Source organism: Stegastes partitus, unplaced genomic scaffold (assembly GCF_000690725.1).
Source record: "Stegastes partitus isolate 25-593 unplaced genomic scaffold, Stegastes_partitus-1.0.2 Scaffold195, whole genome shotgun sequence".
In the NCBI taxonomy this organism is placed as follows: Eukaryota; Metazoa; Chordata; class Actinopteri; family Pomacentridae; genus Stegastes; species Stegastes partitus.
Genome location: NW_007577926.1, coordinates 67,451 through 209,537, shown reverse-complemented (window position 1 = coordinate 209,537; position 142,087 = coordinate 67,451). Strand labels below are relative to the sequence as shown.

Here is a 142,087-nt window from a genome sequence, read left to right as displayed (position 1 = left end):
TACATGTTGCCTATAAAGAAGAAAAACTGGTCAAAACTGTAAATAATGTCAACATCAAAAATCAGTGTTTTACTGTACTTCATTTACTTGTAAGTTTTTTTAATTGTTGGGTTATTCCAGTTTTTTTTCTTTCATGGCACCCTTTATGCAAATTGTGCCCATTTAATAAGTTGCTAAAGTGTCATTGCTTTGTGAAGGAACATGTTTCGTGCTTCTTTAGGTACTGTGGTATGAGAGCATTTACGCCGGGTCAGGCCAAGCCAGTTTGGCTTGTTTCATTTTTAGGTGCAGCCTCACAAAGAACACACACAAGTCACTTTACAGCATGTTTAGGTTGTAATTTCAAAAGCTTATCCATCTTACATGAATGTGTTGTTAAAATATAAATATCAACTCACAATGTTCACACACTATAACATGGAGATAAATAAGGCACATAGTATCACCATGGTGCAGCTTTTAAAAGCTTCCTTCCAACTAAAGTGCTGAGAAATACATTTTCCACCAAAGTCCAGGAATCACAGCCACTCAGTGCGCTGACAAGTTGTTTTCACCCCAAAGTCAAAGACTGCAATAGAGTTAGTTCTTTTTTTTATCTCCTGGGATTAGTCAAATGTGCTCCTGGTCCTTCCTGGATTTGGATTTATCATGTCCTTCACTAAGGCAAAACTTCAAGGGGTTCCAGAGAAACACAGGTTGACATGATTTTTGATGACGCCTCTGCTTCAGTTCGACCTGCCAGTTTCCTTCTCATCCCTCATAGAACTGGTTCAAAGGAGTCCGGTGCCTCGGCCACAACTTTCTCAGTCCGGCTTCACTCATACCACCGTCACAGGATGTCGTGTTTGGGCAGGTTGAGCTCCTCCTCGGACACAGTGAGGTGCGACATGTACCAGAATATCCAGAGGACCAGGCTGAGGAAGATCAGCAGAGGCCCCGACAACACGAAAAAGTCCCAGAAACTCAAAGGTGCGAAGATCCCGACGAAGAAGAGAATGAGGCCGACGATGTCCATAATCAAAGCGAGGGACAGGAAGAATACGGTCCACTTGCCGTGCTCCATAGCTGGGCCAAGAGAGAGGCGCAGGTGGATTTAGTCTGAAGGTCTGACAAGAATGAGAGCAAGTCTCTCCAGAAAAGTGCTTTCCCTTCCTCGGGGATCATTCTTTTCATTTACAGCACGCCTTACATGTTTTTCATAGCACAAGACGTAGTGGTAGGACTGGTATCCAACCACAATGACACCAGCCGAAAGCCTCAAAGTCCATCTTCATTCCTTTGCAGGGCTGACTTGTTTTGCACCTTCATTGTCATTAAAGTGACACATCAGCCCATTGTCTGCAACCAGCGTGACAGATTTATGCACATATATTTCATAATCAGCTGCCACTGAGCTTGTGTTTACACAGTGATAAGCTCGCTATAATTAATCAGGGCCCCCCTGATCTTTTTGTTCAGCTAATGAAACCAAAGTGATGCGAGGCCGCACGAGTGTGTTGCATCTTTTATCAGATTGCTCAACGCCTCCTCATGACTTTAGTTCAGAGACTTTTCCCAGGAAACATATTTACCTTTTCTATTTAGCTTGGGAGAGGCTCTGCAGGGTGGATACACTGCTTTCAAGTCCCTAAATATTTAATCTTTCATGGTTTGTGCGTCTCAACAGCAATGTCAGGTATTGTGAGGTGGCCGTCACAATGAGGAAACGCATGTAATGGAAACTTCTCTGTGAGCAGCTTGTTTGACCAGTCAAGCTTCCACCATTTGTCTCGTCTCTCCGGCTTTGACTGACTGTCCTGCAGAGATGAATTGGGCTTTATTTACTGTAACGTTGTCGCAGCTTTGTTTAAGGCAAGCTGTGTTGTCAGTCACGCTAACTCTGATTGTCAGAAGCCATTTCAGTCTGTGATGAACTGAACCCTGTCAGAGCTGATGTTTGCATAAGGTGTGCCATCACTCCAAATCACATCTGTGGATCAAACTCTGAGAGTATACACATAAACTGGTGTTATGAGCAGACATATGTTAGATATATATAATAGGTAAAACCAGGTCCCGTGACTCTGAGTGACACATGATCCTCTGGAGAGTTTTTAGGTTTGTTTTCCCAACACCAAACCACTGAGTCAAACCAGTCTGACCAGTGTGTCTGCTGCTTTGACAGCAAATTAAACATGACTTCAGTGTGTCTGCTTGCAGCTATAGATAAAAGGAAAACAAAGTTCACATGGTGAACTATGAGTGACCAAACACTTTGCCTTGTTGGATAGACACAGAGAAAGAAAACTGTAGTTTAGCGTTTGGCCCTGGAGGGTTTCAGCCACCACTGAGGTGATTAAGGGCATTTATTCTGTATGTTTCCTCTGTGGCTTTATTAAGGCTACAATTACATAGTATAAGGCCAATCTCCAATTTTATACATTTGATATATATATATCAACATTTTGGGGCTGATAGTAAACTGTTATTTATACAACACATTTGAAACAACAGCCGCTGACTGTGAATTCATCTAACAATTTAAAATATTAATGTCAAGGCCCTGCAGTGTGATTTACGATGTGGATTTACCTGAGTATTTTAAATATTACTGAGCTATAAAAACAACATATAAAATGCAAATGTACCTGCCTAAATTAAACTCTAAGGTTAAGAGCCTACAATATTTTCAATTACAGAATTTTACCTGACTAATTGAGATATTATACTCGACAAAACTACACAGTTACATTCAAAGATTCCCAATGAACAAGCATATTTGTGACAGTAAATGAAGATTTAACATTCAGAAATGTATTTTTGGTAGTCGGGTTGTTTTAACCTGCTAAGGGCCATCATTGACCCCCAGCTGTGTCACATGTTGTGCATAAGATAATATATAAGTTCAGTTTCATTTGGCCAGAAAATAATATAATTCTGCCTGTCGTCAAGATGGGGCTTCACATTCAGATTATAGTGCAGATGCTTTGAAGCCGTCATCATCTCAATTGTATCTACGAATTACCAATTCATTAAATTGCCACAAACAAATAGTCACATGCATCTAAAAGGTTTGGGGCCACTGAGTGTCTGCCAGTTACAGTACAACAAAATAAAACACAAAAAAGACCCTATTTTATCTTCTTGCTTCACAATTTCTTTGTGCATTTCTAAGAAGTTTGCTTGAAAGAACTCTGTAAATTGGTAGCAGCTCATATTTGCATGTTCGGCTGACCTGCTGTGCACTGAAAGACTCTTGCAATTCATTTGAATTGATTAACTGAGAGCACATTTTCCGCGCTCTCTGTAACAAACTCTTCACACGAAATGTAAAAGGAGAGATTTTTTAGAAAATCATGGACCTGAAATGTAAAGTTTCAGTGAAATTTTAAACTGTTATAGAGCAGAGTACATTGTAGGCCCTTTACCTCAGTAATTGTAACATCCAGGCTGCAGCCCTGCCTGTGTGCATGACTCTTTAAGTGCCACTTTGCAGTAGCATCATCCTTCTTTTAAACAAAGACCCTGCTGCAGCCACTTCTGCACAACTGACAGCTCAGATGAAGCAGTCAGATGGTGGTAGCTGCCCCCATTTTCTTCTCCACATCAGGGGAGTCCATGGAGTCATCATACCCCTCGTTGTGGTAAGCTGTGGATTTGCCCCATGTCACCCTGCTGGCTTTGGCCGGAGGTGACCCCACCTGGCTGTCGTCCTCATCCTCGACGTATTTGAGGCGTTGCTCTCCTCTGAGCTTCTGGCTTAACCTCTCGGACAGTTTCCTGGCGAGCTGCACGATGCTGTTGCCTTTCTTCAGACCGTCATCCACAGACACCCGCACGTTCCCCAAGTACCACATGAGCCAGAGGGCCAGGCTCGCGAACACGACCAGGGAGCCGGTGTAGATCAAGAAGTCGCCATAGAAGCGGCCGTCGAGGCGCACGTTGGCGAATATCCCGACGAAGAGCAGGATCACACCGGTAACGTCGAACAGGACGGCCATCAGGAATGCGGGCACACAGGAGCCGATGCACTTGAACGGATTCATCGTGGACACATCACAGCCGCTTTTACGCGTGAATAACGGCGAGACTCTTCATCCTATGTACCTGCGCCGAGGCTGCGCACCTGGACGACCCGCCCCACCTCAACGTGGAGATAAACAAGGTGTTTCCCCAGCAGGGCTGCTCAGTGTACACACACAAACCAAACACACATTGCAAGTGGTTTTCAAATGGCACTCTGCTTTTTGTTTTCAAACTACGCCACTGTGCCATCCAAAAATTACGCAAACGACGCAGGACTGACAGGACAGTTTTTGCATATCATTTGGCAGTCAAATCCCCCAGACTCCTGCATCATGACATCATTCACCTTAATTCTGCTTAGTGTGCAGTAGAAAGCCGCTTCAGCTGCATTTGAAGAATCACACATAGGGCCTAAACCTCTTCTTGTCATGCCATCTGAATGTTCAGAACTACAAATGATTCTCTTCATTTTCTCCCCATGTTAAGAAAACTAATCTATATTAGAAGTTCTGCAGTCTTGTCTCCATATTAGTATTTGATTTTGTAGCTTTTATTACACAGTGGTAGAAGAAGTAATTCAGGTCATTTATTCAAGTAAAAGTACAAATTCAGAAGTGTTCTAATACTCCTTCACAAGTAAAAGTCCTGCATTAAAAATCCCTTTAAAGTGAAAGTAGCAGCAAAATGTAGTTAAAATATTAACGTAAAAAAACAAAACAAACTGTCTTGGTTCCTCAGACTGTAATATGATTACACATGACATCAATAGATTATTAATAGTGAATCATCAGTGTGTCAGCAGCATGTTACTGTTGTAGCTGCTGCACTTTGAACTACTTGATATCCAGTTTTATATTCAGGGACAGCAGATAAATCTGAGGGCTCCAAACATGATTAATGGGAGAGAAAAGAGGAAAACCAAAGCTCTGATCCACACAACTGTTTTTGATTTTTCTCTAATCCTTTGATTTTTGATCAGATATTAGATCATTAGAACATTTGTTGAAATGAAACTGAATCTGATGGAGGTGTGAACAAGTCAGACATCTGGAACCTGAGCCTGACTTCACACTGCTTCTTGCTAAGAAGGCATACAGATACCTCAAAACTTGAATACATGCACTTATTACTTTCCACCACTGGTTTTAATAGAGCCAAAGATTATGTTTAACATGAATTAATCTGCTATTTTCCTGAATACTCGTTTGGTTAATTCAAGGCTGCTGACATATTTGAATGTCTTATTCTGTTGAACAAACAGTCTAAAACTCACAGATGTTCAGTTTGATGTCAAAGATAGACAACTCTAAGAACCAGGAAACACTGAGATTTTGCCATTTTGATCATTATTCATTAAGTAAAATGCAGACACAACTCTAATGGCTGCAGAGTTTGAGATATAAATGGCTTCTAACTAAAGATCTTAATAGTTGTGTGCTTTAAAACTGGAATAGAAATTAACATGATACTATTACCTTGATATCACAATATGTTACTTGTCACTACAGGCAGTACTTTCTGGTTAAAAGTCTAATATCTGCTCTCTTTTTTAGCCACTTGGGTGAGTCAGATTGGCATAGTAACAAATTCAGATATGCGTGGACTAATTAAATATCCAGAGGCCCAATCCTAATTTCCACGCTCACAGACTCACAGACTTTGAGGCGTTGTCCTGTTGAGTTTACCAGAAATTAGGGCTGGGTCACTGTCAGATCATGAGAGGTCTGATGAGGACTTTTTAGCATGTTGTGCTGACGGGCATGCTTGTAGTTTGCAATTGTTGGCTGATAAATGTTGTTGTCCTACACCAAATCTTAAAGTTTGAGTGATAACATTCGGCTCCTTGTTGTTGTGGTTATTATTATTATTATAATTATTATAATTACATTATTGCATGTTTGAAGAACTATTTGCATTTTCAGTTGAATGCACAGGATTTTAGAGATGTTCCTGACTTTTGGTAGTTTGCAAAAAATGTGGAAACACACTAATGTCACTAACCATGATTGCTCAAGCAGGTAATCAAACTGTGAATGCGACCAAATTCACTTCTTTAAAATGGTGAAACACTGATTTTAAGCAACATGAACTGTCGCAATAGTTCCAGTCACCCTTTTTTTTTTTTTTCGAGCCACAAAGCACTATTTTGGAATTTAGTTTCTGGTCAATTGATGAATGTGAGCTCAAAATGCATGCTTTTTTTTAGCTCAGATTCTTGAAAAATATACATCTCTGCAGCAGATAAACGCTTTGTTGTGTTCACCAACTAGTCTCTAATTGTGTCTGTTTGGTGCCGCGCAGGACGGATTCGGTTGCCTGGAGCTGCCCTCTGTCAGGAAAATGAAATATCAGTGAGTAAACCAAATCAGTCATCCAAACACTGAGCTGAAAGAGGCTACAATGCTCCAGAGAGCTTCAGGCAACTGAGGAGTTGGGTAATAAATCTCTATACATTCATTACTACAAGCGATTTCTGTCTCATCTGATTCCTTGTTAATATAAAAATATCGATTAAAGCCATTCTAAATACAATCAACACTGCGAGTCCAGTCAGTGGACAAAGCTCATTTATATTTCATGCCCATTATAATGGAAGCTGGGTCTGAAGGGGTTACTTAAAATTTTCTGCCACACAATATTTAAATCTTATGAAAATGTGCTTTCAGGTCACACCAGTCAAATTCTCACCCTTTACATAATTCAAGGATGAATGCATTCAGATTCAAAGTATCCTTTGCAGTGGCTCAGCTCCACAATGAGGACTTTAGCGGATGTGGCTACACACAGTAAACTGGGAAGTGACAATTATAAGCTCTCACAACTTTTAATTATTCATGATTTTTCTTTTTTTTTTCATATACTGTACCACACAACATTAGGAAATCCCCCTTGTCCACTTTCCCCTTTCATAAATATTCATGAGGACACTTTGCTTTCTAGTATCCTCCTAGCTAAATTGTGTGTGAATGTGTGAATAATTGCCTTTTATACAGCACATTGTTGTCCTTGTGCGCTCACCTTCTTTTCAGCAGCCGCGGTTATTAATGCAAATGTTGTCATGCACACTTGAGACTGAGATAGTGTCGTCAATCCCGGTAAATCAGAGAAACAAGCATAAATGTCACCACGCGGAGTCTTTTAATAATTATGTTCCACAGAGGATCCCATGCTGAAATGATTAACTTCAATCTAGTGTGCTTTTTAAAGTTTCCTCTTCTTCTGAATTACTTCCAAACAAAATGTCAGCGCCCCCGCCATCACAGATTGAACGCCGGAGGCCTGTAGTAACTGAGGGGCCGCTTCATATTCGACCGCTTCCTGTTCTCTTTGGTGATGGGGATCAGGACCACGCCCACCACAAACACCATCAGCCCAATGGACAGCAGGGCTGGCCCCAGGATGTTGGTGACTTTCTTGCAGTGGCCGGCGAAGTAGAGGCCGCTGATGATGATGCCGCACGCCAGGAAGCTGCCTCCGGTGGACATGAGGTGGATAGGGAACCAGAAGACTTCACGCTTGCTGCGGGAGGTCTCGGTGGTCCAGACGGACTCGCTGCGGGACAGGCTGAACACGGTGCTCTCTGTGCGGCTCGGGGGCGTCAGCTGGTCCCTGGACTGGGAGAGAGTGCACTCTCCCAGGGGGATGTTCTCTGGGCTGCCCGGCATGGCCTCCTGGGTGACTCTGTGGAAGTCATGTGGAAAAAGAATCAGTCTGGAAGGGAAGATGAGTCTCTTTCTAGTAACAACAAAGTCACTGATACATTTATACATTTGTAGTACATAACTGTTACCAGGAAGCCACTATCGAGACAAAATGATCTTAAAACCAGTGCTTTTCTAAGTGTTCAAATCTTAGACATCCAAACATGTCACGTCTACATTACTTTTTCTCCCTGCTCGGACATAAATTCCTGCCTTTCCCACTGGACAACAGGAGTAAACAACACCTACCTTGAAAATATGGATCAAGAATAGGCAATAAAATCACTTAAGGATCAGAAAATGTCCTAAAAAATCTGAAAACATCTAGAAATCTGATCGGAAACTGCCAAAAAAAATTTCTGCCCACCGTCCTTCCGACTGGAGAAACCAGTCAAACGCAGCGCTGCACTGAACAACCATCTACCCACCCTCCTGTACTATCTCCACCTCCTCAAGAGAGTCCTGTGACCACCATCCCCTTACCATCATCTACCATCGCAGGCGGTCTGTCCTGATGCTTGCATCCAGGGCGAGGAGATTGCTATCCAGTCCCCAGAGGATATCCATAGACCCCAAAACCACTCAGCCAGACGCCTCCGTCGGGCTCTTAAAAGGATTTCAACTAAACTTCTACAAGCAGCTCGGGTGTTGCCTTTTTGTTTGAAACGCCTGACATTTTCCAGGACAGGACAATGAGACGGAAAAGATCTGCCTCAATTGGCCGGCGCTCTTTCCACACAAAGAGAAGCAGGGCAGGGCAGAGACGAGGAAATGGCTCTCTGTTAGAGAACGATTGATGTAGCAAGCAATCAGCCATACAGAAACTTTCCAATACAGCCTGATATGTTGGCACAGTATTGATCCCAAAGTGGCCTGGAGCAATTATCTGCAAGTTGTAGTTTTGTCCACTGAACATGAGATCAATAAAATCTGTGTAGCATAATTAACCCTCAGAAAATAGAGCAAATCATTCAGAGTTTTGGTCAAATTTAGGAGTTTTTTTTCACCACCTTGTTATTCAGCTTCTTAAATTCCCTGCATGGAGAGTGGAGGGGGGGAGGGGGGAAGCACAAGAGGGATGTTGTTGCAATATGACACTCCTGCTTCCATTCAACAGCCCCGAGATTACATTTGTGTCTTTGTTGCTCTGTGTGCTCTTTTGGAAAGACAAGTGTCAGTATGTGGCCATTGATCCGAACATGAGCTCACATTTTACCACAATTACACTCTACAGAGAGCTCCTAAGCTTTGAAAATGGCTCTTCAGGGCTGCTACTTGTACTCGGCAAAACACCGAACCTCCTGCCTGATTTCATTAGATTACTGCTGTCATCTGTTTAAAATGCACCATCCTGTGGAGCAACACTGATATGATGAAACCCGTCAGCGCTTGCAATGAGCCGCACAATCCAACAGAGGGCGCTACGGTCATGCGGCTTGGCACGAAACGATTTGAATTCAGGTTTGCTGTGTCATTAAGTTTTAGTGAAATGCTTCATAGCAGGATTATTCGGTTAATTCTGTGTTTTGGTAATTACCTCAGGCTCTGGTTCGTTCTGACGTGCCTTATGGATCAAAGTCTTTTATTTTGCAGCCACATGCGAGGAATTAATTATCCATTCAATGTAGTGCTACAGTATTTTGCAATTATGATGTGTCTAATTCTCTTTAATGGTCCATTTAAGTGGGTTGTGTCCCGTTCACTTGATCGTAGTAATCAGAGGGTGTTTTCCACCGTTGAGTAAACCTGCAGCAGGATGAGGTGGAGCCGCAGACCTCCGTGGAACTCACGTCAGTCAAAGAATTAACTCGTGTAGGCATTTGGCATGGTTTTGTACTTGTGATGACGGTGCATGCAATCAAAGGGGGATTTGAAGTATTTGTCAATGAAATTTAGTAGATTAAGTGCATTGTAAATTAAAAAATACCAAATATGCTTTAGTTTGAGCTTCTGTATTGGGAGGATTTTCTTTTCATTCCTGTTTTAAATGCTAATAAATTGATCGTTTTTGACTGTTTGTCAGACAAACAGGGAATTATAATAGGCACATTTTACAATTTCCCAAGATTTATAGACTAAACAACCAATTAATCATTGAAGGAAATGCTCAGCAGGTCAATTTATGATGCACAAAATCATTATATGCATCCCTAGGTTGAAGTTTAATAGAAACACTGAAATAGTGACTATTTTGTGCAGAATTTATACTGTCTGACACTAAGTAAATACCCACTCACTAAAAGATGGATTGATGAAATTCATTTAAATGGCAGTAACTCTGCAAGAAAGGATGACTCACCTCATTTATTCAATTGCCTTCATCTATTACCGTCCGCTCAATGGTCAGGACAAATTGTTATATGTATATTAGACCTTAAAGACAGCAATTTGTTTGATTAAAATATAACGCGCAACGTTAATTAAAATGTAGCTGCAGGTTTCTCAAGTACCTGTGGTCACGGAGAGGCGTCCATCACACAACTGGCAGTTTCTCATTTGTGTTCAAAAGTTAAAAGTTGAGCCAGTATATTGGTAAAGCAAACTACAGGTATCAGTCTAATCCTATTTGATAATACAAACACACAGAAGGCTGCCGAGGATTAGAGGTAATAAGCCTGATCTTGAGTCAGCACGCTGAGTTTGTTGGTTTGGTTGCAGATTCAAATGAACTGTGGACTTTGAGGTGCAACGTGCACACCTTCTAGTTAAAGCCACCAGAACTAAGATGCTCTAACAACTTCGACCCTTGCTTTTTTGTCCAGAAATACTTTCTGGCCAAATGAAGCCTCACTTGGAGCCTCGTTAACTCCTGAGCAAATATCAATAAAAACTGTGCAGATATTTATTCCTCTGCGGACAAATCACATTCCAGGTAATACACGGCTGATTTATTAACACGCGGAGCTTCTGTCTCTGCAGGTGACCTTGGGAAACTAATTAATCTGCTTTGCATATTTGCAGCTTTTTTGTTGAATAATCCCAGAGGTGGAGGCGTACAAACAACTGTAGCATAAAGGCTCTTTCATCCTTGGCAACGCAGAGAGAAATGCGATATTCTCTGAAACGTAAACACCAGCCATTGATTCTCTGCTTGATATCAGTGATCTGTGATGCTAAATGCATTTAGATGAAATGTAAGTATTTACTTTTCAGATGTGTCCACTTTCCAGTGATGAGCCAACACTGAATTTTCTTTGCAGTTTATTATGTTTCAACTGATGATAATCGCAAAACATCGTATTCTTTTCAAAGTGTGTTTTGCTTCGAGCGAACACACAGACTCTGGTTTATCTCTGTAAACAGGTATCAGATACCACTTCTGCATGAGAACTCAGTGCAAATGAAGCCTGCTAATTTATTTCAGAGCATTCATTTCACTGTAATGTTGCATCTGGAAAAATAACATTGAAAAGGCAGATCTGAGTTTAAATTTCACCTACAGTGCAGAACAACCAGAGTAGTTTGTAAATGTGTTTCAATCGAATCAGAGTCGCTTTATAAGCTTTCTGACCATTTGCAATAAATTTAAAGCAACCTAAAAGTGGCATGCATGGATATTAGCAACATTAAGTAAAGGTAAATTGGTCTAATTCAACTATTCTCCTCACAATCAATGTCTAAGCGCCATCAGTCTGTCATCTGCTGGCTGCCAGGTACCAATAAATTACTGCTGCTGGTGTTTTGGCTCCTGTATTGAAGGATAGAAATGATTGAGACGCATTCAAGTGGATTCAAATTTTAATTTTCTTTTTAAATTAACATTATGACTTGCGTGGTCCAAAGCTCGATAAAAGCAGGCTAGACTTTGTTTCTCCACAGCCTCTCTAGTTCTGCCGCATTTAATTATTGGTTTTTGTCCGTCGGTCTGTTTCACCATCTCTTAACAGATTTAAATGAACAGTTAAAATGCAACCAAAAAAGGGACCAGACAGACGAATGACATACGACACTAACAAGATCTGTCCACATTAAACAGCTAATTAATGAATTAATGTTGACAAACATGTTGTTCTAGACAGTGAAAGATTGCTTTCGGTGGATTTTTACATTCACCTCTTTTTTTTTTTTGTTGGGGAGGACAGTGAAGGTATGCTGTCACTCTTTGCTTTTCTTTTCTTCAGTGATCAGATCTGCATGTACTGATGTACACGGCCATCCAGTTTATTCATAATGCTGGAATAAAAATATGCACATAATGCATGCTCCCAGTAGACAGAGAAAAGGTGACTACAGCTCGCCTCCGACGGTCCTTGGGCCTTGGTGACGTCAATGGCCTGCACTGTTCCTCCCCTGCTGTGTCATGTCAGAGACAGAGAAAGGCAGGCAGTGCTAATAGATTCTGTGGGAAAGGGAAAAAAAAAAAAAGTGGATTGTATAAACAGATCAATAGCTCAGCCACGTCTCATTTCTGACAGATTTGTTTTCCCACTCTGATAATTGGGCAGAGAACACAGTGTGCCACACTCCTGCTGATCTGACGGTTTGTAGTCTCTGGGTTCTCTGGGCTCACTGCTTTGTTTTTTTTTTTTTTTAGTTCAAGATTTTGGATGGTGCTGATAAACTGAAACTGGCCAGGGGGGGTACACACGTAAGATTTGTTGTAAGATGTTCCCCAGACTGAAATTGGATAGGCTAAATTTAGGTTGATTGTTGGGCAGGAGGTACTGTCGATAATGTCAAGGTTGTTTATACTAGCGGAGCACATTTTAAAACCGCAAAGTGTTGCATAATATTTTAAGAACACAATCACAGAATGGACAGAAACAGGACTGTAGACACTCCGACTATCAAAAATAAACTAAAAGATAGAAAATACTAAATAAGTGAGTCTCTGTTCAGGAAGAATTATATGTCAAAGTAGCAAGTCTTTAGAAAAGATGTCAAAGTGGTCAATGATGATGCTGTAGACAAAGGCTGTGGCTTTCTCCGGCAGCTAGCAGACTGAAAATTTCAAGTTCAAATTTCAGGGTCAGATTAGTCACTGTAGGGGACACCGTTGCTTCACTCTGGGCTCAACCAAGATCATAGCAACTGGTTTATCCAAATACAAACACGCCAGAGCTTTTCCCTCCTATAGCAGAATGATAAAAACGTGCATTACACCCCCTGTTCATTGTGCAATAGGAACATTCCTACAAGTGCAATTTATCTATTTACTGATGCAAAAGTATTTATTGATGCAACATGTGTTGTTATGTGAATGTTGCTCTTACTTCAACTTATGTTTTTTGTTGTGGATGCCCAAAATGTCTTTCACTGAAGGAGAAGCATTTCTAATTTCGTAGTACAATTATATAGTAACAATAAAGGCTTTCTAGTTCTGCAGTCAGACCGTTCTGCACGGTGCTGTGCCAGCATTAGAGAATGGTCTGGCTATGCAAGACAAAGGTAATGGGAATGCGTTTTTGAAGTTTAGGTGCAGCAACAGAAAATGAACTTTGGAACTACAGGAGGGGATCTTGACCCTGTTTGGAGTTGGAAATCCAAGTGTTCTGCAGGATACGATGGACCTAGCCCATTTAAAGACTTGTACACAAATAGTAAAAGCAATTCTGAAACAAAAAGGCAATCTGTGAAATGAGACTAAAATAGGAGTAATGTGGTGTCACTTACGGCTACCAGTTAAAAGGCGAGCTGGACCAGTTGCAGTCATGAGATGAATGTGATACTAAGACCTTTATTCATTTAGAGAGTTGCAGTAGTCCAGTCTAGATGAAATAATTATTCACTCTTCTTCACTGACTTTGTATTTTGTGTAAACAAGACTAAAACCTCACATTTTTCCTCAGGTAAATACTCCCATTTATCAGGCTACAGCCAACATTTTGGCACATTTAATCAGATAATGGACATGTACAAAATTGCTATTTTTTATGTATCTACCAGTTTTGCGCTTGTGTTGTGATTGATCTGAGCAGGGGTTGTTGCCACAATATAACCTGTTTGTATGATGTATTGTCTGACCACTTTGTCAATCAGTGGCCAACAGTTGGGGCATACAATATTGTGTTAATATGGGGATAATTGTGTCCATTCTATCCAAGGTATGACATGAAGTTGATATTGCTGTTGGACTGTCACCTTGGCAAAGTTTAGGAACTTGTTGGACACCATTTCTGAGTTGTTAGGAACATGTGGGGATGAGAAGGCTTCTAAAGCTACCTGACCAGTCTGATGGTTTGCTCTGATGGAGAATTTTGCTGCCTTTACTTTGCAATCATTACCTCCATTATAGAGTTTTGGAAGATGCATACTTTGGCAAAAATGTAACAGAACATAATGCACAGTGCCAAAATCTCTGCCTCCTCTTTCATTTCATGCAGCTTCTCCTCTGGTTTGAATAACTACGGCTGGACATCAAAGAGAAATGACTCACAATCATTATCTGAATAGTTCACTTGATAACCAGCCATTTTCTTGAATCTCCTTAGATAAAAAAATAATGTAAAGACTCCTACGGTCATTTTCTACTTCTTTGGTAACATTACATAAACAGGCGGTTGAGACGCATATTTCTCACGAGAAAAAACAACCTTTAATTCTATTCTGATATGATTAATTTAAAATGAAGTAATACAAGCTAAACACTGCTGCTGCAGCTAAAAGCAGAAAGGGGAAAATGTGTGAATGTTTACTTTATTAGGCTTATCAATTTTACTGCGGCACAAGTAGATCTGGGTATGTACAGTTGTTTATTCCAGTAAAATAATGTATTGCTTCTGTGGCATGTAAGACTTATTCCTTCAGCTGCAACACTGTCAATCTTTGGCTCAAGTAAAGGACAAATACTAGGACATCATTTAAACTGAAAAAGAGGCTTACTTGCAGATCTTGTAGGGTCACCAAGTACAAGGAAGAAAGCAAATGAACATATTTCCCTCTTGAACAATTTGTGTAACCTTATTACCCGTTGTTACAGAAACTCAAATATCTGCTATGAACTGTGGCCTCCGATGTGCAACAATTCCTCCTCACCAGGTCCACACTGCTACTATCAACTCTAAATGTCAGTCAACATTTTCTCCCATATGTGATTTACTTTATTATTGGATTTTTTCGCAAAAAAAATACTGAATGGATGCAAGAAGACATGATTTATGATGCAAGTTGTAGAAAAAGTTGCATTTCGCCACAGATCAGAGATGCTGAGAAAGACCGGGACAAGAGGTAAAGTTCAAAAAGGCAGTCGGTCTCTACTGGGAAGCCAGGCAATCGTACATAAGTCAGAAAAAAACTAACAAATCCAGGCAGGGGAGAGACAAAAAGCCAAAAGGAGTGCAAATCTCAGTCAAAAACCATTAAGGCTAACACTAGAAAGAAACCTGGAAAGACAGTCTGGCAGAGGAGCAGGGAAACCAGGGGAGCCTACATTGTTTTGGCTGTTAGCAAAACCAGAAGCAGGTGAGCAAATGGAAGCAGGTGTGGATGATCAAGAGGGACACATGAGGGCATGTTATATTTGGCCAAAAGAGCAAGTTTTAGAAATAACAGCCTCTTAAAGGGTAAAAGTGTTACTTGACCTAAAGGTGTCAGCTCACTGCCAGTCTGCATGAACATGCTGCTTTAGGTGAGAAATCAGCCAGAATTAACAGACTGCTGCCTTCGATGACGGAGCCTATCCTTGCATGTTACTGCGAGTATCAGTGGGTGAAGCACGCTGGCCGGAAGAATACACTCAAAGGGCGATTTTCACACTTGAAATGAATAATTTGATGATTTCTCTAACATGTTATCTAATAATGACTCTGCGGTGAGTCATGAAAGACAAGTCCCGTTCTGATGTGGAAAAAAGCCACCGAAGAAAGGGCCAGCAGCCTTTTAATAAAGACACAGCAGAGAAAAGCCTTCGCTGAAGAAGTGTAGTTGAAGATGCTGAATGGAAACCAGACAACTTTCACTATTTCTGTATTTGATGTTGGTCAGATTGATTTTTACACATTTAGACGTCTGCAGTCGACGGAGCAAACTCTCCGTCTAAAAATAGCACCTTCTGAATTTCAGTTCAGGCTTTCATGTTGAATTCCACACAGCTCTCATCAAAGAGCGTCAGAGGTGTTTTATATATGGAAGACATGCATCTACGTTCTGCCACTAAGCTTAAAAGTCCTGTTGTGTGCACTTACATTCTAGGGCAGAAATTACCTAAAAGACTGTGTAGAGAACAATGTACTTGGGGGGTGTGAAAAGTGAAAGTGTTCTTGTGGCCCTTCTGTTAATGTATACTGCCTGAACAGTGTTTAAGAAGTATGGCCTAAATTGTGTTGTTGCTCTGTAAGAGAGCTTAAAACAGGCAGATTGCAAGACTCTCGTGGAGGTCACAGTGTTGTCTGCATTAAGGTGACACTCTGCTTGTCATCAAGTGTATACTTTGCATACTTTCGAAAGAAACAACGGAACACCTAAAGGGCTGTAACTTTGGGACGACAAAGTTTATTGCTGTGGGATACAGTGTGCAAGTGTCCTCTGTGACGTCTATGAAATAGTGGTTTTAAAGCTCAGGCTGCGCTTCACATCTCATACTTTTTCTTGAAATACGTATTACAGTTGCCCTTACAAAGCAAATACTGTTTAATGCAGTTTGCATACAACTGGGATATGATACACTACTTCACTGTAAAATCGTGCCTTAAACTTTGACTTTTGCACTATGTAGCGTGAAATGAACTGTCATCTGTCTGTGCGCTCTTGGTGGCTCAAGCTTGTTTATACTCATGACGCAAGTGATGTAACTGCGCAGAGGATTGTGGGTCAGGATGGTCACGAAAACATCCAGGTATTTTTTGTGTATTATATTTGACGTACTATGCATTGGGCTATACCAAATCTTTCTGTGACGTACTATAGTTGTATGGATAATAATACGTACCCTCAGTGTTGTGGAATCACCATCTTGTCGCCCACCTGCCCCTTAAAGTGGTCACGCCCTTAATCATGCATAACTTTAGGCCTTGATATAATTTAAATACATGAGCTTTATAAAAATTAAGCCTCTGTACAGTTGTCATGAATGAGGAAATGACCTATTGAGACCAAAACTTATTTTTGCACCAGGCTGTGAGCACGTTTAGTTCTACTCTCAAGTTGGACATTTTAACACAATGGTCTATAGGGATTGACTCGCGCTTGGAGGAAGCCTCAAGTGGCCATTCAAGGAACTGCAATTTTTGGTGCTTCCATGTTAGGAAAATACTTGTTTTTACTGCAAACAATCCAACTGGGTGTACTGGAGCCAAACTGGAAACAGAAGTGCATCAGTGGTGCACAACTATCTGAAACCAATTTGCTCTTTGATGGTCAATGTAAATCTTTTTTCTTTGATATACCTTTATTAATGGATAATTGCTCTAAGGTGGGTAATGTTTTCTGATGGTTGTTATAAAACAGAAATTTAAATAAGGTAACAAAACTGTCAAGTATCAACTTAAAAGGTGATAGTAGGTGTCATTCTGCTCGTTATGTACACTGTTGATTTTATGCTATATCTTCGCGTAACTGCAAACACAGCATTAGGGTTAAAAAAAAAAGAAAAAAAAAAAGGAGCCAACCTACCCTGCAAGTAAATAAATGTTTCTTTCCACAAATTTTCAATTTAAAATATAGTCATCTGGTGTTGAAAGTGCAGAAAATGATGTGTGTTAGGTTTTAATTGGGTTGAGAAGGATTGGCATGTGGTAGAAGGCAGCTAACGACAAAACAGCACGATGACTGACTAAGACAAAGTAGACAAAGCAGACAAGAGGATCTGCACCACCCACATCAAGTCAAGTGCCATGAAGAGAGAAACCAAGGACACAGATGTCAGGAGTCTGGACAGTAATTGATTAAAAGGTGACCTCTGTGCAGTGAAGCACAAAAATACCGTACCATGAAGAGGAATCCGCGGGCTGCCACTTTCAAATCAGAATGAAGATTTTGCAGCATCCATCGACGCTACCTGGCTGCTGTGTGGCAGAAATTAAAAGGGAAGGGCAGCCGATAGTTTGAACCTGTGCTGCGAATATTACATTTTCAAGATGTCATCTAAGATCGCATCAGGTTTTCAGAGAGTAAATGCCCTTTTTGTGTGCATCAACACTTGCCCCGAACTTATAAGCCTGAGGTGAGAAGATGGGTAGCATTAAGATTTTTTTTTGTTAAAAATTCTAGTCTTTTATACAAGATTTAAAAGTAGACACACAGAAAAGCTCAAGGAAAGTGAGAGAAATAGAAAAAAAAGAAAAACTCTTGTCCAATCCACTGAGAGAAAACTGCCATGACCATCTGTTGCTCAAAGAACTTTTCGGGAGCCATCTCCCCCCTTTTAGAAGCAATAAAACTCTAATGATGACGGCCCTGAAACTGTGTCGAGAGCATTCGGTCGAGGTTTCAAACCAGGCAAAGCAATATTACAGCAAGTTATGACTCTGCTTCACAAATGAGAATCTGACATCTCATATCAGACGGCAAAAGGGCTTGGCTTCCTGAACCAAGGGAAATAAGAGCTATCTATCCCGGGTCAAAGGGATAAAGGCACCCCTCTATCCCTACCTGTATTTATGGCTCAGTACTCCATAATGCAGAGGTCTCCATAGCAACCAAGCTGTAAAGCTCTGTGGTGTTTGGTACAGTTTGTCTTTGTTAAAGCACAGAGATCAAAGGTCGCAGCTTAGACATGTCTTACAGTTGATGGAGAAACCCTCTGGTAGATGTAGCTGGAGTTCCTTTTGAAACGCTAATTCCTCTCTGAGCAGCGGGGACCAATCAATGACATCGATCCACACACCCATCAGGAGTATGGAGACAATCCTGCAGTCATATAGATAAGTATTTTACATCCCCTTTTCCCCCTCGTAGAACCCCATATTATGTGTGTCTGCTGAGCGGGCTAACCGAGGCCGGCGTTCAATGACGCTTTGATGGCCAAGGCTGTACAGATGTTCAGGCTTAATCAAGATAAATGGGAACCTTTTGTTGCATGCTGAAAAGTCGATATGGTGGTCCTGCTGAGTTACCTGGCGAAACTCCCTGTGGAGCTGTGAGGCCTCGCAGACAGAGGAAACAGTTCAGGACTCTGAAAACAAGCAGCAATTAGCCAGTTTCCCTCTGCTAAACTCTTATTCTGCTATTTCAGCTTAAAAAGCCACTTAACTCGGGATTTGGAAAATAATTCAGAGCATGATTAAACACTGGATAATGTGTGACATCTAGTGCATCACAATTGTTTCTGTATAAATGTCACTTTTCAAAAAACAATTTGACATGAAACACCAAGGTCAAATGCTGTTTTACAAGCTCAAAGGACATATGAGTTTAGGTTTGTCTGTGTAAAAAGAGAGAAAGATACAAGTTGTTCAGATTTTACAGCCGATATTGGTATGGCACAGGTATGTCCATATCCGGGTTTACATGTCAGATATATGTGGATTTTTTATTTATTTTTTCATAGCGTAATGCAGAAGAAGATGCTTTGGGCAATTTTCAAATGCACAAAATAAAAAAAATAAATAAATAAAATTGCGATTGTGTTTTTTAATAACTTGTGTTTAATATGGTTTTCAATGAAAAAAAACAAACAAACAAAAACTACATGTCCCTCCTTCACTGAGGTGAAATAATGCACGACAACATTGCTGTTAATGTTAGCGAAGACGGTCTTCGCTGGAGAAATTGCATTGGCACTTGTTGTTAAATATATGCCTGAATACATGTCAGTTAGTCAGGGAGTGTCGCAAAGCAGTTAATGATTTATACTTTTGCTTTCTCCATATTATAATAAATTACACATACACACACACACACACACACACATATCTATAAATAAAAGGCTGCACGATATTGGAAAAAAAATGACATTGCGATTTCTTCTAACCCTGTGATATATATTGCGATATAAAAAAAAATACAGGAATTTTCAACAGATGAACTGAATAGCACTTTAAGTTATACTGCACTCCTGCCATCTTGTTGACAATGAACCTGCACTGATCTTACCTCTTTTTGTGATTGTGGGTTGGCAATAAACAAACCCTTGAACTTTCTGAGCTCTACATCTAAAAATGGGACATTATAGCTTCATAGTTCAACTCAGTAACTAGCAATGAGTGACAAACAGGTCATTCACATTTTTATTCAACAGCAAAACTAAACATCTTTCTTTTTATCAGAAATGATTTAAAATAAAATGAGAGCAGCTCTACATCAGATTCCTAAGTGGTCCACAGCCCCTTGTTTTGTAAATAGTCGAAAATAAATAAACAAGCTATAGAACATTTTTTATACTTGTACAATGCATTATTTATATTGTATTTTTAATTTTTGTCACTTGTTTCTTCAGTTTTATTTAGTGTGTTGTTTATACTTAAATGAAAGCTTGAATACATGCCTACAGTTTTTGTGTTAGTGTATGAAAATTACAAGTGAAATTCGCTGTGATGCAAGGGGGCGCTACAACTACAATCTTGCCAAGGGCACCAAATTGGTCAGGGCCGGCCCTGATGATAAGTCTGGAATCTGTAGTGATAAACTATAATGCACTATGATAAACAGGGTTTGGCTGATGAAGTAATGCTGGGGCAGCGAGACTGCGCATCACCATAATCAATCACTGACATTTAAGTTGTCTGCACAGTTGAACGAGACTGACAGTCTTCAGTTCTACACAAGGAGTCGGGTTTAATTAGTCATTTTTGAGCTACTATGTTGAAAATGAATCTTGAATGACAGTCTGCTGTGAAGCCAATTCCAAGTATGTATAGGTTTAATGTGGGTTCTGTTTAAAGATCTAATAGCAGAGTCACAAATGGAGGTGGAGAGAACTACGTATTGAGTCTTTATGTCGTCTGAATTTCTGTGATGAGGAGTCTGGGGCATAAAAAATTGTGTCATCTTCAAAGAAATTGACTTTGAAGTACAGATTGAGAATATCCCCCAAGCAAACACTTTTTAGAGCCTGTGTTTATGAGTGTATTTACGTTTTATATATTTCCCAGGTGAATGCTAATGTTGCTGTTTATCTCTAAGTCTTCAATGTCGAGGCGAAGCTTGATCTCCCATGTCATAGACCACATTATCCTCAGTTCTGAAGCCATGATGCAAAATCATCATTTGTTGTTGTGACCATGAACTGCATCCACAGGGGCCCTCTCTCACAAACAATCAGGCTGACGGGCTCCTCCGGCCTCGCGTGCCTTTATGAGCCCATTTCATTAATTTCCCCTGCAGAGGAGATGGCACAGTGTTAGATGAAGTCAGACCACCTGTTCAACTCGGTCCATTTATGTGTCAGTCTGAGGAAGGTGTGAATTGTTTTTAATGCGGTTTTGATTATTTGTTTGCCATTTTTGTATTGCTTGTTATGCAGGGCCAACAGTTGGACACAGGGAAGAGAAATTCATGGGGAGGATGCAATGAGTCGCTTTGTGTCCTGCGCGCCACATGATCATAATCACACCGCTGACTGTGAATTTGTCTGACTCTTTATTTACTGGAGAGGTTGAAGAACAGAAAAAAAAGATCTTCAAACACAGGCAGAAACACACTGGGTTGACTGTCAGGATGAGTCTGATAAGTAATATTCATTATGGACTCAAAGTAGTTTGGCAAAAGAAGTCTCAAGGTCAAGTTTTTTTTTTTTTTTAAGCTTTAAGGAACTCTAGTAAGTGGACCTTGGGTTAAGATTTGTTTTTTATCAGGTGTTCAGACCAAGCAGCAAAAATAAAGTCAACAACAAAGTGCCAAAAACTGCAGTTCCTTGAATGGCCACTTGAGGCTCAGAGAGACAGTCCTCTAATGCCTCGCGTTAAAGAGGCCCAACGCTGGAGCTGAAATAAAAATGTTTACAACCTGGTATCAAAAACGATTTTCGATCTCCATAGCTAATTTACCAGTTCATGAAGGGGTATTGGAAATGAATTTTTTTATAGATCTCGCACGTTTGAATTGTATTAGGACTAACAGTGGAGCATAATTAATGGCATGGCTACTTCACTTCAATTCATGTGCCACCGCAATGCCAGTTTTTGTATTATGTTTCCATTTATACATTCATTAGCTAGACACAGTTTATCTTGTAAAGGGTCATAGGGGGCTGGAGCCTATCCCAGCTGACACAGGGTGAGAGTGGGGATAAACCCTGAATAGACTCCATCACAAGGCTAAGACAAAGAGACAGACAACCACGCATGCTCATACTCGGCTCCATAGTCAATTTTGAGTCATTGGTTCACGAGGGTCAAAGTGATATAGATTTAGACATCTCTCTAAGATAGTCAAATAAAACCCATCTGTGGAGGTTTACATGTAGCCCAAAATTTGTGTATGCACTGCGACTAGTCTACAAGGGCATTAGTGTGCACAGAACATATAGATCCCAAGTCGCTGCACATGTATAAAACAGTATCTTTCAAGCAGACTGGAAAGCAATACAACAGCAATATGTCCGCAAGGCTGTATAACCAAGACTTTAGGGTAAACATTTTGGAATGCATGCAGATGTCTGCAGAGGGGTCCATGTGAACTCTCATGGACTTGGGCAGATAACAAAATTTACATCACTCAGACCCTAGCAGACCTTTGCATACTCTTGAACACTGGCCTGAGGCAGAGTCAGGCGCTGACAGCCGGAGCAACCACACTGATCCTCAAAACCCTCTTCAAGTAACCTATAAGTGAAAATCATGAAGGGGTCATCCATCTTTATATGAAGTCTTTTTGACTCCAGTAAACGTTTGTATATATCTGGAGCTTTGCAGTAATATTTTGCCCATTTTAAAAACTCAATACCATGTACAACATCAATTTCTTTACATATACAAGAATCTGTGCTTTATATTTGTAGATCAAATCTGGGTAATATCTGTTTGTTATGTTGGTATTTCTACTTATAGAGGAATGTGTCTGAAACTGTTGTTTTCTAAAAATATATAGATATGTGCAATATTGTTATTTTCTACCTCCAGAGGAGTTTGTGCAATATCTGAATTTCCACATATGGAAGAATCTGTACAATAACAACAGTACTTGTGTACATTTCTTGTTTGTTTGCACGATCTCTTTTGCTGCTGTTACACTGCAAATTTCCCCACTATGTGATTAATAAAGGCTTATCTTATCTTATCTTAGCCTAGGCAGGCACACGTTCATGCTAGTCTCAAGCCCCTTTCCTGTCCGATCGTTCACCACCTCAGTCCGGCCCACCCACTTAGTGTGCTTTGTAACAGTATTCATTCATTCTGCCTGCTCCGTGCTCAACGCATCGCTCCTTCACCAGCTTCTACAGATCTGCAAATCATCTCCTCCTCCTCCTTTAAAGTCCCATTTCATACCCCTTTAACAAGTCAATGTAATCTCACCTGTCCCCAGAATGTGTCTGTCAAGTTTCAGCTCAAAACACTCCACAGATTGTTAATCCTACTCCACCTGTAATATGTCTGGTTTTAGCTGTGGTCCTGAACAGCTGTTTTAGTATCTGTAGCTTTACATCCAACTGAGCTGGAAGCAGGAAGATGGCTCCAATCACACCTAGTCTGTGTCTCAACAGGCTGCACACCTGAACAGCTCATTCAGAGACATGGACTGTAATCTAACAATAAAGAAAAGGAAAAAGACAAACAGCCATTTATCATATTTTGTGGAATGTAGACACACAGGAGATTCATAATTGTATTTTAAAATAATGAAAAACTGGATTTTGGTTGATATGGCTCCTATAGGTTTTCTTGTTTTGCTTGTTTACACTGTGTTCATTCAAACATGTGATCTTAGGGACTGTCGGTGTCACGCTCGTTCAGATTGTTCCAAACCATCAATCGAGCACAGGCACAAATGCATGCCATTCTGAAATAAACAGTTAAATCTGATCAGGTGTCCCATCTGAAGCAGGATGCATCAGGATTAGCAGCAGACCATGTGGTACATCGTCGTGCTGTTGAAGAGATGCTGACAGCGCTGTCAAGATGTTTGGTTACTGCGGCCATTTTATCAATGAGCCTCTCCATTAGATGTTTGCTTGATGACATCTATTGATGGAATTCCTGTGTGATGATGGAGGCTTCACTTCCTCGGTGCTGCTTGAGCTTTAAAGATTTCATTCAGTACTTCTCCGACAAACAAGCGGAGGAACACTTACTACCACAGATTACATCGATACAATTGATTTTTTACCCCTTCATTTTCATCTCTCTATCGAGACAGCCATTGATTTTTTTACTCGCTTCATTTCAGAAGAGGAACAGGATTATAATTACAGCCTCTCCTCGGTGTCTGCAGACTCAAAACAAACCATTTTTACCCCAAAAATGGTTGTTTACCCGGACGTGTTTATTGCGCAGTTACACTCTTAAACTGTATATCTGATGCATTTGTCACCTCTTCTCTGCACGCTCACACTTGTGTTTGGTAATTGACTCAAAACATTGTCAGTACCAACACCTTCTTGGCAGTTTTACTTTCTTACACCTGAAACTGAATTATTCATGAGTGTACTGTTTTTCTCCTGAATCTGTTGTTGCTTTCTCCAAACTGTCATGCCGCATTTTAATTGTTCTGCAGCCTGCCCAGATTCACAGAGCTAACACAAACAGGTTTGACCTTAACAGGGCAATCTTTTTGCCATTTGAGATCAAAACATTTATGAGTTTCTTTATTTTATTTTTTTTCTCTCGCGGGGGTTTGCGGGGACAGTTGAAAGGCCAGATAAAGTGAATTCACAGAGGAGACTGCTCCTTTTCTCACCATTTCTTTTTTCTCTGTCGTACAAGCCAGTTAAGGTCAACAGCCTTTTATCAGACTCGGTGAGAGCTTGCCCATAAATCCAGTGAGAGGCATGTATTTAAGAATTTCTTACACTCAAATCAATATATGTGACTGTGAATGATTCTCCCAAAGCCAGAAACCACAGAGTGAAGACTCAAAAAATGTGATATCATCAGGTATATAGCCTGGAGCTGGTCCACAGAAAGTGAATTAGAAAAGATAGCAGAGTTGAGTGTTGGAGCTTCCAGGGTTATTTTCTGGTGATATCAGAGTGCATCTGACACCACAACTAAAGTATGAAGCAGCAGCAAGGAAAACCTGAAAAACAAAAACGGTGAGTTCACAAAGTCTTACATTCATTTTCTATTTAGCGGTGTCAGGGTTTGAAAGTGTTAACCCCTGCTGGAAGTTTTTTCCTTTTTATTGCTTTTCAGTGTTGAGTCATGGTCAGTTTAATTTGGCTTTTTTGAAAAGAATTTAAAAAAAAAAAAGACTCTTCACATCGAATGGAAAAGAGATTTTTTGAAAGTAATGTCAATTACAGCAGTACACCTGGCTAAGATTGTACATAACGCCCATTCATCCATTATCTATATACCACTTAATCCTCACTAGGGTCGCAGGGGGGCTGGAGCCCATCCCAGCTGACTTAGGGTGAAGGCAGGGGACACCCTGGACAGGTCACCAGTCTATCACAGGGCTACACCCAGAGACAGACAACCAAGCACACTCACATTCACACCTACGGACAATTTAGAATCACCAGTTAATCTCAACATGTTTTCAAATCCTAAATCAGCTGGGATTGGCTCCAGCCCCCCCACGACCCTTGTGAGGATTAAGTGGTGTATAGATAATGGATGGATGGATGTTTTTGGACTGTGGGAGGAAGCTGGAGAACCCGGAGAGAACCCACGCTGCACGGGGAGAACATGCAAATTTCACGCAGAAAGATCCCAGGTGTCCTCACCGGGACGCGAACCGGCTAACCACTGCGCCACCTTGCAGCCCTAAATTGATAATTGAATCAGCTAAAAAAAAAGTACCATCATTTTACAGATATTTGCTATTATTTTTGAAGTTTTTTTTTTTTTTTTTTTTACAGTTGTTTTAACATTACAGTAGTCTGTCGCAACAAATTCAATTTGCTTTTTTATGGTACACTTGTTGCCAGATGTTCTTTTTTGTTTGTTTGTTTTTTTTTACAGTGTATGTGAGTTTTATAGAGCTTATGTGTTAGTTCAGACAGGCATGGAGTCAGGGCATCACAAGGCCCTTTCTGTCCAATTGTTCACTGCTTACGTCTAGCCCACCCACTGCTTTATAATTAAGGCATCGCTGCTACACCAGCCTCTACAGATTGGCAAACATCCTCCTCCCCAGCCACCTCCCTTTTAAAAGTTCAACTTCATAACTCCAATTGTTTTTCACATTGTGGGACTATAGAACACAGATGGTTCCTTTTTGTACTTTGAGTCCATGTAAACTGGATTTTGTAAAGTGTGGACCATTGAATGGGGAATTCAATCAATCAGTCAATCAATCAATCTATCAATCAATCAATCAATCAACTTTATTCGTGTCCAACTGTTGATGCAGCAGTGGGATACATAGATTAACATAAAAACACGGCACATAAATGCAACACTAAAAACATAACTACGCAGCATAAATACAAAGATAAAAAAAACAATAATTAAAGCGTTCTGCCAATAATTCCCCTTTTCTTCATAGAGTTTAGGACGGAGACGCAGAGGGGATACAGGAGTGTTTGAGTCTATTGGTTTTAGCTGGTGGAAGTGTGAAGAGGGCATCAGATGGCAGGAACTGTTGATGTAAAAGATGGAAACAATCAGACAGGATGGATTCTGCTTTATTCTTCCCACTGTTTGTTGTAAAGAACCTGCAGAGATCTCTGTGGGGAGCGATGAGCTCGGAGCCGAGAGGCCAAACTCTTAACTATGTTCTGCTGCTGTAAGAAAACATAAGTTGTCTGACTGAAATGTAGCTGTGCACTGCATTGTGAAGATTCTCCTTCATGGGTTGAAATGGAAAAATATGTCTACATATAGTGTTTAAATAAACACAGTATCATAACTTTAAACACAGCCACTGAGGTCAATTGAAATTTCTGGTACTTTCTAATGTTTAAAGTCCAGCTCTTAAATTTCCATCTACTAGGTGGGTAGAAGTATTTATATGGACACTACTGCTGAGGTAATCAAAAGCAAAGCCTCCCTGATCTTTTGGACATGTACACCTCTGTAGTGAACTCCACATTATTTCTTTTTAGCCAAAAGCATCGTCTATCATTGGAGGATGCACATAAACATGCAGCAGTTACCTGGTAACAAGCAAAAGACACACTTTCTCCAGGCTTTAGGTAGCTTGTGCAGTGCTGGGTGAAATTAGCACTCTCTGATTTGGCAAATCACAGGAGGGAAAACAATGTTAATTAGGTTAGCAGTTAGCCTGGTTTCCACATCCCAGGAATCGAATGCAGCACTTTTCATTTAGCAGTTCGTGGAGTCTGGTGTGTGCCCCTCTCTGAAATTATTCTACACTCAGTCTTTGAATTTTTCATGCTGTGTGACCCCATTTTTAGGTCCTAAATTTCAGATGACCCCAGCGGAGTTCTCAAGTTGTTGTGTGATTTCGGTTTTTCAGAAGAAATCTCAAACATAGTCATACAACGAGACATCTCATGTGTCTTTTACCCTCCAACATGAGAGACCTGCATTATAGCACTGCTACTTGTATAGGATGAAAGATTGTAAGCCTGCTTTCTTGGGTTACACAAAAAGCTGCATTTATTAACAAATTTAAAGCGAGAGAGTGCATAGACAATGTGGAAAAAGACTTTTTTTACTGACTTGTTACACCTATGAGTAAGTAGGTTTGTTAGGATAGGATAGGATAGGATAGTTACTTTATTGATCCTTTTACAGGAAATTACTTGTTACAGCAGCTACATTAAAAGAAAAACACAGACAACCCCACAAGACACCCGACATTGAAGGCACATATAAAATATAAAACAAAATATACAATATAAAATAAAAATAAGATAAATAAATAGGTTCCAAGTGTGCAAAATTGGACTGTGCAAGAGATGGATTTTAAAAACGCATATACACAAAGTGTCAAAGTTAACCACCCACTTAGTTGGACTTTGCCCTGTTTTAAGGGATTAAAGATAGAAATTATCACAATTTTTAAAAAAGAAATGCTCCGTAGTGGGAGGTACCTGTGTTGTTATAGGTACAGATGACAAGATGAAAAACAATCCGAGAAGACTAGATATACTAATGACTCCATGCTGTACATGAGTAGGTATCTAATGAGCTGAAGACTTTGTTTGATCATTAGGTCTTCCACATACAAGTATGACAGCATTCTTCCACCTTCAGAATCTTACAAGCGTACTGTCAGTATCAATAACCGTAAGGTGCTCCCTCGAAGCTAAAATGGGCTGCACCACATCACACACTGCTCAAACACAAGGTGCAGCTTTTCCTTTAGGCTTAAGGAAATAAATCAGAGCTCTGTAGGTTCCCCTGCTTTAGAAATCAAGGTCATACAGTGTCTTTTAAATCTAGGACAGTTCGCCTCATGAGACGAGCTGTTCATCTACCTCACATTACCACGGTGGCACCATGCAACCGCACAAAAACTGCACCACGAGTACAGATGCCATGGCACAGCTGGACAGGTTTGTGCCACAACCCCTTGGAAAGTTTGATATGAAATATTTTTTATTCGTTCTCATGTAAAATCCCGATGTATCTGCGGTAACAGGACCCAGTGATCCACAGGAGGATCCCGGCCCCCCTGTTGTGCCCGCCGCTGCATCAGTGCTGTTGATTGATGGATTTGTGATGTGAACTCTTGAACAGCCAACCTACTGGAGGCATCCCAGAGCTGTTTACTGCGGAGAAATTTATGGACCATGGTAAGTATTTTCTTTTGTGTGCTTACTTTGTGCCCCTCCAGTAAATTCCTCTGAGAGGCTTCAGCCTAGTTGCCCAGATTAAGTCTCTGCCTGTAAGTGGTCGGTTTGAGCTGGCATGCAACTTTTTTTCTTTTTTTTTTTACTGAAGAAGAGTTTCCCTCCCTGCAAATAAATCTAAAAACTTTCGGACAGCGTAGATGTTTTTAAACCACTCGCTTGCAGTCCATTGCTTCGTGGACACTCGGACCAAAGGGAAACAGTGCGCGAAGAAGTATCCCCAACACACTTATATTGACGAATGAGCACAATGAACACATGTGCAGCTGTAAACAAGTGCTGATCTCTGTTGGTGGCTCCCTCTGTCAGACAGTTCTCAGCAGGATACAATCAGATCAGCAGCATCTTGGTGACGGCTTGTGAACATCCTCGTTTCATCATGCTCAAACAGTGGGAAGCCTCACATCTCACCTCAGCCCTCTCCCCACACAGAGAAAACAGAAGATCCTTTATACTATTGTGTTGCCTCTAGAAATCAGACCAGCCAGACAACCACATATAACACTGGCTTAACGTAAATATATACAGACATCATAATGGCAAGCTGTTTTAACATTTACAGCTGCTATAAAAAGGTATTCACCCCACTTGGAAGTTGTCCCCTTGTATTGCTTTTCAACGTTGAATCATGGCCAGTAGAATTTGGCTTTTTTGACAAGAATTTACACAAAAGTGCTATTTCATATTAAAGTGAAAACAGATATCTACAAAGTAATTTCATTTAATTAAAAATATAAAATGCAAACAAAGCCATCATCAGTATTCATCCTGTTCAAGTCAGTATTTAGTAGATGTACCTTTAGCCACAGAAGTAGCATTAACTCTGTGCAGACAGGTCTTAATCAGACTTGCACATCTGAACTCTGCAGTTTTATCTCATTTTTCTTTGCAAAACTGCTCAAGCGATGTCAGGTTACACAGGGATCACTGAGTGAGGGGCTCTTTTCAAGTCCAGACACAAATTCTCAAATGGACTGAGGTCTGGGCATTGACTCGGCTGGTTTGTGTGTATGCTTCAGGTCATCATCTTGCTGAAAAGCCTATCTCTCCCAAGTTGCAGTTCTCTTGCAGACCTCCAGAATTTCCCTAAACTAATGCTGCATTCATTTTACCCTCTGCCTTTGCCAGTCTTTACCACCATGCTTCACAGTGGGGATGGTGTGTTTGTGATGGTGTCCAGTCTGATGGCTAAAAAAAACTATGTTTGACCTTATCAGAAATCTTTTTTTACTTTAACATTTTTATTTTTATTTTTTTACATTCTTGTTAAAAATGTAGTTAAATTGATCACGACTCAGTGTTGAAAAGCAATAGAAGGGGAAAACATCCAAAGAGGGTGAATGCTTTTTATAGGCACTGTAACAGCCAGACTGGATATGTACTGCAGATGTTCAAAATTCAATTCCTCCTAGTCTAAAATAACTTTCAGACATCCATCTTGTCACTCTTCCTTTGAGAAATTATGTCACTTCTACCATTAACATGTATGGGATGTTTCATTTTAGATATCTACAATTCAGATGAAAGTATCAGATATTAGATCTAATAAATTAACTAGTCAGAATGACATTGTAGATACCTTGGGTTGGTATGATGACTAGTCAGAACAATGTTTTAGATATCAATCTGTACAGGCAGAGTGGAGTGGCTGCCGAAAATCGGCCAGCACAGGGTCTACAAGGCTGGTTAGAGAGGTGGTCAAGGCCGAGCTGAGCAAACTGAACAAACTGGGCAGTGAAGAGTCAAGTACAAGCACTTGGCTAGTGCTGGTGGGTGAATCTCAGATGTGGAGGGTAATTTGGCAGTCAGAGGAGAAGTAGGTCGGCAGCCCCAGACATAAATGCATACATTTAGAGAGGACGGCTAGGGGACAAAGAAGAGACAGGTGGGAAAGGGGGAAAAAAACATGGCAGAAACACAAGGCAGGGGGAAAAAAAGGTGCAACCAAACCTTTGCAAACACTGGTTGTTGAACTATTAATAGAGCAATATGATGAGCCCATTGGAGTTATGATTGTGTCACTTCTCTTTGTTTTGCCTCTTGCTTTAGCTGCTACATGTTACACCTTCACCGGCTGATTGGTGCTTTGCAGACAATGTGCAGTATGTTGATGATTAAACTGAGACTAAACCAAACAATAAAACTAAAGCTCATAGAGGCCTCAGAGCTTTAGACATCTGCAGACTTGGTGAGTATTCTCTGCTGGTTTGCCACAACAGGATCCTTTCACATTAGTCACAGTCAATTCAGTGTACGAGGAGTTCGCGAAAAGTTCTAAAAGAAAACAGCCGATGAAAAGAAAAAAATAAATTAATTAAAAAGGTAGCTGATTGAATTTTGGCCACCATCTTAGAGAAAGTAGTCTCCTTATTCAGCGGCACATTGTTCCCAGTTATGTAATCATATGAAGCAACGTCTGCAATGAGGGCTAAATCTTCTAAACTGCATCAAAACAGCAACTAGAACTTCAGTTTGGGGAAAAGAAAGAAGTCAAAGAGAGCCAAATCTAGTGAGCAGGGCAGGTAGAGAGCAACCATTGTGTTGCTGTGGTCAAAAAACAATCCAAAAACACACACTTGAAATTTAACATCAGCGGTTATATTGGATTCCCTCCTAAAAAGAGCCGTCAGTGAAAATTGAACAAGTTGACAGTGTGGTTCTGGTTTAACCTTGGAGGGAAGCTCAACCTTTAACCAACAGGTCTGTTCAACATAGAGCTCATGTTTTGACAGCAAATAAAGTGTGAGCAGTTTAATAAACCCCTGAGCGCTTTCATTCGGTCACAAGGAATGAAAGGTGTTCTCTCAGATTCCTCCATATATTTATATATTTTTTTCTGCTGGCATTTGATCAAATGGACACGCGAGCCGGTGTCAGACTCAGGAGAGGGCCTGATCTCTGGTGTGCTGCTCATTGATCCGCTCTGTGACCTGAACTGTCTGAAGTCTGGAGTATCTGCTCTGCTTCACGAAAAAAAAAGGAGGAAAAAAAAAAAAAAAAAAAAAACTCAAAGTGACTTTGACCAGAGGATGGAGAAAAAAAAAACCTGAAGGTGAAAAGAGGAAGGAAGGTGGTAGAGAATGACAGAGAAGAGTAAGAATCCAGTGTGTGTGAATTTAGCAAACCATTGTTATCTTGGTAGCAGATGGAGAATGAATTGTGTGTATGGTTTGTGATTAATGAAGGTGGTTGTCAATAAGACAATGCAGGCGGGATATTAATTCATCAGTTTGGCAGGGAGCTCCGTCTGTAATTGAACAATGCTCACTCTGAATGTGGAGCACATAGAAATAAGACTTTTTTTCATAGCTGGGAATGTAGCAGGGAGTTATGCTCAATGTCATAACACAACACAGCAAATTATATTAGACACAAATATGTCACGTAAAGGTCAATTAAGCAGCTTTTGAATTGGAATTTGCAGGTATTTTTATTTTTTTAACAGTGAAATCAGCACAAAATTTTCTGCATGCACATTACAAAGTATTTCATAAATTGTGTAATTAGAGTTGGCAATTTGTGCTTAAAGTGTGACTTCAGTTGTTTTCCTAAATCTGCACTGGTTGGCTGTTTAAAGAGGGTGAAGCGACCAGTGTTAATGTAAATGGCTTCTTGTGGTTGTGTGAATAGCTGCATGTAAAAACTTGTCTTAAACTCTGGTTGCTCCTTTTTTAGATAACCTATAAAATGGAAAAATGAGCTCCAGATGTTTTAACCTGACACATGATGTTTATCTCAACTTAATCGAGTAGTTTAACTGCCTGAACAGCAACTAAACAGTGATTGAATACTATAATAATTTGGTTAAAAACAGAATATGTAACTACATGTTCAAATAAGGAAATTTCACATTAGTATCTGCAAAAGTTTGTGCAGACATTTGAGTTGAGTGCTCATTAGCAATTAAAGATGGCACATAAGATAAGGAGAGCCTCACATAGCAGGTGGCCTATTCTTCCTCCTTTTTACACTAAACAAAACAAAAAAGCAATGAACTGAGTTTACTACCAATTTTACATTTTTCCAAAGATTTTTCTTCATTTTTGTGGATCGACTGAGTGTTTTCTGCCCGCTAAACTCAAATCACTGCCATCTTCTTTCGTTTAATAAGTAAATACATTCATACTTATTATAAAACCGGGAACATTTTGATTGCATAATGAAGTTTACAGCAACATCTGCTGTGATTTGCTGTAAAACTCTGCAGCTGCTGTCGTAAACACGAGGCTTTCTCTGAGCACAGTGTTCACTGACGAGGATGTTTCCGTGATATTTGATGAGGGATTTAATAATAACTCCCATAATTGTTGTGATTACTGTTATGACGGTAATTATCATCATCATTTCTTGGACAGGGTTCTCATCCCTGATACTTTGTTCAGCGGCCCTGTAACTTCACTTGGCGGGTAAAATTGACCGAGGTGATGAGGTCTGAGCGGAGTCGAGGCGTACGGCTGATCATCCGTGGTCTGCTGGTGCTTTGCTGAGCCTCATTAGGAAAGGACTCTAATCATATCCAAGTTCTGGATTATTACCTACAGGTAGCCACTTCATAATCATCCACTTCTTAATTTGTAAAGGCTCAGGGTTATAAAAACAGGAGAAAGCTCATTTTGTGGTTCTTATCGAGGATTTGCTATGAAAAATTGCTCTGGCACAAAGGAAGTAATGAGGCTTAAGTTGACTGCAAAGAACACCGAGACAGACTAGAAGAACAGCGAGACACATGGCACGATTTGCACAATGCCAATCATGACGTGGTAAAATGAAAGTGCTGTAAATCATATTCGACTTTATTAATACAGGAATTTGTTAGTCTGGGAAAAAAAAAAGATAATAAAATGGTACATTATTGTTGTAGCCCTTGGTGGCAGTTTTATTTATTCCAAGACGATATATAAAGCCTCCAAACAATGCAAAGACCAACACATATACTATTAATAAATCATACTAAGTTGTCACCAGATGATACTAGCAACAACTCAAGACTGAATGGGTTTCACCAAACACTAATTATAGCTCACTGCAGATGCAGTGCAGCGATCCAGATGCTCTAACGCAGCTATCCTATCACCATGGGATTCAACTGACTGCTGTTACTACTCACTAACAGGTCAGCGCAAGTCTCTAAAGCCTGTATCAGGGGCTACTCATATTTAATTTAAAAAACAAAATGGTCTACTTATTAAAAGGTGGGGTTTACAATACTGGGTAACTCTGTGCTCCACATGAGGGAAAGACAAGATTATTGTTTTTATATAGAGATAATACACCAAAATTTTCTCTGGACAACATTTATCATTTTTTGCCAAAACAGAAAAAAAAGAAAGATGATGAAGTGCCAAAAACTGCATTGAAATGCCTCACTCCAGATTGGCTCCAAAAGCAAGTCAGTCCCCACAGACCCCCTTGTTAAAATGTCCAAAAATAAACAAGTTTACAGCCTGATAAACGAATCAGTTTAGGTCTCTATAGACACTTTTCCCCTTCATGATAGCTGTACAGGAGGTACATTTTTACATAAATCATTGTTTTAGGTGGTATTAGGGGTTAAATGTTATGCACAATTACTGTTTGCACCCACCAGTGGGTTTGAAAGTCATGTTGTCTTCAAAAGTCACCAAAATTGCCCTATTTGTCAAATAATGAAACACCGAAAAACAGAACAAATCTGGGGATTTTTGAACTACTTATCTACATGTCTGAGAATATTCTCAGTCATTTAGGTCATGGTTATTCTTGTAGTTTAATCATAGCAACTGGACTTGCTTGAGTTCCTTGAAGACATATCACCTCTTGTCCAAGAGGCTTCATCAGGTCTGACTGACGAGTTGGGACTTCCAGATACTTGTATTCTTTCAGAGCCATTAACACTTGAGTTTTGGTTTCAGTTGGGGGTTTGTTGCTCCTCCTCTCATTATGTGAGCTGTTAGGACTCCCCCTGCCACAAAGGGTTCATTAAGGTCTTCTGTGGCCAGGTGTGAATGTGGTTTCATCTTCCTGGGGAGAGTTCTTAGGACTGAATGTAAACAGGTGAGAGGTGATGCCTCAGACCTCCACCTCTGCTGAGTGATGGTCTTTCCAGTTTGGCATAGATGACTTCTTTCACTCCTCTCTCAAACCATCTGTCCTCCCTGGCCAAAATCTGTGCATTATTGTCTTCAAAAGAGTGTCCTTTGTCCTTGAGATGCAGATGGACTGCTGAGCCCTGGTCTGAGGAGCTGCTCTTCTGTGTTGTGCCATGCGCTTGTGGAGTGTGGAGTGGTTGTTCTGTCTCCCTGATGTACAGGTCTGGGCATTCCTAGCTGCACTGGACTGCGTACACCACTTCTTATCTATGAGGTGTGATGCCGCCGGGAACCTGAACCAAATCTAAGCTTAAAATCACGTCATTTTATCACTTTATTCTACATGTCTAATTCAGGAATTTGCCAAAAACAAACTGGGTGCAGTAAGCAGATTCAGTTTGGTGTGAGATGGTGTGTAAGTCACCATTTTGTATTGGTAACACCTGTGGGCACTTAGAAAATTGTTGTCCAAGTTGACTCCAGAATTTAAAATTTTTGGATTGTTAGGATTAGCGGGAGTCAGGTAATGTCAAGATAGCGACTGCCAGAGCTGCAAAACTTCACTACAGGAAACCTATAGGCAACGACACAGAGAGTTCATCCATCTTTATATACAGTCAGTGAGTTCTGTGCCGATTCAAGGTCAGTATCAATAGGAGTGCAATCATTTGTGGAGAAAGACAATGGTCATGGCTTTGTTTTTACCTTTTATTTAGGCTTTAATAAAGAAAGATATTACTTAACACAATCTCTATTATACCTGTCAGAACTTCAGGTGAGTAATGTGTGAAGGCTGGTTTGAAAAACTCATAAAACCAAAAGAAAAAAAACTAATCTGACATTCAAATTGTGTAAGTTTGCAGAATAGACACAGTAATCGATTTTATGGATTTCATTCTTTATACCGTAATTACACAAGTTACCTTTAAAAAAAAAAAAAAAATCCTCCTTCCCTTCCTCATTCAACAACTATTCATTCCGCTGCAGAAGCACTCGGGGCTGTCTCAGAGACAGCTCCGCTATTGACTGCTCTCATTTAAGCAATGGTGAAGCAGTATGTCAGAGGGATCGATACCAGCCGCCCAACAACACGCATGTGTGTGTGTGTGTGTGTGTGTTCGGCAATGAGAACGGCCTCGGCCTATTAGCTGCATTCATCATCAGACTCCCGTGTTGGTCCGTCGCTGGTGAACGCCACGGTGTTTACACAGGCTCCTTAAGGCACCCTGCTCTATTAACTCTCTGCATTTACATGATGCCCACATTCATTCCTCCCTGGAGGTGAGAGCTTTGGGAACATAAATAACAGGAATTGTTCACTTCCTGCTCAGGTTGGATGCCGTTGCAGCTCAGATAATGGCTCCTGTGCATGCCCAGGTCAGCAGAAAAAAGGAACTAAGTACATTTATTATTGAGTATTTCCCTTTTTCTGCTAAATCTAAGAGGTAAATGTTCCACTTTACATTTTCATGCATTTATCTGACAGCAGAGTGAGACTTTTAAAGGGAAATTTAAAAGAAGTGCAGAAATATAGAATAAAAGAATCATTACGGGAGTCTGCAAATGTTGAATGTGTGATCCCTGAATGAAACCGTAGAATATTCATCCATTTTTATGTGTGGTGCGTGAGGTAATTTTGGACCCAAATGCAAGACACAGAACTCAGAAAGTAGGCAACAGAACTCAGTAAGAAACTCAGAAAGTGGAAGGAGAGGAAACTGGTGGACTCCCGGAGAGCATGGCACCCCCTGGAGATGGCGGCGGAGTGGATGGCGAGCCAGCAGCGTGAGGAGACTGAGATTCGGAGGCAGAAAAGAATTAGCAAAGGGTCGATAAAAACACAAGACGGGAACTGATTCGGCCAAGGTGTTGCTACCAGGAAGGCAGGCTGAAACAATCTGGTGAGGAGAGGAGTGCAGAGCAGAGCAGAGGTTTAAATATTGAAGAGGTGTGATTGGGGGATGGATCTCAGGTGTGGAGGTGAATTGGCAGCAGTTCACACTCAGAAACACAGACAAAGACACAGAGAAAGAGAACAAACAGGGGACCAAACAGGAGGCACAGGGGACAAGGAAAAACAATAGAAACCCTCAGAATGAGGAACAAGCATGCCAGAGACATTGCAGCAATGTGTGTGTATGTATCTGTGAATAAGCTATATTTCAATAGGCAAGAAAAAAAGGAGTTTAGTATCCAATTTGCAATTTGATGAGTGAATTTTATTTCATTAAAGTAGTCTTTAACACAGATTTGGCCTGTATTGTCCCTGACAGATTTTAGAATCTGGCTTAATTTCTGCCATATTGGCTGCAGTTCACACGCCTTTAAAAAAAAAAAATTCTCACACAACACTGCAGGTTTTGGACAATTAACTGTATATTTGCCATGCTAAAAGATTTTGGCTGACTGTTTGATTTCCCATGATTCAGAATTAGGTTACCTCAATGTGCTGGAGCGACTACAGAAGGAAACATTCACAAACATGGCTCAGAAAAGACAGATTGTCTGTGCCATGCTTTAGTCGAGGATGTGGACATCTTGGTGAAATGGAACATCTTTAAAATGATAAATAACAATAACAATGATGATAATGGTCAATCTGCTTGTTCAGTTAAAGCAATAAAAAACACAAAGATTCGAGAAAAGAGGAAACTTTTTAGGTTTTAAAACCAGCCTCAAGGTTGGTTGTCATGCCCAGTGATTATCCATCCATCCATCCATCCATTGTCTATACACCTTCTCACTAGGGTCGTGGGGGGCTGGAGCCTATCCCAACTGACTTAGGGTGAAGACAGGGGACACCCTGGACAGGTCACCAGTCTATCACAGGGCTGCACTTAGAGACAGACAACCAAGCACACTCACATTCACACCTACAGACAATTTAGAATCATCAATTAACCTCAACATGTCTTTGGACTGTGTGGGAGGACCTGAAGAGAACCCACGCTGCATGAGGAAAACATGCAAACTCCCAAGTGTCCTCAACAGGACATGAAGCGGCGACCTTCTTGCTACGATGCAACGGTGCGAACCACCAAGGCACCTTGCAGCCCCCAGTGATTGTCTTTTACTTATTGTTTTTACTAATATAATTTATAATCTCATACTGATTGACTTTTAAGTTTTGTATTATTACAATAAGGGGAATTATTGCCCCGGGAATGGTCCCTTTTCCCCTTCCGCCCAGGCAAAAAAAAAGCAAAAGAACCGACAACCAAACCCGGGGCAAATAACTTTAAATGGGCAATGGCAAAAAAAAAAGAATAAAACAAAAAATAATTTTATAGCACTTTTCAAAACAAATTTACAGTGTTAATTTTACATAAAACACATGTCAAATTAGACAAATAAAAAATTATTCAAGCAAATAAAAAAGATGAAAAATATGCGATATGAGCTAGATAAAATAGCTACGTCCAGTCAAGTTGGGGTCTTAATACAGCACATTTATGACAACAGCTGTTGTGTCAAGTGCCTTCCAGTAAAAGAGGATATGACTGGTGTTATGAAAGTGAGCTAATAAGTGTAAATATTGGGGTTAAGACCCTGCAGTACAGGGAACTGATCAAACTGCAATGGATCCATGGGATGAGCTCATTCTGTCCCCCTGCAAATGCAAGGTGCTGAATAATGTTGTAACTGCTGGAAATCCATAGAAAAAAGAAGAACTGTAACCTGTTTCAGTGTTCTGTGTACACATTTAGTTTGAGCACAAAGGTCTAGTTCAGTGTAAGATGACACAATGTACAGTGGCATGCCAACGTTTAGGCTCCACGTATGATGGAGACCAAGTCAACGCTTAACACTTGGAAACATCTTCTTTTCATGAAACGCTATATTTCTCCAAACTACACTGATACCAAAAAGTTGTATTCTAACTTCATCCGTCCACAGCACTTGTTTCCAAATTGCACTGGCACTTGGCTCATTTGCAAACTTTTGATGCTGAATTTTGATGCTGGGGATGCAGGAAAGATTTTCCTCTGATGACTTATCCATGAAGGTCATATTTGTGCAATCCAGAGTCCAGAGCGTTGAATCTTCCTGAAGGTCAAACTGGGGTTTTGATTTACCATTCTAGCAATCCTACAAGGAGTTCTCTCAGGAAGTTTTCTTGTCCTTCACTGTTCCTCTGAACTGCCATTTCTTAATTACATAATGAACTGAGGAAAGGGCTCAAAGTAAAAAAAAAAAAAAAGAGAGAGAGAGAGAGAGACTTTGCTATCTTCTTACGGCCTTCTGCTGCTTTATGGGAAACAATTATTTTAACTTTCAGAATGTTGGGCAGCTTCTTTACGTGAGCCCATGGCTGCTGATTGTTGGGACGAGGTTGGAGTCAGAGCGTTTGTAAAACTTTAAAATTTGCATCACCTGACCTTTCCTAATGATTGTGAACAAGCCACAGTCCTAACAAGCTCATTAAGGTCTGTGACCCTGGTGTCCAAACTTTTGCTTATTTAATTAAAATGTTGAAAAGAATATGTCATCTTTAACTGTATGCCATTTGGAGACCAGTTCACCGTCTACTGCGATAAGAGAAATGTCCAAACGTTTTCAAGCCACTGTACATAACGAATAAAAAAGTGTCTTAGTTTTATTGACAATGGAAACACCATAAAAACTATACTGACAAGTAGCTGTTTAATTACAAACCCAGCAAATTTACAGCCATTTCGAGTCATATTTGTGTCCACCCAATGAATCAAAGTCTAATTTCAACTCTCTTTTAGCTCTGCTTTTGGTCTCCTCCACCTGTTAAGCGAAATATCTGTTTCTTTATGGTGGATGGGAAACACAGAGGGGACAATTGTAGGCTGTAAACCAAAACTATGAGCTGAAAGAACCTAGAGAGTTCTATAAAACTGATGGGAACAGCAGAATTATTGTTTCCTTTTGGACATTTCAAGTTGTTTAAATTACAGACAGAGTGGTTTCCACATTTCTGCACACTGGAAATATTTCTTTTCATGACTTATAATCTCTTGTATTTGCTACAGTTTCTGCTTATTTATCTTGTAACATGTACTGTCCAGTGGCTAGAAACACATTTTTCAATCTATATAAAATGGTGGAGTTCAGTGTTTGGCATCAAGTCAAGTCTGTATGTTCATCACTACAAGCCTTTAACATGATACGGTCATTTGATCTTTTGTTAATATAAAAACACTGATTTATGTGGCTTTATATAATCACTGTCACCGCCTCCGTCACCACTGTTGTTACTCAGATGATGTTTGTTTGTATTGCTGCCCGGTTTCTTTCTGTCCACTCTTTGTTTGGCACATCAATCAATCAGAGCAAAGCTTGTCCCTCACGGTGCTGTGACTTCTGATCGGATCATGGCGCTGGTGACGCATAAGGTCAGCTACAGCCTTTTCAAATCCTTCTCTCTGCCGGTCAACTCAGCCAACAAATTTCAAGAAATAAAATAAATAAAATGAAATAAAGTCAGAAATTTCTGACTCCATCTTAGATGTATGTGTGTGTGTTGTTTATTTTTTTCATATAAAATGGAAAGGGCATCCAATCAGAAACAGACTTCGGGCTACACATCACTGACACACAATGACTGAATAAGAAGATTTATGGGCAAAGAGGTATTATTTATATATATATATTGTTGGGAGTGGTATTTGAATTAAATAGACAGTTTATTTCCTGGAAGCATAGACCGATACCTCTAATGGTTGAATTACTGCTAATGACAGTGATTATGTTACAAAACACACAACATCAGCTTTTTTGGATAAAACATGATGCCAGTGTTTGTTCATGATGTTCGGACCATTCAAGCATCCCCACTGAATGAATTGACCTGATAAAGGACGCAGGGAGAACAGAATTAAATTGTTTAATGGCCAAACATTTGACCATTGCTCCTCCATTTGGGCCACACTTGTCCAAATAACCTTGTTCCTTTTTCTATCTAAATGCAAATAGATGGGTGTTGAAGAAGAAAGTGGAAACCACTGCTATTTGCTATCTAACCATTTATGTGTGCACTATTGTGACCATAAGGTTTTCTCTGGTATTCCGTTACCGGCTCCTCTATGAATTTCAAGAGGGTTTCAGATGGCTCCGGACCTGATGGGAACAGTAGGTATTAATACATGTGTCATAAAAGTAATAAGAGTCTGTGGGCTTTTTGTTGATGGTGTCAGTGACCAGATGTACGACCTCGCAAAGGTTTAGCCTGGGAAGCAAAGGGGATTTTTTGATTTGTGTTTTTCGAGAAAAAAAAGAAGAAGAAACAAGGTAAAGAAGAGAAAAAGGAAAAAAAGCACTGCTGGCACCAAAGGTATTTTTTGTGTTCAGACAAAGTATCGAGTGTAAGTTATTTGTAATTTGGCAAAGCTTGAAGCCAACAAGCTTTCACTCTAGTTACGTAAAACAAAAGACTTAAAGCACAACATGATTCAATCAAAATAACATTTAGGTGTATTTACTGAGTGAAACCTGAACAGTTAAGTTAGACAGCTAAACTGAACAGAAATAGCTTTTTGTCAAGAAAGACCAAGAACACAACACTTGAAACAATGAAATATTTAACATGAGCCAGAAAAGAGAAAGATATGATGACCAAACATCGCTTACAAAGAAAAACTGCTGCATTGGAATGGCAAAAAATTGTGATGATCAAACTTATTCGTAGCATTGCCTTGTACCTGTCTTTAGTCGACATCATCCTTTCTGTAGCTGCCATCCATGCATACTGATGTTTGGTTCATTATTACAATTAAATCTTCCTTTTCAGTGTTTCTCTCCTGTTCCTTCCTTAATTGGCTTTGCACATGTGGAGTCTACATGTCAAGAAACATGATGTCTTAAAAAAACAAAAAACAAAAATAAAATAGACTTTGTGCGTCCAAAAACATGGTGCAAGACTATTGATGGGCTCAGAAGAAGGCCCCATGGATCTTGGCTCTGATGGAGGTGAATGTAATGTAGAAGGGTTGTGTTGATCTGACCCTGAAATGATGACTGATGGCAGCAAACACTTCCAAAAGACACAACACCAATAGATTGGCTGAGGTTTTGCCAAACTTTATAGTCACCTCTGTGACTGTAGCAATCTTTGGCGAAGCTACGATGACTATGTGGAGAGGATCTATAGCTACACTAGAAGTCCAGAACCCTTTAAAAACTTATTTCATTGGGTTGGTGTTAACGTCTGAGTCCTGTAAAATCCTTTTTGTATCACCTTAATGTCAAAGGGTTATGAAAAAAAGTGAAGCGTAAAGGCAATGTGTTGCATTTAAAACATAAAAATCCAATTTCAAGACAAAAGAATGCACAGAACAGAGTGACAAGAAGAGTCACGGTAGACTGACTCAAACTGTATGAAAGTCTGCTTTCTCCAAAAGAGTTTGAGGAAAAACTTTCCCCACACAGTCACCAAGTATGGACTTGCATTCTTGGATGTAATAATCAAAGATGGAGCTAAATTCCTTCAGTTTCGTGAACACGTACTGCTAATAACTAATTTATAGAAACCTAAAAGAGGAAGAAGAAATATCTGGCAAGTTCCCTGTAGAATTATTATCAGTGTGCAACAGCAGTAAGGAATAATCCTTTTATGCTCTTTCATCTTACTGATGAAATGTCAAAACTTTGCCATAGATCTGACTTTAAACTTGTAACCAAACCTCCATTTCAAATGTAGACGAGTCAAAAGAGTGCACAGTGTAATAAAAATGTCAGGGATCAAGACTGGACGACACAATCATTCATTATATTCCTTTAATTTCTCTGTGATGAAAAATAACAGCTAGTGCTCTTGCTAATAGGCCTGAGCATCTGAAGACACAGATAGAGGTATATTTTGGGAGTGTGCAACCTTGCCAAATTGCAAAACCTCTATATTTCCCTACTTTACTTTTGAAACAAAGATAATCAGTTCAAGCCAGCTGAGAAAATTAGGTCTTACCTCATGAAACTAGGTCTATAGTCAGCTTGTTTTTCAGAGAATATCCAGAACCTTTTCTGGGTCACTGTTTCTGTGTTTTGAGAACAATGTTGCTTTACACTAATTATCCATTATTCAACATTAAAACCAACTGCTTAAAATTGGACATCCGGCAATACAGCTCTGACCAACCGAGGCATGGACACGCAACCTCCGGGGCGTCCAGCCTTGTCTCCTAAAAATTATGTTCCTCCACAGAGAACAGAGAACTGCATTATCAGTTATGTTTTGAGGGAAACATTTCACATTTATTTGAATGCTTCAGTGTTGCTCCTTTTCAGTCAACCTATTATACATCAGCTAGGGTCATGTTGTGTCATTTTTTTAACCCAAACTCTACTCTTTTCTAAACCTCAACAAGGAATTTTGGTGCCTAAACCTAAACAAGCTTCTACCAAGTATTATTGCAGTGAAAGTAATGGTAAATAATCCACCTTTTAAGCTTAGACAGCTGCACACCAGTGGTGGAACGGCTCCCATGCACGGCACTGGCCTGCCATCGGAGGCAATTTGGTTTTCAAGGTCTTGCCTCAGGTTTGCATCAAGGCAATTCGTAGACAACTCACTGTACCACCTGAGCCAAAGGGTAGTATTTTCCTAAACCTAAATAGGTAGTTTTGATGACTATATCTACCTAAAGAGCTTGTTAAAGCCAAATGTGAACAACGAGCAAAAGCAAAATGTACGTCAAAGAATAATCGTAGCACATGGGATGCAAACCTTGGTCTCCTGGGTGGAAGTCCTGCAGCTGACTTATGCCAGAATGTTCCCTTTTTACCTCTATAAACACACTTGTGGTTCCTTCAACCTGAAATTCTCTCCTACTATATCAGACTCCTTTCCAATGGGAGAAAATTTGTTTATTTTTTCTCATCTAAATGAGACTGAAATTAAGTTGTATAAGAATGTTTTATTTTGGGAAACAGGGATGGTGTTTCTTGGTCCTGTAGGTCAGTATATCTTGTTCTGGCGTATCTCACCAATGCTTGATCAGATTGGGATGTGGGAAATCTGGAGGCCTTGGGCTCTTGGTAGTGCTCTTAGAGGCGTTGCTGGACAGGTTTTGCAGTTCGCAGGACACATTGTCCAGCCGTAGATGTGCTTGGTCTGCAACTATGTTCAGGTGGATGGTATGTGTATTATCCACATGAGTACCAGGACCAAAGGTTTCCCAGCAGAATGCTGGAATTGTAACTAGATGATCAATATTATTGACTTTACTTGTTGGTGGTTTTAATGTTGGCTGATCGATGATGATGTGTGGTCGGGTAATAGTAATTATCGACATGTCCACAATAACAATCCTTCTTTTTCCTTTTTTTAATCTTGATAATGGGAAAGTAGCACTGAGGCATGTCTTACCCAGGTTTATAGAGACTTAACAAGTTTGGGGTTTGATTGATTTCTTTAGGCAAACAGTGGTGTGAGATGGTTTACAAACTGGTGTGACAACTTTTTAGTGAGATAAATTAACTGCAAAAACGGTAATAAATCAAAATGTTTGCTTAAACTTCGAAACTTCTTTTTCACGTACCACTATCAACCACTGATAGCTCATTAATTTTAACATTTAAAGTCACCGTCAATTCAATTTGTTCATTAAACCTGGCATCTGATTGACTTACTTCATATACACGAGAAAGAAAAAGTGATTAATCGATGTTATACAACACACATGATGTGCTTTAATAATCTGTAAAGAAACAAAAATGCACAAGAACAGTCATATTTTGTTGTTTTGAAGCCTTTAAATTAGTCTCCAGTTATTTGTGCAATTACACAGACACCTTTTTTTTCTCCATTCATACCACATTTACCTGTATTATAAAAAACGCCTCTTGGACTATGAAAGACAATACAATCCTAAAATCAAAAGGACAACAAAAGGCTTTATGGCAGCAAATGAACCTCACAACGTTTTAAAAAGAGTAAGTGGCTATAGAGTTATACTGCATGAACAGGAAATATTGCACATAGAGAAAAAGGCTCTTGGGATGACATCATTATTAATTAAGTGAAAAGAAGGAGCAGAAGTTTTGTGAGATTAGTTTAGCGAGGTGGATGGATACAAATATTTGTCTAAAGCAGTCTACTGAACAGTTAACACCCCTCCCTCACCCAGAGCGATCAAATGTTTCTTCATTTTCTGCAAGCACTCTCCAGGAAAGTAAGAAAAAAAAAATCATATGTACAAGGACAATAATTCTGGAAACAAAACGACAACCTCTAATTGACATCATTAAATGCAGACCTGGCATAAAAAAGTAAAGTGGCACATCAAGTGAAAGAAATACATTTCTTGATACATTTGGCCAACTTTCCATTTACTCCTACAATGTCAATCGATCATAAATTAATTGTTAATAAAAAATGAAGTCTACTTGAGAAAAACGTGCTACGAGACATGAGCGTATTTCAACATAATCGTAGATTTATGTGCAATGAGACACTGCTTTCCTGCCATAGAAATTACACAGTTCAAACCACAAGTAACATTGTATTCAAGTTTTTATATACAGTAGCCGACAACTTAAATAGACGAAGAAACAGCAATTTTCCTGATGTCTTACTCAGACAATAAGGTCAATCTGTTGAGTGTTTTCACTAATTTTATAGTTCTTGGCATTTTGGGAATGGACAGTGCAAGTCTACAGAGATACGATACATTTCATTCTGGAGACTGGTTTTGACCGTCAGACAAAATACATATATTGTCAAGGCTTTTGGACTCTCCAGCAGAAGTCTTCATGAATCCAAAATTTTGGACGCAACTAGAAATTACTCGATAAACCAACTGAATTACTTTTTAAAAAAAATAATGGGTCTTCTTGTCTTAAATTGAGAATTTGCAACTAAATTGCCTTGACTTGGAATTTGATAATCATAACATGGGATTTAAATGTCTGAAAGCAGGACTTAAATGTCTGGACATGGGACATAACTACTTTATTGACTAGAATGAGGACTTTACAGTCAAGACGTGACTTTGTCTGGCAGCAGCATGGTGCTCCACCAACTAGTTTGTAGTTGTAGTTGCAAAGTTTAGTGACACATTTAATGTTTCCTGCACTTGGGAAGAAATTGTCTGAAAAATGCATTTTCTTGTGATTATGACACACCATGGCAAACTCATTTGAGATCACTAATTGTATGTGTCCACACAATCTTTTAATTATCATCATTACCATATGTAAGCTGCCATGCAATTCATTCAGGTAGCACTGAGATGGGGCTTCTTGTTGGCCACTCCTTATCTGTATAAAGTTAATGTCTGGACTACTTTGTGCACAACGGGGGCATTCAGTGCAGCTTGCCGCCTCTGGGAACTCTTGAAAGACTGACTCAGCAGCTGCATGGTTTATCTCTCGCCTCAAACATTTTCTGAAAAACATTTTGGCAAACTGTTTTCATAATGTAAGAGAAACTATGTCAGTGTAGTTTGAAATCTGGGAGGAGATAGCTCAAAGGTAGTAGCATTGGTCCAATACAGTGCAGCCAAAGTTTGCAGGAGCATCTTACTTGTATTGGTTCCCTGTTAGAGAGCATTCTTCACTTACTCCTTATGAAGCTACATAGTTGGACGCCCATCAAGCCTCTATTGCTCGGAAGCGGTGTTGCCTTCTGCCTGCAAAATCATCCCTCTGGACATGTACCACAAGATAGACCGACTGTTTTACGTGGCATTAAACTGCATCCTCGGTTATCGGATCACAAGTGGACAGCACATAATTCAGTGTAAATGACCACACTCTGATCCGATCACTCAAACCAGTCTTCTGGGATGCATTTAACCACATATCTTTATAATACGTACTAAAACATCCTAGATAAGGATGTAACGGTGACATAAAGCAAATATATCATGAATGCAGTTTGTTGTCTTGCACTTTTTGGCAAATCACAAATTATGTTGTCCTGTCAATCTCAACAGCTGTAACATCAGTACGACTATATTAGTTCTTGAAACATTTTTTAAACAAATCTGGCACTTGATAGCTGTCTGTGTGTAACTGACCTTCTAGTGAAGGTTGTATAGGTAATAATCTGAACACAAGTGGTCAGCTGGACACTTTGGAGGCGCTTGATCGGCAAAGGTGTGAGTGGCAGTTTGTCTCAGCAGTCTTATTGTGTTTGAATCACTGAAATGCATTTTAGAACCAAGTGCAAAGCAGGTGATTGACACTGATCCAAGACCTGCAGCCATAAAACAAGTTCCTTCCAACTTGATTTCATTTAGACTTTATATCCTTTGGACCTTGTCCAGCTCAGTCCCTGGACTGGAGCCTCATTGCTATGAACCAAGAGAGCCAGTGAAGACTTCTACTCTGCAGTTCATCAGATTAAACAGCTGGAAACAAAAGCACTGTATATTTACATATATTATGAGCCCATAAACCTTAAATGATACTAATTCAGGTAATGCGCGTAGTTTAACAAATTTCCAATAAGAATAAGAAGAACAATGTACCTAATGATTGTTTAAAGTTTGAGACTTCTTCAATTGAATTTAGTCTTTTTGAGGTATATGTACTGTATCATCTATCACTGTACACACTTTTACTGCTGGTTGTGCTGGTAAATTATAATTAATTATATTGCACAAGAAGCTAAGACAACGAGACATGTGACAAAAGCATGATTGTTCAATTAAGAGCATATGGGATCCATACAATAAGGCATTGCTTTAATGAAAACATCTGGACAAACATTTCACAGTTTAATTAATGCTTGATTGACTAGCGATTATGACGTCCTCTTTAGCACTGATTGTTTCAGTCATCACATCGACACGAAACTATAACTTGACCTAGAAGCTCCCCAACACTGAGTACCTGATATGTAGAGATGGAAGCAGCTGGCCAGTCACAAACTGAGCAGGACGGGCAGGGGAAGGGTCATCTTTGTGGATGACAAAGCAAGGGAATGCATGAATGAAAAATAAGCAAATTCAAATGACCATCAGGCTCCACTTTCACCTGTGGATTTATATCTGCAGACTGAAGCTGCTGATCGACACTGGTAAAAGGTTGTTTCGTACACAATCATTCTATGCTACAAGCACAGTTAGAAAAGAAAAAAATACTCCCAATATACATATTAGATCCACATATTTTGCAGACATCTGTGGAAATAATACTAATTTGGGAATGTTGCCTTATCTAAAATCAAAATTATTAAATAGGAATCCATGATAGATTCCAGGTGGGAGGGAAAATAAACAAAATAAAAATGCCAGAGGGCCAGTTTTTCTTGTTTAATGCTGCTAATATAGCCTATTTACAATCATCTATTGTATGCAACAGAAATAGCTTCTCTTTTCACTAATAAGCTGATATGTTCTGGCCGATCACGAAAGAAGAAGAAAAAACTTATTCCAAAAAAAAAGGGAATTCATAAATTGTGCTTTTTAACCCACAAATCCACTTCATCTTTGAAATGGGACAATTTCAAGAGGCACCACTTGAAGTGCTTACATCAGTTAATGAGAATCTCTAAAGCTATAACAAGGACTGAAAATACAAATAGTAAATATAGTATATTTATATATTTATAAAGTTGATACAATTCTCTTCCAGTCCCATGTCCAGTTTAAAAAATATTTTCTTCACGTTGTCGACAACGTCCGACATGAAGGATCTTTGTGTCAATGCGCAAAGCCCTTATGATGCTCTAAGAGAGAAACGTCTTTGCCAGGGTGGATTTTAGTTACCCAAAATCTGGATGACACAGAAAGCTTGTGCTAAAAAGCAGGAAGAGTTTTTAATGTAGGAGGTTGTTTTGACAAGAAGACCAAACAGTTTTACCGAGGAGACTTGCTGATATTGTAGATTTCTGTAGATGTTCGTAGTTGTGTGTCAGGAATCTGTCCACTCTTAAACAGTTACCTCGTTCTTACTGGCAGTGCGGTATGTGTGGTGGTGGCCAGGAATGTACTGTAGGTGGTCCACCGTGTGTGTTCGTCGGGAAGCAAATGCCTGCCGCTTTGACGTGGTCACTTGGTGGTTGACCGTCAGCGTGTTGTAGGAGTCGTTAGAGGCACTGGGTTGCGAGTGCATCTTGGTCATCTTGTGGCGGTCCATGACAGGCGTGGTGGGCATCAGCATGTCGGCGTGAGACAGCGCTCGCGCCATGGCCTTCTCCCGGAACTTGTCGCGCCTCATCGCTGGGGACAGCAAGGGATCCTGGGAGTGCAGGCGGTCCGCTGAAAGTAGTTGCTCTTCTGAGAGGTGGCGACTGCTTCCATATGCTGCAGCTGCCATTACGCCGTACGAAGATAAGCCGTAGTCTCCACGTCGTGGCGTCCTGGGAGGAGACAGGACGTGGTCCTGGGACATGGCCCTCTGGACCCGACGGGGACGCTGCCGCTGCTGGTGGTGCTGCTGAGGTTCTGCATTTAGCTTCACCATGTGGGTTGGTCCCCGACCGCCAAAGTCAGGATGATGATGCTTCCTCGTGTAGTAGTCATCTATATCTTTATCACCTGGGGAGTTAGACAACAAAGGTATTCAGAGAGAGGTAGCACTATCAAGACTCATTGGCTTTGCTCTGAATGAATTCACTCCTGGATAACTGGGCTCTATTAGTCATATCTATCTTAGAAACTCTGTGCATTGCATTCTAAATAGGAATTCTTACATTTCCTAGAATAGCTCCACAATAGTTGGAGAAGCTGCATGTGGCATGAAAATCTTCTTTCCTGTTAGCTTTGACACTTACCCCAGTCAAACAAAATATAATTAATGCAACTCATGCGTGATCATGCAAGAGACTGGTCATGTCAAGTTTCGGTCAGACATGGAAGCATTGCTTCTCCAGTGGCTTTACATATTTCTAAAAGCCTTCAGAAAATCTCTCTAGCCAACCTTGTAACTTGATTCTCAGTTGGTAGTAGGCTCTAAACTGAGCACAATCACTACTTTCCTCGTTTTATGTGTTTTCATAGATCTAGAAGTTGCATGTGGCATTAAAACCTTTATTTCCCTGTTAAGTTTGCAACTTTTGCTTAATCAAATTAAGCATAGTTTTTGAAACTCATGCCAGAGCATACAAAAGGTTAAGGAAAAAGCTTTGAAATTAAGCATTTCTTCCCCAGTGGCTACATGTATTCCTCTGCCTCCAGAAAAAATCTCTGGCCAACCTTGTAACTTGACGCCCAACTGATAGCAGTAATCACTAGTTTCCCTTTGTTTTATGTGTTTTCATAGTGAGAGAGCACCTGCAGGCTGGACTAACACTGGCATTTAGCAGGCTCAACACAGCAGAGCTGAATGTATGCATCTGTGGATAAGTTTATTAGTCATGTCTCTTTCAGAAACTCGGTGCATTCTAAGACATTACTCCCACATTTCCTAGAATATCCCACAATAGTTTGGTTCATTTCAACATTTCAACATTGTTCTTTAAAGCAAATATAGTTTTTGCAACTCATGCAGGAGCCCAGTACTGTCAGGTGCTGGTCAGATTTTTTGAGGAAAAGACTACGAAACTAAACATTTCTTCTTCAGTGGCTTCATGTATTCCTGAAAGACTCCACAAAAACTCACCGGCCAACCTTGTATCTTGACACTCAGCTGGAACGAGACACCTTACTGAGTATAATCAATACTTCTCCTGTGTCGTAACTGTGTTTGTGTAGAACCTCATTACTGGAGAAGCCTAGTGTTTGGGAGGCTCAACACAGATGAGCCGTTGTACAGTGTATCTCTAGTGACATGAATAAATCAAACGGTCAAACATTCTGATCGGCTACAGTGTCAGGTTCAACTGTTCGCCTACAAGAACAGGAAAAAATGGACACCTATCCTCCCTCTGATAACACTGGCAGTAAGAAGTGATAATTGTAATCACCACAGCAGCTGAGAGTCTTGCTCAGACTGTTTTGAATTGTTTTGTCCTTTTGTTTCATGAAAAACAGGAAGCTCTCAGCAGTGCCCTTCAGCATGGAGAGGACTCATCAGCATGCCTCAGTTCTCAACAGTTCATGTGCTGATAGTGCCTGAATGATCAACCAGTCCTCTGCCACAAAGCAGGTCGCCACAGCGCCGTGAACACAAACTCCTAATGATAAAGTCAGTGCAGCAGTACGAACCACGGGCGGCTCTCAGCAGACCTCTACCTGTGTTTTGGCTGTGCTGGCACACAAGGGAAGGTTACCTAGGAAGCTCTCTGATTAACTATTGCAGCCGAGGGGTCGTTACCTCTGCAGTGGTTAATTATTGCAGAACATGGAGGTCGAATTGCCGCTTTAGGACTATACCACGCTTCACCGAGTTGTGGAGAAAAGGGATGATGGGAATTGTTTGTCTGGATACTTGTCTCTCTGGGAGAGATGTCATGCCTGGATGCAGAAGGTCACCTTATTGTCCCTCCGTAAGGGGTTTTCATGTCCACTGCTCTGTGCATTCTTAATGAAGGAGGCCCAACTCTGGCATGTGGCTTTGCGCTCCAGCATTTTTTCCCTGAAGGGTTGGTTTAGATGTGACATTATGGCAGAAAATGTCAACCAAACTCAACCAGAGGCAACAAGGATACAGACAATCAACAAGCCGTGGCCCATAGCTCCATTAATAGGCCAAACAGAAGTACCCAGTCACTGTGACAGATCTGGAGTGATTATACACTCAAATGGTAATTGGTTGCAATGTATTATGTCCTGCCATTATAGGAAAAAACACATGCCATATAATACCTATAATTCTCAAATACACACACACATGCGTGATTCAATTTAAAAAGCAATAAAAGGGAAAAACTTCTAAAGGCATGAAAACTGAACACTATATTTTTCTATATATAAGCACATACATACATGTATGTGTGTGTGTGTCATGTCGACACAGATTGGTTGGAGTAAGTGCTGAGGAAAAAACAATATTCTGAATTTATCATGACAGCATCAAACATGGAGCAGTGTTGGATTTCCATCAGCAGTAATCAGCATCAATCAGCAAATCAAACAGGAGCAGATTAGAAAACGGGGAGGCTTCTTGCTATTATATGATAAAATATGTGTATAAATCAGAAGGCAGGAGACCCTATTCTCTCTGCCATTGTTGTAAATGAAGGCGACAAATGCCTTCCTCTTCCTCTATAACTGCCTCCGCTGCCTTATGATTTAAGTCCCGCTTTTTACGAGTGTACACATGTTACACTGTTTACACTTTAAGTGACTGAAATGATTTAAGAAGGGCGAGGAATATTGCTCCATCTCGTCTCTGCGGCACTGATAAATGCAACACTTTACTATTAGCGTGATTGCGAGAGGCTGAAGGGTCCCAAACGTGAAACGGCGCAACAAACACAAGAAATTGCTAACAACGGCTAATTAAACCCCAGCTCCCACTTTGCTAGATTACATTCAATGCAGCCAGTGTATTTATGTGTCAGCTATTGATCACGGAAGACTGTAATCATATAATGCACTAACACTCGTGAAACTGGTGGAACATCAATTATAAAGTGATCTTTAGAGGTTTGGAGCGGGACTGGTAGAATTTAAAGGAGGGAAAGAAGCAATATCATTTAGGTTTTTGTTTTTTTTTCTTTTTTGGAAGGATTAAGGGTGGTTTGTTTGTTCTGAAAGGTGTTTTAATCCCTTTTAGGGTGATTAAGGTGAAAGACAACAGAGCCAAATAAGATTTGTTTCTCCTGCTTTTTGCTGCCTCCTTGGAGGAACTAAGAGGGTTATTTCAGAGCAGCATCCTCAGTCTCTGTCTCGTTGACATCGGTGAAGGACGGCGACTCCCTCACACACAAAGACACACACGCGCACATTTCAAATTGCAAATTTTAAATTGCAAATAAACGGGACTAATTTAATTTAGTAATCATCATCTCTCCAGATGGTTTAATTAAAAAAGCAACTAATTATATTACTTTTAGGCTTGTTTCCAAAGACCTCACTCATGCTTGAACCGATATATTTATTATTATTTTCTTGAAGGTCTTTCTTCAAGGGACGACTTTGCTTGCTGGTTTGACAAATTCTGCTGGGCTCCTGCCTCAAATTCGAAAAGCTCCTTTGTAGTTCAGCGTGATTCATCTCTGTGATTTTCTGTGTGTGTACAAGACTCCAGCAAGATAAGAGCAAAGCCCTGAGTTGATAAGGGAAAGAAGAGGCAAACATATAAAAGAAGAACGTTGAATGCGCTGAAAGGAGATTGCACTGATGCATGTTTTTCTATCACATAAGCACATAGTGAAAAAGGGGACCAATGACACATTTAAATGGCTTTTTCTCTCTTTCTATCTCTCCATGTAACTTCTCTTAAGATTAAAAGGATTGAATGGTTGCAATTTGAAAATCTGTTATTTTACATTCATTTTTTTACCAATAATGCTTTGAAAGGAAAGTACAGCACATGTATTCTGCATATGCATAAAGGACTCTGCAATGTTTTCATTGATACATCATATTAAACCCTGAGTAGTTTCTTGAGGTTCAAGGGAATTTAATATTTTTTTTTCTAGAAACATTTCCTCTCAACAAATCTGTTAGATGTGATAACTCACAACATAATACACCAGCATGCATGCAGTGTGTTTCCACTGTAGTGCTTGAATTACTCGACTGACAAATAGGCAACAGAGATGCATACATTCACGTCTGTTCACTTGGGTGCATTAAAAGAAACGCACATCTGAGAGCCGAGTCTTTAAGATAAAAGCTGGTTGGAGAAAAGTGTGCCTTTCATTTAAAGTTTTCACGCTCCGACGGGAGGAATCCAAGCAAACTGTGCCTCTCTCCGTTGATCTCATCGCTCTGTAGTAATTCAAAATGTTAAGCTTGTCTGAAAGCAGCTCATTTTAAAAAAACTGACAAATGAAAAATAGATGGTCCCAAGTGAAGGATCTGGAGTCTGAGCAAAAATGGTAGATTTTTTAAAAAAAGATTTACATTTTTTTTTTGTTCTTGGTTATTTAAAGGTTGTATTTGAACCAGGTTTGCAAAATCTTGGAGAGCTCCTGCTGAGTTTGAAACAGAAGAGAGATAAATACACCCAGAATTTTGATTTTTATAGATTTTGGCATCATTTAAACAGAATGTCCAAAAGAAAGAAATGGAGTTTTCTATTCAGGGTTTCACACAATCAGCATTACCGAACATCACACCCTTTGCTTCCATTACTGCTCTTTAACCTGTCTTTTACAAAGTGCACTCAATTTATCAACTAAATCTGAACCTGAATGCACAATAACTATATACTATCCTTCCCTTACTTTTTTAAAAAAAGAAACCTTAAATAGGACACAGGTACAACAGCTTATTTCACTTTTAAACGTTCTGCACTGTAAAGCTTGATTTATACTCCTGTGTTTAGTCTAAGCCGTAGCCGATACCAGTGACCTACACCTGAAGTGTTGCTGCAGTTTTACTGCCAAAATGCTAGTTAGCACTGGGGTTTCTGTGCCACTGTCGTAAATGTTGGAGTTCACACTAATAATGTTGAACAACAGTTGATCTTTACCAAAATGACTGCAAACCCGAAAAAACAGAAGACATCAGAACCAACTGAGTCTATATGCTGATTGGTAAAAAACAAGAAAACAGCATGTAGCTACTTCTGCAGGCTACTAGGTTTTCTCTTTTCATTGTGAGCAAGTAAGATGGCCTATCATATATGACATTTTGTTTGGCTGGAATGTTGTTTGCATGTAAACAAGACGTGTTACCACCAACCAGACCAGTCACAGTGATTGTGATCTGCTTTTCTGCAATGTGTAGTCACGGTTTATTGGAGGCGCATGTCATGTGACCATGCAAGTTACCATGCATGTAACATGCATGCATGCTACTGGTTACAAAGTCTTGCACAAAAATGTATGCTGCTGTTACATACCAGTGTTTTTGCAATTTATAATTAGCGCACCATTTTCATGCTAAAATCACGTATATCATCCATTTTGCTGTCACACCACAAATTTCAGTCCAGTTGATTGGTCCACACTAAACTACGACCAACAGTGTTCCAGCTCACAAAAACAAGTCAAATTAAAAGGCAACCAGCACAAAAAGGTCGGATAAGAAAGCACATTTCCCTTCTATTCTGAATGTTGGATAACAAATTCCTAACTGTGTGTTTATAATAAAATTAGGATGAAATTTGAAACCGGAAATCTGTCTACCTCCATAAGGTGCTTGATTTTTTTTTTTCTAATTTCAAACAGCCATCAGACCAAATAATTTATATGGATAACCTTTTGTGTCTCCAGAGTGTGCTCAGAAATTGGCAACGCTGCAGTCTTAATGGAATAATTTACAAGATAAACCTAAATTGGAAACGCTGCCTTCACATCAGTCATTCAAACGCCACACCTAAAACTTGCTTGATCAAGCTTTCATTTTCATCCCCCATGTCCTATTACACTGTGCTATATGTAAGCACTGTAAATTAATTGACTGTGATTGATGCTGTTCTGCACCACCCAGGTTTTTTCCTATAAAATATAATGTAGCTCAAGAGACTGTAATAAAAAAATTAAATCAATTATAGTACACCTGAATAATCCTGGGAAACATGCAACCAATCTAGAGAACACTACGCATGCACCGGTCAGGAGGTTCAAACAGCAGCATCCACTTCATCATCAAACTGAAAATGCCACGGCGAGGATAATGAACTGTAGTTTTGCTGAGACATTAAAGCACCATCGTGTCGGCGTATTGAAGCCATTCAGCTGGGGGAAAAAAGAAAAAAAAAACTGCTCTAAATATGTCATTAAGAGACATTAGCAACATGACATGGGCCGCAGATGGAGCCAAATTACACGCCAATTAGATGTCAGTCGATGAGCCGATAGATGAGTCGGGATTGAGTATGGAGGCTCCAAGCACGTCGTCATGCATTTTAAGAAGTTTATTCCCCTAAAAAGGTGAAAAAGTGAGAGGACTATGTGCATGATGAGCCACCAAAACATCTGGAGATACTTATCATGATGCGTGTCTCTGTAATGGACATGGAGATGTTTCATCAGGCCAGACGCAGTGAATGTGGCGACCCTTTAATGCACGGGGCATGAGGGTGACGTCATTCCTTTTTTTTTTTTTTTTTTTCTCAGTGCATCAGGCAAAACACGGCGATGGAGGACGAATGAAGGACCACCTACTTAATCTGTGCAGAGAGTATTTACTTAAGTCAGACTTGAGGGCCAGCTCGTAGGAGGGCGGCAGATGGCTCAGGTTCTGGAAGGATCTGGAAAGGGACAGGTCGTAGGGCTCCGTGGCCGAGGTCAGGATGTTGTTCATCCGCTGTGGTCTCTCTACAGGGGACAGGGGGAAGGAAGTGGTGCACTGCAGTCAGCACACAGTCAGTCAAAAAGATGGGTTATACACTGGGAGTCTTTATTGGAGGAGAGAAGGAAGCAGGGAGGGAAGGTGATGCAGTGGGGAAATGTGCTTTGAGAAAGACTACAGAGCATTCGGGTGGTGTTGGACACCCTCTGCTGGGCTCGCTTCCACTTTTGGAGAACAACGGACGGTTTTTCTTGGCGTATTCCCTCAAAAATGAACAGCATGTCAGAGAATTAGCTACAAGGCTGCAGGCAGGGAGCCACGTGAAGTAAATAAAGATGCACTCAGAGTAAACATAAAGCTCATCTTTTACTCATTATCTTCAACGAGACAAGTTTTCTTCCAGTCCAGCTGTATTTGCGACAAACAGCGAGTGCATCTGCTGAACAGGTGTTCGCTGTAGTTAGCTTGCAACACTCAGCGTACTGGGAGCTACTTTACCTAGCCTGATGTAAACCCTATAGAGTAACAGAAAAGCCCCGCTGTTTGTGTTAATTTACTCCAGATGCTCCTTTTTCTTCCATCCGTATGTTTTTTAAATTGAGTCATACAGTTTTTAAATATTATTTTCTTGTGCATATGTTTGTCCTAAATTGGCCTCCATTTACAGTTTTTTGTTGATCCTGTGTGCAAGTTGCAACATCACTGCTTTGTGTAAATCGCTGTAATAAACCAAAGAAGAAGCCAAAAACAAAACTTGATGTTTGCCAACCGATGAAAAAGCTTGAAAAAGTCAAAGAAAGTAAGAAAACTTTGGCCATCTACAAGACAGAAACAGAGAGAAGTCTTTAGAAATTTGTTTTCAATTGGGAAACTTGATACTGGTCATGTTCCGTGCCGTCTGGAGACAAAGACAATGATAGAAGTGGAAACAGCTAATTGGTTGCTACTTAAGAATTTATTCGAGAAAGTGGTTTCTACCTCCCATCATAAGCAACTGAAAAACCACCTCAAGCTACCATAGAAACATTTTTGCTAAATTTTCAGATTTCGCTGTTTCCGTCAATTTTTTTCAATATATTTTACAATGCGCTTTAATATACAGAATGGAAACAGAGTTTGTCTGAACACTAATTAAGGCACAAAAGTTGCATCAACAACCACCATCTGGGATAATGTGTTACCAAGCAAGACTTGTGATCCAGTCTGGTGTTTTTTCTTTACATTCCTGTTTAAACATTGGACTGAAACATACAAAGAAATCTATAAAAAGACGACACATGCTTTGATGAACTGACCAAGAAATTTCTGACATCATCTTGAAAATTCGGAAGCGATTATAGACGGCATTTTAGAAACTACACAATGTTCTCTCCAGCAGTAAGGCCAAACTAAACTCCTTGATTTCTGAAGGGCACTTTCTGGCTACTTCCCACCTGGGCATCTCAAGGTTATTGTTTACTGGTTGTTGACGAGTCGCAGCGTCGATGAAATGGACTCATCTGTCTTTGCCATTGTGAGTCAGCTGGAAACCGCATCTGTCAACTGCATCTAAGCAGCTCGAATGACAGTTCACCGTGGAACGCCTTCGACAGCTCGTTTTGGGAAATCAGTGATATGTATGACACCATTAAGGCTCCCTGCACTGTGCGGAGCTCCTGTGGCTTCAGTATTTGGGACGCCCAGTCATGGGTCAGGAGGCGCAGTGGGTGGGAAGGACTTGGATACGGGCAGGGACTCTGGTGCTGGATTTAAAAATAGGACTTGGGCGACTACTGCAGCAAGGAGGACAGGGACACAACACCAAGGAACATATGGTGTAGAGGGGAGACATTCACCGAGTCTAAAAGTGTGTGTTTGTGTGTGTGTGTGGGGGGAGGAGAGAGTCAGTTAGGTGGAGTGAAGGAGGAAAAATAATGCGTGAAGAAAAGATACTGCGATTGGACTAAAGGTCATGGATTGTAATGTAGCGGCGTGAAATTTTGTGACTGCAAAAAATACACAAGCGCTTAAACAAAAAAAAAAAAAAGGAAGGAAAAGGAGAATATAAATGACCCCCAGTGTGCAAGGAAGGAATCTTGATCTCTATTGTACATGATACATGTCGAAGAAAAGGGAATGGAAAAAAAAATACACATAAACACCATGTGTATGTGTATTACTTACCGTATCTCATTTGTCTGTGGGCTAACAAATCCAAGTGAGAAAGAAAGGATCAATGACAATCAATGTGCACATTATGTTTCAACCAAACCTTCCGAACTAGACGTTGCCCTTGGTCAAAGCCACTATTGCAAGAACGTTGCCAAAGGGTTAACATAAAACCAGCAACTTCTGAATTATGCATCGCAGCTACGATCCTCGTCAGACGCTAAATAGACTTCAAAAGTGCTGTTTGAAGAGTTTTATTTGGTTCTAAAAGTACTTTTGAAACCCATTTTTCCAGTGAAAAGCCGTCCTGTTTAAGAGGCAGACGAGCACAGGCAGGATGTGGACGGCAGTGCTCCATTAATGGAAAAAAAAGCTTGTATAATGACTCAATGACGATCTCTTAGCTTTAGCCTAAAACACTGACACAAAACATTGGCCTCGGCAGTTTTAAAACATCGCAGAGGGGATTTTTTGAAACAAAAAAAGTCCCGATTCCCTCTTTAATTATACGGTGTTTCATTTCACCGTCATTTAGATGCAGGACCATTTAGTAATTCGACGCTGAAAGCTGCTCCTCTTTCACAGAAAATCACATTTAGAAAAATAGATGGGATGCCATAACAGTAATTGGGTTTTCAATAACTTGAGCAAACTGCACAGATGATCCTTTGATTATCATGCACTTTTTGCTTTTCATTTTCTTAGAGGAATTCTCTATCAGCTTCTCACATTTTAATTTCCCCGTGAAAGATTTTGTCTTTGCAATCTGAAACAATCACAAGAACTGTTTGTCTTTTCTTTCACTCACAGACTGGCAATAATGCATATTATTATTGGAAAGCCAAGTCAGGTCAGTCGTCACACTCAAAACTTGCCTTTTCATTCTCATTCTGGGTTTACACAGTGAGTTTTACATCTCATGCAATGCCATGTCGGCAGTTAAGGACTACATTATGGTGTTTTCTTACCCAGTTTAGGCGTGAGCGCAGTCAGATCCAGGTGGCTATGCTGGTAGTCAAGGTGGTGGTTTCCTATTATAAGAAAAACAAAGAGAATTTCAATATGATGAATTCAAGCAACAGGGGGGAAAAAATCAGATATAACAGCAGCTGATGTCCTTTTGCATTTTGCATGTTGTTCACTCATATCATAAATAAATTGTTACTCCCAGTGGTATGTTGTCTCAAATCGTTTCTATTCTATGATAGTAACTTGGTGATTCATTGTGTTATGCTGTACTTTACCATCTAACTAGTAGCCACACTAATGACACGCTTCTAAGAGAGTAATGCTAGTTTAACTACTGTGGTTCAGGTATGTGATGGTACCAACCCGTCCCTCAAAGCTTCAACACCCTTGATACAGAACTTTAAGCCTTGATACAATTTAAACCAGCGAGTTGTTTAGAAAGTCACCTCATGTACATTTGTCATAAATGGGGAAATAAGGTATTGAGACCAAAACCGTTTAATGCACCAGGCTGGAAACATGTTTATTTTGGCTGTAATGTTGGCCATTTTAACATGGAGGTCCATGAGTATCAACTTGCATTTAAAGCGTTCCTCTAGTGGCCATTCAAGAAACTGCAGTGTTTCCATACTGGCTACATTTTTCAGTCCCAGATGTTGCTGCTTGAGTCCAGACTGAAACATCTCTCAACTATTGGTAATTTTGAAAAGATGTTCAGGGTCCCCAGTGGATAAATCCTAAGTATTTTTGGTTGGCATGACATTTGATATAGACATTCATGTCCTCCTCAAGATGAATAACATTGATAGTAACATTGTTGATTGCCTTTTTGTTTACTGCAATGTAAAGTCTTGCACCTGTAAAGAAAATACACAACCATGGCTAGATGTAGCAGAACTCAGAAATGTTTTTTTTGTTTAGTATAAAACGATTAGAATTCAACAAATCGTGATTATATCCTTCTGACAACAATGTAAATAAAAAACCTGAGTCGGTATGTATACCTCCCCGTGCTCACAGGTGGTACCAATACCGGTTAAAAATGTCGACTCTGCATATTACAGATATTTTATTATTTACACAAATAATTTGTTTCCAGACTTGTCTCCTGTCTGCTCAGTGTAAACACAGCCTGCAGTTCATCCCAATTCAACCAAAAAGTCTCTGAATTTTTGGCATGTGACTTTTGGTCACAGTTGTATCACTAATGGCTTTATGGTTGCCCTGAGAAACAGAGAATTTTTTATTTTTTCCCCCCACAGAATCTAGTTAGAGCCAACAGTCAATTGTTATCATGCTGCAACATGCTGAACTGAGATGCTGAACTTGTTAAACACTCTACATGTGCCGAGCATCAGCATGTTAACATTTAATTTTGACCACCCTTTTTCAAACTCCTCTTGCTCCTCTTCTTTATAAATACACCGGCTGTTCGGTTATCGGTGTGTTTTGGAAGGAGGTGAAACGGGATGTGATTGGGTTCCCACAGATTAATGAGTCAATCACCCAAAAGAAGCTGCTTGCAGTTAGTGCTGCTGTAGATCTGCAGATATTGTGCTGTATAGATAACCTTGTCTCGCCTTGACAGTCCTCACACTTTGTGCATTATCTAGATAGTATGTCACCGTGGGGAAGTGGGGGAAAGCTGACCCTTAAATAATGTCCCTTTATGAGTTCTGCCCAACAGGCTCTGCTATAATACTGTCTGACAAATGCTGTCCTGTATTTCAGAGCATCAGTCGGCTTTTTCAGCCACTCAAGTCAGCGTTTGCCATTTCCCCAGATATGAGAGCTTTGATTTGTTCAGCGTCTCAAGTGAGCAGTAAACTGCCAATGCTCACTTATGAGAGGGAGTGTTTCTTCCATTTGACAGAATCCACAATCTACCTCAGCTTTACCAAAATGATTGATTGTAGCCTATTTACACGAGAACATGGAAGCAGCTCCACCTCATGGTGATCCATCTGTTTGATGTTGCGCTAATATCGTTATGTAGCAGCAACATCTTCTGAGGCCTCCATCACTGAGCAGCGATGGGAGTTCAAATAATTCCAGAGAAGGAAAATATTGCCTTTATTCAATTAGGTTTTTGTGAACAGCATACAAAGTGTGGATATGTGATTGTTGTACCTTATTTACATTTAAATATGCTCATCTATCATCCAATAGGAGTACTAAAGACAGTAAAAACCACTGCTCTGATAGCTTAAAACGATTTGTATGAGCGTTTTAAAAGGCTTTGAACTGACGACAGGGGGTTGAGTTGTGCTTTGTTAAAGATCAGTGCCTGTATGTCAATGATGCCGCTTTCCCAGCGGGTGGATGTGACATTTCTGTCAAATGTTATTTGACTTTTGCTAATATCCAGACTTAAATGTGGTGTTGCTGGGACTCCTTTTCAGTCCAGACTGAAAATGATATTTGGGAATGCAAAGACTTCTCCAGCTAAATGGTTTTATTGCGTAATTATAAAACAAGTCTTTGGTCCGTTCTCCCTGCAGCTGTATGTAGTCTGCTTTCCAATAACACAGGTTTGATCAAGGGACCAATTATAGCAGCTCCAGAAAACTCTGCTAAATTACCCTGCTATGGACTTGAAAAGAAAGCAGCTTTGCACCAAATAAATAACAGCCTTTTACTATCTGTGTAGCTGCTTTTTTTCCCCCCACAGCGGAGAGACGAACTGCAACATAAATTTCACACATTAAAATGTACCACAAGTGTTTAAACAAGGTTCAAAAGTTTATCACCCTGCGAGGATGGGTTTTCTTTGAGGTAATCTTCGGTTCAGGGCTCAGATGTGTGTGATCCAATTATCCCCTTTATGTGCCTGTATTTGAATGTTATTGGTAGTATTGTGCAGAAAATGTGGCACTTAACTGAACACACATTGTTAAAAAATAGTTTGTTCATGTGGAAGGTGAATTTGAAATAAAAAAATGGGGTCTCAGAGCTCAGTGATGTAGCCAGGCATGAGCCAGTGAGCAATCCCAACATAAAGCAATCAGAGGCAGCACATTCACAGTAAATACAGTTATTTCTAAGGCTGGAGTGTTTATTCCTTTAGTTCTGTTTGGTCAGTGGCAAACAATGTCATCTGAGCTCAAGCTGCAGCAAAATGCTTAAAATTGTATCTGTGTCCTCAAGTAAACTGAGAACTGAAGGATCTCACAACATGCTTTGAGTTTTGGGGGGATGAAAAACGAAATTATTGCCATCTGATGCACATATTTAACCATTTCTTCATTCGCTTTGAACAGCGAGGAGAAGAAAATTACACCAACAGAGAGTAAGAGAGACAACTACATCGTGTAAAGTTGAGATCACAGGTGGAAGAAGCTGATTTTTTTTCTCTTCAAAAATCTTTCACAAGAACCTCAAACTCAGCAGGATGACATGTTTCCAAACCTCTTCAGGCAATGCAATCTATTGCAACAGTAACGGTCTTTTTCCACTGTTCATCGCTTTACATTTGCACTTACCAAGAAGGTTTGATGCTAGTCTTTATAAAGTGTGTTTTACTCAATCAGGTATGGCAAAACAGATACACAAAAATGTATAAATCATTTACACGAAAGAAAGAAAACGTGCATCAGTGCTGCAGGGTTCAAGAGCCTCGGTGATGTTGGGCGATAAGGTCACAGTTCATCCCAAATGTGTTAGACGGGGTTGAGGTAAGGACTGTGTGCAGGAAAAGTCAAGTTCTTCCAGGGCAAACTGGAAAAAACTGTTTATTTGCAGACCTGGCTTTGTGCACAGGGGCACAGTCATATCGAAACAGGAAAGTTCAAAACACAAACTGTTCCGACAAAGCTGGAAGAAAACCACTGAGCCAAAGAATGCTTTGCTGAAACTATAGAGTGTTATCTGATGTAAGAAGAGCCCCAGACTAAAGGTATAATAATACAATAAAGAAGAGAATACAGATTTAAAAAACAAAAACTCTTTCAGAAGTTAAAAAGTAAAGGTAAACAAATATTTATGGACACAAACATGTATAAAATACTAAAACAGAAGTAAAATAGGAAGCCTGCAATTCATTGTGTGTTCACTCATCGCTTATTAGTTTTCCCTTCTCTTATGTATATTGTCTGATGATGATGTTTTAAGTGTTTAATTAAATTTGGTATTAATATCATACAGCTACACCTGAGTGACTTCCTATTACGTATCATTTCTATTACAACTTTATTAGGAATAATAACATTAACTGTTAATACTTCATTCTGTCTTTATTGTCTGCTTGGCTAATGCGTACAAAACCTCATGTTTTTGTTGTTTCACACTGTTGGGCACAACTATAGCCAAGGTTGGATGTTATTACATTGTATCGACGTTTTGCCGCTGCCCGGTACTCTACGTGATTTATATACTGTCTAATGCATTTTCACTTCCACAACGTCCTTTTGCTGTCTTACTGTACGATGTTTGCAGTTCTTGCCAAAAAACTGTAGATGAAAATTAGCCAGCTGGCTAACGCTGGCACATTTGCAAAAAAAAGACAGAAAAAAAGCTGATTAATGCAGGAAAATGAAATGGAACTACAGTCAGAGTTATAAATAATAACCTACTAAACTTTACGTTCCGTTCCACCTGTTTTTGAGGAGGAAAACATCAATCTTACATCTTTTTTTTTTAATGTATGCATGTAAATGATCACTGAGGAAGGTACACGCAAGTATCATAAAAAAATGAAAGCATTTTGTCAGTTTTAAATATGCAGTTTTGGTGCCATCTGTCTCGAAATATCCTCAAGAAAAACCTGATTGCAGTTGGAGGAGAAATGCTCAGCAACATGTTCAGTTTAACAAGAACAAATCTGCTGCCGAAGTCCCTAAAAACATCCTGCAGTAGCTGATGTTAAAGGTTTAAAGTGTCGCAGTCGTACAAGTGGAGCAAATGTCAGATTTTTCTCTTCTTCTGGGTATCAGTCGTATCATTCATACTGGTATTTCAACATCCTGAATCCACCTGACAGCGAGCCGCAGTATGTGAGGTAAATGGAAAAGAACATGCCTGCTAAGTGTTAATACATAATGCAGGAGCTCTCACTGACAGTAAAGTGTGTCACATGGATTGGCTGTAGTAACGCAGGCAGCTCTGTCACAAATGAATTGAATGCTTCCAGGTTCCAGCGGGTGGACAGAGGGGATCCCACTGTGACCCAGATCCATTTTAAACGCCTCGCTCTGGGGAAGCTGATGGACAGACGCTGGCTACGGAGAGAGCCCCTGCTATATCATTAGGCTGGCAGAGTGTGAAGTACCATGTGGACTTGGTGGGACACATCACCTCGTTTTGCCCTTGTGCATATGCATGTGTAATGGAGAGGCCAAGTGACAGAAACAAACAGAAGAGGAGGAAAAATTGGAGTTTGCCATCATACTCAGAGTATTACATTTCCTGTGGGGTGTTTGTTTTTGCGCTCCGGCCGCTTCCCCATAATTGTGACGATCAGGCAAATGAGGCTGATCTTAACAGATTAAAATACTGTTTTGTTTGAGATCTCATTATTGCAAATGATGAGAAATAAAACACAGTAATTGTGTTGTTCTTGGACGTCGTAAAAAAAGAAAAAAGAAAAAAAAAAGCGTTATCTCTAAATTGCATCTTTAGCTCTTAACATCTGTTTCCCATCACTGGAGAAACAACTGGGCCATTGAATGTGGGCCATATAAATAATCACAGTATCATACAGTGCCTATAAAAAAGTATTCAGCCGCTTGGAATTTTTCCCTTGTATTGTTTTTTAACATTCAGTCATGGTCAGTACAGTTTTTTTTGCAGACTGCATCAGGTTGTCCTCTGGTATTTCCCTGTCCTTTGCTGCATAAATTATACCCTCGACCTTTACAAGCCTTTCAAGAAGCATCCCCACATCATGATGCTACCACCACCATGCTTTATAGTGATGTGTTTGTGATGATGTGTAGTGTTTAATGTCCGCCAAACAGTAGGTGTCTAGTCTATTGGACAGAAAGTTGAATTTCAGTCTCATCAGACCAAAGCACCTTTTTTCCAGCCGGCTTTGGAGTCTCCTACATGAGTGAACTGATTTAATATGAGCTTTTTTCAACAGTGGCTTTCAGGCAGCAGCAGTTGTACACACATTCTCTCCCATCTCAGCTGCTGAAGCCTGTAACTCCTTCAGAGGAGTCATTGGTGTCTTGGTGGTCTTCCTCATTTGTCTCTTTCTTACACAGTCACTCAGGTTTTGAGGATGGCCAGCTCTGGGCAGATTCATTCATTTGCCATATTTCTTTAATTTCTTAATCATCAATTTAACTGTACTCCAAGGAATATTCGGTGACTACCCCTCTTGTCTCCTGTTCTTTGGTCGTCATAATGTAGCTGTAGCCAGGAGCACTGATTCTCCAGTGACTAGACCTTCTAGATACAGGTGTCTTTACATTCACTTGAGACATTCACTGCACTCAGATGACCTCCATTTCAATAAATTGTGCGACTGGAATTGGCTATACCTGTATATGATTATGTGAGGGACTTTCAAGGAGAAAAGAACACTTCAGCAGTCACATATTGTATGTTTTATATCTTTAATTAGGTGGCATTACTTTGTAGAAATCTAAGTTTTTGGGTTTTTTTGTAAATTCTTGTAAAAAACGCCAAATTGAAATTGACCATTGCTCAGTGTTGAAAAGCAATATAAAGGACAAAATTTTCAAGCAAGCTGAACCCTTTTCCAGGCATTGTATAATGCAAATGTAAATTTGTTATGATGTAATGTTTATTATCTTATATGTCAGGATAAAATAATGTGTAACTACGACGCACAGAACATTTCATCACGTTGATGTGACAGTTGTTCAGCAGCTGTGCTAACTGGTTTGCAACATTAACTATTAAATAATACAACAAGAGATATTAAAAGGCATGGGTATACACTGGAGGCTGCTCAGAAGTCTTTCATTAACAGTCAACAGTCAGCCCTAGCAGGTAGGATTAAAACTGGTGACAGCATGTTCCTGAACCAGAATCTAAAATAAAACTACAGAAAAATGGTGACAAGCTTGAAGAGATGCTTCCACACAAGTGTAGTACAAGTTGGCACACAGAACAGAGAAACAAATCTTTAACTGGCATTTTCATTCAACTATTAGCAAAGAATCCCCCCACACAGAATGTGGCTTCTGCTTTTGCAAATCCAATGTGAAGCTGAATTAAAGGACAATGGACAATTGAGGCTGCGAAGATTAAAGAGGCAGAATTGTAAAGCATTAGGCAAATAAAACACTATTGTGCAAAGCAGTGACAAAAGTCCATCCAAGGCACGAGCTGATGCAATGTTATTATTATTATCATTGCTTTTTCTTTTCATTACACAAATTATCTGCCACGAATTATGAAATTATCTCGGAGGACACAAATGTTAATTAAAAAAAAAAAAAAAAAAAAGACTCTTTTAATAAATGTTTTGTTTCAGACATTAAGTAGGAAAGACTACACTGCTGCATAAAAACAAAGAGGAGTGACTTTATTTAAGGCATCCAACTAATGCTCTAATTAATCTATTGGCTGCCATCCATCTTTGATGACTTTCTGGCCTCTTGTTGACACTACCTCTGCCATTGTTTCTCAAGTAAAACACTCCAGAGCTTATTAATGACACATCTCGGTATCCTGGGTAAAAAAAAATAAACAAATAAAAATTTACACTTTCGCGGTAGCATTTTCCACTTTGTGCACTCAGCTTAATTATAGCGTTTCTCTCTACACATGAATAAATCTTAATTCGATCTACAAGTAAACAGCGTCTGACTGAAACCCGTACATTCTTTAAAGACTGGGATATTTCTAAAAATGTTTTTGCCAGTGATTCACTTTGCTGAAAACAAATCGCTTCATTTTCCATCTCACAGACTGCAGCTGTGGGAGATTCAGTCTCTCTGTCCTGCTTTTATTTTAATGCTGGAAAAAGCAGTGTACAGCAGAAAGCGGTGATCCACACAATCACAAAGTCTCGGAGCCTTACCCATGCACCGTCACCAGCTTGACCGACGGTGTTCAGGAAGAGCAGCTTCTTGGAGTCTGTGAATTACTAACAAGGATAAGCACAGATTTATCTGATGTCTTCTTCGATATGTCAGAAGTAACATCACACAAAGCTGCCGTTATCCTTGCCGTGGAATATAGGACTCCATGAGGCCAAGAACTGAAGGAGAACACTGAAGAATCCTTGAGTTATCAGCTGTGGCTGGAACAAAGTATGGTTTCTAAAAGAAGAGTCTGCTGTATGTCAACAATGAACCAAAACCGAGAACAGATCTTAACCCTCTGAAACCATGTGATGGATTTGAAAGGCATTTCAACTTTAAATGAAAAGTACAATTTGTCATATCTACAAACTGTATAAACAGAAAGAATTGTCGAGTTTTACATTTCTGATAGTCTTTGAACCACTTTTCTATGTTGTGCCATTCATTCATCAGGAACCTTAACCAAATCTAAGCTTAAAGTTGTGGTATTTAATCAAAACAAATAAAAAAGTAGTCGTAACCAGATTTTGTAAAAACAAAAAACTCAGCACTTCTCTGGGCAACCGTGACATCATTAGGATCTCATTTGCAGCCAGTGTGATGAAAATTTATGGACTTTTCTGCTGAACTGGGCTGAACTGCAGGCTGTGTTTAGGAAAAGAAAACTAAACAAACAAAAAAATCATGGAAACAACTTGAAAATGTGAGATGCAGAAGTTCTATAGATGTCAATTCATGGTTGTGTTGTTTCCTTAGAGGTGCAGAACTCCATAGTGCAGTAAAAAATGCAACTACAACAACAACAACAAAAAAGTGCCCAGAAAGCTGAGGTTCAGAGGGTTAAACCGGAAACAATGAATCATAAATCATAAGTACAGTCTTTCTACATTGAACAAAAAACAAACTGAGTATGAGCTCACTACTTAGGTATCTCTGTCCGTATACAATAGTATATCTTTAGTTTGGGTCTGCTCAGGGTTGGCGCCTCAGCTCCACTGAAGGGAAACATTTGTGTCTCCAGCCTTTCTTTTTTGGGGGCCTTTTTTGTTTGAGCAAAACCAACTCTACAATACTTTATCCAGTCTGATCCAGGAGAACTTGACAGGCCTGCACAGAGCCCTGACCTTCAACCTCATCCAGCACCTTTGGGATGAATTGAAAACCCAATTGAGAGTTCAGCCTTAATGGACCAAAAAGTGCAATCCGTTAAAAGAAAAACTCACGAACACAGTCAGGCTCGCTGTAGAGCGGGTGTATTACTTCCTAATGAGATGATGAGACATGATACAGCAAAGCCAGTTTTGGTACAAAAAAATCCAATGTTTTTTTTAGGCATAAAGTTGATACATGTCGTCGACCACAAGGTTAAGAGAAGACACAAAGTTCAGTCAGCAGTCCCTCATGTCACGAACTATAATGGGAATGTAGAATATGCAGAGCTTTTGATATTTGGCAAGTAGAGTCTGACCTTTTCATGCCCCGTGGGGGACGGACACCGAGCTCAGCACAACACAGAGTTATGATACCCACTTCCTCTGTGGGGGGAAGGTAGACCCGGTAATTTATTCAGAGCTATCTGAACATCAGCAGCAGCAGCAGCACGTGAAAGCACATCTTTCATATGAGCGCGAATCATCGACGGCTTATGTTTACAAAGAGGAGTCGTGCCACCTGAGCATAGCGGCAGATAGGAGTCGACTGCCTGCTTTGCTGAGAGTCACGAGAGCGAGTGTTTGTACATTTTACTGATCATTCTGGCAAAAGATTGCAGCTTTTTTTTTTTTTGTCAGAGCTCTCGCTTTGACTGCTGTGTACTCACTGATATAAATATGGGGGCTCTCTTGTCATGCAAAGCTAATGCTGGTTTAAATGCAGCCTTATCACCCAGCATCATTTTTGGACCTTACAGATGCTGAATGGGAGCAAATCTCTGCAGTCAGGTTTTAAAATATGGTGGAAAACCTGAAAACAGATGAGTGGAGGTAGATATATAGCAGCACATTAATGTCTATGGTTTAGGAATAACAATTAGATTCTCATGTGAATGTCAGTTTTCTTACTTTTTGACATATTTTTAGACACATTACTGAGTAAAAAGAGTGTCACTGAAAAAAACTGTAAGTAACAGCAGGAACAAAAAGCACTCTGACTGCTTCTTGAAGTAGTTAGAGAAAAGTTTCGGCTCCTTATCTTTTTGTTGAACTTCTACGGCACATTTACAGCCTTTTTTTTGTGTGTGTGTGTATAAAGAACATTTACAGAATAGAGCTCTTGCTTGGAAACGCTAGTTCAAACCTGAAAAGAAGAATTTAATAAGGCTCATGGCACAAACAGAAGACAAAATGTGGCAGAAGTAATTAAGTGAAGATACACCAAGCATTTTACGACTCATCTTATCTTATTTGGTGTAAAGGAAAGGCAGTCGAGTATTCCCAAAAATGAATTAACCGCTAAGTTATTTTCCATAATTACGCTCCATGTTTTCCCGTAATTACGCTGGTCGTTTTGGCACAGAGCAACTGTTGATAAGCAGACTGATGAGACGATTAAATGGAGGAGAAAAGGCAGGTTTTGTCAAGACACCGCAAACTGGAAAATTACAACTGAGATTTTTTTTCAGGACTTTGTAATTATGAGCCAAGCTCAGCTGCTTGTTGGCATTTAACAGAAAAGCGTATAGAATGCTAAAAGTGTTTACATCTTTCACTTCAATTTGGGGATGCGTTTCATTTTAGACGCAGCTAATTTGAGTTCACGCCGGTTCAGATGGATCAGACGCAGTCAGGCGTCGTGTGAGATTCACGGTGAACGAGAGATTCACCCTGAACAAATGACTGGAGAATTCTCCATTTAGCCTCCGATGTGCACTTCAACACCTCAGAAATGGAGGAAAGAAGAGATTGTTTCCAGTCCAGGTGATGTTTTAGTTGTTTGTTGCTCTTTCTATGACATTCCTGTCTTCACTTCTAACACATCTGTGTGCGTTTGTGTGTTCAAGCATCTCTTCTTCATTCCCAAAAAGAACAGAGGCAGGAAAACTAAGGCGACTGTCTTGGCATTACATGACGACTTCCCACTAGGGGCCCCTGAGGCAGAGGATCTTTGTTTCTCCACTATTGATTAGGGATTGTGTGTCGCAGCTCCTGAATGCATCATGCGCTCCCTGACATGCTTTTTTCCAGTCAAGATGAAGCACAGAATGTTGTTTTTCCCCGCTTAGGTTGACCTTGTGACTTCTTAACAGAAAAAAGAAATACCCGAGGACCCCGCAGGCCAAAAGAGCAGCGATTAATGAGTGTGGAGGGACAAGGAAACAAAACAAAGCCACACTTTTGAAATATGCGCTGTGTATTATTTACGTCTTATCCAAGGTTTTACCCACAAAGTAATTTGTGGGTTTCAGATATCTGGTGGAGTCTAGTTTCTCCGATTACGGTCTTGTTTTTTGGTTCGTTTGCAGTAAAACAATAAAATGTATATTTTAAGCACCTTAGTCCTGGTTGTTTGCAGAAGCCACACTGTAAAATCAGATGAGTTGAATTGACTTCCAAAAATGTAAGAAAAATGATAACGCATAAGATTTTCTTTAGAGTCAGCTCCACATGCATCAATATTCAATGCAAATGGACACACACCAGCTTTTCCAGCTCAAAACTGCCTCATGAGGAGGTCAGACTGGTAGTTTTATTTTGTTCTTTGGCTAAATTTAGGCACCAAAAGTACTTAATAAAGTTAAGGAAAAGATTATGGTTGAAGTTAAAATACAAATTCACAACAATTTCAGCAAGATAGACTTTTCATTAGCTGAACCGTAATAACAGTGCCAACCCCAGCAGAGGACATCTGGCTTCAGGCTCACAGCATCTACTTCTAGCATTTACAAACAAAAACTCAAAGACTTTTTGGCTGAACTGCAGCCTGTCCATATACAAAGCAGAGAGGTGGCAAGTATAGAAACTAATTAAAAATGCAAATAGTATTTTTCCAATATTACAAACACTTGTGGACACTTGGGTAACATGTTTTTTTGTAAAACAAATAATAAAGGAGTTTATCATTGTCATACTTCACAGGATTTTTATTTGAGTTCTCTACACATCTAGCTATGCTTGTGCTGTTTCCATAGTAGAGCAGGACTTTATATTGCAGTGACAAAAGGGTCAACAATGAGTAACAATGCAAAAGAGCATTAACACCAAAAAAAAAAAAACTGCATTCTCCTTTTAGCTCTGATTTTGGCCTCCACCACCTCTGGAGGGAAATCGGTCTCATTAGCTGCTCCACAATGTTCACTGGTTAACTCTGTCTGCTGTTTGATGTTGAGCAGATGGTAAACTGTAGACTTTTAGAACTTTGGAGCCAGACTGATGAAAGGGAGCATAAAGTTGTGGGTTTAAGAATTTGGAGAAGCGCAGTGTTGGATAATGATTCTTGAAGTTGTGGTTAAACTGATCACTACAGCTCATCACTACACCTTTTAAAAACCCACTGCAATTTGATTCATCTCTTACAGAAAAAAACACTGATCAATGCAATTTTATCTGTAAAGCAAAATATCTGTACATTCGTATGTCCCTGCATGAAGATCTACTGTGTCATACCCTGAAATTATCTTTAATCCTACTACATTAATGTATTCTTTGTGGCACAAACTACACAAAAATGCCAGAATAACGTTTAAAGACATGTTTTTGATGCTTGTTTTACAAAAAAAAGACTTACAAGACAAAAAAAACCCCCAAAATGATGCATCATAATCAGTGGTGAAATGTTGGAAAAACAAAATGCTGGTTTGCATTAATAACAGTGAGCCGACACTGTATTAGAAGCCGCAAACTAATTTAAATTCCTCGAATGAGACTTTTACTCTGAAGATGTGTTGGCCTTCTCATTGCCAAAACAGGCGAACCTAACCTTGGCGTCACTGGTGGAAAACAAAAGAGAAATAGCATCAGTGTCTAGTCATTTACTGACTACTCAGAGAATCTTTTATCAGGAAGCTTTTGAGTAAGTGGGTGTTATTTTACAGCCGTTTCCGTCAGAGGAGCATTTCTTGGCTCACCGCTGCATGTCTTTGAGTGGCTTTTTCTCCTTCACACTGCTGCCACTTTCGCAGAATTAAAGCAACAAGCGCCCTTTTCTTCCCTGCCTCATGAGTAATGCGTGATGATTACAACAGATAATTACATCTATTTACATCTAAATGTGATTGATACTTGTCCTACAGAGCTAAGCTTCCTTAAGCCGCTGCCGGAGCCGTTTGCCACTGATCTCGTTCTAATCTATCCATAATATTTGGATCCTCCATCTGAAGTTACCTAATTAAATGATCATTCGCGACAAGTAAACAATTGGGGATGATGATGCTAATTAACGGTGGCTGAACACTGTGAGGCAGCTCGTGTTGAGACGCCGCCATCACATCCGATGGTGTTTATTAGAAGACTTGTGATTAATACGGCTTCATAAGGAGTTGGAGTCAGATCTGTTTTTCCCAGCAGACTCCGAATGACTGCAGCATCAACGCGCACTGTCTGAGAGGCCACGGTTAAAAAATTGATTAGGCGCTGTCACCCACAATATCGACCGCCCTCATAAGAATCTCAAATGAACACTCGAGTGATAATGCCAGCTCTCGTTAAAATCTGAGCGCAGTGGGACTTTTGGAAATGTCAAGACGGACCCAAATGATTTCAAAACACAAGGACCTTTTTAAATAGATGCCACAAACCCCATTTTCATAACTAGCAACAATATCTTGATTGTGTATTCATAATTTTAAGGTATAATCAAAATTCTGTTCCCTCTCCCTGCCGTGGTTTTTAATTTTTATTGGCCCTGCCTGAAGCCCCAGGGTGGAGGTGTTAAGAACATTTGCTCACCCTGTGTAGCCGTGTGTCAAACATGCCCTGTAGTCAGGTTGCGCCTCAACAGGTACACAGTCAGACTGCTTATTAAAACTTTGGCTCCGAGCCCGAAGAGCTTCTGGGGCTTTTCAGATCTGTAACATGCCTGCAGCTTGCCAGTGGGCTGCAGGTGCAAAGTGTTTGCCAAAAGGTGTCTGGTTGGAGGTCTGACCTCAGATCAGAATGAGCCTTCATTTCCTTTGACACGCTGTTATAATCCTGACACACTTGGGAACTTTGCTCATATATGCTGTTGAGATCATGGTGCACCATGACCTTTGAGGAAGAACCAAATATCACATCTGTGAGATGTTTTTTTTTTTCTTTTATATATATATATATATGTTGTGGATATGGCTCAAAAAATGACTACAAATGAGCACTGAGGGGGTTTAAAGGGGAACATTCGGTAGATTGTTCACAATTTTATGCAGCTTTAAAAGGCTAAATGCAATTCATGAATCTCAAAAACAAAAACATGTACCGTACAGCAAATTCCGGACTGCAAGCCGCTACTTTTTTCACACGCTTTGAACACTGCCGCTTAAACAATGATGCGGCTAATTTATGGATTTTTACAAGTTTTACGAATTTGCCTCGAGATGAAAGTGACATTGAGAACGACAACGAAACAAAGACTGAGGAAGTTTGTGACGAAGTGATTCTGAGGCTGTTCAATTCCAACACTGAAGAAGACGACGTTAATGGTTTTAGTGCGCAGGAGGAAAATGAAGATAGCGATCAATGACTTTTCCACGTCATTGTTTAAGCCGCAGTGTGAAAAAAGTAGCGACTTATAGTCCGGAAATTACGGTTCTCAGTGTATATCCAATAACCGCATGGCAACTACAAAACCAACTGAGCTGATCATTTTCTTAGGTGCTTAAGATTCGCGTAGACAACTTTAGCACCTAGTTTCACTCGTTCCATCAATCCATCCATGTAAGTCTTGCGGTTAACAATCATTAGAGAAGGTTCAATAACAGTGTAGCGGACTTAGTTATAAAACTGCTGTTTACTCTCTGATTTAAAATTTTGATTAGACTACAAGTGTTCAGTGTCTCCTGGAGTCACTCTGTCCTGGTGATCGGGAGTCTCACTGTATTATCCGTGGAGCCCAAGGTTGCTCGGTTTGGCCTTAAGGTTGTGGAGCTGTTACTGATTGAATTTGGGTGTTTCTTTTTTTTTTTTTTTTTTTTTCAGGAGAAACTTCAAAAAAATAGCCGCCGGCTCAAAGGGGTTGAGGTCAGAAAAAGATCATCTTGTACTTTTAAAGAAAACCAGCGCTAGTTGAAGGTGCGGTACAAGAAGTGAGACACATTCTTTGGTGTCACCGTTTTGGATGCCCACGCATTCATCCTGACCTCATCTGAAAGGTGCTGCACGGTGTTAGAGAGATGTCACACTACTTCTGCCTTCGTTACTGAGAGAGAGAGAGAGAGAGAGAGTGCTGTCTTAATTTGCATGAATCAGGAGGTTGCTTTCCTGTTCTCAAATTATTTCCACAGTGGGGTTTTGTTTTCTTTGCTGCTGTTTTGCGCTGATGAGTAGTGTGTGTCGTACACAGCCTTTTGTCATTTTTTGTGTTTTGATTGACTGAGAAGTTCGACGCACACATTTTTGGGAAAGATAAATACTGTTGTCTTCTCATGATTAAGCAATGAAATCAGGAAGAGTTTGATGTTATACAAAAGAGTCTGACAGCCAAATCTCAAGTGAGTCAAGTTTCCATTTAAAGTTATTATGTTTGTGAGTTAAACCCGACTGAGTCTTGATCCAACACCTTGACTGTTCATTCTCAGTGTGTGCTACAGGCGTCCAATAATGCAACACTATACTAACCTTTTTCAGGTGTTTACTGCACTTCAGGTTTCATCTCGTTCCTTTTTATAATTACAGCTTGGAGCTAAGCTTTTCTTTTACCTGTGACATTTTTCCTCACTGTGGCTTCATTTTTCACTGCAATATAAAGTCCTGCACCTCTACAGAAACAGCACAGCCATGACTAGAAGTAGAGAAAACTCAAAAAGGCGTCTTCAGTGCAGTATGACCGTTACAATGCCATAAGTCACAAAAAAATTAATATACAAGCGGAATTTCTTTGATTATTAATTTTACAAAAACAATTAAAAACCCCAAATCCTCATGTACAACATTTTAACTACTTAGATTTTTAATTTGTTTCCATAGTTGTCTCCTCTCTGCTACAGACGTCCTCAAATGTATTCATACTCTTCCATTTAAGAAAAGGCAAAATTCCCAATAGTCCTTCAAATATCTAGAAACAGAAAAAAGTAATAATAAATAAAAAATTGCTAAATTATAATTTTGTAAAATAAAACATTGCTTTTGAACTGCGGTTGTAAAGAACAATAAAACAAAACTTTCCCAGACAAATTAGAGTACTTTGCTGATGAGCAGTGGGCCAAAATCTAAATACCTGTCAACAGGTGCAGAAGTCTGATTGAGAGTTACAGAAAACACTTGATTGCAGTGATTGACTCAAAGGGTTGATCAACAAAATATTAGTTTATGGGTCCCATCATGCTTGTTTTGGTTTGGTTTTTTGAAAAAATATTTCTGTTGAACCACAATTCAAAAGCAATGTCATGATTGTCTTTTTAAAAAAAATTATTATTACTTTTGTCAATTTCAACTTATTTCAGTGGCAGCTGTGTTTTTCCTTCTTTAATACATTTGTGGACGACCACATGTGTAAACACTGCCTGTAGTTCAGCCGAAAAATTCCCAGAACTGTTGCACATTAGAGCAAACAAATTCTTTTTGGCAAATTTTAAACAAGACTTGAAGGCAAAAGGGAATTCAATGAACTATCAAAAATGTAAACCTAGATTTGGTGAACTTTCTGAACATAGTGGCACGTCACAGGTGAGTAGTTCAGGAACCGTCAAAACCGTAAAAATCTGGAGATTATCTTTTGTTGTAGCTTCTGTTTGTGATAAATGGGGTCATTTTGTTGATTTCTTTTTACAAGACAACATGCCATTCAAACCTGCCGGTCGGTTTTGGGGTTCAGAGGGTTAATACATGTTAGCTCTTTGCCATTCTGTGTTAATAAGTGTAGACTGATAGTTGTATCTACTTCCTGTGTGGGAGAAGTTAATGGGTTTTTCAGGATCACCAGTCGTAAAGTTAGCTCCACTGAAACGTCTAATTAGCCTGTTATGTGGGGGGCCAGTGTTTGTATAACAGCAGTTTGCACACTGTAATTTCCCTACGACTAAAAGGTAAACATATGTGTAAACGTATTACCAACTGCACAATTACAGTGGCCGGTAACTACACTGCGGTCCGTTTATGAAGCAGGCTAATTGACTTATTTCTCAGGGAGGTCTCTTTGTGTTCTCTGTGTGTCGACCCCATGCTCACACCACCACCCACGGTCCTCGCTACAGGAGACACCGCTAATTATACAACACCAGGGGAGTGCTCTGTGAAAAAGGTAGCTGGCTCGCTATATAACTTGGAAAAATGACTTTAAAAATGCTTATTTCTGTTGCTTTTCTTATGCATAAGCTTTTGTTGGAAATATGATATTGACCCGAGGCTGGTGGGTGTTCATATAAAAGAAATGAAAACCGATCGGATGCAGTCTTGTAGCCTCCCAGCGAAAGCGTGTGGTGAAATTAGATCATCATAACAGGAGAAAAGATTTATTTTGATGGATGTGAGAGAGAGAAATTGTTTTGGGAACATTCCAGAGGAATCAGGGAAAAACTCATTCCTACCCAAAATCTGAAAGGCTGAATCTGAAAGGTTGAGATCAGATAAAGGTGCAAAAGAAACAAGGGGAGATAAGGAGCGGGTGAGAGGCCAGAGATGAAAGAGAGGACCGAGAGAGAATGAATGTGTATGAAACAGTGAAGTGATTGTCAGGCTTTGTATCGGAGCTTTTGAAGAGCTGTCTGGTTTGTACAAAAGGAGGGGTCAGTGAGCAGATAAGGCTGGAATAGGTGGTCTGTCATATTCACAGGTGAAGAAATCCCACACTGCCAAACAAAGGGAATGAAAAACTACAGGTGAGAGCGGAGGACGGATGCAACCCTTCAAGGGAGGCAAGACATTTTCAGAGCCAGGCAACATCAAAGAGGTGAACATGACGAGCAGGAAAAAAGGCCTTGTTTTATAGGATTAGGTCTCAGCTTATACATGCTGCTGACTGGAAGACGTGCTCACAGTGAAGCAGCTGGTGTCCTGGAAGACTTGTCAAGCAACTTGGTATGATTTGTGTGAGATTATACACTGTATAAAGAATTCTGACATGTGTGGCATCAAAAGAATACAGTAAAATAACAGTTTTTTCCATATATAAAATACATAAAAATTTAAAAAATGGCAGCAAAAGTTGTATTCCATGCATGCATTAACCTAATCTTGGGGTTTTTGGTTGTGTAAATGGCAAAGGGACATCAATAGTTTTTTTTTTTTTTTTTGAGATATTGTATGTTTTATTTTGTATGCAAAAAAAAAACTACAATATTAAAAATTGTGCTCTATTATGATGTTTATAAATGTCGGATCCAAAACCTTCTTGTTTTGTTCAACTGACAGAAAAACCAAAATATTCACATTACAATGAAGCAGAAAAGTAGCAAATCCTCACATATCACAATGACTGATATTTTTTGCTTTTCCAAAACAGTAAACCTTAGATTGACAAAAAAAATAAACACTTTTCAATACTTATTCTCATTTCCACTTTTAGTCACTCAATCTATCACACATAAAACCCTCCACAAAGGCTTGTTTTCCCAAACAGCAGTGGATTGAAAACATCTCGCCTCCCGCTGTAGTGACATTTGTAAAGTCATTACTGAGTCCTGCTCCGTCCGCCCTCCTCCACATTCACACGCATACTCAGTTTTTTTTTCAATTTAATACCTGAGGTGTGCAGTCAATGGTAAAGCTTCAGCTTTAAATAGCTGTAAAAACACACCACACTCCTTTTTTTTTTTTTGCAGCGAACCAGGCGTTCAGTCACACAAGAGCAAAACAGGATTTACACAGCGAGATCTCTGGGCGCTCATTTACAACTGGAGATGATTTGAAGTGCGTCACATAGCGGAGTAAATGAACTTCTTGCTACTTCTCGTCTTCCATCTGAGGACTCCTGCTGTCAGCCAGCCTCCACCACTCACAATTTGATCTTTGCTTTCATGTCTCTCGGTCCGCTCTCTCCCCTCAAACCAAACATATCTCCCTTTTTAATTAGACCCAGGAAGAGGCTGTGTTACTTTTTGTGTGCATTCTCCTTTCTTTTTTTTTTTACTTGAACCTAAAATATATTATTCAATCTGAAAAAGGAGATGGAGAATTCTCTCTGTGTTTACCGCAAATATGGGCCCTGTGGCTAATACACTGTGACGATCACACAGACAGCACTTCATATATTAAAAAAAAGAGAGAGCAGGAAATTGCACTTCAAGGGGCCTGATAGATGAAAACTAAATAAAAACTGAACCCAGCCAAATGTGAGAGATGAAACGCTCGAGGAACCGGGGTGTAGGGGAGTTAAAAAACACACCTGTGCATCTACGGGAACAAACAGCATCCAGGCACTTCTCACAAGACAGAGCAACGCACTAACAAGCCCTCGGAGCGCCTCGTTTTTCTCCCCTCTCGCTGCTTCTGTTCATTTTGGGTGCCAGACACATCAGTCTGCGAGTTCGCCGAGGTTATGACTGGTTGGAGATGGAATCCTAGTGGGCATTGCATGACTGGAATCCATGTAGTGATTCAGGTGTCTGTCTGTGTCGGCTATTGCTCCTGACAAGGAAACATAATGTCCAAACAGGAGCTTTTGAGGATAGCGGGGGGGAGTAGCTGAAGATAAACTAGCGGGTGTTTTTCGAATTAGGGTAGAGGTGCCGACGTGCTGCACCGCGGAATGAAATATATCAACCATAAATCAGGAGTATCTGCAGGGGATTGATTAGTTGATACTAATGAACTCCTGCCAATGTCTTGCATTAATTGCTGAGTGGTGAAGGTCGGGGCGATGAGTGAGCAGCAGGGTGCTTAATTTTAGACAAACTATTTCAACTATGTACCAAAAAGTAGGTTAAAAAAAAAAACAAACTGTCCACGGAGATTTATGAACTTTTTCATGATTTGAGCCGGTAAGAGAAGTCAATGCTGCAGCTTCCAATCATACCTTAGCCAGTGTGTTTGTGGCAACAGACTGGGGAAGACCATGACGACGCCACCAGCGAGGTATGTTGGACTTTTCAATGTCACGAAGGTGCGTTTCAACCCACTAGATAACCATGGTAACTGAAGCTGCACAGCTACCGGTAGCTAGAGTTTGGGCTTTAAATTGGCTTCACATTTCTTGATGATTCTCTACCGGTTCTTAGCTGTAGAAACATGTTACATCTGCAACCCTGTTGAGTTGTATAGGTTGGTAATTCCACAGAACAAAGTTGCCGTACAGTATTGCACACTGTATGCATCAGGTCACCAGGGGAAGCTACATGCATTCAGCTGGTGATGCAAAAATACTCTGATATTTTTTTAGGCTTGGTGTTGATTTACTGTCAAGTTGGCTTTACACGGCAGCTAACATCACAGATATTAGAAATTTGATTAGTCCGTTGGTATTTATCACAGAGAATATTTAATCAATAACACTAATTTCACTTTATTTCAGCCAAAAACTAAAGTGTTTTCCACTCATCCTTCATTATGGGACAGTGTCAGACCTGAATACACATCTTGAGTGTTTAAATGTATGGATTTGGAAGTTTAACAGCTCTAATGTGCAGCTGTCTAATTAGAAATAAGCAGCTGCACTGAGAGCTCACTGAGTGGCCAAATAATTACATTAAGTCGCGCCATTAACATTTTCCAGCATTCCTCTCTTGCATCATTTGCAGTAACAGTGTTGCTTTTTACTGTAATACGTTTTTATGTTCCTCATAGCTCTCCATTAGAACAGCTTGTTCCCTTTGATTGAAATAGGGTTAGGAACAGTCAAATGACAAAACACATTTTTATGTGAGCAAGCACGAAAAACTCATGAAGAAAGCCTCGTTAATAAAGAAAGGTGATAGCCACCATCGTGATACATGTTATCTCTGATTGGCTTTTGTTAAACCAGCTAACGCAAAGACACAGATCCCTGACATGAACCCCATGCATCATTTTAGGGATAAACTGGAACCCTGACATATCACCCAACATCAGTAATGGACTTTGCTAATGCTCTTGTAGGTAACTGAGAACAGCCAGGTTCTGGCTGGTAGAAAGCCTGAAATCAGGAAAATGGCGGCGATAAAAGCTGTGCATTAATGATCACTGCATTAAATAGCATTATGTCGTGTAAATTCACTTACATGCACTTAAGGTTTGTGTGATAACCTGCTTTTTCTAATCAGGGTTGGTAGAGTGTGTCACAAAAGCTTTAGATGAGGAAAGTATTACCTTGACAGCAGACATTTGTGCTTAAAGTTATTCAACTTAATGTCTGACTCACACTGAATCAGATATTAAATACCTATCTGTCTATTTAAATCAGTTTGTTCAGTCAAAAACATTTGGATGCTGTGATTAAGATGGCCTCTTATAACACTTTATAACACTTTATACAGTCATATTTATTTTATTTGTTGTAATTTTCATTGTGTCAAGTAAAAGAAGCAGCATCATTTACACATTTACTATAAAGCTGTAAGCTAAAAGACACCTCTGATTACTCTAAAACCAACATAGCAAACTAAACAGTGGATGTAACTGTGCCGTCACACTTCCACCGTAACTTTTCTTCCGTGTTCTGCATCTTTCACAAACTGATTTGTGAGCACCGCTCGTATGCAGACGCAGGAACAAATGGTTTTCGCTCCCGAACTGCAAATCCCACAGAGCTCTCGCATGTTCTCGCAAGTGTTTGTTTTGATGAATGAAATGTGCAAAATGAGCAAGAGGAAATTATCTCCTGTTGCAAATCAGTGCTAAGTTTGATGAAACAGACCCCAGAAAAAGAAGGAAAACAGTTTCTTTTCCTAGCTTGAAATTTGTGTGCAATAAACGGTTGCTTTATTTTTCTACGTCGGTGAAATCACTGTTTGTCTGATAAAGGTCATATAGATTAACTTTGAAATGATCCCACTGACAAAACAAAGTTCTCCAAAAAACAATTGAAGGTAGAGATTTAAATTTAATTATAAAAAAGGTCTCCACCAACAACTTCCCAGAACTGCTGATCAGGGCAATGTGAAATAATGAGCCTCCATTATGAACTGGCGGGCCCCCTTCTTTACTGCTGACAGGGTTAGAAACCTATCATCACCTTGGCAGATTAAAACAATCGAGCACCAACATTTCAAATTCATAATTCATTTCCAGGGTGCAGCGTTTGACGAATGAAACCCGACTGGAGATCATCGTCTGAGAGAAGCCGGTCCGAGGAGGGAGCAGGAGCTGTTACATTAGGTCGCACAGAGAGAGAGAGAGAGAGAGAGGCACAAAATAACGCAGCGCAGAGGGGAAAAGATCATTTCAAACAATATCCTGCTAATTAAATTTCTCCAAAAGTTGAGCAAAAGCCATTAAAATGACTTCCGTGCTGTTTGAGCGGAGCATTATTGGAATTGCATTCATCTGAAGCACATCAAGTGATAAAAATGGTGATAAGTGAAAAAAGACTGAGCCGCTGCTGAATCACATCATTAAATCAGTGTTTCGTTGTTCTCCTCCATAGAAGCGGCTGTATCACTTTTTACACAGTGCATGATTTGAAAGCCAAGTCTTCAAAGGTAGCTTAATTCACATGGTCTGGTTGTGATGCACACCAGGAGGTGGATGTGCGGTGCATGAAGCTGGGCATACTGGTCGGCTGTTTCCCTACACATAAAGCTCTTCATTTATTGGTTATTATAGAAAAACACCGGGCTCCCTGGAGACCAATAGGTTCCAAGCTTTAGGCTTTCCCCCTTCGTTTCATGATGTCCTTTTCTCGTTATCTTTAGTGACTCACTTTGAGAGGTCTTTGTTACTACGAGCGCTGTAAATGAAATGGATCCTCTTTCAGACGTTTGATGATAGGACATCAGATACAAAGAGAAAGCAAAAACGAACTGAAAAACACAAAAAGACGCTCAACCAAAGACAAGACATGGGGTACATATTGGTCTGCATGAGACCTAGAATCAAAAAAAACGCTGTGCAAACCCTTGTAAACTATCATTTGCAGTGATTAGAAAGTAAATGTAAAGAAATGAATGCATGAAACTTTTGGCTGCAGATATGATTATGAAAACAGTTTAGCAATGGCGTGTCCTCATCCTTCTATGGCCAACTGATAGCTTGTGTACATACATGTGCATTTCACAATTATCAACATGCATAAAATGGAACCACTGCATTTTGTATGCCTTTGGAAGTGGTTCTCTCACAGTTTTACCCCTCATTCACTCTGCTCTAGTTTCTGTATTCTGTTCACCCACTCCTGTCGTTTCAGTCCTTGCTTCCCTACCTGTAGTCACCCGACGTATGTGTAAGTTCATAAAGGCTTCAAAGTGTGAAAAAAGAAGAAATCAGACACACTACTGCGACAGCAAACGTTGCTTTGAAACAATGCAACAGTTCAAGAAACTAAGTGAATTGTTGCTCATGTTTCCTTCACAGTGAGATCACCTGCACAGTTGATCACTCCCTGCTTGTAACATTGAAACGGTTAATACGATTTTAGCAAACTACCAAAGACCAGGAAACCCATGCACATCTGTAAGTTCAAGAGAGACGTTTGGATGAGAATACAATCAAGTCTACAAATGTGCAATGATAAACCACAACAGCTAGTAACCAGATGCTGCTACTTCACACCATCCATACTTAGTTTTTGGACATTCTGTGGAAGGAAGGACAACCATGTTTGTACATCACCCAGTTTTCTATGAACTATGGACAAGTCCCTCAGGAAAACATCATGCTCTTAATGATTTGACAGTGCAACAGCCTTGAGCCCTTATGCACTTAAAGGGAATGCACCTCAAAGTGTGGAGATTGGGATTGGGCCAGTGTCTTGGTGCTTTAGCTTTCCAGTGTTGTGTTTTTGCTTGTGATTAGCTGCTTGTTTTTTGAAATCTTGCCTACACTTTGGATCTTGTCTCCTGCCTCTGCTTTGTTTGCCTGCTTGTTTCTTTGAACCTGCTTTTGGCAAATGAAGCTCATTTTTGCTTTTAGTTTTTGGAGTTCTAAATTATGCTTTTGTGCCAACTCTGACCATGGTCTTTGCCAGATCTTAACATTGTAGTTTTAGCTGCTTAAATGCAAACAAATCTTAACTTATATGAGCTCATTTCCTATTTCATGACTTGCTGGGTCAAAGTTTTTGAAGTATACTAAGAAACTCATTCCATTTTGAGCATGCAGGCTTTCATTTGCTGAAACAATGGTGTGGCAATTGTCTTGGGCTCCCTCCTATGGCCTGACACTAAAGAATACTTAAAGAGGAAAAAAAGCTGAACTTGAGAAGGAGATAAGGGCAAATGAACCCGTGTGGGAAGTCTTAAAATACCCCTTTAACTAGGGCAGCACACGAGGCTCGGGGTGTAGCACGCCGCATGGAGAACCTGTCCACGCAGACGGGACACGAGTTACATAAACCAACATGAGACGCCGCAAGATCCTGCTAACTGGAGCCTCCGATAATGGAAACGCATGGTGAGGGCCTGCGAGTGATCGGGACCGAAATGTCATCATCTCACCTGCTGTAAGGCGACCCAGTTGACTGAGCAGGTACAGCGCAGAGCCGGGGATTAACTCCAGAGCCTGAATTTTAGCTCTGCCAGCGAAGCAACTTCTACAAGCGGGGTCTTTTAAAACAACTGAAAGGAGCAGAGGTGGTTAAAGATTCATGGGTTCTATATTCACAGCCATCCGTTTCACTGATGAGGTCTATAGCGGGGGATTACGGGAGCCTTGCATATTGTTAAAAGTAAATTGGTGTCTTTCAAATCTCGCAGCATTACCCAGTCTGTCCTGCGCCTATAATGAATTCCAGTAATGAACTGGCCTTATACAGGAGAGCACAATATGGGCTGTAAAGTGTTGTACTATGCAGACCACATTTGTCACCATTACAGTCAATATTTGGTGACTGCCACAAGATGAATGTGGCTCTGGGGAACAATGAAAGAAGCTTGGTCTAATCTAATGTGAGTCATGATAGTCTCCGTGGCTCCTGTTGGCCCAGGTAATGGTCTGCATTATGCAATGCAACACCAGCTATTCTCCATCACTTCGCCTTGATGCTCCGCTGTATGTATCGCACTGTAAAACATTAATATCAGTCTGAGAGGAGGAAAAGGATCAAAGAAGCAATGCAGCAAACTGATGCCTTTATGTTCAAACTGAGCACTTAGTAATGCTGAAATGGAACAGATAAGTTTTATTTCTGAGTCGAGGCAGGACTGACCCAAATATTAGAGACACAATCACCTCCTTTTCTATTTGTGCTGGTTGTCTCTGGTGACTGAGCTTAAAGGGGACTTATTAGGCTTTTCATTTACTGTCATGTATAATGTGAGTGTCGGATGTTCATAATAAATGTGGCCAAAGTTTCAAATAATTACCATAAAGCAGAGGTATGTAAATGTATTCCCTTTGAGGAGAACGCTCCAGACTGCTTTAAAAAAAACTTGGTTTGCAACGTTGTTCTTTTCTACCTTCGCGCTGAGCTGACATCAGCTTGTCACAGATTTCTTTATACGGTTATCTCCTAGCAGCACGGCACACCCATGAAGTCATACTATGGTGTTGGTAAATTTATGTACATAATCTCACAGAACTGTCTAATTGAGGCATATTATAGGCATTTTTGGTACTTCGTTTTACTAGCCACATTTCCCTTGGTATTCCCTGACAAATGCTTTTCACTTTAGTCACAATTGTAATGCATTTCCCACACTAACACCTACTAGCATTATATATATTAAAGATGTGTATATATAGTTTGTGATTGAAAGACTACTGTGATGCAATTCAGACTAGCTGTAGTACTTAGCTGCACNTACTGATTAGTTTAAATTTATCTTTATTAACCCAATGAAATAAAACATGGTCCAAAAAAATGCAAAAATGGATCATGTCGTATTTTGCACTTGATTTGTTGAATAGTTAAGGAAAAATTTAGCTGAAGTAGACTGTAGGCTGCTTATTAGGCTTTTCAGTGCAGTAAAGACAAATCATTCCTGCCCAGCTGCAGCAAACTAAAGCCAGATGTGAGATCCGCTTCTTATAAGCAGATTTTGAAACAGCTAGTCTTTCTATAAATGTTCTTTACTCAGTTAATTATTGGCCTTTTAGCCTTTTTATGATCCTAAATCATATTTGTGAATAAAGCATATTTGTTGGTTTTTATGTCTTATGGATCAGATGAGACAAAAGTAAAACAGGAAATAGAGATGGATGTTTTTTTGTGCAGTTTTTGCAAATAAAAGCACTAACATTCACCCCTTGCTGACTGTTCTACACGTTGTTCTCGACATAGCTAGTAGCTTATATTTTGATGTATAGTCCCATAGCAAGTGTTGATAATGTCGATTTGGCAATATTGAAAAAATTGTATCTGCTCAGGGTGATCCAATCTAACGTTGCTTTGAAAAACCAGTACTGAAGTAAGATGGATTACCTCATCTTGGCTAGCAATAGATTGGATTTCCTCATCTTTAGATTAAACTATTTGAACAACTGAGCCCTGCTGTAATCTTTGGTGCTGCAGATGCTTGTGGCTCCAACATTTATGGATAGATTTGATGCTACTTTGTAGGTTTACAGTTTGCTTCAGAACCTCCATTCTGGTCAAAAGATGAGATGGTGCTCATGAGCAAAGGCTTCTGCAAAGCCTGCTAGTCAGAAGATAGCGCTTTAGGATACGGAATTATTTAAAGGCCTGCATAAAGGGCCAGTATAGGATAAACATAATGATTTTTTTTTTTAAATCATGCAAAGCTGCTCTAGTGAAGAAAATAAATGCAGAGCTGACAATGAGCAGAATAGGTCCCGTGTAACATGGAGTCAATTCAGCTAATTGGAGAGATCAAATGGAATTGTTCTTGCCCCGTAACTGAATTGTTGCCAAATCTGCCTTGTTCAGCCAGTGGAAAACAAATGACAGTGTTACGTCTATTAGCTCTGTCTTCAATTAACTTCTTACACTCTTGATTATCTCTTTTAAATTTCCCTGTTAATATTCTTTAAATTACAGGGTCGGGGGAACCTGTTATGCCCTGAATCCCTGTTTCCAAATGAAGACACTATTCCTCCAGCTTTTTTTTGACTACTGACACTCAACTAAAAGCCCATCCTGGTACATTTATATGGGTAAACTGATCTATCTTAAAGAGCTCTAACCCTAAACCTGGACATTTCTCTCTGGTGAATAGTTACAATTAGGTGCAACCTCATGGATGTGTGCGGTCAGTCATTAAAAACGGATGCACTGTTACGTTTCATTACCATATTTAATACAGTATTATACTACAAGGCTACAAACTTCAGTTTCGCTCCCATGATCTACACTTCTTCTTGCAGTTTGAAAGCTTTCACAGCATGTCTTATCATCAATACAGTTTTAAGCCTTCTTCAGCTATAAAGCAATCCAGTGATGGTCGTCCTTACAAACTTCAAGCAGGAGCTACTTTCACCTAATTCATCTTACTTCAAATTGTGTTAATTTGGCTAAAAACAGCAAAAACAGGCCAATATGGGGTTTGAGATGTAGCCCACAGTGCAACGGTTGAGGAACAGAGTTTCAATTTCATCTCGTCTTACCCACAGACACAGACTCACCTCTAACAAAAAAACTATATTTATACACAGTGTCTGACCCTGGCCAGCTTGATTTCTCTCTCTTTATTGAAACTGTACGATATCTACACAATGTTCAAACCAGCAACACTTCATGTTGTCGAGGCCTGCACCATTCCATCAGGTGCACATTGTTTTTTCATTCACTCTTTTCCAGTTTAGGCTGAAAGCAGCTCTAGATAGTTGGACTGAGGTCAGGATCAGGGCAATTTCTGCACCCAGATTTAAAATCAACACACTTAAGGTCATTTATTATTGATTTATTGCTGCATTGAATTGAATGTATGTTGGTCTGTCAAAAAAAAAAACACTTCAAGTAAAGTTCATTTAATTCCCATTTAACCCAGAGGTAATTTTTCAGAGCACATTTCACATACTAAACCCTTTGAGCCAGCCAGACTTTCCTCGGAGGGCAACAACATGAGATTAGCACTGCAGGCTATTCCTTGAGTTCTTTCCCCTCTGACCAGGTAAATCCAGCCACAAACAAGCTAAAACCGTCGGCCCATAAAGCTTCTTTTTTTTCTGCAGTGGTGTTAAGGGAGCTGTTCTCACCTCCCCACTTTTTTTTTGTACTCTTGAATCCTTTAGCTTCACAGGAATCCAACAGCCACTCCCGGCACGAGGCTTGTCAACAGCACAGAGAATGCCTCGGGGCTGCTCAGCATCTCTGGACATTAGCATGCACGTTAAGTACCGGGCTTATGTCCATATCACACCGTGCGTGCATCATATCTAACCTCCTTCTCCTCCAGTCCCACACACACTACAGGCAACCCCATTTACAAAAGCAATGTGTTGTCATGGTTACCAGATACAGACCAGCATTTCAACAGTTCTCATGAATTGTAAAGATGCATTTGAATCTTTAACATTCTGGTCTACAATCATAATGCTTATGCATGAAAGTGTGGAACATGTTTGTGCACAAATTGGATATTTTAAAGCTGATAAATAACAACAGTGGATCAAATTGCTGTGCAGTGATCACACACGGTAACAAACCTTCTCCTGCAGTTCCCCTCAACTCTACGAACATTTTAGTGTCTTTTGGTTTCTTGTTTTGCTTTATTGGCCCCAAAGTTTGCTGTTTCACTGCCAAAGCCGTGTCCTAGAACCCACTGTTAACCTGCTGAGCACCAAATGGTACGCAAGGAAACAAATGGCACTTAAAACCCAAATCAGGAGACTGAGAATTGGCCTTAAATTTGGGTAATGCTTGATTAGAAACATGAGAGCTAATATTGCTATTTGTTTATTGAATATGTAACTGGCAGATGTTTGCTAACAAGTTAAGTAAAACTAACAATTAAATGAGGCGATCATGTCAGCTGAGGCTGCCTCACAGTTTTTTGTTCCTTAAGATGTCACAAATAATAAAATAATCTAAATTGAAGTTTGCAATTGAACTGTGGTGCAGTGATTGTAGAGAAAAAGGCAGCTGGAAATCTTGTGCATGTTCTCTGTGTAGGTTTTGTGAGTAGATTAATTGACTACTCTGAGGCCTTGTCCACATGCTCATGAGTAGTTTTCAAAAAAATTCACTGTGTTTTGGCCTCCTGTCCATGAGAAAATGCAGTTTTAGGTCAGTAACAATGACATTTTGAAAAACTTCTTTATATATTTTTGTATCTTATATGAGATGGATATCTTAGATTTATATCTTTAAATATTTTCAGAGACTTCATTTGCAGTGTTGACATTTAGACAATGAGAAATGGAAACATTTGGAAGCGATGACATAGACGACCACCTTCACATCCTGACTGGGTCTGATCAGTCACTATGGGTCCTTACCTGATTTGTCATGCCTCCATCACAATGACACAAGTGCATGAGTTAACATGTGATATACATTTTCAGGTATGTAAATATGGATGGAGATGCCTGAGAAAGGTATGTCTTTAAAAAGGTAAATCATCATTTATCAGAGCTCTGCAAAAGCAGAAAGAATTTTCAGACTTTCCACTTTCCAAATCCAAGAACTAATCATGTGTGACAATCTGTCAAAAAACAAACAAAAAAAACACATTTCTGTGCTCATTCAGTGGCTCAAGTGCGTTGAGTTCAGTGACTTTTTGGCTGAACTGCAGAGTGTGCTTACACAGCCTACAGTTCAGCCTGTGCTTACAGTGCAGATAGGAGACAAGTTTGGAAACAACTTAAAAATGTAAATAGTGAGGCATTGACAGTATGTAGAGTCAGCATTATTTCCCTGTATTGGTGTTTAAAAAACAACAACAACAACAAAAACATTGCACATGTTGATTAAAAGGTTTTTCAATTTTGGTATGAATACAAAACTGTAGTTTCTCTAAGTTTAGTTATTATGGCATTATAAAATTGTTATACTGCACTGTGGAGCTTTTAAAGTTTTCTCTACTTCAAGGCACGATTGTGCTGTTTCCAAAGAGGTGCATGACTTTATACTGCAGTGAAAAACGAGCCGACAGTGAGCTAAAATGTGACAGTGGCAAAAACAAAAAAAAAAAACAACCAAAGAACAGCAATGCAAAAGATGTAATTACAAGCAGATCTTGCACTATTAGCCAAAGTTGTAGCCCTGTCTTGTACACTTAAAATTTTAACATTGTAGTTTACATTATGGTGACATAATTCTGCAAATGCTTTTGGGCATATTCCTTAAAATATTCCTGTTTGGTGAGCCTGTTCACTGAGACCTCTGGGCCATGTAGTGTCACTGTGACTGCTGGGGGTCAACAGCAAACGTTTGGCCCAGGGTCACCTAACTGGTACATCTGTACACGCACAAGGAATATTTAAAACTACTCACTTCAACACAGCATGGAAACATTACACACACTGAAATCTGTGTTGGAAAACTGATTCATATTGTCACTTCACTTTTATGAATTGTTGCTGTGATTGCACCTCAGAGGATCATATGTTAACTTGCCCATCATTTCTTAAAGAGTCGTTTTCTCAGCTGGGTTAATGCGTCGGAGAATGAATTACAGAGTTTTGAACAAGACCTTTGTGTTGAGGCTACATTTGGAAATAATCTTAGAAAAGAATCCTGAAAAAAAAAAAAAGATTTAATATAAAAGCAAGCAGAGAGTTGGCGAGTAGCAATATCATAAGCATGCAAGTTATTAATTCAGCGTCTGATCTTGACAGTGTGGGTATCGCAGCAGAAAGTAGGCCACAAATCCCAACCAAAGATCATGTAATTTTCTGAAATGATCATCGTCAGTGCAAAGGCCAATAAAGCAGAGGCACACCTCTCTGCTCACTCTCCATAATGGGGTCAAGTGTTAAATATGCCGCCTCTCACAGTGAATTTCATTTCCCCTCTGATCTTCCTCTGATCAGCATCGTACTGCCTGTCTGTGTTCTTAAGCCTTTTCTCTCCCTGCGACATTTTAATTGCCACAATAGCTGCTGATATATATATATATAAATATATAAATACACTTCCAGTGCAACATCAGTTAGCAACTTATCACCACCATTCACTTTAATCATGACACAAGAACATCAAAGCCGTCTGTAAACAAATTATGAATGAACGGCGACATTACAGCAGCAAAGGTTTGATCTGCGAAATGAAGTGAACTAAAGGAGCCAATTAAAAGTGAAGGACGTTTTCCTTTCTGTCGACTGTGCATGAGTCACTGACACGAAATTAAGTGTTTGATTGACACTGTAAACCCAATAAAGCACCTGTTAACCTTCTCTAATCCCTCTTCAAATGTGTTTTAATCACTCTGTACCAGTTTTGTTTTGCTAAGCGACACCAGTTCATTGCCAGCATGTTTCTCAGTTCCCCTGATATCTTGTGAACTCGTAACAAATGTGACTTTTCGTTTACAATCCCTCCTGACTGCTCAGTTAATTGCATTTCCCTCCATGAAAACGGATCTGTGTGCTGGGCATAAGTAAATCACTGACAAATCTCAGAAAATAGGGAAATTTTTATCTGTATTTCATTGAAGCTTGCGAGGTATGTTCAAAATGCACCACGGGAAGGAGATGCTGTGAATATTTAAAGAGGCTGACATGCAGCAGGGAGGTTCAGTCGGAATGTAAAACAATGGCTAATGATGCATGTTGGGTTCAGTTTAATTGAATGTTGTTTACCAAGAGGAAGCATTAAAAATGTGCAAGGAATTAATGGAGTCAGTGTCTCTGGATTGTCTGCATTGTCTCAAGGTGGTTTTATATTGAAGATCCCTGTTCAGTGAATAAATTAAATCTTGTTTTATTAGCTCAGAGTTTTGTCTAAGCGGAAGTTTGGAACTTTTACATGGAAGTGAACGTCTGTTACGCCGAAGACAAAGAGTTCACGCAGTGATATTTAAACCTATCTCTCTGTATTTCACTGTATACAGGACTCTCTGGTTTCTGTGGCAACATTTCCACATTGACAGTGATGCATTTTACGTCAGCAAGCAACGATTGTTTTGCCAGAGCAACTAGGACTATGAAGGAAAACCCTAGGAAGCATCCCAGAAAAGTTTCTGATGCTCCAGGAGAAGGAAGTCAGAGGAAGGATTTCAGTCCAAAAAGAAAGTGATCGATGGTGAGACATACAACTTGAATTTAAAAAGTTCTCAGGCTCACCCAGAAGCAAGGAGAGTAACTGCCATTTTGGGGCATAACTGTGTACTCTAAAGCCTTTTATCACTGTCCACAAAAACTCGGAAATCTGAAGAATCAAAGAACAAAGGAGAGGAAAGCTTCAAGCTGGCTGCTGTTGCTCCAATACAACGCATCTGTCCACACAGCATCAGGTGGCAGAAGCAGCCAAATGTGGCTTTGAACTGTTGCTCCATGAACCTTTACTCATCCAATCGGCACCATCTGACTTGCGTAGTTGCCATTTTCAGAGCGATGATGAGGTCATGCATGTTGTGGAGGGGAATCTGGAGGATGGAGATGTGACCTTCTTTGTGAATAGTGAAGCGAAACATCGGTGGACCGAGTGCACTGGAGTTAATGGAGAAGATGTTGAACGATAATGCAAGAACAATCTTTCTCCTGTAACGTTTTCTGGCGAGGTCAAGAACTTTTTGCAGAACCCTCGTCTGTCATCGGCGTGCAACAACTGTGTTTGTAAAGTCTCACTGCTAAAAGGTGGAGACAAAAGCCTCAGAAGGGTCTACAACAGAAAATTCAAGCTTGAAAGAGACACCATGTTGTTTTAAATCCAGCAACAGGTGGTGGAAAGCCAAGATTTTGCAAGTACTCATTCCTGTTTATGAAGTCCAGAGTCCAAAGCCAAGATTTCTTTCTTCCTTTTTTTTTTGATTTCTTTTTCAAACAGAAACAACAACAAAACGCTTCTACAAGTTTGCATTACTTTTAATTTAGTTAAGCCAACAGAAAACTGCAGTTGATGTGTATTTCATGTGATGTTATTTCTAAGCCAAAGAGAGACACAGCAGAGCCTAAAAACCTATAAAAATGATTTAAAAACAACAACAAAAAGATAACCTGTGGCATTGTCAGTTTCTATGCATCCCCTTTATAAACTTCAGTATACTTCCAAAAGATTGAAAATGAAGTCGGCTGTCAAGTCAGTTGGATTTTTACTTTGAAAGACAGAAATCTCAAATAGTAGCACGTAAAAACAGACGCAATTTAGTTGCTATACTTCTGTTACCAAGAAGAAAACAGCAGATTGATGTTCCTCTACCCCCCTGTAATAATCAAACCCATGACATTTCTGGCTTCTGGTGGCACAAAACCTTCCCTTTCTGCAGAGAAACTTTTTTAATACACCTGGGGAGAAAATAATTACAACATGAGATAACCACATGCATTATGGCGCCTCTTTTTCCAATATTTCCATTTAGTGTATTACAAAAAGAATTATTTCCCCAACAGAAAACACCAGGAGCATTATGTACACAAGAACATATCCTACGACAGACGTGTAATGTCTTTTAAACCATGGCGGGATCCACGCTTGACATGCAACAATTAAATTAATTGGCAATTACAAAAACAATAATTGACTCAAACTCTCTTTAGGAACAAAGACTTTTTTTTCTTTCTGCGCTGCCAAAACAATCCACCTAATTACTAGGTTGGTTCAGTCATGTGAAAAACTTCCTCTTTTAAATACAAAATCACGTTGTTCCACAGTTTCTTAGACCCGGTTGTCGTTTTCTCTATTCTGGTGCAGGAAACCACACTTGTTTGTAACTCGGGTTGTTTTTATGAAGCACTTAACAAAACAAAAGGAGATTGCAGCGAGATTGTGCAGATTTTGCAGACCTTTGCTTCATTTTTGTTCTGTTTTCAAATTACAAAGGTTGGCTTTCCAATAAATTCAATTCTTTTTCTCAGCCAGTCATTTGACCTGTCGTCTCATCACCACTGTTCTTCCTGACCCAAGGAGAAAGCCAGACGTCACGTAACGCTCCTTTAAAAAACACTCATTAACCGGTAAAGCCCCTTCATGACTGAGGAGAATTGAATAGCCAAGGTTAATAAGGAGCCACAGTGTTCATCTGCATTCATGCAACCAGGCTGCAGCAGAAAGAGCAGGTGGAACTTCAATTTTCCAGCATCGCACAAACAAAGCCGTTTTTCAAGCCAACAAGGATTCCTGATGGTGTCACAGAGAGGAAGCGCCATCTGTGCACAGCTGTCGGGCCTGTCAGGACGTTCAGAAAGATGTCAGAGCAGGATTACAGCGGGAGTCTTTAACCACAGCAACAACAGACAAACAGCAGAGGAGGACAATGTTAAATTAGTGGAGAAAAGCCACTGTGTGCTTTAATTTACTCTAGAAAAAAATAAAAAATCTCCTGTGGCTATGTAGGCAGCACTTTACTGCTTTTCCCAAGGAGATTTAGTAGTTTTACCGACGGAGCTCTGCAAGAGTTTGTTTCTGTTTTAAATCTGACTCCATGCAGAGCATCAAGGGATGACGTGCTCATAGTTGTCAGTCACAATCCGTTTTATTCCCAAGTATATGAGGGATTTGGCTTGGCGTTTTGGTGCATTACAGTATTAGTTGACAAATAGAAAGTTTTAATAGCAGGATAAAAAAGATTTAAAAAGAAAGCAAGTGTTGCAAGACAAATAATTCAAATTCAAACATGCTTGCAAGAGATTCCTACCAAGGTTTTGGCATTAAGATGTTCGAAATCATAAAAACAAACAAAAAAAAAAACATTACCAAGACTTAAAATAAAAATTCAAAGCATAAAATGGTTAAAATCTAAAACAGATTTTTCTATCTGTATCAAAGCTCCATGTAGGATAAACAGCTCAACATTTGCAGTGAGAACAAACTCTCATGGAAAACTGGCTCAAATGGCAAATTGTTGGATTCATGTAATTAAAATCTCATCAGAAAGTTTTTGCATTGTTAAGCTTGATTTATACTCCTGTGTTTAAAATGCCATTGTAAACATGTCTGCTGGCTTGCTGGTGTGTCTCTGGTGTCTTTGCAAATACAAAACGCTGTGTTGAGTTTCTTTCCAACAATGACGGCTGAAAAAAAAAAAAAAAACGATCATATTGGAGGTCGAGCCAATGTATGTTGAGCTTCTATCAAAATTAATGCAACAAAGAAAAGACAGAAGCTGTTGGAACCAACTGAGTTGATACGTAGTGTGGTGGAGCTTTGAAAATGAGAAAACAGCATATGGCTACACTGGCAGAATACTGGCTCTTGTGTTTGCAGTAAGAGTTTCATTTTCTGAAATGCGACAAGGGAGCACAGTGTGAAAAGTGTGTTTGATTGTAGTTTAAGTACAGTTTGGAAGGAATCTTATTTATCTTTCTGATGAAAGAAGTTCACTTTAGTGGATTCTAACAACCTGATATGATACATTATCCCTTCAAACTACTGTTTTAATTTCAGCAGAAGTGTGAAAATGAGGTTCACTGTTCCTCTAATGCATGTTTCTTCACATTTTTCTGCTCTGTTTTCTTTGAGTAAGATTACAGAGTAAAGAAAAAGGAGAAAATGGTAAATCTAATGACAAAGTCCTGGTTTACATTTGACATTTGGGCAAAGCAAATACTTAAGTTGGAGGAAGTGAAAACTTCAAGTCCTTTTTCGTTCAAATGAAGCTGCGGTGAACCAGGAATATTAATATGACTTGTTAATTTAGATAAAACTTAATTCAACTTCATTTTACCAATTAAAGAAAATCATTTAAGTTGCTCAAACAATTCTCTTTCTTTCAGTGCAATTACATATTCTACATCATTTGCAGGTCAGTGGCATGAGATAAAGAGTGTAATGAACAGACAAAATGTTCAGATTTGGGGCACAAATAAAAGACAGACAAAAACAATTCTACGCCTCTTCTTGAGGTAAAAACATCTAATTAATTTGGTTCAACTGAAGGGCTGATTGGAGTCCAAATTACAGGACAATGAATGTTCCTAGGGGTTAGTCTCTGCGGTTATGTCCAAACCCCCTCCATGAATCCAGTCCCAACACCAGCGTTTAATGGAGTCGTCGGCCCAATAAACAAAGATGATTATGGTGCCAAACATGCTGTCAGATTTTGGTCCGAACTGCTCTTGGGTCAATCTCTTGTTGATTAAAGGTCTGCGCTGAGGTGACAAACCTCTGGAGTGGCAGTTCTCTAATGATCTCAGTGGGGAAACGTGACGAGCCTCAGAGGCAGCTGTTAATGTGGCCGCGACCAGAGAGAGCAGAGGTTATATCACAGCTTCTACCTGACGGCCGAGAGCACAAACAGGCAACGGGGACTCATTCAGTTTGGAAAAGCACATTTTTAGAGGAATTCCAGTATTAGTGTCCTCCAGTCTGTCAAATGTTTTACTGGGAATATTGTCTTGCTAACATCTCTCTGATCAACAGTTGTCATTAAACTTGTTTATTTTCACCCAGTGCAACAATTGTGCCCCCTGATTTCTTTCATGCTCAGACAGTGTCACAGCTTGAACCCCCAGCAACAGAAGTGTGGTTTGGGGTGTATAAATAAGTTTGTCTTGACAAAGGAGCTCTGATTGAATGAATGTGAAACACCTGTTGGCTCTAATTAGTGGGAGTACCTGCAGGCTGAAAAATTTCTCCCAAATCTCCACCTTGGCCAGAGTTTTCAGATATCATCGTTTTCAGTGACTTGTAGCTTCATTTACATGTAAACCAAAGGCCCAGACGCATTGAAATGTCACAGTTTTTGTTAGGTGTAAATGGGGCCTTAGAATAAGAGTGTTTAAACCAGAAAGCAAGAATTATTTCAGTCACCAATCAGTTTATTTTTTTTGGCTCCTGTTACATTTTTGCTCACTGTGGCTCATTTTTATTGCAATATAAAATTCTGCACCTCACTGGAAACAGCACAACCATGAAGAAGGAAATAGAATTCAAAAAAGTTGTTGTTTCGATATAAAAAGGACACAACACTTTTCTTTTTTTTTAAAATTCAGTTTCCTTGATTATTTTTTTTTACAACATGTACACTGTATATTTTGCTAACTGTCCTTCCATTTGTAATTTGCTTCCTTTCTACTCTGTGTAAACTCAGCCTGCAGCTCAGCAAAATATTCACAGCATTTTCGTAACGTGACTGATGGTTTGCGGCTGCGTCACTTCAGGGTTCTCTGCTTCACCAGGAAGCCCAGAATTTATGTATTTTATTATTTATTCAGCTTGTTACTGCTGGTTTAAAATACACCACAGATGCTTTTCTTCATGCTATGGAAATTATATTTAGGCACCAAAACTACTTTTGCAGATAAGTTTAGGAAAAGATCCTGGTTTATATTAACATACTCTCATTTAAATGCTTTTTATTCACTGTTTGCTTTCATTTTCACGAGAGAATTATTTGATGAAGTTTAGACGCCAATGCTACTTTGGTTAGATTTCAGAGAAGATCTTGTTTTTTTGGGTTGACGTGCATTAATTTAAAGGTGTGACGGCCACAGGCCTTGCCAGTGTGTGTTTTCCTGCCTCTGCTTTCCTTTTTCCAGTCTGGAAAACCTGCCCCTCCCACTTTGTTAAAGGATTGGTTTCACCTGCTTGGTGCCTTTAAAAGCTGGGGGAATCCAAGATGGCTCTCGCTCTTTGTCCCTCCTGGAAGGCTGGAGCCTTTCAGGTCTCTCTGGGTTTGGTTTGGTTTGGTTTGGTTTGGTTGGGTTGGGTTGTATTTGATTATGCTGAGTTTGTAGACCTTATGATTAGTTTTTCTTTGTTGAATGTTTTCAATAAATTACTCATTTACTTTAAAAGCTGTTCCGTGTCAACCTCCCTTCTTTGTTATGCTCTTCAATGAGCTGGGCATAACAAAGGCTAAACGCAATATAATATATAATACATCACATTTACTGCCAACAAAACTGCCAGTCAACTCAGGATGAGTAATGCCCCAAAGAAAAGATGTCGATTCAAAGTGGAGAAAGTATCTGGCAACAGATCCATAGTGGAAGCTTTTAATAATGACGCCACCTTAAAAAAAATAAAATAAAATTCTCCACCGATTTAGCAACAGACCACCGTAACTGACTCTTAGTGAGAGGTTGGAAAAGAGAAATGATCAAAACCAATGCAGCAAAACCAGATATAGTTTTAATTCCATACATTCCTCTTCCTTGTCACCTACATTACCCATATCGGTTATATTGGCAAACTTGTGTCTGTTTGCATTAATCTCTTTTTTTAAGGCCATTTTAGCCCAAAACTAGACTTAATCCAGGGAGCTGGCTTTTCTGATTTCAGGATATAACAGACTCAATAAACAGAAGGTTATTCTGTACCCTTGCAGTGCTTTTCTTCCCCCTGATTGCATGAGAAAAATCACAAAGAGCATAAATAACTTATTTGTGAATTCAATTTTCTTTGTATAGCGCATATTTACAACAGCAAGTCATCTCATTGCCTTTAGATGCGTGGCATCTGCATTATATTTCACAATAAATAATTATTGCATAATAAATTGAGCTAATTGTTCACCAAATATGAAACACGATTTCTTTGTTCTGAAATCTGGACAGGCATTTCTGGGGGAAAAAAAAAAAGAAGAAAGAAACGAAAAAAGAAAAACAAGCGGAGCACTCTGAGTTGTACCGTGTTCAAGGCTCCGCTCGAGCCAGAGAGCCATCCAATTATCAAATGAAAACAAGATTGTCCTTTAGCAGATAACCCACACACTGAAACCTTGACAGCAGAGAAAGATCTTGAAAATGGAGTCGAAGGAAACAGCGCTGGTTGAAAAAGAACACATTCAAGGTCTGTTCTCTCTTGGAAAAAAGGTCATCGTTCTTTTTCCATTTGGCACCTTCTTTGTCTAAAGGTAGCGGATGACATGTTTCGTATGTAGAAGGAGGACACGTCTCTGAAAATGTGACGTGCTTTTTTTATTTATTTCGGGCGTCGTGCTGTCGATGATGGGCAGATCGTACAGATGCCACATATGGTTGGATGTGTGTTCATGCTTGGAATGACTCAGACCGGTTTCAATTTCACACAGTGTCTGGTTTCTCTGTCGCAGCCTCCCAGTCTCCTCTCACCATTTGTTTCTTTTTCTCCCCCTCTGAAGGATGAATTACAAATGATAAAAGTGTGTTTTGCATCCAATCTCCCGAACACAATGCTGACGCCTCCAGTAATGAGGTCATTATTATGCATATCACAGATATCAAGAGGAATGAGCTTAAAAGCTTACACGTTTAATTGATTAAGGCAAGCAGGCAGCCATGGCGCTCTGCAACAAAGACGGCAGTTTTCTTTTTTTTTTTTTTTGAAGGTCGTGATATTTGAGCAAACGTATTCTACGAGTTCTAATTAAATATCAAAATAGTTTGACTTCTGGAAATAAATTAATGTCATTCTGAGGTTCTTCTTTGAAAAGCAGACGGTTGCATGTTATTTTATTGCAGCTTTTTGAACAACTTTTCAAGTGAAGACGCTCTCTTGACAGTCAGTGTTTACTATGGTTTGGTTTTCAGTCAGCTTTCATGTGGAAGATTTGTAATTTGAAGCATAGATCTCTAAATGTTCATGAGAAGCATTGAGCTCTTTGGTTTTTGTGCTGCAAAGATTACAGAACTATCATCTGTGTTTGGTGCATTTTCACGTTTCTTGGGATTCACAACTGCGACATGTTCAACACAGATGTCTAGATCGTGTTTATCGCTGTGTTTTTTATAATTTTCTGCTTTGTTAGTCATATTATTGCCATTATTCACAAGAAGTCTGTGAATTTTGAAGTTGAGCATTTCAGAGCCATACACTTCAGATTTGGACACAAATCATAAAAACAAAGACTTGAGGTAAAACTCTTTAAACTTGACTCCAGAAAGCCTGAAAACCTGAAAGCAAAAATCATTTAGTTGTCAAGTTTGCCCTGGTTAAAGATAAAATGCAGGACTTACACATATAAATGATGGTTGCTTACATTCAAGGCTTCGCACAATGCTCATAAAGCCGATTATCGCAGGTAAATTTAAAGTTTTAAATCTGCTTTCTGTGGTGACATTTGTGCCCTGGCGCACAGTTAGTGATGATTTTGCTACAGCAGCTAGACGTATGGTGGGAACTATGGCAGAAAAAACCAGCAAGGGTTCAAGGGAAGTCTCTGATTCTCCAGATAAAAAAAAAAAAACATTCAGAGGAAGGATTCAAGCCTTAAAAAAGAAAGTAACTGATGTCAAGGAAGTAGCATGTGTCGACTGTGTCAACAGTAATGAGAAGCAAAACATTAAGACGGCAGGAAGGAGGTCTTTGGTGTCTTGCAGTGTGTATATTTAGACATTGAGCCTGTGGTTTGAAGGGACAGAGATTTGAAAGCAAACTGTTAAAATGATGTGACATTTTAGATACCTAGAATATGTGAAATCTGCGTGAAACTTTCTATTTCTGGATTGACTGAGACATGATGCTGCTTGGAACAGGTTAGATGGGACGTTATATGTAGTGCTTGATGTCAAAGTCTTCTAGATTTCCCCCCTCGACGGACTCAGGATTTGATGTTGTCTTGGTTTGACGCCACTTGACTTGCCTAAAGACTTAAACTTTGGACTGGAGACAAGCTTTCATTAATTTGAGACTACATGTAGACTTAATTGGATGTGACTTGACCTTGACTGGACTTGCATTAAGAGTAAAGACAGCTCTGCCTTTTCTTTCTATGTCTCAAATCTCCCTCAGATGACAGATTTTTATCATCGACCCACTAGAAGCAGAATATGAATGTTGCACTGACAGGATATTGATTCTGAAACCTTACAATGTCTCAGTTTTTATGATTCTCAGGATGGGGGAAAAAAAAAACATCCAATAAATGTGGTTTTTAGCTTTGTTTAAAACGGCAACATATCGCTGCACATTTTACGGATGCAGACAGATCTTTGTGACAGCAACCACAAGGGAACCTTCAGATAGCGTCTTAGGAAATCATGTCGTAAAGACGAACTGTTGCTAGACAAACTGATGAATTCGGATCTATTTGGAGCTGTGGCATGATTCAGTCGACCTGAAATACTTTGACCAACAGGCTCTTTGTCACGTACGCAGTATTTTCTCCACCTGAGCAGCAGCGGCAGCAGCAGCAGCAGCGTCTTGGAAGCCCTGCTGCTCTCCGTGGCGCAATGTGACCTGGATGAGAGTTGGAGGATACTTATCTAATGTGGGGCAGCGCAGATTGCATTGTATCCACGGGGCCGGGGACCACAGCGCCGGGAAACTTCAGGGACACAAAGTGCTTAAAGCAGAACTCGGATAGAGATGGCCTACTCTTCTCTCCAGTCTGTTCTGCTCGGCCTCTGGTCCCAGGCCAAAAGGAAAAATTAGAGAAATGTAACTGACTCATTCACTCCCGACAGATTAAATTTCTACAGACAAGGACTGATGGATTGGAGGCAGATGTTGCTTAACCCCCCCCTTATTTGTCATGATTTTATTGATTTGTTTTACCTCGATGGACGAGCACTGTTGGGAGAAAATGACATCAGATTGAGCTAGTTAATCCTGGCGTTAAATTGGCTTAAAATTTTAACCTGAGAGTAGAAAGTGGCTTTTAGAAAATAACAAATTTGTATTTGCTGCTTTTTGACTTGAGTTAAATGAGATTAATTACCTCCACCTGTGTTGGGCGTGGGCCTCGGGCCACACAAAAAGGACTGAAACTAATAGTGAAAGCTCATCTTCTAGTGGAGTCAGAGGGGCAATAAAATATTTTTTAAGACGTGGAAGCAAAACTTTAGACTCTGAAGCTGACTCTACCTCCAATACAGTTCTCTATTGAAATTGAGCAAATAATCCATCTGACCCTGGAGGGAGTCGGTGTGGAAACAAGATCAGTTAACTCAAGATGCTTCAGACGAGGTCAACTGTATAATCACATATTAAAAGAAACGTGTCTATATCAGTTTAAAGAGCCGCACTCAAGGCCGCTACGAAAAGTCTGTTCTCTGTGACAGACTCTGAGAGGGACAGTGAATAGTACAAGTGCTCACTGTCAGACGGCCTCATCGAACACGTCCATTGTGCTGCATGTGATTGTAACCACAAAAAGTGACAGAAGTGTGAAATCTTAAGAAAAGAGAGCTTGCGAGAGAAGTCCAAATTGTGCCTTCTTTCACACCTCGGCACACTTGGCCAGTAGCAGTGGGTGTGATTGACAGATTGTCTGTTTCGGAAAGTTTCAAAAAGGGGGTGTTTAGCTGCTGTTGGAATATCTGATGAGCATTTTATGTTGGGAACAAGTGAGACGAGTTTGAATGCGTCTTGTTGAAAGGATTTATAACATAGTTAAATGTTGGTTTGCATTTTTGTAGTGTGTGCACCTGAAATGTTGGTAAGGAGAAGGGATCCTTGTGAAAAAACCAAATAAAAAAAAATGTGCACACAACTCTGCCAAGTAGAGTAGGTTGAAGATGAATCAGAAAGTAAACTGACGGATGTTTAATCAGACACTTTGGGTAATAATGACATTGTTTTCCTACGTTTTTCCTTGTAAATAAGTCGGCTAACCTGGAGGTTTGTTGACAGCCTGCCTGATTGCTCCTGTTTCTTGCCCCTGGTGGCTTTTTTGTTTTTTTGGCAGTCTGAGTGCATTCCCAGATCTCAGTAATGAACTTGGTAAGTATGATTTTATGATTACAGAGAGAACTGAAGGCAAAATTGTACTAAACCATAATTTTTCTTTAAACCAACTCCGGATCTTGGCAAATTGGACCGAACCTCCAGCCAGAGAATCTGTCCTGAACACAGCATCATTATCTTCAGACCCATCATCAGCTTGGTGTGATGGATCTGTGAACAAACTCAGTTTGCCTCCGAAATAATGCCTCTAACGAGGGCCAACAGCACGACATCACGTCTCACACAATCAGCTGCAATGTCACACAAGTCGAGTAAAAGCTAAGCCACGTCCGGAGACATCTTGTCGAGGAAACTGACCGCAGATCCAGTCAGCGCCTCTGGGCTCGGCTGTTCCTTTGTCATGAGCTAATGTAAGCACGGATGCACACTCGCCTCCTCGGCCCGGATGCTGGTCTCTACCCCTCGGATCACAAGTTCAATTAATTTCACAGTTGGCGGCATCCGCAGTCATTTCACCGGGGCCTGTTGTCTGGAACTGGAGAGAAATGGGAAGAATATGATGCACCCGGAGCTGAAAGCGCTCAGCTGCTCGGCCCCTCCTCTCCATCCCCTCCACCCATGAAGGCTCCAATCGCCCGGAGCCACATCTGATCTGATAGGGCCGAGGCTCTGCAGCATATTAAAGCTCATATCATGGCGATAAGGGGAGATGAGACGGATGCATGCATCATTACAGCCCTCGCAAAAGACGTCTCTTTTCCATCTCATTCAACAGAAATTTCGAGATTTATCAGAAATTGCGCTTCGTTTGGGAGTTCGCAGTCAGATCGGTGATAGCTGGTGGATGTGCTTCTGTCTTGACCTTAAGTCAAGTTCAACACCACTTAAACATTTTAAATAATTCCAACACATAATCTTTAATAGCAGCTCTGCAAAGGCCGTAAACAGCTCAACAGTCTGCCTTCAGTTGAATATTTTACTTACACAGGCTCATGTATTTTCACTAAAAAGGCTTCATGAGAAGCTACAAGAGCGCTGCAGCAACAAGCTCAATCATCTGCAGGTGTGCAAAGGACGACTTACTGTGATCAATTTAAATTCACCAGACACCTGTGAGTAAAGGGAGTGCAATCTATCATTAAACTGAACATCGCTATGATTTTACACCTTCTGTAGGCTTTACAGACTGTATATACGCACTAAAAGAGAGCTGCTTGGTTAACTGACCAGAGAAAACTAACAGCAACTATTTTGCTAATCAATCATGATTGATTAAAAATGCCAAATATTTGTTGAAGCTCCTCAGATGTAAAGATTTGATGCTTTCCTTTGTCAAGTATGATAATAAATGAAATATCTTTGGGTTTTGGACTGTTGCTTGCAATCTGAAGACTCCACTGTGCTTTCATTTTTACTAATTTACTGTATTGGCAGTTGGTCACTGATGAGAAAACGAGCAGATTGATGAGTAATTACAATCATTTATCATCATGAATTCAAATAAATCAAACATTTCTTGTTGTTTTTTTTTGTGACTTGTTGGAAGAATTGAACATTTTTGAACAGGAAAATTGGATTACAGTTGTCTTTATTTCTTTTGAAAGGCATTCAGCTGCACTCTTAATCACTGCCTGCACTCAAACTCTGCCAAAACATTTGTCACAGATGTGTGAGTGCAGACATGGACTGAGACAGACTGTAAAGAGACTGTTTTCTTAAATTTTGCTTATCGCTCGTTAGCTTCTGAAACAGTCATTGGCAGACACTTGTATCAGTGCTGCAACAGAGTTAAAGGAGCTAAAGGATGTCACTTTAGAAGTCTAACGCATGGCTTCGACTTGAGACTGACTTTGTTTCAAGGGTGACCTGGTTTCACTTGTGCTTAGCATTTTCTTACTGCTGGTTAGGAGGAAAAAATGCAGATATGGCCTCAGAGCTTCTGTTGTCTATCCATCCATTCTTTTTCCATACTGCTTAACCCAATGTCATTGGAGCCCTGGACAAGTCAAACATAGGATTGACTTTCCACTTCACCGGACCTGCATTTGGGCTAAAGTATGTGGAGGAAATCTAGTTTAAAAAAAAAAATCCAGCTGGGTCGGTCTTCCACCTTTTACTGCCGCTATGGGCTGCGCATCATCTCACTTAAATTAACACAAAAACACCTAATGCTGATAGCACTCTGCAAACCACATTATACCCAATGATGAATGAGAGCAGCATCCGTAAATATTATAATGAACCATCATGCATCCCTGCAGGCACTCAGCTGGCGTCCACTCTAATGAGCACTAAGAGAAGAGGCCACACAGCTTGTTGAAACATCTCTGATAGATGTTTCACATTATAGGCAAAAAGGCCCCCTGTAGGATATCCAAGGCTGCGAATGCACCCCGCTCCCCTCTGGTTTTCCATCTTTAACAGTTCCTCATCCTGCCTGTGCCACTCTGTCATGCAGGGCAGTGTGTGCTGGTTGATTTTCCAGGACAACACACAAGGGATGATACTAATCAAAGACCTATCAGTGCTTCCCGCCTGCAGCTCTAACACCTCAGTCTTACTCCACAGATTTGCTCTGTAGTAAACCTACAATCCCTGATCCCGCTGTCGCAGCGTGTTGCCATGCGGGCGCTCCTTCACATCTGTGCTTTTTAAAGATTTGTGAATGAAGCCTGGTGTGTGAGTGGGATGCATCACCCGAGCGATCGCAGGTCTGCCCGAAGGGTCACAGGAAATCTGTGGGCGGCCCTCGGCTTCTTCCATTCACACAAAACATTCGGAGGCGCTGACTAATGAAGCATTTAGAGGAGAAGACTCCGCCGGTGTCGTCAACCTGCGGATGAGTTGCATCCATAATTTCTGATGCCATTTTACATACAATTACCATCCATTTGTGCCCAGAGTGAAAGCTCGCCACGGCTCGCAATTTGACACTCGAGTAGCGTCGGTGCCAGCGCTGCGTGGAGTGGAGTGGGAAAGAGTGGGAGGTTTGATGTGGAACAAAAATCACATCTCTACCCAACTGGGCGCTGATTTGTTTGTACGGCAGTCTTCTGTCTCTCTGATGAGCTCATTGTTCTTTTACCGAGTTCTTTGTGTAATGTGTGTGAGTGTATTCTGATTATAGATGTGCAAGCACTCCAGATTAGATCATTGTGCCTGCGTACAGATGCTACACTCGACTAAAGTTAGATTTAGTCACCGTTCTGTAAAAACCACGTATCTCCAAAAGAAATACAAGCTTTGAGGCCGACAATCCAGCGGGTTTTAAAGTGGTTTATGTAGTCTAAGAAACAAGAGGACCATTTCAACCCATAAAGTATACGTAATCCTTCAAACCACCAGCAGTTTCTGGGCATTTTTCATTGCAAGCTAAAGGCCTGCACCTCTGTGGAGACCATGGCTAGAAGTAGAAACAACTCAAACAGAAAGACTGAGTTTCTTAGATTATTTGATTTAGAAAAAAAAAAATGGCATCAACATTTACAACATTTTTCAAAGTGCCCACAGGTACTACCAGTACCGGTGAAAAAAAACATACTATAGATATTTTGCTACTTACACGACTTCCACAACCTGCAGTTCATCTGAGAATTTCCTGAATTTTTGTCATCTAACCGTCTGCCACAGTTGAGTCAGTTGGCTTTTCAGTTGTGCAGAGGAGGGTAGAATTTTTTGTTTTTTACAGAATCTGATTAATTTAAAATAATTATTTTTGGCAATTTTTTTTTAAAAGCACGTAGAACAATGTGAATTTAATAAAACTTACCTTTGGCTAATTTTTCCAGAGGAACTATCTACGACTTATTTATGGACTACCTGAAAGTTGAAATCAGATGACTCTTACCATTTTTCAAATAAATGGTGTAATTTTGGCAATTTTTTAAAATGATAACATGCCTTTAGAGGATCAAATTCACACGGCGAATTCAAATTCAATAGCACTGTTGCCTCGCAACAAGAAGGTCGGGGTCTTTCTGCGTGGAGTTTGCATGTTCTCTCCGTGCAGCGTGGGTTCTCTCCAGGTTCTCCGGTTTCCTCCCACAAGTCCAAAAACATGTTGAGGTTAATTGGTGATTCTAAATTGTCTGTTGGTGTAAATGTGAGTGTGCTTGATTGTCTGTCTCTAAGTGTAGCCCTGTGATGGACTGGTGACCTGTCCAGGGTGTCCCCTGCCTTCACCCTGAGTCAGCTGGGATAGACTCCAGCCCCCCTATGACCCTAGTGAAGATCAGGGGTGTATAGATTATGGATGGATGGATGTGTAGTTGAATAAAATACACACAGAATTCTGTCACTTTCCATTGACGCTGGTCCTATTATATAGTGATCATTAAAACAGAGGTTACCCAGAAGACAGGGGGAAAACCTTTACTGTACCTGAGGACACTTCATTCCAAACACACCTTGACAAACAGCAGTCAACCACCTGCCACGTGGACAATATGAAGAGTGCAAGATGAGTGCCTGCAACTGTGAGAAGTCGTGGTGGAAATGCTCCTTCATCTGTCCTCGGTGTGTGTCCGCACAGGAGGCATTCAGGCACAGTATTGAGTTGTGGGCCATCTGTGTTTCGTTGGGGCTCAGAAACCAACACACAGTCACTGCTATGTGGTTAAAATGCAGGGAACAGATTCACATACATTTCATGTCGGGCATATAGAGGGAGTAAAACACGGTTCATTAGCCCGCCTGCGTAGACAGCTGCATTGATTAAAATAGCAGCATGTCTGTTCCATCACACGCATGTGAGATGACTGTAAAACATGGATGACACACTGTTGCTTATGTAGCTGTGGTTCTGTAACATCGAGGTGACTGGCATGTGTAATATCTTGGCATTAAAATCACTGAAAACAGCTCGAGTGCATCTAATAGAATGAGAAGATCAGGACGGGTCAGAGAGGTCCTTCTTCTTTTTATCACTAACCTTTGCTTAGGTTTGATTTTTGCACCAAACCCTATCAGTTAAATGTCAGTGCGTATGTGTCTTCTCAGTAAACGAGTGCAACTATTCTGGAATCGAGGCCCATTTGTTTTCCAAATGAGAACATTGTCCTTCACAACAGAGCCATTAACACTCAGCCTCTCCTCAGCACCAAAACTCCTTTTTCATCCTCGACTGTCAGCTCTTTTCCCCCCTCGTGTTGGTCTCAATGCAACCCCTCCGCATTGTAAAGAGAGAATATTTCCCATATGATAAAAACAACGCTGCCTCAGGCTGGCCTGCTTACTGTATCAGAGCTAATTCTTTGCATACCAATACAAGCTGTCCTCTTTTAAGTGGGGGTATTTGGTTGTGGCCACTGTGCTGACGGAGGCAATTCCATGTCCAGCTCTGCCCCGTCCTTGCCCTCTGCTCATAATAGATATTGACAGGTGCGGCGCAGATAACGCTAATCTGCATCCTAACAGGATTTTACATGTCATATAGTGCTTTCTCATCGCTGCAGCATTCAATTCACCACTTTGTTATGCTGCTAATAGCATTTCACGGTGGCACAGCCCACGGCCTTCAGAGGGGAGGATGTGAAAGTGGAGCCCGACTCGATCACAGGTTTGCTCTTCTGAGCCACGGCTGAGCAGGTGAACTAATGCTTATTGGATGCAGCATATGGTCTATTAACACAGATGATAAAAAAAAAAACATATATCATTAAAATGCACCAGTGCTAAATTTATTCATTGAACAAGGGGGCTGAAAATGCTATTTCGCCTTTAGCAGCCGCTTCTCCAATTGAATAATGCCCTTTGTGAGCTCTAGAGGACCTTGTAAAAGTCTAAGATAATTAGAGTTATCTCAGCTTTGGCTTGAAGACTACAAACTTTTTAACGTCTGTGTTACAAATTGGGGGTGTAGAGTTTTGAAGACGAGGCAGCGAAATACACAAAGGGGCTCCACTGGGCTGCAATGTGAGAAAACTCAGGGTGTGTTTGGACTCTGATGCATCAAATCTGGTCGCTATTTTTCTATGCAGTCTCAAGTGAGTATCCAAAATGTACACATTTTGCAGTTTTGTCCCATCTTACTGAGCCACTGCTTATGTATTGCACAAAACTGGATTGATGCAGTATGTTGAGTATTTTGAGAAGTGCGATAAGTGATTGATGATGCACACTAGAACATCTAAGGGTTGCAACTGATTTTGCACATTTGTTCACATTTTCTTTAATTTACCTTTCTAAGTTAATTTTCATTTAAGGGTAAAATCTTTAAATTGTTTTTTTTTTTTTTTTACATTTTATCCACTTCTACACATTTTAACATCATGATATGTTTTAAAGCATAAGGTGTAATTTAATGCAACAGCAACAACCTGCAACCTAAAAATCTAAAGATTATGATGCTGCAATAGGGACCAAATAATCTAAAAAAAAACAAAAAAACTGATCTCTACAGTAAATACACACAGTGACATGTTTACTGAGCAAATATCAGAGGCATACTGGGGTAGAGGGGCATTGAGTCCTGAGTTAAATTTATATTCTCTTCAGTGAGACATCAGATCTGATGACTAAACCTGATATTCACAGGAATATTTCACTTTATTCTGAAGTGGCTGACACAAATATATGCAGACAGATATATAGGAACCTTGACATGAAAAATGGAAATATATATTTTTCCAATTTGAGATTAAGAATGTATGAATGAAGATAGAGTAGGTAAGATAGCACAGGTCTGACCCTCCATCCGGTGAGCTCTTCAGATGAGATTTCGGTGTACAAACAGGCGCTACATAATGCATGAGGGGAGGCTGGATTGGACGAGGTGTTAAGAGGCTATCTCTGCGTGTGTCAGGATGCGATGAATGAATCTCAGTATTCAGTCCTGGACATGTGGCTGGAAAGACTTGTGGGATTCTCGGAGTGTGAGTTTTATCTAACCGACCCAATCAGGTTCATTAGCTGCTATTTAATAGACAGGCGAGATAAGGAGACGAATCAATTCATATTGTGCATTTGGCAGTTGTAGATCTGTGCACCGTGAGAGGACTGTCTCCCTGCTGTTCCGAATCACGCTCATTGAGGAAGAAACGGAAATTACCACTTCGCCAAACACTGCGCCGACTTAAAATGACCTGATAAAGACCAATCTCAGTCTTGATGGAGCCTGAAAACTGTCCAGTGATGGAGAGTTTACAGAGCAGAAAGGTCACATACTAGGTTTCACATTTGTCTGCTGGATTAAATATACTTGAGGTTTTGTCCATATCTACGTCATCTCCTGCCACCAATTTCTTTTTGTCCTGTTTATAGATTTAATATCCCTCCTGTCTGAGTTATTTAGATTCATTATTGAAAAAAATGTTTGGTCTAACAAAATACTTAAAGATGTCATTACAAAATGCTTTTTCCAATAAAACTAAACTGCACTCTCAATTACGTTTTAGAGGAAGCTTATTTTCTGCTGGATTACACTTGTTTCTGGCATACAACAAATGTGTTTCAAATCAACATTACTTTGTCATTTATTTTAGTCTTTTACTGTCGCTCCTTTTCAGCATGTATTCGCTGAGGGTGGGACTTGTCACCATGGCGGCTCAGAAAACAGAGGAAAAGCTTCAACCCCCAAAAAATTTTACTCAATCTAACAAAGTAGTTTTGGTGCCTAAACCTAAACAGTAGTGAAACCTGAAAGTAAATATCAAGTGAAAACAAAAATGCAAGTCCTAGTACAATGGTTCTATACAGGATGCAAATCCTGGTCTCCTTAGCGGCGGTCCTGTGATGACTCATACCTCCATCTTCCCCTCTTACCCAATTAGATGCAGTTTGTGGCATTTTTAAATTGAAAGCCTTCCCTTCAATGTCCTAGGCAGGTGGATGCATTTGTCGAAAAACAAAATTACACTTCTTTCAAAATTTAAATGAGAATGCAGCTTTTCCTATCTGTGTGTAATTTTGCAGAGACAGGATTGGTTAATTTACCCTGATGTGGATTCTTGTTGCGAGACAGTCACGTCTCATGTTTTTCATTCAGTTAACCTGAAGTCATTCAACAAACAACTTTGCGATCAAGAAGTTCCAAGGCTGCTCTTAGTGCGTCATGATCACGTGTATGCATCATGTGCCAGCAGTAACAGTTACGTGTCAGTATGTCATTGTGACAACTGGTAAGTGCACATGTGCTATTTCACCATAGATCTCCAACTGCAGTGGACAGGTCGCCAGTCTATCACAGGGCTACACTTAGAGACAGACAACCAAGCACACTCACATTCACACCTACTGACAATTTAGAATCACTAATTAACCTCAACATGGAAGCCGGAGAACCCGGAGAGAACCCACGCTGCACAGGGAGAACATGCAAACTCTAGAAAGATCCCAGTGCCCCCACCGGGACGCAAACCGGCAACCTTGTTGCTGCGAAGCAACACAGCTAACCAACTGCGTCACCTTGCAGCCCGCTTTTTGGCCACGGCAACACAATTGTTGCTCCTCACGCAACATGTTTGCTTGATTGGCTCCCAGTGACTTCTTTCTCTTCACGAAAATGACATTCAAGTTGAAAGGTTGCAGTTTTGTCACTGTTTAGGAAATTTGGTTTAGACTGTGCTTGACATGTTTATAGAATGGGGCTTCCACTGAGAAGTTAAAGTGTTGCAGGAGCACTGGGAGCAGAGTATCCCTGCACAAGGAGACTATTATGAAGGAGATGGTGGCCAAGTTCAGTGTAATATTCACCCAGCTTCAGCAAACCTCAAGTTCACTTGCTCAGCTGGCTCTGTCACTCAAAAGAAAACCCAACAGAAGTACATTCTGGAAAATTAACAATGTGTCATCACCTTGTTAAGTACAATCATACACTAGACTGCATAATGCCGAATCATGATCACGTTCCTTTCCAGGACCAAGTACAATGGAAGATGCTGCCGAGCACAACACTAATAGGACTATCTTCATGAAGACACGGGCTTGTGCAGATTGTTTTCTCCCTCATCCTCCTGTTTGGCTGCACCTGTCAGGGCTGGACGAGTTGCGCATTTATCATTCTTATTTGTTTGTAGCCTTTCGTGACCGCACGTAAATCCGGCACGGCTCTGCACCACTTGAGTCTGAGCAGAGGTCTAATCAGCCACAATAACTGCAAACCGAAAGCAGCACAGCAGGTGTATATGTCCTATAAAAGTGGAACACAGTTGATTTATATTATCAGTTGCATTATCCTAATGCAGTTATGCACACAGGCATACAGTATCCCCTATGTTTTACATGGATATGAGGTTCTGACTTTGGATTACTCTTGAAGTCCAATTAGCTTCAAACAAATGTATAGTGAGATGTTTGCTCTTTTAAAAAATATCTATATTTCACATATTAAACCTGTTTCTGGTAAAATCTTTTGGTAAGGTGGGGGTCACGCTACCACCTCAGGAGCGAGTGTTTTTCAAAAACAAATGTTTTTAATGGATTCTTCTTTTAAAATTGGAGTTTCTATGACAATTTAATTCCACGGTAGCCCAACAACATTATGCAAATTCCCCAATTACTGTTTGGAATAAATGCACTTTGTTTTTTCTGCAAAAGCACAAAATGCAAAAATATCTCATTTAACCTTGTTACCACCTGCTCCCCTAATCTCAGTAAACAACTGCATAAATGCCTCCTATCCCATATGACCCTGACAACTTAATAAATATTTTACTCTGTCCTTTGCAGAAAATAAAAGATTTTTTGCTTCCATCTGAGGGTTGTCATTTGGTCCAAATGCCCAGCTTTACAAGATTTGTGTGTCTCAGTTCATATCTGGCCCAGCATGGGCTGTGCTGAGTTTCCACTGTCACACAAAACAGCAGGATGAAAAGTTTGCAGCTTGGCGACGGGAAGCTGCAGGGGTAAAGCTGTTTCATTCTATCTGATGCCTTGTCTTTGAGTCTGAGCCCTCTGAACGCTCTGATCGTCTTGAGACTTAAAGCTTCGGTTTTGACTCCGTGTTTCAGTTCCAGCCCGTGTCTGCCGTTCTCTTTGGTGTTTTATGTTGCGCTGTATGAATGTGGCCAGCGGGGAGACGAAGCTGTGGCTTGTATAGAAGACCTGTTGAAAAACAAAACAGCTTCTTTGTTTTTCATTTCTTTCTATAGCGTATCAGCTGTGTTTGCTGACCAGTTTTTCAGCACCTGTGGAGACTTTACCTCAGATGCTGTTTTCAGTCCTGCTGGTTTAGATGAGGTGTTTGGATGGGAGCTGGTCTATGCGGGTCGAACACAGCGGGACTGTCATCGACTTTTCTATCCTACTAATAGAGGTCCTGTGGAATTGTGAGCTCTGTAACTTTCTGACATATTTTAGTTATGTTTACTGACTGCAGAACATGTCAGCGCTGATTACTTTAGTCAATTTTGCATTTCAGCTTAAATATGTCTCGTGACTGGTCCAATCCAAAAAAAATCTCCCAATTACTTCCATTATTTCACCTTTCACGCTAATATTGTGTCACAGAGACGTCAAAATTCTGTCCTACTCTAGAGGCAATTTTCTTCAATGCTTTTGATTTTAAGGTCATTACGACTGCAATTGTATCTTCTTCATTTAGTTTTTTTTTCTCCCTTTACAACAGCGCATGTATGCCAGGTGGAAGCATGTTCACATAGACAGAGTGTGCCGTTGCCAGCCTGTGATTGGTTACCCAGCTGCTGGCCTGCAGGTGATTGGCTCCCGACTGGCGGCAGCTGAATATTAGAAAATATGGCGCTGCTGGGCGCCAGGAATCTGCCAACCTGGCTTTGTACATGCAATTCTGTCAGATGGTGGTAAGCTATTGCATTTTGGTTTACTACCTGTGATTAGGTTATCGTGGTTATTTTATTTGTTAGATTTGTGGGCATCCTGAAACCATGACTGACTCCTCACTCCTGTACATTAAAGTACCACTAGTGTAACATTTGCATTCTGTGACTGCTTGCTTCAATTTAGGCAAAAAAAAGCTTCTCTTTAGCCTCTAGCATCTTTCAGTTTCTTATAAAAGAAGCTACTTTTAGTATTCTAAGAAAATATCTCTCTCTTTTTTTGGCAAGATTTGTGCAGCAGACGATAATAACAGATGCCACACAACAAAATCCAGTCAATATTCAAGATTGGCAAGTGCAACTAGAGTTCAGAGTCCATTTTGTGGTGGGAAAAACATTTTTCCACTCATACAGAGATTTAAGTGATGGAGGAAGGGCGCCAATAATCTTGGATGGTATATTATATAAAATCAGATATCGAATATAATTACACTTTATCAGCTTCAATCACAAAATAAGGCTGAAAGAAGATGAGCATCTGATCCACCTACAAGTGACTTTCTGTAACAAATAAAACCTTGGTCACTCATACAGATGGTTTTCCTTCCAGACAAAGTTACAAACTTCAGAGTGGATTTCACGCAGCTGCAGTAAGCAGTCACTGGACCCAGAAGAGCTTGGCTCACCAGCGTTCGATCTCTACAAATCAATATAAAGCATCATAGTCTGTTGAGTAAACATGAGTGTGCAGGGCACTGATGATGTCACATTACATGATTTTATTGATCAAGTTCAAAGTTTTAAGTTGCCGTCTGCTCGAGTTCACAGCCACTAAGAGCAGCTCTAAAGCTGGAGACACATAAGGACTCAGTAATGGAGGCAAACTGGGCAAGTGATACCTACTTGGCACACTTTAACGCCCCTCTATTTGCACTCACACTCAGCTACACAGCCGTACACATGCCCATGCACAGACACACTGTAGGCCGGGAGGGATTACAGCACGGGGGAGGTGGGAGTGCTGCAGCAGTGCGTCCCAATAAGACAAGGTCACCTTAAGTGGATTGGGATGAGGTGGTAGGGGGAGGAGGGGAAGCAATTCCCTGAGGACGAAAACAGGGAGCAACTCATGAAAAAGTAATTAAGCAGGATGCACATCAGTGGTTGCCACAGGCGGGGAAAAGCAAGGAGAGATGAATAAGCCCCGAGGACGAGGGGAATGTTTGTACACAAGATGTCTGGGAGATGTTCGCTAAGTGCACACCACGGGATTGTTTAACCTCGGACATCTTTGGGTTGGTCAAAGCTGTGCTGGAGATAGCGAATCAACAGCTGCTGATAACTGATGGCGGTTTGCTGCTTTCGGCGCTGTTTTACATCAGCGTGCATCATTGAAAGCCTCTGGTTTATTTGTTGGAAAGCAGTTCTAATGTGTAGAAATAAAAGTACACATCTGCTGAGACCAACCTCTTGTAATTTAGACAACCTAAAGAAAACTGGCTTGACTTGCAACCCTGTCGCCAAAAATGACCTGTCTATACAACTGAACTGCATTCTTACACTTTGAAAGAAATGTCTTTTGTCACCAACAGGTAGGAGTGTGAGGTAGTAGAAAAGACTTCCAATTTGATATAGCAGCAAAATGCTCACAATGCGATAGAATGGAGGCATAAATAAGCAAGAGATCTGGGGTGTCCAGTGTTGGACCATTATTCTTGGACTTAGGTTTCATTTTCTTGAATTTATTTCTGTTTTTTTTCTCACTGCTAGCAGAAAACTAGGAAATAACTACAGATAATTACATGTTAAAAGTTTAGACCACTTTGCAGGAGCTGCTTAGCAAAGCCATTTAAATAAAAAACTGATTAGGTTTAGGCACCAAATGTAGTTGGTTAGGTTAAGTAAAATATCATGGTTTAGCTAAAATAAATGAAAAAATAAATAAAAATACGACCCTTTCACAACACATTTGAAGCTTCTCTTCCATTTTCTGGGTTACCATGATGACAAGTCTTGCCACATCCGTTATATAGTGTAATTGTTTTGCTGAAAAGGAACGACAGTGAAGTGAACAGGAAAGAAATGTTCATTTGAAACATATTTGTGATACGTCACACACACATAATAAGGCAGAAAATACTATTCCATCAAATCATATTTGAGAATGCTGTTTAGATTCATGAAAATGTAATTTTTGAATTGACGCATTTTTAATTGATTTAATTCTGGACATTGCTTAATTGTAATGGATGAAGATGTTACCTTGGACTCTTTTTGTTGTTTGTTTTTTTTCTGTGATACTTGAACAAAATCACTTCAAAAATGTCCAAAACAACTACTGAATTCCAATAAGTGTTTTTAGTCACCTTCCAGCTCACTCAAGCTACTGTTAAGATGAAGGAAAAGACTGTAGCCATGTCTGATATGCAGGAATTTGCATATATATATATATATATATATATACTTGTCTGACTAAGCCAGGAGGAAAACTAGAATCTCACAACAACAACACAAACCATCTGAACCACTAATAATCAACACACAGTTTCTCATTCAGGTTGAAGGATCTCATTAAAGCATCTAGTGTGTGACAGCTGCTTGCCTTCCATCAAAATAAACCCACTGACGTTCAGAGCTGGTAAATGGCCACATCGCTACAGACAATCCATCACGGGGAACAGAGATGCACAGACTGGGCCAGTGAGCATACCATTCTCCCTCGCTGATATCTGACAGAATTCCATCTCGTAGCCTTGGCGGTGGCCTCACGCATGAGCCGACCACTCAAGCAAGGTGAGATAGGTGCGGCAGCGACACTCGTGCGCTCCACATAAAGCTCCGAGTGTCGTGTTACATCACGGAGGCATGAATATTAATGCCATTACTTGAAGCTTTGTTTAGCAGCTTCTTGGATCTGACGTACATTCAAATCTGTGCTGTTTGTACTGTTCTCCTCGCTATGACGCTCCCACGCAAAAACGTTACACACACACACAGCTGAGTTTGACGTCATGGTCATTCATGTGCAGATATGGTTTGGTTTTTGAAGGATTTGTCGTAAAACAGTGGACTGGAATAGAAAAATACGCTGTTAATGAATGTGATTGCTTCATGAATAAGATATCTATGGAGGAAGAGTGCAGTAACAAAATGAGGGTCACAGCCTTCCATCTCCAACTGTGAGGATTTAAAATATTTACAGATCAGTTGAAGGAGAAATGAAGAGAAAGAAAAAGACAGGAGCAATAATAATAGATGAATAAGGGATGACTAGACGAAGGGTGGAAGGGCAGAAAGATTCTTCAAGTACTGAGTCAAGATAGCAGGAGAAAGGAACGATGACGAGATGGAAGGCAGAGAAAGAAACTATGGAAGAGAGGGAGGAAATACAAAGGGGACGGTTTGAAAAGAGAGAAGTATGCTGGAGGGACAGATGAAGGACGAGAGAGTGGGAAGAGAGGAAAAAAATGAAGAACAATAAAAAAGGAAGGAGGAATTGAAAGAGGTAAGAAAGGAAATAAAAGAAACTCAAAAAAGTGATGGAAAGAAATTAAAAAATGATATCAGATAAATGTAGGGGAGAGTAACATACAATATTTAAAAGAAAAGAAGGAAGGACAGTGGAACAGAAATAAAAATGTGAGAGCAGAATAAAATATGTAAGTTAAAGAAGATATTATAACTTGTGCAGAGATGGTATAAAGGGAGAGACTCATCACTTAAAGAATCCTGGATAAAAATCTATACGAGAAAAAGAGGTGGTTGTGAGACACAGGTTCAGTGTCTCCCCTGAAAAAGACAACCATCTGCTTTTTAATAGCTGAACCAAGAAACATCCAGTTAATCATGTTATACTGAACAAGCATGGAGTCAAGACACTGTGTGCAGTAGAAGTTTAACCTCTGGGGAAAGTTTTGAACCCCAGAACCTTTGAACGCCCTGTTGTCTTTTTAAAATTATGTTATTTATCACAGCCATAAACTGAAAACAGAAAGGATTGTTTGGTTTTTAACTTTCAGTTTATCGGCCTTTAACTACTCACCTGCCTTTCCATCAGAAAACTCAACAAAATCTAACCTCAAAATACGATATTTTTCCAAATCACTTGGTCCTGCTTGACTGAACCCTAACTTAACTGAACCATGAAGCCGTTCAGCTGTGAACTAGAGTCCTGTGACAACAAATTCAGGGACTCTTTTGCAGAACTGGGCTGAGCTGCAGGCTGTGTAAGATGTAAGTCGTAAAATATCTAGAGTCATGTAAAGTTACCAACTCTTCCTGCATCGGTAACACATGTGGGAATTTGGAGAAGTTGTACATCTTCATTCCTGTCGCTTTTTTCCCAATTTTTTATTAAATGAACAGTATTTTATTTTATTTTTTTAAATCGACCTTTCTTTTTCTTTGATGAATGTCGTCGTAACTTTGTGGTACTGCACAAAAGACACTTCTGTCCACATGCAGAGAAAAATGACCCAACAGTAATTAAAAATGTGACATGAGCATGAAACACCTGTAAACTGCGAATGATAAAGAATTCTGGATGGAAATCTTTGGGAGAATTTTGTAGCCAATCCTGTTGTTGCACTACTGCAAACATATGCAGAAAAGAAACACATTTTAAACTTTATTTGGAAAAAATCCACCAAACTTCTAAAGCAGTTTTTAATCTGATTTGACTGATGATTGTGTACATACATCCTGGTGACCATTGAAATTGCATTTCTGACTTTCTCTCCATTCATTTAGATTTAGATCTTTGGCTTGTGTGAGTACTGCGCAAGATGTACAATAATACATTTCCCTGGAATTGAAAGTACTCAAGTAAAGTACCTCAACGCTGTGCCTAACTGCAGTAAAGCACAGTGGGTAAATGGACTTTTCTACCTCTTCACATAAAATCTGATGCCCTTCACATAAAACAGATGACCTGTGCAGAAATGTTCGCCGGGTGATGTCTGCTAATATAATGAGCTATGAGGTGTTTGTAGAGCAGATCTGGAGCGAGGGCAGGATGCAGTCAGCGGTGACATGCTGCACATCTGTCAGTCTGCTTCCTCCTGACAGGAGGCGTGCGAGAGGAGGGGGGTAGAGAGCCTGCCGACAGCCAGCTGTTAAACTAAGACATGAACGGCGGAGGCTGACAGGACCTCCGCTTTGAAGTGACAGCTACCGCCATCAGGCCGCTAAAGCGTGTCATCAATAGGTGCAGCGAGAGGGTGACAGGTACAGTCAGGGGAGGGTCGCAGCCTCAGACAACATCTAAAATATTACTCTTTGGTTGAGGGGATTCATTCAGTCCAACCAGTTCATGAAAGCTGACATTTCAAACCTGCTGTTCGGGTATTTGCTCCCAGGTGTTTTGTCAAAATATAGTGGCGTGTGTGCGCGTGCGTTGGCTTTCTTTTCAAATGGTAATTTGCTTCTTTTTAATTATTTTTCCAGAAATTAAAAGCAGAGGGGTTTTTCAGCGTTGGTTGGGCTCTACCTTCTTTAGAGTGTAACACGCTAATTGGCCTTCAAGGTTGAGTTTGTTAACCTGTTACCAACAATGAATGTCAGCGGATTCATTACCAGCAGGAAAGCAGAGCACTTTTAGCAAGATAATTGTTCACATCTCATAGGGCCACTTAACAAACACCGAATACATAAAATTAACAATGTTATGCATTTTTTAAGTGCGTCCTCTCCAACTTCTTTCTCAACTTTCCCACGAACAAAAAGGTGTTTAAAACTGATCTGGATCTTTCAATTTCAGCAGTTTCATCATCATTCAACCAAATGTCTTCTCAAATGCAAATTGTAGAAACACTTTTTAAAAAATATATATTTTAACAGATTTTAAAAGTAATTTAACAATTTCTTACAGACTTTAACTCATTAAATCACATAAAAGCATGTTGACCCTAAAAACAGGCCGAAATTGTAAATGATGTCCACATCCAAAATCTGTATAACACAAATTTTAATTGTTCTTTTACAGTGTTTGAACATAACATGACACTATTTTTACTGTACTTACATCAACAAGTGTCATTATTTCACAGTTATTTGCAATTTTAATAATGAAAATGTGTATATCAAGGATTGAAAAATGGTGAAATATTTTAACTGTTATTTTAGAGATTCAGTTTCTGTTTTGTAAAATTACAGAGACAATGTCGAGTAAATTTGCAGAGCAAAAGCATTAATTTACATGTTAGCCCTAAAAATAAGGTCCAAACTGTACAGAAAGTCCTCAAATAATCAGTATTTTTACAAATAGTAGATGTGTTCATTTACTCCGTAGACTAGAAATACAGTTTACTGTATTTAAATCAGCTAGAAATGTCACTATCTTCCAGATGTTTGCTACTATCTTTACAGTTTTTGAACGTTACATCACCCACATGTTTTTCTTGGCGTCCTTGCTGCCAGATTTTCACAGTTTTTCTGCATATTTTCTTTTCCATTATAGAGGATGCACTTGTTTGCTATACAGAGGAGGGGGTGTCGTGGAATATGTGCGGTGAAAGATGTAAATACAGAGGGGTTGCAGAGGCTACACAGACAGCTGCTCGTGTTTACTCCTGCAAGTTATGCGTCCTGTTAGAGACTGCCGATAAGTACATGGAGCACGATTTAGAAATGTACTCCCCTTTTCAGCAACACTGGAAATTTTCCTAAGCTTCCCTCTGCAAAGCTTCGACTCACAACATTTGCTGCTCTTTCATTGTTATCTGACTCACCGGATGTAGACTGTGAGTATCAGCCTGTCATATTTCATGTGGCATTCTCCTCCCCTTCTACTATCTGTGTGTTACAGTTTTCAAAATCCCTTTTTTTCCCCCTGCTGAAAACAACAACTTACAAACAGCCACAGTAAAGCTGAAAACGGTGAGTTCTGATGACGATTTGGAAGGCTTTTGGTGAAGGGTTGTAAAGATCCACATAGAATATATTTGCTGATTATTTACAGACTGCACCGTTGCTCCATTCCCCATTCTAAGAAACCAGAGCGTCTTTTTTTCCCTTCATAGCAGAATGATGACAGGTGCAGTCAGACCATTCTCCAGCACTGAAACACTGACACGCTGACACGTCTGGCTGTGAGAAACTGTTATCACTCAAACCCTAAAATAAAGCTGTCAGGTTCCAATCATCAGTTCGATAAAACACACCTCCTGCCACAACAATTTCCTCAGGAGAGACACCTTTTGGCACATCATTGTCTGGATATTTGTGCCACTTAAAGCAGCCACAAGAACTCGTGCGGAACAAACTGGAGATTTTGTCCTCTGATCCAAAACACACCCAAAGAAAATCTTAATTAATTTCACATTCAAAAGGGGGCCCGAGGGAAGTAACAACCAATAAAACATTGTGTGGCTTTTTCTATTTAATTGCAAGTGGATGGCTTGTTTTTATAGTTCAACAAGGCCCGCAGTGTAATTAGATTATCCCAGTTAGATCATTATGTCAATAACTTAAGTTGATCTACCTAATTGTTCTAAGTCACGATCGGCAGAGTTTAAACCACATAACGTGTAAAAAGTGAGATATTGAAAAACAGATATCCACTCATCTTATGTCAGCTCTACAAATAAAACAAGGGATTTAATAGGATTCAGATTCAATAAGCACATTTTAAACTAAAACTCCAATAATGAAAACCTGAACATGAGCAGCAAAGTCGCACATGGAAAGTCATAATTCTTCAAGCAATAAAAGAGACTTTTACAGAAATGACATGTACAAACGGCAGAGAAAAATCTTCCTAGTCAGCGACAGACAGACAGTTTTTATAGGGGTGGCCACGCTGAGACCCGTACTCACATTGGGGTGACACAGAAACTCTTTTCTCATATATATAGATATAATTTTTTTTTTTTTTTGTGTGTGGCAAATTGCTGCATCCCAAATAGTCTAATTGTTCTGGTGGGCCAGACTGGACCACATATGTGCTTTGATTAAGTCCACAGCAAACTCTTAATCATACACACTTTAACTCTTTAAAATATTAAAATGCAGATGCATTTTGTACTGTCTGTACCTTTTTTTGACAACAAAAACACTGAATTGCTAAAAAAAAACGAAGTGGTTGGTTAGAACTACTTGGTTCTATGAGTTTAAATGTGATGTTGCTCCACTGTTCAATAACAATAGTCTGACTCACCGGATGTAGACGTTGGGTATAAACCTGCCATTTCTTGTATGCATCTCACACAGCTTTCCCCAACCCTTCTGTGTGTTACCATTTTCAAAATCCCCTTCGCTCTGAGAAACAACAACCTCCAAGCAGCAACTTACATGCTGAAAATGACCAGATGTGGATCGTGCATTGCAGTATGCCTGCTTGGTTCATTTGGTAAATTAGTCATTTTGATAACAGTGCTCGTCTCTCTGCATCCAAATGTTCCATCTAAACAGTTCCACCTTCACTATTTTGCAAGGGCACCATCGCTATGTGCTGGACGGAGGACCACCCAAGACGATGTGGTTTAAACAAATGCAAACAAGCAGACAGTTACAATGAGGTACAGTCAGACCATTCTCCAGTACGGACACAGCTCTGTAGAGGTAGGTCTAGATATGTCTAATTAATATAGGAACAATGGCTGTACAACAGTGGTTATGCAAAGGAAAAATTTAAATAAATAAATAAATAAATAAATCTGCCAGAAAACTAGTAGTTACTGGATTTAATTCCAGTTCTACAAACACATGCGTTGCCCTTTAATGGGCTTCACTAGTTTTAAGTTTGCCTTGGCCAAAGCTTTGCGCCGTCCCTGCCCCAAATATATAAACAGACAAAATGTTTTAAGTTGAGTGACTTTCACTTACCTTGCAGACATCTAAGAAGTGTTTATCTGCCGCCTAATGTCACACTTTTAATCATGACAGCAGCCCTATCTGATCATCTCCTCTGTCCATAGAAGTCATAAGAATAAAACAGACTAATGCATTCATTCAAACCTGCTGTCAAACAAGCGGCAGTGGAAATATTTTGGCTCACAGAGCCACCTACTGAAAAATAAATAAAGTATTACGACTCTGGCACTCCACACTCAGTGACTGTGCTGTGATTATCGGCCAAGGGCACTCGTCTGATCCGTCTGTGTGTGAAGTGTGAGCGACTTTTCTTATCAGGTGCGAGCAGAAAGCAGGTTGTGAGGCTGGAAAACATTTGGAGAACATACCGTAGGATATGGGGATGTCCAGATCGCCCTGCCAGGACATCTGCCCCGATTCGTCTATGGACTGCTGCGCTGTAAAAACACAACAACGGGCCTCTTGTTTATGGATCATTCTTAATCCAACACTGCTTCTGATTTATGAAGAACTTAGGAAAGACAATAGCGGGGAAGTCTACTGCTGCGCCGTGCTGCATTCACACTGGCTGCCTACAAAGTGTGTAAGTGTTACTTTGTCATTGGAAGTGTGGGTTTAATCATAGATAAGAAATGTGTGTGCGTGTGTGAGGACTGTGCAAGATGTCACTTGAAGCCATTATGAATCGTAATGCCCAACTTCCACTGCGCTGAAACAAAAGTCACATTCTTTGACTTTTTTTTTTTTAATTCTTTATTTTTTTTACTGCACAGTCATTTGGCAGAAAGAGGAGGACAGCATGACACAGTAGCTTAGTTTGCGAGATGATTATTAGTCTGAACTTGGTTTGCACTGCACTGTGAAGTGAAAAACACATAATGAGGATGGACTACCTTTCAAGTGGCCACGTCCGAGTGTAACGAACCCAGAGGAGATGAAGTTGTGCATGTCCTGGCCTCCGCTGCGCAGTGTGTCTTTTCCGTAATGCCCTGGTGAGACAAAAATTGGGGAAAATCAATATTCCTGCAAAATATTTGAGGGTGTAAGAAGCTTGGTGTTCTATTTGCCTAAAGGCAAGGTGCAGGGTTGGTGAAAAAGACTACTGGTTAAGCTGATTGATTGAACCAAGGACTCCCTCCATAGCAATCAGCCAGCAGGCTAGTCAGGCTAAATTCAAGACTTGTTAACCCAATTTCAATTTAAAAATGGGACGGTGTTTTCATCTGAAGGGCAGAAACTGAGGCTTTCAGAAACAATATTGCAGACACCCATGTTTGCTTCCTGACTGGGTCTTTTCAATCACTACATGTCCTTCACTGGTTGGTCACATTCATACCACATGACATCGACTTCCAAGCTATGTTTTGACCACCTTACACAGCAATGGGTCCACCTCATCGTTGGTCCAAGCAAAGAAATCTCTGGTCGTATCACAAGTTGATGTTCCTCTTCTTCCATAGTATTTTCCGAAACTAAGCAACCAACCCCCTGCTTCATGTTCAGCATCCCTCGTGTATGTGATTGATCGTGGTATGCTAAAACACTCATGGATGAAGCCTTAAAGACTGCAGATATTTCAGCTGTGAAGGTGTCATTTCAGGAACCCCTGGTTCCAGAAGTTCCATTAGTTTTCCCTGTAGACAGTATTATGTAAATTACAGTTTGAACATTTCTACCACTTAGCCCACTATGAAATCCCACTGGTGAAATCCCGAAAGCAAAAAATGAACAACAAAATATTTGGCTCTTCTGATTAAAAGTCAGTACAGGCCTGTGCATATATTACTTATCACAATTACAATTCTCAAAATGTTTAACTACAATTTGCAGCTTGAATCAATTTACTTTTCAGAATTTGGCACTGTAGTGTTCTTTTCACACATCCAACAGTGAAACCATCTGAATGGCAACAGCCGCTGAGGCTCATTGGCATGATGTGTCAGTGCAGATTCTCAGTCATCCAGGTCATGGTAATCCTAAGTGCTTAAATTGAGGGCAACTGGATTTCTTTTTCGTTCTTGTAGATGTGCTACCTTCCTCGCTTTAAACTGACTGATGTGGATTCCCAGGTATTTATTTAAGGCCATCTGTGGGTCATTAACTCAGCTCACATGAATCAAGGCTCCTCAGGACAAGACTCAGCAGTCTGCCAGCTTCTCAAAGATAAGGGACACTCCTCTGAGGACAGCAATGTCCACATTCTGGACAGAGAACATGGATGGTTTGAGAGAGGAGTGAAGGAAGACATCTTTGTTAAACTGGAAAAGTCATCATTAAATAGAAGAGGTGCCCTGCGGCAGTTTCACCACCACTCACACCTTGAGTCAGTCTCAGGCCATTAATGAGCCTTGATTCATGTGATTCAGTTTCGCGCCATCGACTAGCTCCAGGTGAGTAATGACCTGCAGGTGGCCTTAAATAAATACCTGGGACTCCTCACCAGTCAGTTACAACCGAAGAAGCATATTAGATAACGGTACAATGGCTACAAGAACCAAGAAGAAGTCCAGTTTCTCTCTAGTGAAACACCAAGGACCGTGGACACTCTAGTAATTAGACAACCCTGTCTCCACAAAATGACATTCTAAACTGTAGTAATAATTATGTTTAATGGGGAACATAATAAATGTAATTTGTCATTTGTGATGTTGTAGGAAAGGGGACCAGTTTGAAAAATCTGCATCTGAAGCTTGGAGAGAAAGATGGCGGAATAAACCAGAGACCGCTTTGTGATTAGGTTTAGGGAAATATCAATGATTTGCTGGACACTTTTACATGTTAAAAGTTCGGCACCAAAATTATTATTGTGGTTTGGGTTAAACCATGGCGCTACATGTTTGAAGCTTCTCCTCCATTTTTTAGGTTATGAGGGTGGCAAGTCCTGCCCCACCTAATATATGATTGGTATGCAAAGCTGCTGTAAAGCAATTCAATAAATGGCAAAGATTTGTTGACTACAAGTGTATTCGTGGTGCGTTAAAAGTAATACAGCAGGAAAAAGCCTCAAAATGTGATTGAGAATGCAGTTTAGTTGTTTAGGAACATCATTGGAGACCAGGCTGTCAAAAATTGTGGACAAAAGAGAGATAAAGTCTGTAAAGGCTGTCCAGAATTGAAGGTACGTTGGACATGAACCAGAGTCCGATGGTTCTCTAACACTGAAGGATATTGTGTAAAGGTACATTTTAAATGGTGGTGCAGAATGGGGATAAAATTCCCACTCCCAAGCTGTATAAGCCATGACAGTTGGAATAAGCTGTACAGTCCTTCACAGGTCAGCATTGTCAAGACGGTTTGTTGTTGGCCAAAGGTGCAAAATTCACCAAAATTTAATTTTACATGGATACACCTCAGTCTAATCTACTGATTGAAGCTATTCTGGTGAAAAGAATTAATTTCACTGAAAATGTTGAATTGCTTTTGTGGCTGGGTCTTTAAACTAAGTCGTATCTGTGTTCCGTTCGCAGCCCCTTCTGCCATTTTATAAAAGAGCAGACACGGACCAGAAGAATACTAAACAGGGCTAAAATGGCATAACTGACAAAACTGACTCTCAGGTGGGATCATTAACTCATCAATATGTGTTGCTCAAGGATGCCAGGGATGCAATCAACAGATTTCAGGGCCTTCATATCGCCCATTTGTCAATACTCCTCCTCTTTCTCCACAGTAACTGAAATCTTAAATTTAATTGGACAGTAAAATTGCAACGCGTTTGGCTCCTTGGAGGGAAGATAATTGGGGTTTGATACAGTTATTTTAAAGAAAATTTTGCTCCTGTTTAAGTATTTGGAGGCTTGTGTGTGAGAATGCAATGCGGTAAACCTCAGGTAGACACCCTCTTGGATTTCCCCAGTGTTAAAAGATCCGTAATGCAGTTTGCACCACATCACTGTTAACTCTGCTCTGAACCACTGATGTAATTGAGAGTGCAGTACGAACACAAAGGAGCAAGACGAGGTGCCTGCTAGCTCCGTGACAGTATTCAATTGTCCTGTCAATCACACACAAGTCTTAAAAGGAAATTAAAGAATGTAGCATCAACCAAGTGAGAAAAAGGAACAAAAAAAAAAATCCCACATCTGGAGAGCTGGTTTATCAAACCACTTCTCCTTCTTCTTTTAGCCACTTTCTCTCGCTCTCTGTTAGTCTGTTTCTACATTAACTGGCCAACAGTTAAATGCCTCCATCTCCAAGGAACCACTTCAAAGTCAATAACATCACTCAGACCTTCGGGCCTGGGGAAGCCGAGATCGAACAGCATTTCAAATTATCATAATGAGAAGAAACACCTGGGACCATTAGGCCTGGTCTTCATCACACCGAAGGTTGGCACTGAAGCCTCAGCAACACAGCTCATTTGTTTCTCTTTATCAAACCCAGAGGATGACTAAAAACTGATTACTGACGCACTCTGACCATCAATGTTAATTTGGGACTTTCGACAAAGAAATCAGTAAATATTCAAAGAAGCGAATAAACATACAGTGTTCACCTGCACGTAGTGATACTAACAATGCAGTGCTGCGTCTGCGTAGATGATACAGCACATCTATGTTTTGTCTCCCAGGGAGAAGTGCTGAGGATTCATAACCGTCGTATGCTCCAAGGACAACACCATGGAGCTGAAATCATGCAGCTGGAGATGCTGACGGGGATATAAATTGCTCCCATGTGGCAACATGAACCTTCAGCCCCTTATCATTTCTGAAAATGTTCCTACCTTATCTACAGTGCTTAATGAAAAAAAAAACATATAACCTTAACAGAAGTGGGATTGGCAAAGTACTGCTTGAATTGGCCTTCAGGGAAAAATAAACAGTCATCAAATTAGCAACTCTAGTGTTTCCACATTCCCGTCACGCAGGCTCGCAGTTAATGCCAAAAGGGTCATGTATTAAACATGAAAGGCTTTCTTAAATGACTGTTGCTGTTTGCATTACAGTCATCCTTCAGGAAAATGGAACTGTTAGCTTTGAAAACTGTGGTTCAACCAAACAATCTTAAGTCAGTGGTTAATAACGAAAAATTTTCTTTCACTTACATTTGCATCTTTATTAGTAAGGACAGAAAAGGCAGCTTTATTTGTGTAGCACATTTCATACACTGGGGCAGTTCAAAGTGCTTTACAACATCATAAAAATGTAGTTAAGGACACAGAGTTAAGATTTTAAATAGACCAAATGGTTTACAATTTTAATTCCCAATTGAAAATAGCAAAAGTGGAGGCATGAGATACATATCACCCACTTTAGGTCAGTATTTAGTAAATATACCTTTGGATGCTACTACAGCATTGAGCCTGTGTGGATACATCCCAGTTGATCTTGCATATCTGGACAATGCAATTTTACACCATTCTTATTTGCAAAACTGCTCAAGCTGCATCAGGATAAACTTCCCCCAAGTCACAGTTCTATTGCAAATGACATCAGATTTTGCTCCAGTATTTTCCTATATTTGGCTACATTCATTTCATCCTCTACCTTTACAAGCCTTCCAGGGCCTCCAATTGTCGTCACATCATGATGCTGTCTCCACCGTGCTTTGTGGTGTGTGTTTGTGATGATGTGTGGTGTTTGTTGTCTGCTCAACAGCATCCAGCCTTATTGCCAAAAAGCTCAGTTTTAGTCTCTTCTCACCAAAAAAAACCTTCTCCTGGTTGTAGAAATCTGTTTTCACTTTGATGTGAAAGAGTCTTTCTGGTAAACTTTTGCCAAATTACAGTAACTGTGATTCAGTAATGAAAAACAATAACATGGGAAAACTTCCAAAGAAGGTGAATACTTTTAAAGGCACTATATGTCAAAAATATGTCTGAGATGTACTGAGGTGCTGAGTCACTCAGTGATTTATGCACAAGTACGATTTCGGAATCAGTTCTCTGAAAGACAGGTAGCCAGTGTAAGGATTTTAGAACTGGAGTAATGTCGTCCTATTTACATGTTTTAATCAGAACCAAAGCAGCAGTGTTCTGAATATGATGAAATTGACAAAAAATCCATTTTGAAAGTCCTATGAAAAGACCATTGCAGTAATTTAATCTCCTGGACAAAAGGCCAGCTTTTCAAGGTCTTGCCTTGACGTTGTTCCTCTGTGTGACGCAAGCAATGCTTTTTTAAATGGTTGAAAGCCAACAAAGTTATTGATTTGATGTGGTCATTGAAATTCAAATCTGAGTCCAGGATGACACCAAGACTTCCTGCTTGACTTTTAGTTATAAAAGAGAAGGATTCAAGGTGAGAACTGACTGCCTTACCTCTAAGCTCTTTAAGTTGGAGAACATTTAGCTGCATCTGGTTATTGATTTGCTTAATATAGTGACTTGTAGATTTAACAGATCCATACTTACCTGGTGAAAGCAATACGTATATTTGTGTGTCATTTGCATTATTATGGCAGAATTCTTGCAATAATATTTTGTCTGATTTGGCCTAATGGAAGCACATACAGATTGAACAGTAGAGGTCCCAAAATGGACCCTTGAGGAACCCCACATGTCATGTTACCAATCAAAACAAAGTACCCCCTGTCAAGAAGATATGATTAAACCACTGAAGGACAGTTGAAGAGAGTCCTACCCAGTTTTCTAAACTTTATAACAGAAGATTGAAATCAGTTGATAAAATGGTTATATACATAACAAATGCAAACGCCTATCAATATCATTTTGTGTACTTCTTGCTCCCGTAAAGGAAAGTTCTAAAGGAATACTTCAGCATTCTGGAAAATATATTTATGGAATTATTTGTGATGTGAAATGATCAACATCTCTCTCATATAGCTAAGGTAAATATAAAGCCATATACTGTTAGCAGTCTGCTTTGCTTTGCATGAAGACCAGAAACAGGGGATACAACTAACCTGGTTCTGTCCAACAGAAGTCACATCCACTCACTAACAACACTTGCAGTGTGTTCAGAGAGACAGTGAAGCCAGTTTTAATTCACCTCTGTCAAGCAAACTTTCTGCAAGACCAGTTTTTGTTGCCCAAAACTGCCAATTTACCAGGTGTTCGTGTCCCCTTTCAATATGGCAATACGCTAAGCTAGCTCCATGAAGACGTGGTTAAATGTGGAGGAACTTGACTTGTCTGCTCAGAGCTCTGACCTCAACTCCATCCAACAGCTTTGGAACTCGGCCTTATTACCCGCCATCAGTGTTAGACCACATTGAATGGGAGCACAACCCAGTTGCCAGGTTCCAACATCTGGTGCAAAGTTTTCCCAGATGAGTGGAAGCTGTTACAGCAGCTCATTAACTTCTGTGATATTCACAAAGTGTTACTTTATATGAGTGTCCACATACTTTTAGCTGTATAGTACAAATTCTCAGTGTCACCTGAAATGATGGAGGAAATTAACAGAGTGTAAACGGTAATAGCAGCTTTTAGCTGAATAAATACAGATACAAACAGCCTCTAATTGTTACTCTACAGGCACACTGAGACATCCACACTCATTTTCATCAGCAACGTGACATCAGCCTTTGAAAAACTTCATCTCAGAGCTGCTCTCATCTGAACTAAAATGAACCCAGTTGCTGTGAGTGTCCTACAGAGATGATTTCATTCCGTGTCTGCAAAGTGTGGAAGACATTTGTCGCCTATTTTCACAGCAACATAGAAACTTTAGAGGACGAAATGAAAGAGCAGAACAGGACTCCAGGAAATTGCAATGATAATGCCCACTGTGGGACAGTTCTGGAGGAGTACTATCCTCACCAGAAGACACACTCCATCAGCACCACATCTAGATATAATGCCTCTTCTGGAACAGCAGGTGCAATTTGTTCATATTGTACAATATACTGCTGATACTTGGAAATCAACCACTGCTGCACATCCTCAGCCTCTTTTTTAATGTGCTTTTCCCTTTTACTGTCCTTTTTCGGTAAAATGCCCTAAAACTGGCCAAAGCAGAATTATTTTGGGAAGAATTTTTGTCACTTTTTCAGACAAGTAGGAAAAGGACTGAAAAGAGGGAATGAGCTACATACTATAAGACACCACTGACTGAATATGGCTTCTGACAGTAACTTTTTTACTCGTTTCTGCTTCCAAACCAGTCACTAAAATGTATTCAAATCCATCTTTATTCTCTCTGCTCATTAACGCTGATCTGTTGCTGTGACCCTGAGGAGGGATTCAGACCAAAGAATCACTGCAGCAGCTGACTGCCTTCATAAGGGCCAACTTATAAAGAGGAAGAATGTTTTCATCCCTTTCTTTTCAGCTTATCCTTGGCTGCAGTGGTAAACATCACGGGGTCAAGAAAACTATAAAGAAAGACAAACACTGCTGGTAGAGAGGTGAACTGCTGCACCTTTCACCGTGGGACAGAAACATAAAATATTGATTGGAAACATATAAATCTTTATTTACTGAGGACCTCAAGGGCAAAATAAACACTGAAAGCTCAGAACCTTAAATTAACCTGATCTCTTGAGGTACCAAAGGTTATGCTGAGATTTCTCTAAGTGCTAAGCAGCCAGCTATTTATTATATACGTATAGTGGGAAAGTACACTCAAATGCTAAACACTTTAATGGCTGTTTTTATCTGTTCTGCTTTTATCATACATTTTACCCCATTTATAAAATTAGACATAATCTCCTTATTCTAACAGTCTATAATCACTGCCACGTATTAATACTTGCCTTAACCGACTACTCTTCTACCCCTAAAGCTACTGTGGGGTATTGTTGCCGCCTTAAAAAATTCTAGTTGTAATGAGAACCAGATTGTCACTTGCTCTTTCAGGATACTTTTATGCATAAACTGGCATCTTGTAATACTGCAAAATATGTTAAAAGAACCTAAAAAAGAATCGTTACAATACACTGCTGTATGAAATAAATCCTTAAAGCTCCAAATGCCATATAACTTTCGGAACAATTAAACCCATCCGGGGGTTCAAAAAGATAAGATTTTAAAAACCAAAACAAAAAAACACTATTTATCAGAGCCAAAAATTGTAAGAGTTGTTGGAGTTCCACCGTTCTCAACAGTGTTTGTACTGCTCATCTGTGACGTGTCATTCCATCTAAAGCGTAACCAAATTTGAGCTAAAAATTGGGATATTTCAATAAAATCTGTTTATTATACATCCCGTTTAAAATTTACCCTTAAACACATTTGCTCTATCAAGATTTTGCTAAAAATAAAAAATCTGTACATTTTTGGCATAACCATGAAGCCAACAATGACTCAGCTGAAACAAAAATACTCACACAGCGTAACTTCAAGGACTTTTTTGCTGAACTGCAGGCTGTGTTTTAACCATGCAGGTAAAACTTTGGAAATAAATTAAAAATGTAAGGTAAATATTTGTAACGTGTAACCAATTGTTTTTCTGCCATAGGCAACACATCTGGACAAATTCTGTACATATTGATTTTTATTTATTTATTTATTTATTTATTTATTTATAATTTTGTTGCTTTTCGTATTATTTATGTCATAACTGATATACATAGGAATTGCTGCACAGAGGAGTTTTTGCAGGATTTCTACTTCTAGTCATGGTTGTGCTGTTTCCATGGAGGTGCAGGACTTTATATTGCAGTGAAAAATGAGGCCACAGTGAGTAAAAATGTGGCAAAAAAAAACACCCATAAACTGTTTGGGGTTCAAAGGGTCAAAGAAGTAAAACATGGTCAAATCTATTCATTCCTGTTGTAGAAATCTGAACATAATCTTCACAGAAACACACCACTGACACACAAACAACTAATCACACACACGTCCTTATATATACTTTCCTGCATTGTAATTATATTCGTATGTTTCAGTGCAGTGCCAGAAATATTTAGCAGCACAGAAAACACCAAACAGCTTTGGCCCTCTTTTCACTGAAGAAACAGTACTTTCTATTTTCTTTTTTAAACTCCCATTTCTGTTTTAAAAATGTGTCATATCTGAGTCACGGCTTCCCTGAGGTGCATCCATCCCTGCTCGGACACCCTCCCCCCCCCCATCTCTCCATTCAAAAGCACTCACCCCTGTAATATGACAGCTTGCTACTGGTCACACAGAAAGCAATAGCGGGCTATTAAGACACAGATTTTATAATTCCCTGACATCTTTTCTGTGGGCGACAGAATAACAACATGTGGCTTTGTGAATCACACAGAGGAATATTCCTTACTCCGTGTTTGCACAGACAAACGGAGCCACTGTAGCTCACTGTACAATGTGCACAGCAACTGTTTTATCTCTCTATGTAGCATTTACACAAAATACAAAACTCATGCAAAATTGAGAATAAGAAACCCCTCCCTGCTTGTTTCTCTTTCAGTCTGAAAATACTGCTGCTGATTCCAGACCTGCAACAGTTCATAAAGATGAGCAGCACAGGACATGCAGACACATGCCAGCTCAACGAAATCCATTTACTGCACAGAAAGTCTCTGTAACGTTGTTTCCCTGCTGCAGAAGTCGTCATTTTGAACATCACTTCTTGGTAAATTGGGCTCGAAGGTGTAATGCAGACGGGTGAACTTTAAAACCTTTTTTGTTTAGATTTTGTTTCTGTGCAATCACTGCTTTGGTGTTCCTGCACTGCTTTGCCAAGAGATCAATTTGTTGTTTTTTTTTGGCCAGGATGGTGACATAATCTTTCATGTCTTGACACCCTAATTCCTCCCACGAGTAGGCATCATATATATTGGCAAAATAGCCTTTCTGAAAGTAATTTAGACTGTGTAACTCAGTCCCCCTCTGGGCAACAAGACACAGCCTTAACAACAAGTAATAACGCAGGAGTTGGCCTACAAGCCTCCGATCGATTAAGTTCATAATCGGCTTTAGTCATGCATGCAGGATTATCGAAGAAATTTGCAATGAACAAAACTTATTACCTCATAGTGAATGTGTAGGGCTTGAGCCTTGTGAAATGTGGGACCCTGAGGCAGCTGTCCATTTTGTTGGGTTGATAATTCATTCTTTTCTGTGTTACACCCTGATCTTCAGTTGCTACAGACTCAACAACATGTTCTTTTGCTTGTTTTAAACTAACTTCCAGAATTCAAACATTTTGTTAAACGTTTTGTACTTCTATAAATAGTGCATATTATGTCCTGTATCATTACTATGTCAACGTGGGATTGCACAGGACAAATGTACACATACGTGATCATTTACTTTAACCCTCTGAACCTAAAACCCAACTCACGAGTTTGAAAGGCATGAAATCTTTTTTTTTTTTTTTTTTAAATCACAGAAGTTCACTATTAAATAAAGCTAGTATCTTTAAAAACAGAAAGTTTAGATTTTCATCCTTTAACTGGTCTAGTCACTGGTGACATGCTGTTCCATTCGAATCTAAGCTTCAAATCGTTCTTAGCCTTTGAAATCTCTTGATTCTATCTGCATCGGTTAGAAATTTGCTCAAATTTTTTCACTGGTATGTAGAGTCACTATTTGTTTTCAGCAACTATGGGCTGTTGTACATGTTTATTACAATTTTTCTCAAATTTTGAAAAGTGAAAATCCAAAAAATTCAGCCTTCATTTTGTCTTTTTTATTATTCATGGCTATATAACATTCTTAAACTGCACAAAATACATTTCTGAGTTCTCTGTACTTCTGTGCTGTTTCCACAGAGTTGCATTACAGTGAGCAGAAATGTGACACAAAGAAACTGCTCGGAGTTCAGAGAGTTAAAGATACACTGATTTGGCTTTAACTTCAAATAGTGCCAACAAAATCTAAAAAGTTCCTGCAAGGTCTCTGCTGATGTTTGCAAAACTTGAAGTTCAAAACTGAATCTCAAAGCATAAAGTAGGAAAAGGGTGATAAGAAAATGAAGAATAGATTATGAAAGACTATCTAAATTGGTGTTCATGTAATGCATTTTCTGCTTGTTTATTTGGTAGATCACAAACGTAGAGGCAAAAGCTGCTTCTCCTAATGACTGGGCAGTTCCATTTCAATCATAAACACCAATAAATCAAAGTCATTCTGTTGCATAAAAGTGAGAAAAGCAACTCATATCCTGCAGTTCTGTATCAGCTTTCCTCTGACACATCTGCTCCATGTTGGGTGGCGGTGCTGATGGAGAGAACGGTGAAGGCAGGGTGACACCAGAGTAAAACATAACGTTTCTGAATCTGGGACACCATACTAGGGCACTTAGCAAACGAGCTGATCCCTGGAGCAGGGATCTGGAGACCGACCGGATAAAAGTAGGAGGAACAGCCGTGCACACCAGAATTATCTCTGGACAAAAAGCTTGTGTCGCCCGCAGAAGATAATAATTTGCATCTCAATTTTTGAGCCAATGCTGAGTAGGCTTATGGGACCACAGCACGAGGGAGAGGAGAACTCAGAGAGGGGCCTTGCATTTAATACCCTATACATTTCCTTATGTGTTTCCTCTTAAGAAAGATTGAGGGACCAGCATCTATTTCAGTGGATGTCAATCAAAGGCAGATTAAAGAGAGCAGAGGGGGTTTCTGCAACATCATAACATAAAGATGGATCGTGGAAATGCTGTGCAAGCTACACTTAAAGCCAGTTATTTCAAACATACTCACAGTCTGAGTTATTGATCTGTGTGAAAGCAGAGCGCTGGTGTCACCTACCATGGTTTGATGCCTTCGTGTGAACAGGGGTGTAATGATTCTTCGAGGTTCTGACCGGCGTCTCATCTTTGGGGGACCCATCAATCGCTGCAATGTTTTCATGTTCATACTGAGATATTGGAACTGGACCTTGTTGCCTCAGAATGTCTGCCAGGGCTCTGAAAAGAAATCACACAAAAGTTTTTTGGTTTTTTTTCTTTTAGATGGACTGACATAGCTCTCTTTTCCAATTACCAACGTTTTCTCTTTTTTTCTCATCAACATCCCCCCTAAAGGTCTACCTAATTTATTTAGCTACAGCTCCAATTTGAATCATGGAGGTTTAGAGCAAGACAGAGAGGAAATCCTAATTACACCCACTGTCACAGGGGAGTTAGGTTTTCAATAACGCGGTACACAAGGTACAGACAATTATGTGAGCTGGACTCAAGCTCAAGGCCCATTTATTAAGAGTTAAGTCGGAGTCAGAAGAAAAGTGATATTTCACCAAACGCTGTTTCCGACTCTTTGGTGGCACAGTGTTGCTGTATGAGATGGACTGCCGGCGCAGCGTTTTCTTAAAGGAAATGAAAGGGCAATTTAACTGTGTCAATGTCAACCTAAAGCAACCACACAGTCCACTTTTCCATAACTCTGTGACTTTGGGAGATATACAGTATATTAATAGCATTTCCCTTCCAGGGTGAGCACACTTTAGCTGTTTCTTTTTCGCAGACAGAGACGACCTGATTTTGCATTGTCCCAGTTGACTACCTCGTAGTGAGCAGAAGGAGCAGCTACAGTTTGTAGAAATAGGCCTAACTCTTAACATGCATCTTAATAAGGAAAGAAAACTAATGATCAAGGATGAAAATCCACAACAATGGTACTCACAGTCCTCACAGGTACTGAATTTTGTGTGGAAAGCACTTTCCTTAAGAAACATATCATGTGCTTTACAAAGACAAAGATAGTAAAAGTAAAAAAGTTTCCACAAGTAAAAACAAGAATAGAGATCATTATACACAAAGATAGTGGAAAAAAGTTAAAACTTTACATATAATTTAAGATTGGAGTGGAAAAATATAAGAAGTTTTAGTCACCATTCTTATTTAAAAGTCTTTAAGGTGCAATTTAAAAGAAAGTTCAAGATCTGTCTTTGTCACCAATCCAGCGAGGACCACTCAACCCATCATTAATTTTATTATATATTGTGGAGCAAGAATATTTCATGTTTGGATGTATGCATTTTACATTTAATATAGAGCCTAAAACAGTTTTGTTCTATCTAACTGAGAAACAGCATTTAGAATAAAAACAACAGTGGGCCAAGAATCTAGCCTTGGGGAACACCACAATTAAACTGTGTTACAGAGGAGCACAAGTTTGCTAAAACAACAGTGGTGTTTTACAGTTTTAAAGTAGTATCCTTAAAGGACAAGAATGACGACATTAGACATGTTTTCTTGTTGTCATAATCTCTTTTCAACAGACTCACATAAGTGTTTATGTCTACCTGCTTCTCCACAGAATCTAATCATTGAGTCACGCTGTTGCAAGTCTGGCTGAAATATGGTCGAGATTTTATTTGCTAGAGTTGCTTTTTTTTTTTTTTTGTTAAAGGTAAAGTGTGTCACAACGTACTGTTATAAATGAAGCACCGTTGTGCTATAGAGATGCACCGACCTACATATCATATTCTGCAGACAAGGGAACCACTTGCTGGGTGTATATTGACTTTCAGTGGAAAAGAAGTCAAAAAGTAAACTTAACCTGTGAAAATAAATTAATTAGTGTTCTGCATATTGGTCAGCCCCATTGGTAGCAAAGGACGGTATGTTCTTTGCAAGTAGCACTAAACAACGCAAGGCCACCTAAGCACGTACTACAGCACCAAATGAGGATGAATTCACCACTGAAAACTATTCCCAACAAATGATTTCTCCAGTTTGAAGAAAGCTATCTACTACTACTTTTTTAAGTTTATCACCCATCTTTAAAGACCTACATCATTTGGAACCAGTGGACTTGGGCCTGGGAGTCAAGATCACAAAGAAGCTGGGGACATTTCAAAGAATTGAGAGTTGGATTAAAACCCTGTTCATTTATTGTATTTATTGATAAAAGCAAAGTATAGAATATAACCAGCCATATCCTTTTCAGACCTGCCAGCATTTCTAGATATTGTTGTAGTACATTGAGATCAACTCAATCAATAGTGGAACTAAATTTAGGCTGTCATTTTTGGACAAATGATGCTGCTGAGATGACCTCAGAGATATATTTGGCATTTCTGCACTGCAATCAGAGAGCGAAGCTTTGTTCTCACCACCTAGCTGGCATAAATTGCATCTCAGTTTACTCTGAGGAAGGTGATCAATACAACCTGTTCAAATCACTGGCTTTAGCCCTCGCTCGCATTTCTTGTGTTTCGGTGAAGGTCACAGACCAAACAGCAAAGGTCTGCCAACAGCTCAGTATTCTGCTCACAATCCTTCCCCCCCCTCAACCGCTCAGTCACAGACGTAGGAGTCTAAATCACTTTAGAGAAGCACCGGAAATTAACAGAGACGCTCCCACTTTTCAGGAGCAGACCCTCGCCAAATATAAAGCTAATCCCATGTTCCACTACTTCTTCTTGGTCACGGCTGTCAGCGTGAATGTCTGCTGCCAGCCTCTGAGGTCTATTCCAGCAGACATCATTACGGCAGCTCTATGTGCCAAATGGTCGGTGAAAATAAACAAATCATAAAAAGAAGGGGAAAAACGCTACTGAGCGCCCAGCAAGCCATGCCTCCTCGTTTAATTGCCCTCGCTCTAAACTCTCATGGCCACTGCTCATATTGAAGTGGCGGCATTAAGCGGATCCACTTGAAAGTGCGCCCCGTGGCTGGGACACAAGAGCAGCAAGAAGACATAAACTTCACCATCTCTTCATTTCTCAAAGCAGAGATGGAAAACTTGCTGCATCATGAGATCTGTTATGTTTTTTTGTGTCTCTTTCAAACTAAATAGTGTATTATTGAGATTAAAAGCCGACTGTGCCAACTTTTGAAACATCGTCGTAGCTTGAATTCAATCTATAAGTGATCCACTGAGAGAGCTCCTTTGTGTTGTTTCCGGTGCTTGAATTTAAGCATTTTCTGTCAAGAACTAGTCACCGCGTTTCTCCGAGGAAGCAAGCTGACTAATTTCTCCTGACATTTCCGAAGCAGCAGGCGCCAAACTTTCATGACCGAGGCATCACAATGCTCAATTATCTTCATATCATTAAGTCGACTCCTGGGCTCCGACTGAGGAGCAAGACGTCCTCCTCTGCTGTCCAAAACGGGCTCTGGATAATAGGAGGTGACTCGAGTGGCTCTTGAATAAGAGCGACGGTTAAGTGACTTCACCAGTGGGTGGAAAACATGCAATTTTAGTCAGACCTAACCCCTATTAAATACCCATTTATCCTTTTATACATTTCAGTGGCTGCTTCAGTGGAGATGGAGTACACGTCAGAGACACAACGCACAAAGGTGGATTTTATATAAATATTGTAGTCTGTCAAACTGAAAACACAACAGGTTTTGAGTGTTCACTTCACTTCTCATGAAAGGACACTCATCTGATAAAAAACAACCTAAAGGTGAAAGCAAAGATTCAAACCAAAGCAGGAAATTCTTCCCAACAACAGACAAATATGAGAAGTGAACTCACAAGCTATAAAAAGCAAAATCAAGTTGCCTCCAGGGTTTTGATGCAATACGCTGACCTTAAAACTTGCAGTAACACATTTTGGCCTCTTGGTGGAAGCAAAAACAACACAAGATGCAATGATCTTGACTTTTTACGAAACTGTTGCCTATTTAAACCTCCAGCATGGAGGTTAGTTCTTGTTTGGTCTCTAAAAAACAGAAATATCTGTTTTTTCAGCTGCTAAATGATCTCCGGCCCACTTCCTGCGGTTTGGTGCTGAGCAGGTTGTGGATTTCTAAAAAAAAGGTTAAGAAAATGCTACATTTGATGGACTGAAAACCACAAAAACCTGCAGAAAGATGTCAAAACGCTCTGCAGGAATTGGTGAAACTGTAGATTTGGATCATATTACACTTGGTTAACACTGGAAGCCCCTATAGTTTGTCACAACATTCATTAATTTGTCATATTTGCATATAGAAATGCAACTTATCAAATTTCACATGACAAATTCCTCAAGCCCAAGATGATGGCTTTGGATTGTCCAGAACTCAAGTGTGCAATATTTGGTTCTGAAATCCTCACTTTGAGAAACTGGATCGATCTAATGTTTTGTGTTTTTAGTGGAAAAATGACAATGGTGGATCAATTTTCTGTTGATCGATGAATCATCTAATCATTTTAACTGTAGCTGCAGACCTTAAGCCAAACATAGTTTTTGGAGTTCTTTGAGGAGCAACATGAGATATTTCTGTAGTCTTCTCAATGGTTTGAAGTGGGCGGGGCTCATTTGCTAAATAGTGATTTCATCTACTTTTGTGCACCAATCACAATCTAGCGACATCTGATTCTGAATCTTTTGGCATCTCAGAGGCTGTCTGCAGGCGGCTGTCAATGAATTCTGCACAAACCACAACCCGGACGATCTTAAAGAAGCCGTTACTCTGTCATTTATTACAACTTTAACACTCAGTCTGGCTAAGGAAGGGGAACTTTAAAGCCTGATTGTAATGAATATTTAATGTTATTAAGAAAATGCGAGATTTCAGACCAAGTATTAAGAAAGCCAATCACCATTTGCAGCGTAGAACATATTGTACAGTTTATCAAGAGGCCAGCAGTCTTTCAGATGCCAAATTATGCCCATCATTTGGTCATCTGAGATATTTTTTTGGGCAACAAAGGAGGCACTGTGTAAATCAACTGAGACAGACTCAGCTCAGAATTGATGAGGCTGTCTGTCTGGGAGGTTTGATTCAGGACAAAAACAGCAGTCCTTTGTATAGAAATACAAATATAATTGGCAACATTCAGAAATATTGAAAAGAAAAAGAAGAAGAAGAAGAAAACATTCCCTTAGGTCTGTTCCCAACATTACCACACAGCAAATTTGTTCAGCTGGTGACTGAAATGGCCACAGGATGTATTTTTTTTTATGTTGCTTTAATGTTCATCGAGCAATTCAGTGGCCACTGCTGCTGCTGCTGCTGCTGCTGCTGCTGCCTGGAGGATTTTAAAAATATGGTCGCTGGAGAGGAGACCACTCCCATCAGGATAAATGTGATCACTCATAATGGTTTTCAGTGGCATTTGCTTTATTCTCCCTCGAGGTTCAGCGGACATAAAATACCAGCCGCTCCCCCCTCTGAGGGCTGACACAGAATGGGATGTGGACCATGGAAAGGCAGCTATACTGACGATATTGGAGAGGGAAGCTCACAGTTATGTCAGGAGCTGGACTGAACCCATGATAGTGAGGCATCAGTTGGTGAGAGCAGCTGATATATTGGCTTCATAATGGTTTTAAGGAGAGAGAAAAAAAAAGTCTCATTGTGGGCTCAAGACTTTTCTCCACAGATCCATTCCAGGTAAACTACACATGAGTTTGACATATGTTCTATTACAGTGTGAGTATACAGCTTATACGATCCTAACTTGAGAGTGATATAACAGTCTAAATATGCAAAGCACAACTTATTGAATTCTACTTTTCAGAAGCCAGAATCAACAGTGACAACATAGAGCCTTACCTGTGTACATTCATTTCCTGAGGGGGCTTGGTGGCTTTATCATAGGCAACTTTAGCAGAAATCCCAATGGCAATGATGAGCGCAATGACCCCGCAGGTGATGTACACCGTGGTGTTGGTCTGGTCCAGCTCGGGGTCGTACGTGTCACCTGTTGGCGCCGGTGACGGGGGCTGGGTTTTGATCCAGTCCGGGGTGTTGTAGTTGGTGCAGCTCTTCTGCTCCAGCCGCTTGCCGCGGTCCGCGCAGCAGAAGCGCAGGAAGCAGCTGCCGCAGCAGAAGCGGTGGTCGGTGTTGTTGCAGGCGAACTCTTTGTCGTACTGCCCGCTCACGTCGTAGTAGCCCATGCAGGTGTCGTGCTGGACAATCGACGGAGCCTGGACCTGGGTGATCTTCCCCGGGACGGCCGCGGCCGCCGGGACCGCGGTGGTGCTGCCGTTGACCTCCCTCAACTTGGAGTTCCTCTTCGGCGGGATTTTGCTCTTTTTGTTGGCGGTGGCTGCGCACAGGACATTCAGCGGGTCTAAGTAAATCAAAAGAAGCAGAAGGTGCTGTATCCCCATCATTTGAGGACGCGCTGGTGTGTGTTGGCCTCCACTCTCTTCTGGTATTTCTTTTCCTCTGAATATCACTCTCCCACTTCTTACCGAGCGGAGCTTCTTGCGGGCTTCTTCACCTCAGCTACTCCTGTCTGTGCCAAGCTCTCACTCGCGGACTTTGACTGGCGGATTTTGCGCTCAGCAGACGCGCAATGCATCTTCAAACTTGTCTGATCCAACACGGAGTCCGTTTTCTTGAATAAAAGTTCGCTTCTTTGCGTAAAAGACGCGACGTCCTCCGGGGAAATCTGTCTTTTCTTTACCATTAGGTATTGATCTCAAGTGAGATTGAGGCTGTGGAGAAAAGAGGGGGTTTTACTGGTAAAAACGGGACTCACAGCATCCAGGAGAAACTTTATCAACAAGCAGAAATTAGAGCAAGACGAGCGGACACTTTCAGCACCATGGACAGCGCCCAAGTTTCCATTTGGCTTGTTGGAGCGCTTCGGCAGCAGAAAAGTAAATAAAATCCACCCTTTTCATTTTTAATATCATTTTAAACATCAAATTTGACCGCATTCTTTAAAGTAAATTGCATAAGGATTAGAAATAAGCAGCTGTGGAGCGTTTTGTCCCCTCATTTGCCTCCGCTTCGTGCGTAAACTTTCTTTTTTTTCCTTCTTTCTGGGTGAAAACGGAGCTTTAACTTGCATCAAATGACAGATAAAGGTGGAATATAGTCATTAAAGAGAGAGAAGAAGAAAAAGAAGAAGAGTAGGGGGACTTACCGGGTTAACAGTGGCCGGTAACAGGGTTGTCTCAGCCACTGCCACTGATTCAAAGAGCCTCTGCAAGACAAGAGCCAAGACCTCTCTCTCCTCTCCGGCCCGCCTCCTTCCACCTCTCTCTCTCTCTCTCGCTCTCTCTCGCTCTCTCTCTTTCCTTTCTCTCTCTCTCCCTCCCTCCTCCTTCTCCTCACCCCTCCATCCTCCACCCACGTCACCGATTCAGGTACCTCAGTTAATTATCAATCGGCATCTCTCGCTCCCCCACCACCCATCACCCCTTCTCTGCTTTGGTCATATGCCTCCAGGCTTCACTCGATAACTCGCGGAGGTGGGAAGAAGAAGAAAAAAAAAGAAACAGAAAGATAACAGTGTATTAGAAGTTGTCTGTAAGAGGCGAGGCGCTGTTGTTGGTGTACATTTACGCATCAGTGCGCACACAGCTTGTATGTGTGTGTGAAAGCATCCTGGAGCTGGTTTACTTTAGAATTATAAATCAAATGCCTTCCAAGTGGAGGAAGGGGAGGTGGAACAAGGATTTGGGTGCTGCAGAAATCACCAACACATTCATACTGGATGTATGTGTTGGGGAAAAAACACTTTATAAATCTGAATATTTCTGCAACTGTGACTCTCACAATTTTCATCCCTGAATTGTTAATGTCAGATTTTGACTTTGATCACAATTCTGACTTTGTGCAAACTGAGTGAATGTAGTGACTTTAAGATGACATTTTCACAGCCCTTTATTCTCAAAGCATAATTGTCTACAAATGCCTACTTTTCAGAATCCACTTTACTTTCAGAAAAAATAAAAAAATACAAAATTAAGGCTTAAAAGTCAGACAGTGATTTCAGATGTTCTGATACTGCACAACGTTATTATCAATATTTCAACTTTTTCTCAAAATTCTGGTTAACTCAGCTTTTAAAGATACACAATTTGACTTGATGTATTACTTTATATTACAGATGGTGATTAAAGGTATACATTTAAATCAAAATTAAAAAAAAAAAACTAAAAAACTAAATCTCACCCAGAATTTGCTTTTACCGAATTACAAAATTTAGAAATTTTGTCTTTGTCTGTTTTTTTTCTGGGTATTTTGCTTTTAGCCCCCTAAAAATTCCAATATTTTTCTCATCATTTTTAGAATCAGAACTTTATTCTCAAATGCTTTGCTCGTCTAATAGTTGTGGCTTTATTCTGAAAAAAAATTTGAAAGATCTCCAATCTAAAAAAAAAAAATCAACTTAATTCTGACACTCCACTTGACTCTCAGATTTAGAGTCACTTTCAACATCCTAAATTTGCGCCATTCTAACTTTTTAGTTTTCAAATGTTCTGAGTAAAAAGTCAAATTTCTGTGATT

General features: G+C 40.1%; 2 protein-coding genes across 2 annotated transcripts; both read right to left on the bottom strand.

Annotated features, from left to right (window-relative positions):
- Positions 1-6,813: 6,813 nt before the first annotated feature.
- On the bottom strand, positions 6,814-8,047 carry pirt (phosphoinositide interacting regulator of transient receptor potential channels). The gene is made up of 2 exons (XM_008280456.1): positions 7,956-8,047; positions 6,814-7,686 (listed from the first exon to the last, which is right to left on the bottom strand). The coding sequence occupies exon 2, from the start codon at positions 7,668-7,670 to the stop codon at positions 7,263-7,265; it is 408 nt and encodes a 135-aa protein (XP_008278678.1). The 5' UTR covers positions 7,671-7,686; positions 7,956-8,047; the 3' UTR covers positions 6,814-7,262.
- Positions 8,048-48,356: 40,309 nt separating this feature from the next.
- shisa6 (shisa family member 6) lies at positions 48,357-139,956 on the bottom strand. The gene is made up of 7 exons (XM_008280455.1): positions 139,394-139,956; positions 133,704-133,861; positions 122,012-122,107; positions 121,487-121,555; positions 58,834-58,896; positions 55,615-55,743; positions 48,357-48,964 (listed from the first exon to the last, which is right to left on the bottom strand). The coding sequence occupies exons 1-7, from the start codon at positions 139,954-139,956 to the stop codon at positions 48,357-48,359; spliced, it is 1,686 nt and encodes a 561-aa protein (XP_008278677.1).
- Between the last annotated feature and the right edge of the window lie 2,131 nt (positions 139,957-142,087).

Bases quoted from the DNA above. Each gene is read 5' to 3' on its own strand.
- pirt (XM_008280456.1), bottom strand. From the start codon at position 7,670: ATGCCGGGCAGCCCAGAGAACATCCCCCTGGGAGAGTGCACTCTCTCC.
- shisa6 (XM_008280455.1), bottom strand. From the start codon at position 139,956: ATGATGGGGATACAGCACCTTCTGCTTCTTTTGATTTACTTAGACCCG. The intron at 55,744-58,833 runs GTAAGAAAACAC...TGTCCCCTGTAG, and splicing joins TGCGCTCACGCCTAAACTGG to AGAGACCACAGCGGATGAAC. The intron at 48,965-55,614 runs GTAAATACTCTC...CTAACTCCCCAG, and splicing joins GGCCCTCAAGTCTGACTTAA to GTGATAAAGATATAGATGAC.